Source organism: Schistocerca americana, chromosome 3, assembly GCF_021461395.2.
Source record: "Schistocerca americana isolate TAMUIC-IGC-003095 chromosome 3, iqSchAmer2.1, whole genome shotgun sequence".
Taxonomy (NCBI): Eukaryota; Metazoa; Arthropoda; class Insecta; order Orthoptera; family Acrididae; genus Schistocerca; species Schistocerca americana.
Genome location: NC_060121.1, coordinates 961,131,075 through 961,275,253, shown reverse-complemented (window position 1 = coordinate 961,275,253; position 144,179 = coordinate 961,131,075). Strand labels below are relative to the sequence as shown.

Below are 144,179 nucleotides of genomic sequence, written 5' to 3'. Positions count from 1 at the left end.
AGAGCACTTGCCCGCGGAAGGCAAAGGTCCCGAGTTCGAGTCTAGGTCGGGCACACAGTTTTAATCTGCCAGGAAGTTTCATATCAGCGCATACTCCGCTGCAGAGTGAAAATCTCATGCTGGAGTATAGAAATTAGTAGTAGCCAGATGAATCATGGTACCTCAAAAAGAAACACGTACATTACTATTACTTGCACGACGATTCTGATGGTGTACTCAGATTTTCAATCTCTTTATTAGTTTAAAGTTTAGTATCTGAAGGTAAATTATACAAATAATTTCCAAAACATAAGCGCTTCGTCCGATTTTGTCGATCGTCGTGTCTTTGGAAGGCTATTAGTGTAAACCTAAATTGGTACGAATTACAGGCATGCAACTTGAATAGTAGATGAGTTATTGGAGGTCAAACTGGCCGATTACTATCGATCGCGTCAAGCCGTAAGTACTCCACAGTTACACGAAGAAACGGTAGCAGCTTGCTTATAAATATATTTATTCATCTATGTCTTTGTATATATCCGACATATACTATTCATGAAGAAATTGGTTAAATACTTGCTGTGTTTTAGAAAGCACAGAGACATTAGGCTCCTGGCCTACCTTTTGCTTCTTTTCTTTTGATGTGTGTTTATTTAATTGTTTATGTATTTAATAATGTGTTAGAGCGTGTTTATTGTCCAGCCGTAGGAATATTTATTTAATTTCAAGTATTTAAATGTTCAAATGTGTGTGAAATCTTATGGGACTTAACTGCTATGGTCATCAGTCCCTAAGCTTACACACTATTTAACCTAAAATATACTAAGGACAAACACACACACCCAATCCCGGCCCGGACTCTAACCTCCACTGGAACCAGCCGGACAAGTATTTAATTCTAAATTCAGTATTTCGAATATGTTTCATTATGTTTGTGAGTGTACGTTGGCATGGAGACATGGAGGGAGCGCTCTAGCCAATCGCAGCGCATTACTGAGAGAGACGTATGGAGGTTGGGGAGGAGCATCGTTTCCGGAGAGGACACGAGGCAGTTCTGGACAGTCGCACAGGACACGGGAGTGAGTGCTGGAGGCGGACAGTACGGCGCGATAACGCCCAGTCGGAGGAAAGACTTGGACAGTGGAGCGGTTTGCGCGTGATCACGGCAGATAGAAATACGAGGTGCATTCAAGTGCTAAGGCCTCCGATTTTTTTTCTCCGGACTGCGTTCATTGTCAATACATCCCAGAGATGGCAGCACCGTACGGCAGATGGAATTTTACCGCCAGCGGCGAGAATGAGAACTGCTTTAAATACTTAAAATAGCGATGTTTTCCTTACTTGAACAGCGTGCAGTCATTCGTTTTCTGAATTAGTGTGGTGTGAAACCAATTGAAATTCATCGACAGTTGAAGGAGACATGTGGTGATGGAGTTATGGATGTGTCGAAAGTGCGTTCGAGGCTGCGACAGTTTAATGAAGGCAGAACATCGTGTGACAACAAACCGAAACAACCTCGGGCTCGCACAAGCCGGTCTGACGACATGATCGAGAGAGTGGAGAGAATTGTTTTGGGGGATCGCCGAATGACTGTTGAACAGATCGCCTCCAGAGTTGGAATTTCTGTGGTTTCTGTGCACACAATCCTGCATGACGACCTGAAAATGCGAAAAGTGTCATCCAGGTGGGTGCCACGAATGCTGACGGACGACCACACGGCTGCCCATGTGGCATGTTGCCGAGCAATGTTGACGCGCAACGACAGCATGAATGGGACTTTCTTTTCGTCGGTCTGACAATGGATGAGACGTGGATGCCATTTTTCAATCCAGAAACAAAGCGCCAGTCAGCTCAATGGAAGCACACAGATTCACCGCCACCAAAAAAATTTCGGGTAACCGCCAGTGCTGAAAAAATGATGGTGTCCATGATCCGGGACAGCGAGGGCGTAATCCTTACCCATTGCGTTCCAAAGGACACTACGGTAACAGGTGCATCCTACGAAAATGTTTTGAAGAACAAATTCCTTCCTGCACTGCAACAAAAACATCCGGGAAGGGCTGCGCGTGTGCTGTTTCACCAAGACAACGCACCCACACATCGAGCTAACGTTACGCAACAGTTTCTTCGTGATGACAACTTTGAAGTGATTCCTCATGCTCCCTACTCACCTGACGTGGGTCCTAGTGACTTTTGGCTTTTTCCAACAATGAAAGACACTCTCCGTGGCCGCACATTCACCAGCCGTGCTGCTATTGCCTCAGCGATTTTCCAGTGGTCAAAACACACTCCTAAAGAAGCCTTCGCCGCTGGCATGGAATCATGGCGTCAGCGTTGTGAAAAATGTGTACGTCTGCAGGGCGATTACGTCGAGAAGTAACGCCAGTTTCATCGATTTCGGGTGAGTAGTTAATTAGAAAAAAAATCGGAGGCTTTAGAACTTGAATGCACCTCGTACTTAGGAGTGGAGGACCTTCGACCACTCGATTCGTGTGTGTATTCGTATTGTACACTGTGGACTGAGCAGTATTTGCCTTGTAATGCGGCAACTACGTATCCCGGCCCCTTGACAACGAAACCAGCCAAAACTTTTAATATTGCAACGTTGAGTCGGAGGGTGTGTAACCATTTGAAAGCCCGCAAGATCGATATAAACGTTGCTACTTATACTCATCCGATTTCGTATTGAGAAGTGTAGCTTACTGTCCGCATTTCCCGTGTTACTAACACCTACACGTCACGTGAAAACCACCCGTATCGTACGTGTGCGCTGGTAAAGGCTCAATACCGAGCGAGGTGGCGCAGAGGTTAGCATGCTGGACTCGCATTCGGGAGGACGAAGCTTCAAATCCTCGTCCAGCCATTCTCATTTAAGATTTTTTGTTATTTTCCTAAATCACTTAAGGTAAATACCGCGATGTTTCTATTGAAAAGGTACAACCGATTTCTTTCCCCATTCTTCCCTAATCCGATGGGACCGATTACCTCGCTGAATATCCATCTTCGACACTGTGAAACAAATCTCTTCTACTGCCAGCTCTTTCCTTTCCATATATTGCGAGGAGAGAGTATAGACCAAAACAAGAAATAATTGTTCAGTAAACACAGGCTCTAAAATGCATACCTATTTGTTTAGTAGAAGAGACGCGTTTCACAGTAGCGAAAACGAACAAGTGCTCCTTGTTCTTAAAGTATGCGCTTAATTAACGCACACTTGTTTTGGTGCGTACTACCATCTCTCAAAATATGGAAAGCAAAGAGTTTGCAGTAGAAAAGATGTGTTTCAAAGCATCGAAAATGAAGAACTGCTCATAGCTCTTAAGATATGCGTTTTAGAACCCATGTTTACTAGACTTTATTTTGCTTCGAATGATCGTTTAGTTCATATCCCTGAATATCGTCCAGTCCTCCTGTGGCACCCTGTATATCAATTCATCTTTTCAGACAGAGTAGAAACATTGAAGACTCACGGTTATGAATACTCACATGTCTTTTGGATATGACGGCAGTTCATCACCTTGCGTGCCGATGGCATACTATTATGTAGACAGCTTCCCATTCAGCCTGCGGCCGGGGTGGCCGAGCGGTTCTAGCGCTACAGTCTGGGACCGCGCGACCGCTACGGTCGCAGGTTCGAATCCTGCGTCGGGCATGGATGTGTGTGATGTCCTTAGGTTGGTTAGGTTTAAGTGGTTCTAAGTTCTAGGGGACTGATGACCCCAGCAGTTAAGTCCCATAGTGCTCAGAGCCATTTTGAACCATTCAGCCTCGCAAAGCTGACGAGCACACATCAGACCTTTCCCTCGCAAGTCAGTCAGAAGTGGCTGGCAGCAGTCGAACCTGGTACATTTGCGCTGGTCATTTGATGCAGTGCACTGTGAAGGGCCTTTTGGGTCAATACAAGCCATTCCCTGTCCTGTTCAGCCGGAGCCTACAACTAATGGCCGTTGTCCGGAGGAATCTATAAGACGCCTGACATACGCCACTGAGCATCTCACACGTACGAATTGGGATTAAGGTTAGACGAGTAGATACGCATATGCCTGCAATATTTTCACCCTATTAGTATACGAGAGCGATAGGATGGCGCATTGACTTGCTAAAGACACAAGCTGAATGTGATGGCAGTGTAAACGAACAACTGGCCACAAATGATCGCAGTAAGCTCATGATGAATTTCCGTTGAATTCTTCGCTCTTTTTTAGCATCTAAGACCGACTGCAAACACTCGATCTACATTTAAGTGATTGCTTCAGAGGGAAGTCCCTCTGCTCATACAGTAACAAAAGTTGGTTCTGATCTAAATTGATAGTCATTTTCGGCAACAACATTAAAATGCTTCAAATTATCTGTCCATTTTCGTTTGTATATTTCTGATTACAATTATCTTATCAAGTCTCCTTGTGTAATAAGAAGTTTTCACATTTCTTGATTAGAAAGTGTCCTCAGCATTACTAACATTTACTGGAAGTCAGAACCACCACTTATTCACAGTGACGCAACAGGTTTTGTGAGGAATTGCTTCCAAGAACCAAAATCAGAAATCCTGATACGAGAGCTATGCTCAACTTACTTTTACATTACACGCATAGTCTCAAACCACTGCAAAGTCATGGCAGAGGGTAATTCCCGCTGTAGCAGTTATTAGGGCTTCTTCCCGCTCCATTCAGGCATTGAGTGAGGAAAAAGTGATTGTGTGAATTCCTCTGTAATTAATATAATCTTGTTCTCGCGATCCCCACGGAATAGATACGAACGGTATTGTAGTACATTCCTAGAGTCATCTTTTACTGGCTCCTGAAACTTAGTTAAACAGGTTTTCTCGAGATAGCTTGCGTCTATCTTCAAGCATCTGCCATCTATGTGACATTCTTCCACGTGCCATGCAAACCTGTGACCATCCTCTGTTAGTCCAGTTTGGTATGAATCCTACACACTTCAGCAACATTCTACGATGTGTGGCACGAATATAGTTGGCTGGTTTCATGTTCCATAGATAATTTTGCATAATAAATCATAATGATATGGAACGAGTGTCATTTGACATTCACATCGCAAATTAGTTTGTAAATATCGTTACATGGTGAAAATTTCTAAGTTTTTTTGTATACATACAGGTGAGAGTCGGTAGGTTATTTACAACAAACTTCGTGAGGCAATAGATGTAACGTGAAGCTGTAGTCAGAATGCCTAACTCCTTAAACAGATGTGTACAAGATTATCGTGGGTGAGCACCACATATTATTCTTACAGATGTTTCAGAGCAACGACAACTTTCCTTCTTAGAGATGAGTTACCTGAGAACGTTATTCCACGTGACAATATTGAACGAAGACATGCAAAAAACGTCAGCTTACTGATTTGTCTTTCCCCAAGATTTGCAGTGATTCCAAGTACACATCTGGCTGAATTAAATTGTGTTAGGAGTTTCAAAGTGTGCATTTCCCTGTTTAAATTCTCATCAATATGGACACCCAAGGATTTTTAAGTTAAGCCTTATTCATTATTTCCTCACCACGTGTTACTCTTACCATTGATCTAATACATCTAGAGATGCAGAACTGAGTATATTGTCTCTTCTCGAAATTGATGGTGAAACTATTCTCAGAAAACCAGTCAACGATACTTTTAAGAAGTTTTTTACTGTTTCTTCTGTTTATGTGTATATCCTTGGATTGATTACAAAAAATAACTAATTCTGTTTGTTGTATATTAAATGGAAGATGGTTTACATATATGAGGAACAATAGCTGATCTATGATTGGGTCTTGGAGAATCCTGTAAGTGATTTCTACCCAGTCAGAATTACGTCCCCGGAATATATTGGTCAAATGACTAAAAGCAAATTTCTGCGTTCTTTTGGTTAGATATGACCTTGCCCATTCGTTGGCTGTACCATCAATCCCACAAAAATTCAATTTATCTAGGATAATACTGTGATTCACACAATCAAATGGGTTGGATAAGTCGCAGAAAATACCAACCGGTGCTATCTTTTTATTTAACACCTGTAAACTTTGGTGAGTGAACAAGAAAATGGCATTCTCAGTAGAGCAAAACTTCTGAAACACTGTGATTTTCTGATGATATTACTGTGGTTATGGTGAGATACCATTCTACAATACATTCTACAACACAATTCTACTTTATTGAAATACATTCTACAATAAATTATGTCAACATTGAAACAGGTCTGTTGTTATTGACATCTGTCCCGTTACCTTTCTTACATACGAGGTTAACAACGGCACTTTTCAGGCGCTCTGGAAAAATAACCCAGAGTTAGTGGTGTAGTACATATTTCATTTAAGACTGGACTTATTACATGGGAACAAATCTTTAGTACTCTATTGGGAATAATATCATAATGGAATGAGCTTTTATTTTTGAGAGAATGTATAATATTCTTACTTTCAGGAGGAGAAGTTCGTGATACATCCATATGACTGAATTTTATGAGAGTTACTTTTTCAACATACTGCTGTGATTTTTCTCTTGAACTGTTTGTCCCTATGCTTTCTACTATACTTAAGAAATGATAATTAAATACATTTTCAGCCTCCGACTCATCTGTTATTTCCCTTCCACTGAATTCAGTAGTGATGTTATGCTATTCTGTGGCTGATTGTCCAGTCTCTCCATTCACTACATTCCATACATCCTTAATTCTGTTGCCAGAATTACTGTTTTCTGACATTTTGTGATTGTTCCCTGATTTTTTAAAAACCTTTCTTAGTACCTTTGAGAAGTCTTTGTTGTTACTGGAGGATCTCTACTTCTTTTTGACAACGGATACATTTTCCCTTTCCTTCCACAATATACTTTAATGCCTCTAGTGACTCACGAGTCTTTTAATATGGCTGTTTAGTGTACTTTCTGATCAGCTTTAGCGGAGAGCGATTAGCAAATAATGACGGGAATTAATCACGAAATAGATTAAATTTTATATTAGTATTTAGTTCATTATAAAATTCATCCCAGGTCGTTTCTTGTCGACTGTTCTTAAAACATTAATCATTCTAACTGATTTCACTAAGAGTATCCCATTGTAAGGCACTACGTTATTTACCCTAACTAACTGTGCATCATGATGAAAGAGAGGATTTGTTATTGGTTAAACAGTTTTCTTTTTGCATTGAGCTTCACCAAAGGAAACAATTAGAGTGCTATTGTCTTTATCCACCCATATTGGAAAATTCATGATTGAGATCATTTTTCCTATAAGAATCCTTTACAAAATCTGTGATGAAGTCACACTAGACTATTAATTGCTTCCTGCTGTCCGAGAACAATCTCCTACATTGACTGATTCCTTTTCCATATCACTTTGCCAATAAACTGAAGTCTACCATCCGCTTTACCTGCACCTCATACAGCTGAGCTTCTGTGTGTGTTTTGACACTGTCTTTAAAATCAATTTTGAAGCTGTTGTAAAATCGTAGGCGAGGCACGACGTCAAAATTTCCTGACAAACGTAAGTTTTTTCATCCAAGGGACGCTGTTTTACTCGACATTAATTAATTAGAACATCGAGATCAGTGAATCGATAACTTACAAAATATTTTGAATTGGCAAAATCCGATTCTAGGTTTGTAGTTGCTAATCATAAACAATGTGTAGTCATTGAGTTAGGTATCAATCGATATGAATGAAAACGAACATTTCCCCTAATTTGTATTTACAGAACAGCAGGAGTAGCCTATAAAAAAAGGAAAGAACTGCTGAAAATACAAAGTGAGAAAAACCGTTTATTCTATAACCTACTGTGTTATAGGTTTTAGATCGGCAGTAAATTAATACATTAAGTCAAGAAACTAACCTGCAATTCAACGAGAAATGCAGTCTGCAGAATCAATGGTAGCTGTTCTTGTTTTCTCTCTTGATTGTTATCTCACCTACTGAGATAATGAACAGATATCCTGCAAATGGTGCTGACGAAGCAATTATCGCCAATTATCGCGTAAGTGGATAAATAAGTAGTTCTGGAATACCAAGTTATCTTGATATTAACGGCAGGTGATTCCGACAAAGCTTCAGTGAGTCTAGAGCCTGCGATTAACCTGTCGAGATATTGCATCGTGGTAATTAAAAATCCGACGGTCACATGATCTGTAACCACGTGACATGGTAGCTGACCCCCACTTGGTATGATTTAATATCATGCGCAGATCAACAGTAGTTTCGAATCACCCCTTCATCTCAAATTCACGGTACAGGAAACGAAAACTGTCTGTGAGGCATGCGCATTTATTCATTTGTTACGTCATCGCATCACCAAATAAAAGAAACATTTGTGCATATGTGTAACGACACAGTCTTCTATTTCCCATGGCGAATTTTTCACAGCGCTCCTGAGCAACATCAGTTAAGTGGTAGGAGATCCCCTTACTTGGATGCAGACTTAAATCCGTCGTGGCGTACCATCGTTGAGATCATCAAGCCAGCCTTGGTCCACGTTGTCCCAGTCTTCAATGGCGATTCTACGTAATTCGCGCAAAGTATGTGGTCGTTATCGACGCTCAAAAACAGCTTCTTTCAATGGATCCCATACATGGGAGAATGAGCAGGTCACTCCATTGTGGTGACCTTAGCATGCTGGAGGAGTGTTTTCATGAGATCAGTACAAAGAGCAAGAGACTTATCGTCCTTCAAGATTAAATTGCTATCAAAATGTTGGCGATAGCCGGCCGCGGTGGCCGTGCGGTTCTGGCGCTGCAGTCCGGAACCGCGGGACTGCTACGGTCGCAGGTTCGAATCCTGCCTCGGGCATGAGTGTGTGTGACGTCCTTAGGTTAGTTAGGTTTAAGTAGTTCTAAGTTCTAGGGGACTTATGACCTAAGATGTTGAGTCCCATAGTGCTCAGAGCCATTTGAACCATTTTTTTTTTTTTTTTTTTTTTTTTGTTGGCGATATGGTCTCAGTCTTGGTTACAGAATCTCGTCCCTGTACCGTAGTGCTACGAGATTGCCCTCAACAACCACGAGAGGTGTACGGTGACCGCAGGTAATACCACCCCAGAACGTCACTCCACCACAACTTTGTTTCACATGTGGGACACGGTGTTGGCGGCGCTCCACATTACTGGGAGTAGAATAGTAGGGAGGTAACAAATCCAGGAGCAAGGGAGATAGACGACACACAAGTCTGGTGGTATGATAATGCTGTAACTGCTGAAGGGGGTATGTCAGTGACCATTCAAGATAAGACAATGATCTTTCCAGATGTGGTGTCAGGTTACACACTTGGTCTCCTTACATTCAAGACCAGCTTCTACTCCCCTCCCTCCAGGGAACTATCAGAAATTGGTGGGAAGCCCCTCTCTACCTCTCTCAGCCCATGAGAGCACAGTAAAATGGTGGGCAACTCCTGGACCAATAGGAATGGAGCTCTTGCTCATCTCATCATTCTTTGCAATTAGCTCAACTGTGTGCAGGCCTCTACAGTCATGATGGGAGAGCTTCAAGTTGGTTATAAACAATAGATCTATAGTGAAAGTGGTTTGAAATAATATCAATGATAAACAAATTAGCTTTATGGTTATTGTTGACAATGTCTTTCTTTAAGACAATTTTAATAATAATTTTTTGTTTTTTATTATGAATTTTTTTAATTTACAAATCTATTTTCTCTGATGACACACAGCGCAGTGAATTTGTTACATGTCTTTTTTTTTTTCTTATACGTACAATGATTTGCAAAGCTAATTTTTACAAGTTCTTGTTTATGTATTTACACAGTGATTTTTTCTTACATTGGTTTTATTTCTAAGTTTTTTCTGATGACTTAAGACTATCAGATTCTTCTATTTGCACTAAGGCTAGTATAGAGGAAAGGAACTTAAATACTACATTTCCCATTTTATTTCTATTTCTGCCTCTCTCTCTCTCTCTCTCTCTCTCTCTCTCATCCGGAGATATTGTAACCTAAAGTTGACGCTTGAGTACCACTCCTCCGCTGTTCGATCGTGTGTATCGGAGAGCACCGAATTACGTAGGGATCCAAAGGGAACGGTGATGGACCTTAGGTACAGAAGAGACTGGAACAGCACATTACGTCCACATGCTAACACCTTTTTATTGGTCTTTTTCACTGACGCACATGTACATTACCATGAGGGGCGAGGTACACGTACACACGTGGTTTCCGTTTTCAATTACGGAGTAGAATAGAGTGTGTCCCGACATGTCAGGCCAATAGAACATGTCAGGCCAATAGATGTTCAATGTGGTGGCCATCATTTTCTGCACACATTTGCAATCTCTGGCGTAATGAATGTCGTACACGCCGCAGTACATCTGGTGTAATGTCGCCGCAGGCCGTCACAATACGTTGTTTCATATCCTCTGGGGTTGTAGGCACATCACGGTACACATTCTCCTTTAACGTACCCCACAGAAAGAAGTCCAGAGGTGTAAGATCAGGAGAACGGGCTGGCCAATTTATGCGTTCTCCACGTCCTATGGTAATGTACATGTGCGTCACTGAAAAAGACCAATAAAAAGGTGTTAGCATGTGGGCGTAATGTGCTGTTCCAGTCTCTTCTGTACCTAAGGTCCATCACCGTTCCCTTTGGATCCCTACGTAATTCGGTGCTCTCCGATACACACGATCGAACAGCGGAGGAGTGATACTGAAGCGTCAGCTTTAGGTTACAATATCTCCGGATGTAATTAACATTTTACAATGCAACAAACGGCACTGATTACGTATTTGTTTATATGTTCAGATGTGCTAACAAAACTAACGGGGTTCCATTTAAAAAAACGTAGGTTTGTGTTAAAAAAACATACTTCCGTCCATTTTTTTATGGTTTATATTAAACAATTACACTAGCCCCTCTCCTCACGTTCGGTCTGTGGAATCGGTTCGTCAGTATTTGATGTGGCTTACGAAATATATCCAGCGGTAACGTTAGGTGACTCACCCTGTATATATATATATATATATATATATATATATATATATATATATATTGGAACTGAAATAGTGGCAACACTGCTGTGGAGACACTATGCAATGGAATCTACTATTGTCGTTGACAGCACACGTTGTTGTTGACGTACCTACCTTACTTCCGAGCAAATGGACTCGCCCGTCCCACGTCACCGGCGTGCGCACAATCGAGGGAAACACAGTCACTTGTGAGCTAGCGGTCTAAAGCAACGGTGTCACTATGTTTTCGAAACTGGAACAACGGAGTTGGATCAAGATTGCATGTGCCAGAGGTCGTACAGCTCGAGAGCCATCAAGGTCTTCAAGACACAAGAAAGAAGCGGCGGCACTTCCTCCGCAACCCACTCATCATGTTGCACGAAAATGCGCGGGCGCATACAGCGCAAGCTGTGGCTGCTCAGTTCGGTCGATGGGACTGGGAAGTGCTGTACCATCCACCATACTCCCCGGACTTACGTTCTTGTGACTTTGACTTTATTCCGAAGATGCATTCGCTTCAGAACTGTTCCAGAGATTCGACAGGCAGTAGACGCTCCATTCGCACCATCAAGAGAACAGGCTCTAACGGTATACGACGCTTTGTACATCGCTGGCAACGGGTTCTGCACAACGCTGGTGACTACTTTGAAGGACAGTAACAGGTGCAAACATGTAACTCTTTTGTATCGGTTGTGAATAAATAGTTGCCACTATTTACACTGGAGATGTGTGGTAAGGTCTTATGGGACCAAACTGCTGAGGTCATCAGTCCCTAAGCCCACACACTACTTAATCTGACTTAAACTAACTTACGCTAAGGACAACACACACGCCCATGCGCGAGGGAGGATTCGAACCTCCGACAGGGGGAGCCGCGTGGACTGTGACAAAACGCCTTGAGACTGCGCAACTACCCCGCGAGGCACTATTGAAGTTCCAACCCTTATACAGGGAAGCAGTGGTTGGGAAGGGAGTAAGACAGGGTTGTAGCCTCTCCCCAATGTTATTCAATCTGTATATTGAGCAAGCAGTAAAGGAAACAAAGAAAAATTCGTAGTAGGTATTAAAATCCATGGAGAAGAAATAAAAACTTTGAGGTTCGCCGATGACATTGTAATTCTGTCAGAGACAGCAAAGGACTTGGAAGAGCAGTTGAATGGAATGGACAGTGTCTTGAAAGGAGGATATAAGATGAACATCAACAAAAGCAAAACGAGGATAATGGAATGTAATCGAATTAAGTCGGGTGATGCTGAGGGAATTAGATTAGGAAATGAGACACTTAAAGTAGTAAAGGAGTTTTGCTATTTGGGGAGCAAAATAACTGATGATGGTCGAAGTAGAGAGGATATAAAATGTAGACTGGCAAATGGCAAGGAAAGCGTTTCTGAAGAAGAGAAATTTGTTAATATCGAGTATAGATTTAGGTGTCAGGAAGTCATTTCTGAAACTATTTGTATGGAGTGTAGCCATGTATGGAAGTGAAACATGGGCGATAAATATTTTGACAAGAAGAGAATAGAAGCTTTCGAAATGTGGTGCTACAGAAGAATGCTGAAGATTATATGGGTAGACCACATAACTAATGAGGAAGTATTGAATAGGATTGGGGAGAAGAGAAGTTTGTCGCACAACTTGACCAGAAGAGGGAATCGGTTGGTAGGACATGTTCTGAGGCATCAAGGGATCACGAATTTAGTATTTGATGGCTGTGTGGAGGGTAAAAATCGTAGAGGGAGACCAAGAGACGAATACACTAAGCAGATTCAGAAGCATGTAGGTTGCAGTAGGTATTGGGAGGTGAAGAAGCTTGCACAGGATAGAGTAGCATGGAGAGCTGCATCAAACCAGTCTCAGGACTGAAGACCACGACAGCAACAACGTATTATTCTCTGATTAATCTATATTCAGTATTTATATTTTCTTTCTGATCATTCTATATATGACACTTACGTATTCTTTCTGATTATTCTATATACAGTATTCAAATTTCTCTCAGAATTCATGGTGTTGAAAACTCCCATTGCAGACTTCTAGGACTTGGAGAGGGGAGTGAGCACATAATATTTTGAATAGGAACCAATGACCATAAATGCACTGTTTCCATTCTACGATGGTTTCAGTTCAGATGTTTAACTCATTCATTAGGCTTGAGGAATTGAATTAGACATGGCACAGTGCAATTATTAGGTAACAGTTAAAAAGGAAATATAACTAAACGTCCATTTATCACTTAGCACATTGGTTTGTAAATTTTGAAACATTTTATCTTGTTTCTGTTGGAAAGTGAGCGGTTATGTTAAAATGTTGTATATAGTAAAACAGTCCCAACCGCAAAAGATGTTTCGACCACTGTTCTGGCCATTATCACTCTGCTTACACCATGGGAATCCGCTGAAGTTGGCGAGGAGCAGGTGCTACTGTATGAGGCATTATGTGTTTACATTGTTCCAAAACAAAAAAGTACCCAACATACTTTATGCACAGAACAGTACTGATACATCAAAGGAGCAGCTCGATGTCGCAACCAACAAAGTTGTTACAGACGTCGTAAGTGCAAAGCATCATCTGCCACACTCTCTCCATTCCACCTGGTGTCTCTTCAATTTATAGCGCAGTGGGCAAAACTCGCGCCAGCAGATCTTCCTCTGTCTCTATAGAAGACTCGCAGCAAGGCAGACTTTAAGTGGCATCAGATGACCGTCTGATTACTACACATCATCCTGTCTACACTAATGCATACCAGGATAAGCAATTCTGAGACTTTTTTCTTTCCCTCAGTGGGAGTGGACACATTACATATCTGAAATGAAACCGTTGTAAAATGGAAACGGTTGGAAGGTTTCTCTTCAAAATACTATGTACTCACTCCCCTCCATAAATCCTAGAAGTTTTTAATGGGAATTTCCATACACCCTGTATACAGTTTTTAAATTTGATCAATGTGTTTTTTCTCTGCACGCGAAATATACGTGGAAACTGGGGACCATCAGCAGAAGGTGAAGAAAGACCCCCCCCCCCCCCCCCACACACACACACACACGCGCGCGCACGCACCCGCGAAGAGTGATACAAGAAACTCCTACAGAACGGTCAGAGAAAATATGACTGGATACCAACCACCCAACTTGTGCTTCAGAAGACTGGATGGAACCCTAGAAACCAATACGAAAAACAATTGTGACATTCTGACAAAGTACTTGAAAAACTCCTCAACACGGACCCCCCCTATGGAAGAACTGATGACAGAAACGAGCACGTACAATACAGATAGTGAACCTCCAACTCTAGAAGAAGTTAAATAATCAAGTTACTCAAGAATCGTAGAGCACCAGGAGAAGACGGCATCGTTGCGAAAATCTGGAAGTTACAAGACCCAGAATTCACTAAAGACATTCACAGGATCTTGGAAGATATCTGGGAAACCATGAAAATTCCTGACGGCTGGAAAACTGCCCTGATACAACCACTACACAAAAAAGGTGACAAGACTGACCCGAACAATTACAGAGGAATATCCCTACTACCGGTCACATACAAGATCCTCCCTACAGCTTTACTAAACAGACTAGAATGCCAGACCGACCACTTTATTGGTGAATACCAAGCAGGCTTCCGTGCAGAACGAATTTGGAACCTGAAAATTATTTTGCAACACAAACAAACCTGTTCATTACCTTTGTCAACTTCAAAAAGGCGTACGACTCTATCGACCGGAAATCTCTCTTCAAAGTTCTAGCTGAATACAAAGTAGACGAAAAAAAAACGGACTATCATAAAGCAAACCTTGACCAACACGACATCCAAAGTAAAGTTCTGTGGGGAACTATCAGAGCCCTTTGAAATGCGCACAGGTGTCCGACAAGGCGATGGCTTCTCACCTCTCGTTTTCAATCTAGTGTTAGGTAAGGTAATAAAGGAATGAGAAATATCACAATAGGGGATAACCTTACGAAACCTACAGAATAAATGCCTGGAATTTGTAGACGATTTGGCAATTGTCACGAAAGGTATAAACGAAACAAGAGAAGGTATTGAAAAACCACACGAAATCGCTCCCAAAACTGGACTACAGATCTCCTACGAAAAGACACAATTTGTGGGCACAAAGAAACTCTCATCTCTGAAAACAAAGTACGGCACGGTTTACAAAACGGCAAACTTCAAATACCTCGGTGAAACACTACAAATGAGCGGACATAACAGAGACACAAACGAAGAAAAGAAAACTAACCTGGACAAGGCATACAAAGTAGTGTGGAATCATTACAACAAGAAGTCTACCTCACAAAAAGCCAAATTACGCCACTACGACACGGTGATGCTCCCCGAGGCACAGTATGCAGCAGAGACCACGCTAATCCTAGGGCATAAACGTATCAGACAACTAGAAAAAGTGGAACGGAAAATACTTAGGAAAATATTTGGCGCAACTGACAACAATGGAATATGGATCAAGAATCCTACAGAGGAACATTCGGAGACAATCACAGAAAAGATTAGAAAACACAGACTGCAATTCTATGGACACCTATACAGAATGCCATCACACAGACTGACCAAACAGATGTTTGACTGGGTAACCACTAGAAACAACAAATGGGTGACAGAGATAAAAAACGACCTGAATCAACTCAACATCACACCAGACACAATAAACGACAGAACAAAATTCAGAAACATCATTAAGGAAAGTAAACTACATGAGATACACTGTGACAAACGAACAGGCGTAAAATGGACCGAAGAACGCAAACAAGATCACAGCCGGAAGGTGAAAGAAATATAGGTAACCAAAAAGGCAACCAAGATGAAACCGAAGACACGAAGCCGACAAGAAGCGTGGACAGAGGACCGGAAACAGAAACACAGCCCGTGAATAAGGGAAGTTTGGACAGCAAGGAAGGCAACAAAAGGAATTGGCCATCTAGTTTAGTCTAACTGCGCTCCTTACGGGGAAAACACCAATTATATGTATACAGTGTGGCATCTTGTACATGGTGCACAGCATACAGAATATGCACTCATAGTGTGAAATCACACTATTCATACTCACTCACATGCACCTGCCCCCCCCCCCCCCCCCCCCATATACACACACACAGAACTATGACAAGCTGTTCATCCAGCTATTCTTCAGACACTCTCACACAAAAATCAACTATTTTCAAATAAATACACAGCTACACACTCAGTCACTCCACTGAATAATGTGAGTACAGGAGAACGCTGATCCCGTCCCTGCCGGCCGTTGTGACCGAGCGGTTCTAGGCGCTTCAGTCTGGAACCGCGCTGCTGCTACGGTCGCAGGTTCGAATCCTGCCTCGGGCATGGATGTGTGTGATGTCCTTAGGTTAGTTACGTTTAAGTAGTTCTAATTCTAGGGTATTGCTGACCTCAGATGTTAAGTTCCAGAGTGCTTAGAACCATTTTTATCCCGTCCTCATAGTCCTACTTTCAGCTTCAGTGTAGTTTGTACCTCATGGCGTCTCAATAGAAAGGCTACTTGGCCTAGGCACCTCTTATAAATCTCTATCAAGTTAGCCTTTAGGGCAGCACGATGCACGACCTCTGGGTGGTACCTGCATCTATACGGTATGCAGACATTTGCGACCTGAGCCCTACAAACTCTACAATTTGTGAATGATTCGGCTTGTCTTTCATCAGGGCGATAATTTTCTTGTTATGTGGAGTTATTCCGAAAGGATTATCAGCTGCATATCCAGATGTGTCGAACTCTATGTCATTCTACCTAATTACTTTGTATGACTTGCAGCCTTTCATTCAGTAGCTGAAACTGTATCTACATAAGTAAGTTGGGCCCAGTGAAGTTTGTATTCTGAAACTCATAGTGAGTGTGGTACACGTGGAGTTTGGAGAGACCCAGAACATTCATACTGACGTAGCAGGCTTCACGAACTGCACTGAAACCTTAACCGCCTCCATAGCGACAAAACCTTCATTGAAGATGGTAACGTGTTTGAAATTTGATCTGGCGATACAACCTCTTGCATCATAACGTCCGTCCTCCAATGAATTAAATGAATATCGCGGTATTCTCTGACACGTTCCACCATTATCAGAAAACTGAATTGATCATTAACTTGAAAATTTGTGTTTCAAATCACGTATCGCAATAATTAATTGCATGCACGTATAATACATCCTTCTACTGATAGTCGGTCATGGAAACGTTGTTGCAATAGATCCCAACCATTACCCATGCGGAGAGCCACCATCTCACAGGATTATCCCCAAAGTAAGATTCAAACTTATTATAGGGCTTGATATGATTCCACATAAGGTACATGCAGCTCTGTGAATGTAGTATGAGAGGTGGAGGGGCACCTTCAACAAGCACCAAAGGAGGCAATCAGACGATTCATACTCACTCACATGAAACCTCCCCCCCCCCCCCCCTTACACACACAAACACACACATACTCAAAACTATGACAACTTGTTCATCCAACTATTCTTCAGACATTCTCACACACACATCAATTATTTTCATATAAATACATAGTCACACACTCAGCCACTCCACTGAATAGTGTGAGTACAGGAGGCTGGAGGCATTCAAAGTCGATCCATGTAACTAATGGCATCGCCCCTGGTGGGCATTCTTAAACTTTAACAGCTTTTTATCCTCAGTAGGCATTTCCACACATAACAGGCTCCTGGCCCAAGCAATCAATGAGGTATCTTTCAAGATAGTTAGCCTTGGTGAACGATTTGAAACATCTACGGTAAAAATATCTAGCATGTTTCATTGTACTCAACTGGGAGGAAGGTAGGCAGGACACGCTTTTGATCCATACGTAGTGTTGCTTCACACCCTCAGAGAATAGCGACAAACCAACATGTTTAGGGAGCTGATCAGCTAATTTTGAAAATCAGGGGGGAGGGGGGGTTTATCAACTATATGATTGACTCCTTTATTCAGCACAGTCTGCTCATGGTTATCATCTTCTTCTGCACTATGAACATCCAGGGTGTAGACATGAATTGAATTATCAGGACTCTCTCTATCGAATTTTGGTAGATTCTTGAGTTTTACAGGGAAAGTGATGCCTCAGAAATTATAATGCCCAAGAACATCAGACGCCTCAAATTTACTTGTACATTGTGCATGTTTGGGACAATTTCTAACGCTAGCCAGAAGCGACCATAAAAGCAATATACATCCCTCTCATCCCCTAAATTTTGGACATTAATACACGCCTGGTTATAGGTAATATCTTCCAGAACAGGGCTGTATCTGGAACCCCATTAAGTGGTTGTAGACATACGTGATGGAGAACACGGTTGAGTGCCTTACCCCGACTCTCTTTCCTGCATGTTGCAAAAACGGCCGAGTTATTCACTGTTGACATAAGTTCTAAAACATTCTGCAATCGAACAGCCCAGTGATATCGTGTCAGTTTTCCCCTCAAATTTGTACAATGCTCTTCTTTCCGTTGGCATATCTACCATCTTTCAAGAAGTGCATGAGCTCGAAGTATAGAGCTATGTTACATTTAATGACAGGATAACTTTCGGGGAGCATCCTTTCCAAAATTCTTTACATGCATCTAGGAAAGTGACAGCATCCCAGCAGTCCGCATTCGAATTATCAATGAGGGCTCGTGAGATCGCGTCCCCAGCAGAGCCAACGACAGAGTAGTCCAATGCAGCTGCCAGGCTTACTTGGTGATATGTAATAGAACAGGCAGGGCTACTGCTGCTGCCTGATCCAGAATGATGTTGAAGTGATGTCTGATGCTGTGTAGATACATGACAATCGAAAGACAGTCCAGAGTGCAGCGGCATCGACAAATGAGCTGGCGACATCACCCTGTACTACGTTGATGATTGTAATGATAGACCAGGCGGTGGTTATGTTACTGAGTACAGTGAATACATCATCAAAGAATCTGGTAGGGGCAATGAACGAATCGTAATCTGGTCAAGTGGTGGAGTAGTAGCTACAGATACAAGTCCAGCTCCAGGCACAGCGTCCATCTCAAAAAAATTGATATGTGGAGGCATCTATAGTAGTTTGCTAACGTTTTAAATTAGTGGCATTCAAATAATACCACAAGCCCCTCATGACATCATTCTTTGCAGCAATGTCTTGTGATATGATAGCTTGCCAATCCATGAAAATATTAGCATAACTGCTCCATCGCGAGAGAGTCGTTTCCGCTTTTCAAAGACTAAGAAAGTCCATTTTGACTGCGAAATGGTCCAGGGTCTATCTGTGTTGGTAAACGAGCAGGCGTCATGAGTCCATAGCATGGTGATGATTATAAAACGCACTGTGGTGGTGTTTTTAGGCACAGTGAATAGACGAAATAGCCTAAAGTGACGAACTCATCATCACTTATCAGATCATGAAGTAGTTGTTGCAGGTGCACCTCAGAGTTTGCACAAATCCATCACATCAGCAACAGAAAAAGAGGAACTTTATCATCAGAATGCAGCTATACAGAGCACATAAAAACATGAAAAAAAAAGAATAATTTTGAATGCATATCTGTAGGATCACTGGAGTCATACGAGGGTCGATTTAGAGTCACTGATGAACCATCATTTCCGCTGCAGAGTTTCATCTCTGCTAAAACTATTGGCGCTGTCGATGTTCCTGCTAGCAAGTCTCAGTCTGGTATGGCTTCTCACATTGAAACGCATTGTATTGATAGATGGAGACCACAGTGGTCTGCTTATAATAACCACTGACAAACGAGTATTCATGTCTCTAGTCGAGTGCTTTTTTAGACATCACGGCTCGAGGTCTTGACTGTGCCTAAGACTAACTACTTCACAACTCTTTCTGAATATAGGACTGTTTCTGAATATAGGACTATATTTCATTGTAGGTGCACACTGCTCCATCGCGAGAGAGTCGTTTCCGATTTTCAAAGACTGAGAAAAACTTACAGATGCTTTGGGACCCCCTGCACACTGTGACCAGAATCTGCAGCCAACTACCAACACATCAGACACCAGTGTAGAAGAATACCATAAATATTTTGATCACACGCCTTTTGTAGACGTTCACTAGCACGAAAATCATTGACATGACTAGCAACCGTCGCTCAGAGTCCTCTACTCACTACTTCCACATTAATGATAGTAATGGAAGGTACTGAGAATAATTTTCACTCAGCTAGCGAGGGCCTTTCCCAGCTTTCAGAGACATCGGGCAGATGCTATCACGCACAGGCTGCCTACAGCCCAGTGGACATCATCTGGTGATAGAACAACGTGACTGTATCGGGACACTACTAGTTTCTGACCAATGCTTAAACAAATCTGGTGAAAACCTGACTGTTTCTACCAATGATAATTTGCAAGGAGCGTTTATAAAGCGTTCTGAGGTATTTTATACTATCAAAAGTTTATGTAATCGATTCCCTGGTAGATAACTGCAATTATAGAAAGGTGGATAATATTCTGCATTAGAGCCACGACTGGCAAATACGCTTTAGTTGATTATCCACGTAAATAGCAAAAACATATGAGTAAAGTCTAAAAATGACAGCACTTTTCCTCATTCCCTCTGCATTTGGGTGAAATTACGCCACTTATGTCTGTGTGTTTGTGTGTGTGTGTGTGTGTGTGTGTGTGTGTGTGTGTGTGTCCTGTGATGAGGATATTCCCGGGCCAGGGGTGGAGTGGATATGATTTTCTTTGGTATGTGTAGTGTTACTGAAAACGCGTTCTGATGGAGGAAAATCACTTTTTAACGCCATTCATATCCACATCATATAAAGAGGGTATTTACTTATTTACATAATAATAACGTAACAGTAAAGAATTTAAACAGAGCGTAGTGACAGGAACTCACTGGCTGATGGATAACGGTATAGGGCGACCCTGTGACAGAGCTATCAAGAGGTATACCTAACCTATCACTCCATGACAGGGACAGTATCAGCGCTGACAGCATACTGAACTATCTCTCTCCCGCCAATAGGTTTTCACTCTCCTCCAGAACCCTCAGATGTATGTGAGGCGAAAGTAGTAAATTTCCCACAGCTTATATTGTTGGAGAGACTAACTGAAAAATGATTAAAGCAGGATAAATCTTTAAAAATTAGACGAAACACCAAGCAATAGCATTAGGTTCTAATGTAAGTCTTGTACGCCATCTGAAGTAGTAGCGTCAATATATATGTCACCCATGTGTATCGCTTCTGGAATCATATCACTTTACAATGCATCAAAATAGCTTTATGATTTCAAATACATATGTCTGCCCTTGGTACAAACATGTAGCTTCCCTGGAATGTTTCCAAGATATCTACAGAAGCTTAAGCTAATGCTTATGGCACAAAAACTTTCGAATACTTCCGAAGTATAGATCCTGGTTGACCATGTCGTACCTGAATTTTCTCTTTCTTATAATTCTTCCGCGTTTTTCGATATTTTCTCATGTTACCCACATTTTTTCCCATATTCTACATGTAAAGATACAGGTGTATGATGATCTTATTGCTTATATCATCAACTGTAGCTTGCTGTATATTTCACTATCCAACTGTGGCACACAGTCCCAACTCAGACAGGGTATGTACAAACTATAATTCTTTCTCCAAATGTTCACACTACAAGCCAAAGCCAACACTAAAGCATACACATGCGTACATGGACTTCTGTAGGGGGTGGAGTGTTGGCATTTTGGCGTAAACACAAACACACACACACACACACACACACACACATACACACACTCACACACACACGCACACAAACACACACAGCACAGCACAGCTACCCTATTTCCTGTGTTGACTTCCCATGGGGACCCCATTCCCTCCACCCATCAACGCTGGAGAGGTCGTCAAGGCCAAGCTGTGGTGGCTGGCATGTGGCAGAGATGGAAGAAGGCAAGCAGTGTCTGACTGCGTTAGGCGCAGGATATTGCTAATGATGGATACCACATGCACTATGTCTGGGAATGGCGTTGCACATACAACTGAGTGGTTCAGAAGACAATGAACAGACATTGCTCAGAGACAGACAGTTGAAGATTCTGTCCGTGGCGATATTGTACATGTCATGGCGCAGTAGGTTAGGTCTACCTCTCAATATCTCTGTCTGAGAGTAGCTCAGTTTTGTTATCCACCAGACAGTGAGTCTCCTACCACCGACCTCTGTTTAACAGTTTTTTACTATTATACATTGATATTTAAATAAGTAATTACACTCCCCTTGATACAAAGTGGATCTGGATGGCTTTAAAAATGATTTTCCTCCATTAGTATGTGTTTTGAGCAACACTACGCATACTAAAAGAAATGTCACATTGCCCTATCCCTGGCCCCATTGGTATACATCTCAAACTACTCACAAACACACAAACAAATAGTATAATTACACACACACACAAACAAATAGTGTTATTACACCCTCACATAGAGAAAATAACGAGCCTGGTATCACCTGGCGTTTTTTCTCATGTGTTTTTGCTACTAACATGAATAATCGACGCAACTGTGTTTGACATTTGGGGAGTCTAATGCCGAATGTTATCCATCCATCTCTAATATTTATTATTTACTGGAAATCGATTATGTAAACATGTGATCATACAAAACACTTTAGAATAATCTATAAAAACCCCTTGCAGACTTTTGTCAGATTTTTTAAACACTCGTCACACACTGGTAGCACCTCGATATGACGACACTCTTGTATCACCAGATAACGTCTGTCAGGCCATAGGCGGCCTCTGCATGATAGCTCCTGACCAACATCTCTGAATGTTGTGCAAGGCCCTTGCTGGAGGAGTAAAAATTATTCTCACGTTAGCGAAAGCCATGTTACTGAAGTATGTATTGTATTCTTTGACAGCAACTTTTTATACATTGATAGTGGGCTTGAGATACTTGTTGGACCAGTGCGCACCTGCACTGAAATATGATTCTACACTACTGCCCATTAAAATTGCTATACCACGAAGATGACGTGCTACAGACGCGAAATTTAACCGACTGGAAGAAGATGCTGTGATATGCAAATGATTCGCTTTTCAGAGTGCCGACACCTACAACGAGCTGAAAAGAGGACAGTTTCCAACCGATTTCTCATACACAAACACCAGTTGACCGGCGTTGCGTGCTGAAACGTTGTTGTGATGCCTCGTGTAAGGAGGAGAAATGCGTACCATCACGTTTCCGACTTTGATAAATGTCGGATTGTAGCCTATCGCGATTGCGGTTTATCATACCGCGACATTGCTACTCGCGTTGGTCGAGATCCAATGACTGTTAGCAGAATATGGAATCGGTGGGTTCAGGAGGGTAATACGGAAGGCCGTGCTGGATCCCAACGGCCTCGTATCACTAGCAGTCGAAATGACAGGCATCAGAAAATGTTCGACTGCTGCTCTGGCCAGCACATTCTCCAGAGCTCTCACCAATTGAAAACGTCTGGTCCATGGTGGCCGAGCAACTGGCTCGTCACAATACGCCAGTCACTACTCTTGATGAACTCTGGTGTCGTATTGAAGCTGCATGGGCCGCTGTACCTGTACACGCCATCCAAGCTCTGTTTGACTCAATGTCCAGGCGTATCAAGGCCGTTATTATGACCAGAGATAGATGTTCTTGGTAGTGATTTCTCAGGATCTATGCACCCAAAATGCGTGAAAATGTAATCACATGTCAGTTCTAGTATAATATATTTGTCCAATGAATACCCGTTTATCATTTGCATTTCTTCTTGGTGTAGCAATTTTAATGGCCAATAGTGTACGAGCAGACGCGCTGCGCTAGAAAAACTCTGTCACTGCAGCGGGCCAGCGTCCGACTTCTTATCACCTTCGCAATCGCGCGTGGTATCTGCGAAAGGACACGACTACGTAGCCGTCTACACGTCGCGAGGCAGTGGCACAACCGTGCGGAGAGTCAGGTAACTAATCACTAGAGGCGGGAGAGACCGCCTGCTGGTGGGAGCTGTTTGCGGGCTAATGAGTCGGCTTCCTTCGATGTTTGGAAAATACCGAGAAGCCAAATGGTTCTAAGCGAATACCGGAATCCTTTATGATGTAAAACTTCGGAATCACCAGTCTGTAAAGCGACGGTAGCTTCAAACATCTACCTAGAAAGGTCGGCGAACACAGACAAAGAACGCTAACCACTAGAACCGCCTCGTCATTCAGCGTCTGGGACAGAGCCGTCCTTCCTGCTGGGGTGAGCCGTAGGTTTTTTTTTTTTGGTGGGGTTAAGGGCGCTCAACTACTGAGGTCATTAGCGCCCAGTCACTGTTGTTAGAGCACATGGAATCTAGTAAAACTCAAGGGGAGGGGGGGGGGACACCAGAAAGAGCGAACAAAGATGTAGATAAAATAAGTAAAAAGGTTAGATGTCTTTGGACAAGCCAGTCAAAGTTATAAAACGCAGAACACGAGCAGCTGCTCGAGCGTCATCAGCTAAAATATCCGGTAAAGTAGATGGCAGGGACAGGACAACACGAGATTGACTAAAGCGGGGACACGACAACAAAACATGGCGCACTGTTAATGCCTGACCACAAGGGCAGTGCGGGGCTGGGTCACCAGAGAGCAGGTACCGGTGGCTAAACCGGCAATGCCCAATCCGCAACCTGGTCAGAAGGACCTCCTCTCGCCGAGATGGTCGGGAGGAGGTTGTCCAAGCAGTTGGGAGTGGTTTTACTGCCCGGAGCTTGTTTCCTTGGAGGGATGACCAAGCATCCCACCACAACGACACAAGCCTCTTACAAACATCCCCACGAACGTCAGATGACGGGACACAATGGGAGGCTGGCTGAGGCAGGAGGACTGCAGCCTTGGCTGCAGCATCCGCAGCCTCATTCCCAGGCACTCCTTCATGTCCGGGAACCCACAGAAAGCTGACAGGAGAACCATTATCAGTGAAAGAATGGAGGGACTGCTGTATCCGTTGAACTAAGGGATGGACCGGATAGGAAGCTCCAAGGCTCTGAAGAGCACTGAGAGAGTCAGAGCAGAGTACATACGATGAATGGCGGTGGCGGCGGGCATAGTGAATGGCCTGATGGAGAGCAAAAAGCTCGGCCGTAAAGCTGGAACATTGGTCGAGGAGCCAGTATTTAAAGGTGGCGGCCCCGACGACAAAGGCACAGCCGACACCATCGTCAGTTTTGGAGCCATCGGTCTAAATAAAGGTGTGACCGGCAAGTCGAACACGAAGTTCGACAAACCGTGAGCAATACACTGCAGCCAGGGTACCCTCCTTCGGGAGTGAGTTGAGGTCGAGATAAATATGAACCGGAGCCTGGAGCCAAGGTGGTGTCGGGCTCTCACTCTCTCTGAACTTGGTAGGGAGGGCAAAATCCAATTGTCGAAGCAGGCGACGGAAGCAGACTCCGGGGGGCAGCAGGGCAGACACATACAACCCGTACTGACGGTCGAGAGAATCGGCGAAGAAGGACTGGTATGAGGAGTGGTCGGGCATAGACAACAGCCGGCAGCCATACCGACACAGCAGTACGTCGCGCCGGTAGGTCAATGGTAATTCAGCAGCTTCAGCATAAAGACTCTCGACGGGACTAGTGTAGAAGGATCCAGTCGCAAGACGTAACCCCCAATGGTGGATGAAGTTGAGACGGCGTAAGAGGGACGGCTGAGCAGATGAGTAGACGAAGCTCCCATAATCCAGCTTCGATCGGACTATGGACCGATACAAGCGAAGCAGGACAGTGCGATCCACTCCCCAAGATGAACCACTAAGAACTCTGAGGACATTAAGGGAACGTGTACAACGGGCCGCCAAATAAGAGAGATGCGGAGAACAACACAGCTTCCTGTCCAACGTGATCCCTAGAAACTTAGTTGTTTCCACGAATGGGAGAACAACAGGACCGAGATGTAAGGATGGCGGAAGGAACGTTTTATATCGCCAAAAGTTGATACAAACTGTCTTCTCTTCAGAGAACCGGAAGCAATTTGCCACGCTCCATGAGTATAGGTTGTCTAGACAACACTGAAGGCAGCGCTCCAGGAGGCATGTTCGCTGGGCACTGCAGTAGATCGCGAAGTCATCGACAAAGAGAGAGACATTAGGTGGAATGCAATCCATAATTGGATTGATCGCGATGGCAAAAAGGGCTATGCTCAAGACGGAGCCCTAAGGCACTCCGTTCTCCTGGAGGAAGACGTCGGACAATACAGAACCCACACGTACCCTAAACTTTCGATCCGTTAAAAAGGAATCAATAAAAAGGGGCAGGCGACCGCGTAGGCCCCACCTATGCATAGTGCGGAGGATACTTCCTCTCCAACAGGTATCATAAGCCTTCTCCAAATCGAAGAACACGGCTACCGTTTGGCGCCTTCGCAAAAAGTTGTTCATGATGAATGTCGACAAGGTCACAAGGTGGTCAACAGCCGAGCGGCGGCGACGAAAGCCGCATTGGACATTGGTAAGTAGCCGTCGAGATTCAAGAATCCAAACTAACCGAGCATGAACCATGCGCTCCATCACCTTACAGACACAGCTTGTAAGAGAAATGGGGTGGTAACTAGAAGGAAGGTGTCTATCCTTCCCGGGTTTGGGAATAGAAACAACGACGGCGTCACGCCAACGCATGGGGACCTGACCTTCGGTCCAGACGCGATTGTAGGTGCGAAGAAGGAAGCTTTTGCCCGCCGGAGAAAGGTGTGCCAGCATCTGAAAGTGAATGGCATCTGGCCCCGGAGCAGAGGACCGAGACAGTGCAAGCGCACGTTCGAGTTCCCACATAGTAAAGGGGGCATTATAAGTTTCCAGATTCAGCGAGTGGAAGGAAGGTCGCCGAGCCTCTTCTGCCTCTTTCCTGGGAAGCAAGGCAGGGTGGTAATGGGTGGAGCTTGAAACCTCCGCGAAAAACCGGCCGAAGGCGTTGGAGACAGCCACAGGATCAACGAGGACCTCATTACCTGAGGTCAAGCCAGGTACCGAGGAGTGGGCCTTGATGCCCGACAGCCGGCGCAGGTCACCCCATACGACAGAAGAGGGAGTAAAACTGTTAAAAGAGCTGGTGAAAGAGGCCCAACAAGCTCTTTTGCTGTCTTTGATGACTCTACGGCATTGCGCTCGGAGCTGTTTGTATCCAATACAATTCGCCAACGTAGGATGGCGGCGAAAAGTGCGTAAAGCACATCGTCGAGCACGGATAGCGTCTCTACAAGCCTCGTTCCACCAGGGGACGGAAACGCGACATGAAGAAGAGGCAGTACGAGGAATGGAACGTTCGGCAGCATTGATGATAACAGCCGTGAGGTATTCGACCTGACTGTCACAACTGAGAAAATCGTGGTCCGGAAAGGTCGCCAGGGAGGATTAAAGTCCCCAGTCAGCTTTCGGTATGTTCCAGCTCGAAGGACGTGGGGATGGGGTGTGGTGCAGGAGACGAACGACACAGGGGAAGTGGTCGCTCGAATAGGTGTCAGAAAGAACATACCACTCGAACCAACGGGCAAGAGTGGTAGAACAGAGCGAGAGGTCCAAGTGGGAGTAGGTATGAGTAGAGTCCGAGAGGAAAGTCGGGGCGCCAGTATTGAGGCAGACAAAATTGAGATGGTTGAAGACATCCGCCAAGTGTGAGCCTCTTTGACAGGATGCAGGAGAGCCCCAAAGGGGATGATGGGCATTGAAGTCGCCAAACAATAAAAACGGCGGGGGAAGCTGAACAATCAGGTGCATCATGTCAGCCCGACTAACAGCGGATGACGATGGAGTGTAGATGGTACAAACTGAAAAAGTAAAACCAGAAAGAGTAATACGGACAGCTATTGCTTGGAGTGGGGTGGTCAGTGGGACGCGATGGTAATAGACATCGTCCTGAACGAGCAACATGACCACACCATGAGCTAGGATAGCGTCCACAGGGGTGAGGTCATACCGCTCCGAGGTATAGTGGGTAAAGGCAATATGGTCAGTCGGGCGCAACGTGGTTTCCTGGAGACCAAGGATGAGTGGACAGTGCAGGTGGAGGAGCAGTTGTAATTCCTCCCGATTAGATCAAATACCTCTTATGTTCCAATGTAACAAGGCCATCGCTAGTCAAAAAAGAGGGGGAACGAGACGGGGGAAGAGCTGGACACCTCGACGGCCGCGGAGGGCCAGGTTTCGAAGGAACAACGCTACAACCGGCGGGAGGCGGATCCTGTTCCATCGAGTCGTCGCCAGCTGCAGCTGCTGTCCCTGGTGGTGTAGGAGGGGCATCATCATTTGCCGACGAGAGGCCAGCTGAGTGCCTGGCGGCAGAGCGTCCCGGCGAAACTGAGGACGGCCGGGAGCAGCGACTCACGGATGGAGCGTCAGACGAAATGCGCTGGGGTGGAGAGGGGGATAGAGACTTCTTCTTGGGGGCCTTCTTGGAAGTCCGAGGAGGCTCAGGGGTGGTGAGCTGGACCTGAAGAAGGTCCTCATGCGCGGGGTCCGTTTTGGAATGCCGGACCTCGGAAGCTGGGGTCCGGAACGTTGCCCCGATGGACTCCTGAGAAGAGGATCGCTTCTCAGGCGGCAGGGGGGGTAGGAGGAGGAGGAAGGGTGGCCCCTGGGGCAGAGGGGGCGGGGGCCACGGGGGAGGAGGATTTGGGAGGGAGGGATTTGGGAGGTGGAGGCAGAGACCCCGGATGGGGGGAGGAGGTGGAGGGGGGAGAGGATAGGGGTGAGGATACCGCGAAAGGAGGGGACACAACTGAGGCAAACGAAGTGGTCAACGGCACGGGATGGAGGCGGTCATATTTCTTCCTGGCCTCAGAATAAGAGAGATGATCCAAAGTTTCGAGGTCTTGTATCTTCTTCTCCTTCTGATATGCGGGGCAGTCTGAGGATCTAGGTGAGTGGATGCCAGGACAATTAACACACCAAGGTGGTGGGGTGCATGTATGTTCCTCACGAAGAGGACGTCCACAATCGCCACAAAGGGGCTCAGCCTCACACCGTGATGACATGTGCCCAAAGCGCAAACATCAAAAACAGCACATAGGAGGTGCAACGTAAGGTCGCACGTCGCACCGGTAGCACATCACCTTTACCTTCTCCAGGAGAACGTCCCCCTCGAAGGCGAGGATAAAGGCCCCGGTGTCAATGCGACGGTCTTTGGGGCTGCGCTGGACTCGCCGGACGAAATGCACGCCTCAGCGCTCCAGGTTGGCCCTGAGCTCCTCATCAGAATGCAGCAGGAGGTCCCGATGAAAAATAACCCCCTGCGTCCTATTTAGTGCCAGATGTGGGACAATGGACACTGGGATATCCCCTAGGCGGTCGCACGCCTGGAGCGCCGCCGACTGTGTGGCGGAGGTGGTCTTTATAAGAACGAACCCCGAACGCATCTTACTGAGAGCCTCGATTTCCCCGAAGGTGTCCTCAATGTGCTGAACAAAGAACATGGGCTTGGAGGTGGCAAACGTCCCCCCATCGGTTCGAGAACAGACCAAATAGCGGGGGAAGTACTTCGCCCCAAGCTGGCGGGCCTGTCCCTCCTCCCAGGGAGTGGCCAAGGGGGAAAGGGCAGGAGAACCAGAACTAGAGACAGTACCTTTCCGTTTGAAAGACTCGGCCGCAGAGCGACCTGATACATGTTGACGTTTCATCTGCGAAACGTCCGCCCCGATACCACCCACTCCAACCAGGGGCTCTCCCCTTGGGCGCCACCCAGCCTCAGCAAGGGCCACCTGGCAGGATGACCGTTGCCGGGAGTCCTGATGCCCCAAGGAGACGGGCATCTACTCCTTGGCCGACGTGGGGAGGGTGCAGCTCAGGTATCGGCAGTACGATCCCTGTGTTGTCAGGGGGCTACAACCTAGAGGGTACATGACGACCCCACCACAACGGGCAGGCTACCGTGCTGGATTTCTGGTGCCATGGAAAGTCCATCATGATCGTAGGTGCAGATGGGGACGCACTATGGGCGTAACTTGTACAACCCATCAGGCGTTTAGGCCCAAGTTGAGGAATAGTGGGTATGGTTACAACGCCGGTACAATGCTGAGTGCCAAGGACTTAGTGCACTGAGGACCAGTGGTACACCACGTAAGGCATCCTTCCCCAAAAGGCTCGTACTTCTGTAGAATTTTGAAAAATGGAGGTCAAACCCCAAGGGGGACCATCACATGAAAGGCCGAAACGGTTGAAACTCCTTTTAGTCGCCTCTTACGACAGGCAGGAATACCTATTCTTACCCCGGACCTGTGAGCCGTAGGGGATGCAAGCAGGAACCACCTCATCTTACGGCGGTGGTTTCAAAGGGCTTCCTAGAAAATAATGGTTTGAAGATTTCACATTGAGTGCTTTGAGATACGTTTTCTGAGACGGAAGTTACAGTTTCAGGTATAGCACTCAGCTGAGTAATACACCTCGACGTATGTTCATGATCTATTCAATCATGGCTTGCAAGATAAATTACAATTGTAGGGATAATCCGCAATGTATATCGCAATACAGCATAGGTACTGACGTTCGTGGTTATTATAATTTTGACAGTACTGATTTCCCTGTTAAACCCTTCGATATACCTAAACTCGAGGCACAGAATATCGATATATTGGTTCATGTTTATACCCTGGATAAGTGCAAGTAGATGATGATGATAAAGTCTCGAACAGAGTCGTCAGACCAGTCCATTTCTCAGAAATTGCAGGTCAGGGTAATATGCCTATGAATATGCTATTATTCGAAGGTGACAAAAATAAAGAGAAAGGCAATTATCAATACTGTTGGATCAAGGACATGTTCCACCTCCTATCCTTACAACTGAGTTGATTGTTCCATCAGAAAAGCAGTATGTGTTATAATGCCCACCGAGGAAAACAGATTCTTAATATTTAAGAATGCCACCACCAAGAGCGATGTCCCATTGTAGTTTACACTGATTTCGCGTGCCCCCTCACTCCTGTGACATGCTGTGAAAGTGATCCTATAGCCTCACTTACTACCTTCACAGAAACCCGTATACCATATACAGCAGCGTGCTAGCTATGACTCAAGTCTTAGTCGTCACAAATCATAATTCATGATAATCCTGTGATCTTGTTGCTCACTGAGCTAAAGAAATTTACATGGGAAGTTGATAAGCTTCACAGAACCAACATTTTCATGACCAAGCGTAAGAAGGATAATGATTTGTATGCGAAGACAGGATTCGAACCTGCAACCGTAGCGGTCGTGCGGTTCCAGACTGTAGCGCCTAGAACCGCACGGCCACTCCGGCCGGCTAGGGAAATTAAAGTGCAACATTTTTTCCCCTTTATTCATCGCCCTGCAATTTTAATAAGTAAGGATTTATTACATCGGTCCTTCTCGGAAGTGCCCGCAACAACGCGACATTTCACTCAGCATTACGGTACGGCATTTTGCGGTCAGCACAACTCTCTCAGACCTGCAGAATCGTGGTGTTAGCGCTGTTTACCCGTCGCTGCTTGTTCATGGAATGAAGAATGTTCACGGGTCCAGTGGCTGTTTGCACAAAGAGTGGCAGTATAGTGGTCTGTCGTCACAGTCCTTTAAACGAATGGGAATGACAGAAGACAGGGATGGTAATTCTCAATTCGCATAAGCGACGGGCCTATTTATTTGCTACGAAACGACATTGTAGGACCATGCAGAAATAATTTAAACATTTAGACGACAGTGAAAGAGCAAAAAATAACGACGATCGAGACACGGGATTGTTGTTCTGTACATCAAGAAGCATTTTGTGCTAAATCTGCAAGCGTCGAGCACTCGAACTTAATGGTGACGCAAAATTTCTAAAGTCGCACACATTATTCCATTTTCAGTTGCAATAGTTTTTGGGGGTATGGAGACCTCATATACGACGGTTGTCCACAAAGTAAGTTCCGTTTCTACACTACTGGCCATCAAAATTGCTACACCACAAGGAAATGCAGATGATAAACGGGAGTCCATTGGACAAATATATTATACGAGTTGTCGTACTAGAACTGACTTGCGATTACATTTTCACGCAATTTGGGTGCATAGATCCTGAGAAATCAGTACCCAGAACAACCACCTCTGCCCGTAATAACGGCCTTGATAAGCCTGGGCATTGAGTCAAACAGAGCTTGGATGGCGTGTACAGGTACAGTTGCCCATGCAGCTTCAACAGGATACCACAGTTCATCAAGAGTAGTGACTGCCGTATTGTGGCGAGCCAGTTGCTCGCCCACCATGGACCAGACATTTTCAATTGGTGAGAGATCTGGAGAATGTGCTGGCCAGGGCAGCACTCGAACATTTTCTGTATCCAGAAAGGCCTGTACAGGACCTGCAATATGCGGTCGTGCATTATCCTGCTGAAATGTAGGATTTCGCAGGGATTGAATGAAGGGTAGAGCCACGGGTCATAACACATCTGAAATGTAACGTTCACTGTTCAAAGTGCCGACAGTGCGAACAAGAGGTGACCGAGACGTGTAACCAATGGCACCGCATATCATCACGCCGGATGATAGGCCAGTATGGCGACGACGAATACTCGCGTCCAATGTGCGTTCGACGCGATGTGGCCAAACACGGATACGACCATCATGATGCTGTAAACAGAACCTGGATTCATCCGAAAAAATGACGTTTTGCCATTCGTGCACCCAGGTTCGTCGTTGAATACACCATCGCAGGCGCTCCTGTCTGTGATGCAGCGTCAAGGGTAACAGCAGCCACGGTCTCCGAGCTGATAGTCCGTGCTGCTGTAAACGTCGTCGAACTGTTCGTGCAGATGGTTGTTGTCTTGCAAACGTCCCCATCTGTTGACTCAGGGGTCGAGACGTGGCTGCACGATCCGTTACAGCCATGCAGATAAGTTGCCTGTCATCTCGACTGCTAGTGATACGAGGCCGTTGGGATATAGCACGGCGTTCCGTATTAACCTCCTGAACCCACCGATCCCATATTCTGCTAACAGTCATTGGATTTCGACCAACGCGAGCAGCAATGTCGCGATACGATGAACCGCAATCGCGATAGGCTACAATCCGACATTTATCAAAGTCGGAAACGTGATGGTACGCATTTCTCCTCCTTACACGAGGAATCACAATAACGATTCACCAGGCAACGCCGGTCAACTGCTGTTTGTGTATGAGAAATCGGTTGGAAACTTTCCTCATGTCAGCACGTTATAGGTGTCGCCACCGGCGCCAGCCTTGTGTGAATACTCTGAAAAGCTAATCATTTGCATATCACAGCATCTTCTTCCTGTCGGTTAAATTTCGCTTCTGCAGCACGTCATCTTCGTGGTGTAGCAATTTTAATGTCCAGTAGTGTATTTCTATCCGCGTCAGCGGTACGATGGCAGTTCCGAGCATGCACAGCAGTTACTCTGACGCAAGGAGATGACACGTACACCATTTTCAGACTGCTACTGCCGACATGTGGTTCGTAGAGCTTCTTTATACTGTCAGTCGTAATTAAAAACGCCACCGCATGTGAAATCGGATCTGTGATTCGTTTTCTAAATGCAAAGAAAGTTAAACCAAAGGAAATTCATCGAAAGATCTGCGAGGTTTACGCACAAAATGCTAGAGTGATTCAATGGTTAGAAGATGGTTCAGACTGTTCAATGAAGGACGTGATCAAGTGTACGACGAAGAACGAAGTGGCCGCCCGTCTGTGGTTACTGATGAACTGTTTCACACAATTGAAGCCGGACACTGTGGCCGAGCGGTTCCAGGCGCTTCAGTTGGAACCGCGCGACCGCTACGGTCGCAGGTTCGAATCCTGCCTCGGGCATGGATGTGTGTGATGTCCTTAGGTTAGTTAGGTTTAAGTAGTTCTAAGTTCTAAGGGACTGATGACCTCAGATGTTAAGTCCCATAGTACTCAGAGCCATTTGAACCAACACAATTGAAAAGAAGATTAAGCACAACCGTAAGTTTACACATAGTGCCCTTGCTATGGAAGTTCCGCAATTCTCATGATCACTAATTCATGATATTGTTACTGAAAAACTGAAATTTCTTATACTTTGCTCACGTTGGGTACCCAAAATTCTTACTGAACAACACAAAAACAACGGATGGGCAGTGCACTTCAGTTATTGACACGCTACAATGACGAAGGTGATGGTTTTCTTTCTCGTATAGTCACGGGGGATGAAACGTGGTTATCGTACGACACCCCTGAAACAAAGCGGCAATCAATGGAATCTTCATTCCCAACGAAGGTTAAGCCTGAGCAAATCTGGCCACCTCGAAAAGTCAAGTGCACCGTCTTTTGGGACGGAAAAAGCATTTTTCTGATTGATTTCTTACTACGAGGCCAAGCTATCAATGCACATGGTTACTGCGAGACCATTAACAAATTGCACCGCGCAATACAGAACAAGCGCCGAGGATTACTGTCATGAAGGTGTTTCTTTTCCACGCTAATGCCCGACCTCTCACGGCGAATGTGACCAAACAACTCTTACAGGAATTTCACTGGGAGGCGTTTGATCATCCTCCGTACAGCCCGGACCTCGCTCCTGGCTACTTTCATCTCTTCTTACACCTAAAATCTTTCCTTGGTGGACACTTCAACGATGATGACGAGCTGAAAGAACATGTTACCACATGGCTGAATACACAAGCGGCAACCTTCTATGAAGGAGGCATAGAAAAAACTTGTGCCACGCTATTTTATTTATTTTATCGTGTGGCTAGGGCCCCCGTCGGGCAGACCGTTCGCCAGGCGCCGGTCTTTCAATTTGACGCCACTTCGGCGACCTGCAGTCGATGAAGATCATAGGATGATGGTTAGGACAGCACAACACCCAGTCCCTGGGTGGAGAAAATTCCCCGACCCAGCCGGGAATCGAACCCGGGCCCAGAGGATTGACAATACGTCGCGCTGACCATTCAGCTACTGGGGGCGGAGTGACACGCTATGACAAGTGCCCATAAAATTTCGGAAGCTACGTAGAAAAGTAGTTTAACAGCTGTAGATTTTTGTACAGTAAATTTTTTTGTATCTGTACGCGTTTGTTTTAAATATCCAAACGAAATTTACTTTGTGGACATACCTCGTATTACTGCAAAGTCAAGGTGCAAGCCTGGAACGAATTTTCGATTACAATCTTGCATTTGTTGAATTTATGAAGGAAAAAGCTATGCAAGAACGAAAATTACATCATCCGGAATGGACTGCAGACTTTGCATTTTACGTGAACTTGAGTGCACACTGCCCACACCATGACATTGGAAGATAACTCCTTTCTGATTTGATGGGGATGCATTTAAAAAGAAAATCGTGCTGTAGAAGGGACACATTCCGACAAAAATAATCCAGTTCTCTAAGTTCACTGAAGTTAAATAAAGCTCGAGGTTTGAAGAATTCTTTGTAATCTTGCAAGAATGTCAATTATAGTTTTGTAAAGGTTTTGAGGACGCTGTCAACCTTACGTCTGTTTTCGGGCTGTTTTCGAGAACGTCTGTCGGTTCAAAAAGTGCTCCTATGCATGTGCAGATGTAACAGACTGACCTGCAAGGTAATTCCAGTTCTATCTACAAAATATTTTTACGTTAAAGCTGTCCAGGACGTCTACATGATGATTAGTTAGTTGGTGTATCCTTAAAGATTTGAATGTATGAAAAGTTTCTACGTCCATAGCACATATCCTCTGATTTCACTTTCATTGTTGTGATATATTCGTACCTTTCACTCCACATCTCTGAATTAGTCGTACCCTTCAGATTAAAAAGCTGCTGTTGGCTGGATGCTACGCTGGTGTCTGCTGTTCTGCATCGACCCACATCCCATTTTATTACTCTCCCCCCCCCCCCTTCCCTATCACAAGGTGGTCCACTGATTGTGACCGGGCCAAATATCTCACGAAATAAGCGTCAAACGAAAAAACTACAAAGAACGAAACTTGTCTAACTTGAAGGGGGAAACCAGATGGCGCTATGGTTGGCTCGCTAGATGGCGATGCCATAGATCAAACGGATATCAAATGCTTTTTTTTAAATAGCAACCCCAATTTTTTATTACATATTCGTGTAGCACGTAAAGAAATATGAATGTCTTAGATGGACCACTTTTTTCACTTTGTGATAGTTGGGGCTGTAATAGTCACAAACATACTGCTCACAATTTTTGACGAACAGTTGGTAACAGGCAGGTTTTTTAAATTAAAATACAGAACGTAGGTACGTTTGAACATTTTATTTCGGTTGTTCCAATGCGATACATGTACCTTTGTGAACTTATCATTTCTGAGAACGCATCTTGTTACAGCGTGATTACCTGTAAATACCACATTAATGCAATAAATGCTCAAAATTATGTGCATCAACCTCAATGCATTTGGCAATACGTGTAACGACATTCCTCTCAGCAGCGAGTAGTTCACCATCTACATCTACATCTACATTCATACTCTGCAAGCCACCTGACGGTGTCTGGCGGAGGGTACCCTGAGTACCTCTATCGGTTCTCCCTTCTATTCCAGTCTCGTATTGTCCGTGGAAAGAAGGATTGTCGGTATGCATCTGTGTGGGCTCTAATCTCTCTGATTTTATCCTCATGGTCTCTTCGCGAGATATACGTAGGAGGGAGCAATATACTGCTTGACTCTTCAGTAAAGGTATGTTCTCGAAACTTTAACAAAAGCCCGTACCGAGCTACTGAGCGTCTCTCCTGCAGAGTCTTCCACTGGAGTTTATCTATCATCTCCGTAACGCTTTCGCGATTACTAAATGATCCTGTAACGAAGCGCGCTGCTCTCCGTTGGATCTTCTCTATCTCTTCTATCAACCCTATCTGGTGCGGATCCCACACTGCTGAGCAGTATTCAAGCAGTGGGCGAACAAGCGTACTGTAAGCTACTTCCTTTGTTTTCGGATTGCACTTCCTTAGGATTCTTCCAATGAATCTCAGTCTGGCATCTGCTTTACCGACGATCAACTTTATATGATCATTCCATTTTAAATCACTCCTAATGCGTGCTCCGATGTAATATTCGGACATGCATTGACAATGCGCTGACGCATGTTGTCAGGCGCTGTCGGTGGATCACGTTAGCAAATATCCTTCAACTTTCCCGACAGAAAGAAATCCGGGGACGTCAGATACGGTGAACGTGCGGGCCATGGTATGGTGCTTCGACGACCAATCCACCTGTCATGAAATATGCTATTCAACACCGCACGCGAGCTAAGTGCCGGACATCCATCATGTTGGAAGTACATGGCCATTCTGCAGAGAAACATCTTGTAGTAACATCGGTAGAACATTACGTAGGAAATCAGCATACATTGCATCACTTAGATTGCCATCGATACAATGGTGGTCAATTATCCTTCCTCCCATAATGCCGCACCATACATTAACCCGCCAAGGTCGCAGATGTTCCACTTGTCGCAGCCATCGTGGATTTCCCGTCTGCCAATAGTACATATTCTGCCGGTTTACGTTTCCGATGTTGGTGAATGACGTTTCGTCGCTAAATAGAACGCGTGCAACAAATCTGTCATCGTTCCGTAATTTCTCTGGTGCCCAGTGGCAGAACTGTACACGACATTCAAAGTCGTCGCCATGCAAATCGTGGTGCATAGAAATATGGTACGGGTGCCATCGATATTGATGTAGCATTCTCAACACCGACGTTTTTGAGATTCCCGATCTAGCGCAGTTTGTCTGCTACTGATATGCGGATTAGCTACGACAGCAGCTAAAACACTTACTTGGGCAACATCATTTGTTGCAGGTCGTGGTTGACGTTTCACATGTGGCTGAACAATTTCTATTTCCAGAATGAGATTTTCACGCTGCAGCGGAGTGTGCGCTGATATGAAACTTCCTGGCAGATTAAAACTGTGTGCCCGACCGAGACTCGAACTCGGGAGAACTCCCGAGTTCGAGTCTCGGTCGGGCACACAGTTTTAATCTGCCAGGAAGTTTCAATTTCTATTTCCTTAAATAACGGAACTAGCTGGCGAACGGTCCGGACACTTGGATGGTGTCGTCCAGGATACCGAGCAGCATACATAGCACACGCCCGTTGGACATTTTGATCACAATAGCCATACATCAACACGATATCGACCTTTTCCGCAATTGGTAAACGGTCCATTTTCACACGGGTAATGTATCACGAAGCAAATACCGTCCCCACTGGCGGAATATTACGTGATATTACGTACTCATACGTTTGTGGCTATTGCAGCGCCATCTATCACAAAGCGAAAAAAGTGGTCCAACTAAAACATTCATATTTCTTTACATACTACACGAATATGTAATAAAAAATGGGGGTTCCTATTTAAAAAAACGCAGTTGATATCCGTTTGACCTATGGCAGCGCCATCTAGCGGGCCAACCATAGTGCCATCTGGTTTCCCCCTTCAAGCTAGCCAAGTTTCGGTCTTTGTAGTTTTTTCGTTTGACGCTTATTTTGTGAGATATTTGGCCCGGTCACTATCAGTAGACCACCCTGTATATATTGCTTTAGCAGCTTGTTCTCTCATTGCGTCTCGTTTGGCAATATCGTGCATAAAAGTACACTCCACTGTGCCTCCAGTTTGCTATGGTCACTGATAGAGCGGCATACGTTTGTGTGTCAATTGTTGTTCTGAGTTTTAAGAGCTACGCACAAGGTTTTCTAGCGCCATTTCTCAGAATGATTTCTGCAGCTCAGATGTTCTCATATTAAAAGGCATCCATGGCCAGCCGCAAATTTGTGTGTGTGTGTGTGTGTCTGTGTGTGGCGGAAGGGTTCCAGAAGAGAAATTTGTGCCCTCCTGGATTCTGAAACAGTTTTTAGTCATTACAGACTTATCGAGCATTACTACAAATGATTGAGTTTCTGCTAAACTGCAGACTTAGCACTGTTGAGCGATTGTGGTTTTGCTTTACCAATTTATGTATAACATGGGTTTGGTTGTCTGATTGTTCCCATAAAACAATGGCTTTTCCCTCTGCGGAAACTTAGTTTCGGTACTGTCCTGCGGTCAACGTGGATGCAACCCTTTGCAGAATGTTACCGAATTAGAATCTGAAATTTTTTCTCTATACCTTCCCTGTACAGTGCTTAACGAGTTACAGAAAGCGAGTGTTCTAACACCCTGGTGTATGGATTCCTGAGCCAATTCGCAGCATAAAATAAACATCGATGGCTACATTTCACTGCTAGAAATCCATTCTTCTTCCGGACAAGGCCACCCCTCTTCTTGCCGCTGCACAATTTAATCACAGCAGTACTTTACCATTCGTTAACAGAGAGGGGAAAATGTGGGCTTGAGAGCGCGAAAAGATGTCTTTTCCACAAGCTGAGGTCCTCTCAAACTCTACAGTTTATGGGGTGGAGCACAGCGCAACATGCAATTATAGTGTTACAAATTCTGGGTCCTGTTGCCATGGCTATCAACTGAGGAGGCGAGGACTGTTAAGAATCAATTCCTTCGGCTAATTTAGAGGCTGTTTTGGAAGATTCGAATGCAGGACGTGGGTTAGACTTACCTAAACGTCCCTAAAAGAAAGAGACTTTCAAAACACATTTCGGTCAAATTTAATCAAGCAGTCAACGTGACAAAATAGATGACATGCCAATAACGCAATAAATCCATTAACATAATAAGATGTGAACTTTTGTAAGCAATGAATATTAACATAGATGGTTTCAAAGTTGAATAAATGTTTTTATTTTCTGGTTTTGCAATTTGATTAATATTGATCAATGGCATTTTTATGATTATTGCTGTTTGTCCGAAAGAATTTTCTGAGGTAATCTGATATTTTTCCTGTTTCGAATTTTTAATGTTCGTGGTCAAATTAAATTTTTGGTAAGTGAATAAAAATGTCTTTTGTGAAAGTTTTCTAGTTTAATTTCCATATTCGTTGGTAAGGTGGATTTAAGCACGTGAAGATGTCATTTCAAATCTTTAAATCAAAAAGGTAGCATATTAACAGTATAAAGAGACTTTATTTGCGTTTTCCAAGGAAAGATTCTTACGTTTTAGGTGTCAAAGTGGCAGACTGTCCAAAAAAAGAAAATATGCGAACATGCTATCAAAATTTACTCTTGAGACATTGCACGTTCTGAAACTCACACAGTGAGTTACATAAAAAATAACATCATAATCTTACTCCCTCCTGGGTAAATTTAATCTGCACAACATACTGCCACATTTGCCTTCTGCGCTTTAGACGAGAATGTAGCATACTGCACTATGCGTGTTCATCCCTGACCTCTGATGCGATATGACATGTCGTAAAACTTTAATTGCTTATGTCGCACTTAGGCAACGAGATAAAGCGAAAATTTCATCACAAACTCCATTGCGCCAGAAAGATATCTTACTCGGCTTTTTATAAAATTGACAGAGTTAACTATAAATCAGGTCATATCACTTGGGGGGAATATTATACAAAACAAATAGTTAATGACAATTAAGAAAATTTTAAAGCAAATTTGAACTTAAAAAGAATTTCTTTATGTCATATTGGTCTTGAAAGTAACTTACAAACGTTAATATTACAGGATTATAAGATATTTCTTTGCACCATTCACTTATTGAAATCGGGTAGGATGTTCCAATAACCTTGTAATTTGGAGCAGGATTATATTTGTTCCACTGCAAAAACAAATTACGTTTGAGAAAGTTGACACGTACGGGCATTCGAGCGTCATGGAGTGGAGACGGGATAGGCTCCAGTTTAACTTGTCTCAAACATAGATGAGCAATGAACAGCTCTTGATAAACAAGATGCAGTAGAGATATTTGATTTTAAGCAAAGAGCGTTAGGTATTTCGAAAACTTTGATTCTCTGGGATGGAATTTTCATCAAATGAGGAAGTGACAGTTGCAGTCAACGAGTATTTTGGAGAGCTTGACAGAACCTACTTTTCTGAAAGGATAAAAAAGTTAGAGGATCTTCGGACGAAGTGTCTATCCGTCAAGGGAAACTATGTCGAAAAGTATTGTTGCTGTTTACGAAATAAACATTTTTGTTGCTTTTTTACCACACAGGAACGCTCCGACATCTGCAGCAATCCGACGCCTTGGGTTCACTGTCATCTAATGTCCTCCATACAGTCCCGACTTGGCCCCATTCGATTTCCATATGTTTGCAATACTTAAAGAACATTTTCGAGGACTTCACTTTGAAAGTAATGGAGCCGTGCAATCAGAGGTGAGGAAGTGACTCCATCAACAAAGTCAAACATCTACAGTAACACTATCAACAACTGTTTTGGTCGCCCGGATAACTATTTTGAGAAATAGCTATGTAGACATGAAGACTAAAGATGTACAATGTTAATAGTGTTTGTTTTACTTAAAAAGATTTAAGAGTTTTCACACAATAATTTCGGTGATATTAATTTTCAGCACGCTCTCGTAATAAGCCTTCTTCAGGGAATGTTCCAGCACTTAAGTGAACTAATTTATTAACAGTATGGAAAATCTGGACTGGAAGTTCAGATCCTCCAATAGAAAATCCCAGTATCTTAAATACCGTACTACGTCGCTCGCTTTAGCTCTTCAAGCTTTTTTTATAGAGGAATGGCACTTATAAGCTGTGGCTAAAAAATAATGATTTGTGAGTAATGATAATACTTGGTCATAAAACAACTGTTGTTGTACAGTTAGTTGTTAACAGGTTTCTGAAACTGAAAAAAGGTGAATATTTCCAAACATTTCGATTTTCTTTCTCTTAATCATCTCTGGCGAATGTTAAGACTTTTTTGCTCAAATGGCTCTGAGCACTGTGGGACTTAACTTCTGAGGTCATCAGTCTCCTAGAACTTAGAACTACTTAAACCTAACTAACCTAAGGACAGCACACACATCCATGCCCGAGGAAGGATTCGAACCTGCGACCGTAGCGGTCTCGTGGTTCCAGACTGTAGCGCCTAGAACCGCTTGGTCACGACCTTTTTGCAAACAGTAACGTATTAAACTATGTTTATTGTTGTCAATCACTGTGGGTGCCTTTTACACACTACGTCTAAAATTTTGTTTGACAGATCTCCAGGCTATTCCTTCTATTCTCTTGATCTTGAGCTTCATCTGTAATAACGACAGCATCTACGCAACAAATGTAACGTATCCCTACCAGAAGACCAGGTTAAGGAACCAGAAGGGTTGCTATCATGTTGTTCTGTTCACAAACTGAACTACATTCGCCGTACACTGCAACAAGATTCGGCAGTGATATTACTTCGCCAAACCATAAATGATTTTCTTCTCAACAGATCTTCATTAAGTATAATTGTCGCGTAAGAGTTTTCGTGTAGGACACCAATTCTACAATACGAGGAGACGTTCATGAAATTGATCGAAAATGTCAATTCTCTATTTTTTTTATTTGTTATGGACAACAAGTCCCCAAAGTCTCAGTAATGAATTCGCATCCGGTATGTCCCTGAACCACGCCCAGTTTTTGAAGCTACACCGTACTACCTCGATGAACAGCGATTTCATGAATTAATTTCAAGCAAATTTGCATAGGATACATATAGAAGGCTGCGATATATGAGCTTTGGTTTTATAGATCATCTGTGACTCTGTTCCGTATCTCAAAACCAATAACAAACCAGTTGCTTTTTTCTATGAAGAAGCAATTCTTGTTTTGTCTTTTGCCGCTGATGCACATTCATGGAAGTGTTAGATTCTTTCATCATTTAATAATGCCAGAACCTATCCAGTGTAAGCGAAATATAAAGTGCAGCATGACATTCATCTTCTGTGCTACATTAGGTGGTGTAAATATCTGTAGGCTCACAAGATGAGGCTTCTGAATTGTACCCTGGATGTTGTCAAGCCCATTCACAGTTCACTGGTCGATCCTGAATTTCTAAAAAAAAAGTATGTTCATCGCAAAATCCAGAATCCAAATGAGTCTCTAAATTCGCTCATATGAAAACGATATCCTAAAATCACATGTTTATCTACTAAGTTGTCAGAATTGTAACTTATGATGCAAATCTTGTATTTAATGACGGAGACGTAGAGAAGATAAAGGTATTAGACAGAATAGTATATTTCACTCAAGATATCTTGAGAAAAAGCTGGAAAGTCAGTTGAAGACCTGGTATAGGAAAGAGGGCAGAAACAAGAAACCAACAGAGAAGTCTTGAAGAGAAAGAGGACCTTGAGTACAAGTCTGAGGCCTTCTGAAAAGATGACGTATGAAAATACGTTAGGTTAAACTTTTAAATTGCATTTCCTGAAAATTATGTTCCTTCTCAGAATCTATAATGGGTATAATTACAAAATATTGTACACTTATTTCGATAAAGCCAGTAACGTTGTACCAAGAGCAAATTTTGAAATTCTAGGTGTAAGCTGAGATATGAGGCCAGGTACTTGAAATTTTCGCTAGTACAGCACTTGACATTTTTGATGAATTTTACACTTACAAAATTATATTAAACATTATTAAAATTCTCCTATTCGATATATTCAAAAAATCTCATGAGAGAAGCTTACTACATGAAGGAGATTAAACAGGGAAAACATTGTAGAAATCTCTTGAACAGTTTCAGAGAAAAAGGTACTACATAATTTTTTGAAAAGAAAATTTTTAAATTATGTATAAAAGTTAAATATGTATAAATCAAGGAACTTAAAGGTAAATGCGTTAATTTAATGTAAAGCACAGTACAATATTTCATTTGCTGTATCTTCAAGAATGTGGATTTGGTGCATCTTTTAAACAGAATTTTTTTTATGACCGTCCCATCGTGATACAGATAAAATATGCTCAGGCCGACTAACTGTTGGCGAGCATTAACTTGTTCTCCAAGGATGCATGAAGGGACCACTTGCGGACTGGTAATTGTAAGCATTCTGGTATTCGCATACAGTGATATAGATAACGGATAAAATGTTTTCAAACGGCGTGACAGGAGAGGTTGTAACACCATTATCGATAGTAAGTAGGTCATGCTATGTCATTGAAGTGATTGTTCTGTACTAGTCAAGATCTTTGAATTGTCAGAGGGAAAGTGGGAGTTTATGATGTATATATTCTAAAGATTTAATAATGTTTCAAAATAATGAATCTTTATAAAATATGTATGCTCGTAAAAGAGAAATTGTACTTTGAATACTGGTTCATACTTACGGAAGTTGTATTATACAAAGGAAAAGGTGTAGGAAACCCCTTCTTCTGCCGAAGGGGCTTGGCGCACGGGAAAAGGTGGATTTGGAGGTCAATCCGGGGGGCAAGAGAGAGAGAGAGAGAGAGAGAGAGAGAGAGCACATTACGCAGCCAGTGGCCAACAGTTGTACAGTCAACACCGTAGATGCCAAGTGAGGCATTTTGAAGCCGATTTATGTTGAAATTGCCTCGGATGTGGTTTCGGCTGTAATATGGTGCTCATGTATTATTGAATGGCTCTGAAATAATTAGTACGTCGCCAAGAAGAAATTTGAAAAGAACCTTAAACTGCAAGAGGTGTGACCAGATAGGCGCCACGTGCTTGCCACCACTATTGCGCCATTGCTCCGCCAACTTCAGCAACCAGATATGTATCTTAGTATGGACCAGGATGTTTGTGTGTGTGCTTTTTCAATAATAATTCAAGTGATAAAAACATGTGTGTGAACTTTGAAATTATCCTGATCATAAATCCGTTTTAGGGTCCTGTCCTCAACGTGCAAAAGACCGAGTATCCTGGTTCTGAATAACCATTGAATTGTTTCTAATTTGAATGTGCCAAAGTTTCAGTGTTAAAGTGTATACATGATGCTAATTAAACCACCTGCTTCACAGGTAATGAAAGAGGCACATAATTTGAACTTTCATGAAACTTAACTTTTCTGTGACTATTACTAGGAACTAATTTCTGAAGTTTTATTTGAAAATATTAACTGAGTAAATTGCTATATAGTGTTGAAATATAAACAAATTCAAGTGGAGTTAGAAATCCACATTAGCGTAATGCAGTTGTCTCTGAAATAGTTACAGAGTTTACCTATGGAGTAAATGACAGTTTATGGACTCCACTACGTTCTTCTCCACTATGAGTAAGTCAAACTAAAGATTGTTTTCTTTGCTGCCATGCATCAACACGATATCGACGTTTTCCGCAATTGGTAAACGGTCCATTTTAACACGGGTAATGTATCACGAAGCAAACACAATAATTGAGTTATTGTGTTCGTTTCATAGCTTTGGTTACTGATAATAACTTGACACCAGTGCCTATGAGTTTAATTTGTACACTACAGCACTGAAGATGATCATTATGTAATTGAAAATCGATTTTGCTGTCAATGAACCATCAATATTACGGCCAACGCTGACCTTCCTTCTAATTTCACGTATATGGTCGTTGTGCACACAGCACTCTACGGAGTCGCCAATCAACAGCCACGAAACTCCAACCCCTCGAATTGATATCCGGCGCGTGTACAGCGCGATGCACTCATGTCTGCTTGCTTGCGTTCAACATTCTGGCGATGACACCTGTTATTAATGTACCAGCTTTTCACATTTGCGATGGTTTATCTCGCACTTACATTGAACTGTGATCTTAAAATGCCAATCACTTAAATGTGTTACCTAGACAAATATATTCTCCAAGTTTCATTGCTCTACATTAATTATTTTGTAGTGTTGCAGTTTCTTTCCCAGCAATATATTTCCAAAAAATTTCTAGTTACCTGAGTTGACATGTTTATTAAGCAGAGTGACTCTGATACCAAGTACAGAAATCAATGCAACAGATAAGAAGTTATAATTTATTTGAGTTAGTGTTCCAGTATTTGTATGAACAGGATTTAGTAAAATCATTAGGATGATACAACTGTGCATGGATGGCTCCCAGACAGCAATGAAGTTCAGAGGATACATATCCCCCACCTTTCTAATTAAAACAGGCTTACGACAGGGAGACACTCTTTCATGTGTCCTCTTCAACCTTGCATTAGAGAAAGTGGTTCGGGAGAGTAATTTACATCTATATAACGGTCTCCGATTAGAACACTGTGAAGTAAAACTCCTAGCTTATTCAGATGATATAGTGTTGCTGAGTGAAACTGAAGAAGAACTGAAAGACATGTACGGATCTCTCAGGCACAGTGCCAGCAAAATCGGGCTTTGGATTAACCAAGAGAAAAACGAATATATGGAAATAGGTCGAGTCATAACCCAAATCCTTTCTTTGAAATTGGCCAACATTCTAAATTCAGAAAAGTTATCCAGTTTTAATACCTTGGATCACGTTTCAACAGTAAAAATATCGTAACAACGGATATAAATGAAAGAATAGCCTCAGGGTCAAGCTGTCTGTACTCAGTAAGCAACCCCCTGAAAAGTAAAGCTTTGTCAATCACCACAAAGATGAAGACATACAACACCATTAAGTGCACCATAGTACTATACGGTTCAGAAAGCTGGACGCTTACAAAGAATGAAAGAAAAAACTGAATGTTTTCGAAAGAAAAGTAATGAGAAAAATCTGGGGACATGTGTTGCAGAATGGCGTACGGAGAATTCGAAAGAACAATGAAATTTATCAGCTAATGAAGCAACCTGCTATCATCCAGAAATCAAAAAGTAGGAGACTGCAATGGGCTGGACATGTTGCCAGAATGGAAAACAACAGAATCACCAAGGAAGCATTTGCAGGAACTCTCCAGGCAACAAGACCATTGGGCCGACCTCGTACAAGGCGGAAAGATGACACAGAAAAGTGTCAGACCGGAAATGCATATCCTCCTATTTCCATCTATTGTACTATAAATTTTTTTCCTTGTTTTGTTACCTGAAGATATGACATTTCTGTGTCTTTATATACTTTAATTGTTTTACCATATTTTAGCTTACCTGTGACTGCGGCTCAGCTTGGTACGTACTAAATTTTACTGTTGTTAATTGCTCAGAATCATTTAATTCAAGTTCAAAGTTAAATCTCTTATTTCTAAATTGCGTAGATTCAAGTAGCTTTCGAAATGTTTGTTGAGGTAGCCCAAGACTAGCCTTATGTTATTGAATTTTGTAGTGCTTCAGAAACAAAGTTCACTATTAACTTCAGTCACTAAATTAACTTTCAATTTTCCGGTTTTATTAATTCTTTTACTAAATTAAGTCAGAGTGTAGCGAAATTTATTACTTCTGACAAACATACAGTTTTCACACAACACGTGTCAACTTTCAGTTGCCATGCTTTTAGTGCTAAATATATGTGCATTAATCTTTCATTTTCAGTTATTATAGTAGTTGTCCATGGGACTGGCGACCGCAATATTCCCCAAATCTCAAATATCTAATTAACGCCAATTAACTGTTAACGTAACGACCGCACATTTACTTTCTTTATTAATTTTTCCCCTTTTCAAAATTAATTTCCACCAATTTCATTTGAATTTTTCCTTTCATTTAGATGTAACCCTTTCCTCCCTCTTTACCGACAGATTAACTTCGGAGACGATTGCTTTTCCCAAATTTCCATTAGGTACACGCGGTTTAATTTTTCACTGTCATTAAGGTCGATAAGAGAGGGGGAGGTTACAGAACGACATCGCAACATTAGGAATTTGGGCAGGGTGGAGAGAGGCAGCGAGAGATAGAAGGCGGCGGAAGCAGATCGTTGATGCAGCGGGTGGTCTGCAGGGCCTGTGATCCTGAGAAGAGGGGGAGAGAGAGAGAGAGAGAGGATTTAGTCATCAGATGTAACAATGGCACCAGGGAGTGTATAGCAGTGCACGAATTGCCACATTTGAGTTCCGCTGTGGCCTTCTGGAGCCAGCCATCGCAGTGAACTTGTTCTGGAGTCCACCGTTTTGAAGTTACGTAATTTCACTGCACACGCACAAGTGTCTTTGGTTTGTACACCCGGAAAGTCGACGCTTCCTCTGAGCGGGTAGTACTTTTTGGGACAACAGCGGTCCCGAGGAGGCCGGCTACCGCGAGTTGAGGATGTCCTGTATCTCCTCGAGGGTGCGGCCCTTGGTCTCGGGCAGCAGGAAGTAGACGAAGAGGGCGGCCGCAACGCAGCAGGCGCCGAAGCCGAAGAAGGGCGCCGCCTCTCCGACGGCGGCCACCAGGTCCGCGAAGAACTTGGTGATGAGGAAGCACTGGAACCAGCACACCGACGCCGACAGCGACGACGCCACGCTCTTCACGTTCGCCGGGAACAGCTCGCTCATCACGGCCCACGGCAGCGCGCCGAAGCCTGCGAGCAGTCCGCGCACGAGCGCTATCCACTAACCGCAGAATTCAACACTAAAACTACAAATATTTATCACATTATCTAAGCCGTGCCCTCCGCATCGCCTTTGGTATCCGTTTTCATTCCGTCATTGTCATCCTCTACAGTTGTTGTTGTTGTTGTTGTGGTCTTCAGTCCACAGAATGGTTTGATGCAGCTCTCCATGCTACTCTATCCTGTGCAAGCTTCTTCATCTCCCAGTACCTACTGCAACCTACATCCTTCTCAATCTGTTTAGTGTATTCATCTCTTGGTCTCCCTCTACCATTTTTACCCTCCACGCTGCCCTCCAGTACTAAGTTGGTGATCCCTTGATGCCTCAGAACATGTCCTACCAACCGATCCCTTCTTCTAATCAAGTTGTGCCACAAACTCCTCTTCTCCCCAATTCTATTCAATACCTCCTCATTAGTTATGTGGTCTACCCATCTAATCTTCAGCCTTCTTCTGTAGCACCACATTTCGAAAGCTTCTATTCTCTTCTTGCCTAAATTATTTATCGTCCATGTTTCACTTCCATACATGGCTACACTCCATACAAATACTTTCAGAAACGACTTCCTGACTCTTAAATCAATACTCGATGTTAACAAATTTCTCTTCTTCAGAAACGCTTTTCTTGCCATTGCCAGTCTACATTTTATATCCTCTCTACTTCGACCATCATCAGTTATTTTGCTCCCCAAATAGCAAAACTCCTTTACTACTTTAAGTGTCTCATTTTCTAATCTAATTCCCTCAGCATCACCCGATTTAATTCGATACATTGCATTATCCTCGTTTTGTTGATGTTCATCTTACACCCTCCTTTCAAGACACTGTCCACTCCGTTCAACTGCTATTCCAAGTACTTTGCTGTCTCTGACAGAATTACAATGTCATCGACGAACCTCAAACTTTTTATTTCTTCTCCGTGGATTTTAATACCTATTCCGAACTTTTCTTTTGTTTCCTTTACTTATTGCTCAATATACAGATTGAATAGCATTGGGGAGATGCTACAACCCTGTCTTACTCCCTTCCCAACCACTGATTCTCTTTCACGTCCCTCGACTCTTGTAACTGCCATCTGGTTTCTGTAGAAATTGTAAATAGCCTTACGCTCCCTGTATTTTATCCCTGCCACCTTCAGAATTTGTAAGAGAGTATTCCAGTCAACATTGTCAAAGGCTTTCTCTAAGTCTACAAATGCTAGAAACGTAGCTTTGCCTTTCTTTAATCTTTCTTCTAAGATAAGTCGTACGGTCACCTCACGTGATCCAACATTTCTACGGAATCCAAACTGATCTTCCCCGAGGTTGGCTTCTACCAGTTTTTCCATTCGTCTGTAAAGAACTCGCGTTAGTATTTTGCAGCTGTGACTTGTTAAACTGATAGTTCGGTAATTTTCACATCTGTCAACACCTGCTTTCTTTGGGATTGGAGTTATTATATTCTTCTTGAAGTCTGAGGGTATTTCGCCTGCCTCATACATCTTGCTCACCAGATGGTAGAGTTTTGTCAGGGTTGGCTCTCCTAAGGCTCCATAATATGTTATGTCCTGTCAAATGAGAGCGTTGATGTCACACAGTCATTGTACAGCTCCAGATTTGCACCTGGTGGCCACAACTGGAACTAATTTTTATCTGCGTAAGTCGGTTCCACATTAATTAGCAAGCTTCGCTGCCGTACGATGATGATGACAGCCCGCACCGGACCTTCGTGAGTACCTGCACCACAGTTATAACCACCCGTTAACTTCCAGCTCTTCGTTTCTTTGCTTAGTACTGGCTTGCCATCTGAGCATCTACAGTTGATTCTATTATATTCAAGGCTCTCTTCAATTTTTCTATTGGCAGCATCTATCTTTCCCCTAGACAAGCATTCCCTTCAGCCTTGCAGTTTCCCTGTAGCTATTCGTGCTTAGCCATTTTGCGTTTTCACAGTCTCACATATAGATCTCCCTTTCGCCTGCTTTATTTGGTGCGCTTTTATACTATGTCCTTTCGTTAATTAAATTCAATATAACCTGCCTTAGCCCACTATTTCTACCAGGCTTTTTCTTTTTACTTACGTGATCCTCAGCTCCTTCAACTTATATCGTCTCTCAAAGCTGTCCATACCTCTTCCACTATATTCCTTTCCCCTGTTTCAGTCCAACGTTCCCTCTTGCTCCCTCTGACTGCTGATTTTGATTCAGATTATCCAGGTCCCGTACCCTTAAATTCCTACATTTTTGAGTTTCTTCAGTTTTAACCTTCAGTTCGTAACCATTATGGTCAGAGTCCAGAGTTCAGAAATCTGCTGCATGACTAATCGAGAAAAGGAATAACTATTAATATTTGCAAGAAGAGAAATTAGGAAGATATGGGGAATGGAGGAGGATGGAGAACGAAGAAGTCTATCTCTCCATGGCACAACTAACAAACCTACAGAAGCTGAATAGTAGAAGAATCCAATGAGCAAGCCGTCTAGCCTGTATGCCAGACGAAAGACAGTTGAACAAAGCGCTTCACTGGACACCATACACCAGGTGCCCCGTAGTACGGGTAACGCATCGCTGGATGGACGGTCTAGGGAAGGACCTGGCAACCCTGATTGCTGAAGACCCGTGGAGGCACCGAACATATAACAGAAACGAATGGAAGCAGTTTGTGGAAGCAGGGCTTGGTCTGCAGGGCCTGTGACGGCCGTATCTGTGTGTATATATGTCCACATCTGAGCCTGAAAATAACTTACAGGTTAAAATTTGCTTTTTAAATCTCTCTCTTACCATTACATAATTAATCTGAAACTTTCCAGTGTCGTCAGGACTCTTCCATCCATACAGCGTTCTTTCATGATTCTTAAACCATGCGTCAGCGATGATTAAATTATGTTCTGTGCCAAATTCTACCAGGTAGCTCCCCCTTTCTTTCCTGTCGTCAGTCCATGTTCTATTATTTTTCCTTGTCTTCCTTTCCCTACAGTCGAATTCCAATCACTCATCCCAATTACATTTTCGTCTCCTCTAACTATCTGAATAATTTCCTTTATTTCGTTACATATTCTTTCAATCTCTTTTTCATCTACAGAGCAGTTTCCATATAAACTTATATTACTGTGCTGGCAGTTGAGTTTGTGTCTGTCTTGGCTACGATAAAGCGTTCGCTTTACTGTTCAAAGCAGCTTATCCAAATTCCTAGCTTCTTATTCATTATTAGACTACTCCTTCATTTCACTTATTCGATTTTGTATTTATAACCCGTACTCACCTAATCAGAAGTCCTGTCCTTCCTGCCACTGAACTTCACTAATTCCCACTATATGTAACTTCAACCTATCCATTTTTAATATTTTCGAACATACATGCCCGATTAAGTAATCTGACATTCCACGCTCCGACCTGCAAAATGCCATTTCTGTTTTTGTGATGACGACTTCCTCCTACGTATTCCCTGCTTGGATATACGATTGGGAGACTATTTTATCTTCGGAATATTTTATCCAAGAGGATGCCATCATCATTTAATTATACAATAGATCTGTATAACCTGGGGGGGGGCGGGGAGGGGGGTGAGAGAAATAACAGCTTAACAGCTCTAGTTCCTCCTCGTTTTCAGGCGTTTATAGTACCACCACAGAGAATCCATGTAAGCTAAAGTTACAAGTCCATATCAGTAAACCATCCAGATTATTGCCCGTGAAAATACTGAAAACATTGCTGCCCATCTTCAGAAACCATGGACCGGTTTGGCGTCTTCATGGATATCCCCTAGTCGCGGTTGCATCAATGCACCTACTGTACAGTTATCTGTAACTATGAGGCACGCAGGACACCCGACTTCGCCAAGGTTCGTGGTTCCAGTGACAATGAGTTTGGAAAGAGAGAGACAGGTGGGGGGGGGGGGGGATGAATCCTACTGGAGAATGATTCGCTTATGAAGGAGGTAAAGGAATAGCATTATTTTCATTCGTATATCTGTACATTTCAATTTATAGTCCATTTTGAGATATTTCTAAGTATGCGCCGACATTCTGTAAAACAAATAACGTTACCTGTTACTAGCCTAAGGAATTATTTGTATAAACGCTGTCATTTTTCTGTTTGAGTGATTTAGTAATTGCAGATGTTATAATTTTTTGATTAATTCTTTCAAATGTAAACAACACAGAAACTATTTAATTTGTAATAAAAAGAAACAAAGTATGTAATACATACAATCATGCCAGTAAGAGAACTGCACTCGTCAGGCAGATATTTTATTTAGTATAATTGCATTTAGTTATGGTAGTCTGCGTCAGTCTGTCGTTGTCATTGTGTGCTGCTCTCAGTACATCGGTGTGGATTTGTGATGATCGGGGAAAAGCATACGGTTAAACAGCTATAACGTGGTTACATATGGAGGTTCCAGAAGAAGAGGTTTGCCACCATCAAATAATTAACGTAGCACTACAACAGAAGGAAGAAAGAAGAATAAGAAAATTGTTTATCTGCCACTGAACTACGATTTCTACAGTAACAATCCAACTAAGTCAAATTTGTTTCAACAGAACAGATTCTCGATAACTTTTTTCGTTGAAGCGCTGCAATTTAAGAATTAAACACGGTTCAGACAACTAGCTTCTTTTATTGACAATTTTTTTCAAAACTCGTTATCACAGTATATTTCGATTACTAATGAAGCTTGGCACTAAAGTATAAAGTTTCTTTACGAACATACTGTTTCGTCTTTATAGTAAATTAAGTTTTATTAGCTCTGTGGTATCGTCTATATAAATCTCAATGTTGATTGATTCATGACTAACAGTTTAGTTTGCATGTATGATCATGTGAGTGATAAGCAGATTTATTACGATACTAAGTTGTTATACGATTTAGTGCTACATTATATTACAACATTATCAAACCTACGTCAACCGTACAATTGTCGTTGATGTTTTCTTCCTGTCTAATTTCAAGTTATCAATTATTACTCTACATGTAAAAGATAATTATTATTACTAGACGTATGTGAAATTTTACTGTAGCACGGCGTTGGGTAGTCCGATGCACACGGTGCTATTTCTTAATAAAATAGAATCATTAAATTGTAAATCCCTATGGTCGCATTATAGCTTGTGCAATTAATTTGTAACTTCATCGATCTAAGTCCGTTACCAAAGAGCATCAAAGGAAGAGAGAGACAAGAGAAGAGCTGTGCGCTGCATCACCAATGTGTCTATGGTAGGTGGCGTGTCGACGTCACAGAAATGCTCGACCGAGCAAGGTGACGCAGTGGTTAGCACACTGGACTCGCATTCGGAAGGACGAAAGTTCACACCCGTGTCCGGACATCCTGATATAGGTTTACCGTGATTTACCTAAATCGCTTCAGGCAAATGCCGAGATGGTTCCATTGAAAGGGTACGGCCGACTTCCTTCCCTAATCCGATGGGACCGATGGCCCCGCTATTTGGTCCCATCTCCTGAATCAACCAACCAACCAGGAATGCTCAACGAACTGGAGAGGTGCTATGGAAATGTTCCCACTACTGTTAATGTAAAGTAGCTGCTTGAGACCGATGTTTCAGATAACCTCAAGTAAAATAAATGTCATAATAAATGAAAAGCACCAGTTTGCTTTGGTTCTACAATATTACTTTTATTGTTAACCGGTTTTCGGTTTACAAAAAAATGGTTCAAATGGCTCTGAGCACTATGGGACTTAACATCTATGGTCATCAGTCCCCTAGAACTTAGAACTACTTAAACCTAACTAACCTAAGGACAGCACACAACACCCAGCCATCACGAGGCAGAGAAAATCCCTGACCCCGCCGGGAATCGAACCCGGGAACCCGGGCGTGGGAAGCGAGAACGACCGCACGACCACGAGATGCGGACTTTTCGGTTTACAAGGCCACCTTCAGACATTTACTGAGTATTATCACCAAAGAAGTTAAATGTTAGCAGACAACATTGGAAGAGAAGTAACACATCTAGACTGAAGTAGAAACAAACAGTAAGTAACATCTTTGCAATGAAAAAGTAAAAACTGAACAGTACATAAATAACAATGCAGTAGACAGGAAAACCTCTAGCACAAAATAGGAATAGCTTGCCTACATAACAGTTTCTATTAATAAGCAAAACTAATAAAATAAAATAAAATTAGTACTAGACAAGGCTGCATCAGGAGGCATGAAACATGGAGAGTGATACACAACCATTTAAAAGAAGAGAGAGTTATCAATGTAAATCAGAATACATAAGGAATTTAAGCAATATCAAAAAGATAAACAGAGAAAATAAATGCAGGAAAATGGAGGTGTTTGAGGGAACCTCCAGTTTGAGAGTGTGGTGGTACTGCATTTTAACATTAACATTATAATCAAAGCAGTGGCTGTGTACCAGTTTTCATTAAATAAATGAGCAAAGTAAAATATGAACAGTATTTGATGAGACAACTACAAGGGGTGTTAAACATGGACAGTAATACAAGCACCAGTTAAACGAAAGCCTTAACTATTGAAACTACAGTCTATGTAGAGTACAAAGACAACTTCAACAAAATAAAACAACTTAATGAATACAGAAAAATGGAAATATGTAGGACGATATAATGTGGGAACTAGGGAGCAACAAAGATGAGTATATGAAGTTTAGGAGAGGGGAAGTGTTTAGCTGTGTGTGGTCATTTAGGATGAGATGAACAACAAAGATGATTATATGAAGTTTAGGAGAGGGGAAGTGTTGAGCTGTGTCTGGTTATTTAGGATGAGACGAACAACAAAGATGATTATATGAAGTTTAGGAGAGGGGAAGTGTTTAGCTGTGTCTGGTCATTTAGGATGAGATCTCATCCTAAATGTCATCCTAAATGACCAGACACAGCTCAACACTTCCCCTCTCCTAAACTTCATATAATCATCTTTGTTGTTCCTTACTTCCCACAGTATTTCTTCCTACATATTACCATTTTTCTGTATTCATTAAGTTGTTTTATTTTGTTGAAGTTGTCTTTGTATTCTACATAGACTGTAGTTTCAATAGTTAAGGCTTTTGTTTAACTGGTACTTGTATTACTGTCCATGTTTAACACCCCTTGTAGTTGTCTCATCAAATACTGTTCATATTTCACTTTGCTCATTTATTTAATGAAAACTGGTACACAGCCTCTGCTTTGATTATAATGTTAATGTTAAAATGCAGTACCATCACACTCCACAAACTGTAGTTCCCTCAAACACCTCCATTTTCCTGTACTTATTTATTTCTGTTTATGTTATTGCTATTACTTAAGTTCCTTATGTATTCTGTATTTACATTGATAACTGTCTCTTCTTTTAATTGGTTGTGTATCACTCTCCATGTTTCATACCTCCTGATGCAGCCTTGTCTAGTACTAATTTTATTTTATTTTATTAGTTTTGTTTATTGATAGAAACTGTTATGTAGGCAAGCTATTCCAATTGTGTGCTAAAGGTTTTCCTGTCTACTCCATTGTTATTTATGTACTGTTCAGTTTTCATTTTTTCATTGCAAAGATGTTACTTACTGTATGTTTCTACTTCAGTCGAGATATGTTACTTCTCTTCCAATGTTGTCTGCTAACATTTAACTTCTTTGATGATAATACTCAGTAAATATCTGAAGATGGCCTTGTAAAACGAAAACCGGTTAACAATAAAAGTAATATTGTAGAACAAAAGCAAACTGGCGCTTTTAATTTATTATAATGTTGTTCTACCAAGAACCGATGGAAGATTCTGTTAATAAAATAAATTTCCTTTGTAACAAATGATTCACATCGGCGATGAAATTATCGCGCTTGAATGTGCTTACTGAATTACTAATGAGCAGCATCCTCCTTACTCAGTTGTGGTACACTGCTTTAATAAATTAATGTATGTACACCACCAAATGCTTGGATCCCTAGACTAGAGTTCAGAGCATTGTCTGTAAGTGTAAAATATTTCTCAATTATAGTACCCAATATGTGGTATAAATCATTTTGAACTTTTTAAGTCTGCCAGATTATGAAGTAGAAAGTCGACGCTAGTTATAGTAAAATGAAGTTTTTAGCAGTTTACGTTGGTATACATAAAAACGTACTTTAAAAAGAACTTGTGTAATGCTCTCATCTCAGTATTATATTGAGGACATATTATCATTGATGGACCTAAGAACTATTCTCAGTACCCATGTACACTGAGCACAGTAAGAAAGTCAGCTGTCACTAATGTGAAAGATGTACAGTATTTCGAATCATAAGACCAAGGAAATAACATCTCATGAAGTAATACTATCAAATAAGAGTGGCACAATTACAAGAAAAATGAGGAAATCGAAGATTCTTACCTACTACATAACATATGGCAAAGTGAATGCACATTACTTAAAAAACAATAGAAAAAAAACATCTGTAACTTTAGTACCTGACATCTATTAAATATTTACCTCAGTATTCCACTATAATTAAGTAATCTTGTATATACAGCAACAAGAGTATCAAAATTATGACGTACAAAGAATTTGATTAAACACAGTTTGGAACTTCTTGTTCTCTCTAACGACCTGAATGAAGACACAGAATGAATACATTGTGTACAGACGAAGAAAGTTACTATGACATGCGTATTGGTCTGCAGATTAACCAGAAACTATATCATATGCGAAATATAGAGTTTTCAGAATAGTATAATTGCTGAATCAGTGACTGATGTCAGGGAGACTTACCAGGTGGGTAGACGGCAATGTACATGACGAATGTCGTTACAGGAAGCCAGCCCAGCGATGAGACATCTTTTCCTGATGAAGCCATTTGGAAGTATATTGCCAGGACAACCTGCATGAAAAAATATGTCACGTCAAGGAAACCGTATCAAGGCTGTAGGGAACACATTTGACTCTAACTTAGTGAAATTGGCGGACCGAAGGAGAATAGGCGTTGTAATAGTTTAATTTTGGTTCCATCAGGACATTTCTATGTACAGAGGAAAAAAAATTAAGTTTATCAACTGCTTCACCGTATACTGTTTCGACCACGATTATATTCAAGCAAAAAAGTACTACGTAGAATTGCTTTTTATTTCATGCGGTTCACGCTTTCTAAGAATCACATGACAAGCCACACGTTTTCGAGTGGACACACACAAATAAGGTGATTTCTATTTTCAGTTTTCTCTTTAGTTTACCTTGGTTTTCTTTTTTTAAAAAAAGTGGAATTCCAAGAGCGTATACGCATAGAGCCGGATGGAAAGGAGTATTCATTTCACGGTCTCCTTTCTGTGAATGTCTGAAAACGGCTTAGAGTGTAACGATGGTGTTATACTGTAGTACAAATGATTCAAATGGCTCTAAGCACTATGGGACTTAACACCCGAGGTCATCAGTCCCCTAGACTTATAACTATTTAAACCTAACTAACCCAAGGACATCACACACATCCATGCCCGAGGCAGGATTCGAACCTGCGACCGTAGCGGCCGCGTGGTTCCGGACTGAAGCGCCTAGAACCGCTCGGCCACAGCGGTCGGTCTATACTGTAGTACAGCCAGCAGCAGTTTTGGGTATATTATCCCGTCATCTGCGATGTTCCATTATCGGCCACTGGCTGATCACATTTCACATTTACTATGGCCACATCCGTAGTGACGCTGAGCTTCAATGAACGACGTATGTGACTGGGAGGAAGTTACTGAAAGATGTCTCAGAGACCTTGTAGCGCCAACCTCGCGACCTCTGTATCTCGAGTTGTAAGCCTCCACGACGTCGCTTATAACTGTATACATTGAGGTTATTAATGTTGTGTGTAGTTGAGACAGGAGGTCATGTTGTGGACATTTATCATTTCTGGACCAGACCTCGCACATGGCACCTTTGCGTCTCGTGGGCAGATGCTTTTCCGATCCGGATCGAGAGTCGTGTTTCGATAGTCCAGGCGGTAGACTACTTCCCTGCGAAAGGCCGAGCTCTTAAATTCGAGTCCTAGTCTGGTAGTTTTTATGTGCAACAAAGTTTCCGATCAACTGACACTCAATGCAGACTGAAAATTCTTTTTGCATCAGTCTACATTCTGTTGTTCAGTGGAGTAGAAAATCTCTAATACCTGTTTTTCATCCCTGCAACAAACCGAAATATAATCGTGATCGCAATATTAATGGATCTTTAGTATATTTCATTTTATGATACATGCTCATCACCATTTTTTGTGATCTGTCTAAAGTATTCGACATTTCATATCATAAAATCATTTTGGAGAAATTTATAATTTGTTGCTTTTAATGTGCCCCGAGTATTTAGTTAAATTTTGGACCTGCTTATTCTCTTGCTATACATAAATAACCTACCACAATATACATGCAAAAAAACGGCTTTCTTTGCTGTTGTTTCAGCCATCATCTACAGGCAATCGTCTAGAATACTGACAAAACCATCACAATACTGCAATTGATATAAGAAATATGTTGTTAGGAACCAGAGTACTCGTAGCATTAAAAAATCTAACAATAGAAAAAGGTTCCTTCATTCACGTTGGACACAGAAAATGGCAGTTACAGTGCTAAGTTTCGACAACAGAGAGAACAAAAGAAGAACCGTAAGCTCTCAACCATTTTCCAGACGACACAAAGCTGTTTCTCTTACGAATCATGAATCTGATTTGACACCCACTGAAAAAGCCTTGTAAACAGGGAAAAACACGTCTCGGTGCGCAAATAAAATAAAGAAAACAAATATACAGCATGCAAGAGGTGTTTTTCTTTCGAACTACTGCAATTTATATATCACTAAAACTTGTAATTATAAAATAGTAGTACCGAGCGAGGTGGCGCAGTGGTTAGCACACTGGACTCGCATTCGGGAGGACGACGGTTCAATCCCGTCTCCGGCCATCCTGATTTAGGTTTTCCGTGATTTCCCTAAATCGTTTCAGGCAAATGCCGGGATGGTTCCTTTGAAAGGGCACGGCCGATTTCCTTCCCCATCCTTCCCTAACCCGAGCTTGCGCTCCGTCTCTAATGACCTCGTTGTCGACGGGACGTTAAACACCACTAACCTAACCTAACCTATAAAATAGTACACACGGCAGGGTCATGGGTTTTATTTATTTTTATCTTATCTAAATGCCAACGGCCTTGCCGCAGTGGAACGCCGGTTCCCGTCAGATCACCAAAGTTAAGCGCTGTCGGGCTCGGCTAGAACTTGGATGGGTCACCGTCCGTATCTAACGAGTGCTGTTGACCAGCTGGGTACGCTGAGCCCTGTGAGGCCAATTGAGGCCAATTGAGGGGTTGTAGCGGCACCGGTCACGAAAACTGACAACGACCGAGAAAGGGGTGTACTGACCACATGTCCGTCCGTTGGTCTGGGGAGTAAAGGGACCAAACTACGGAGTCATGCCTCATGCCCCTCCGTATTCGCATCCGGTGATGCCTAGAGGCTGAGAACGACACGGTGGCTGGTCGGTAGCGTTGGTCCTTCAAGGCCTGCTAGGATGATGTTTGTTTGTATCTTATCCGAATGACAGAAACAACGCGAAAAGAGTTCTATATCAACGATAAAACATAGGTACCCACAATTTGAAGAAATCAGACATTATTACCAAAACGACCCTAGATGAAATATAAGAAGTACAATACGCTAAGTTTTAGCGCTACAAATAGATCACAACCTTAACGGGAAACCTCAACCCCTAGAATTAATAAAACTTCACAATTCAGCTGTTTTCAGTACGCATGATTGCTGCTATAGGTGTTTTAAAACTGAATAAACTAATTTATTCCGCCTGTTTACACTCACTAATTAATTATGAAATAATTTTCTGGGAAGACTTACCGTAGAAGGACAGTAATTTGAGAATATAGAAGCATGTAAACAGAATTATATTTGGTTTAATTCTAGACCGTCTTGCAAACACCTCTTAAAAAAACTATAGATTTTGACAACTACTTCACAGTTTATCTGTATACAGTCATTAATCTCCTTTGTCATTATTAACATATCTATTTCCCAAAAAAATAGTGAACGTCTTGAGAGCAAGAACATAAAATATGAACCAGACACAACCTTTACGGGGGTTACATACATGGGCACATGTATATTCAACAACCTACCCGATCACACTAAATATTATGTAGATGATGTGGCGCAGTTTAAGTCTAAAATAAAGAACTGCCTATTGTGCAAGTCCTGGCAATCCACTGAAGAGCATCTTCACACAAAAAGTCTTAAATTTAATGTTTAGTTTATTGTTACAATCAGCAGCGAAACACAGTAATATATACATTTCATTGTCGTTGTTGTTGTTGCGGTCTCTAGTCCAAAGAATGGTTTGATACAATATTCCTGTGTAAGGTTCTTCACCTCTATTTTAACTACTGTAACCCACATACATTTGAACCTTCTTACTGTATGCATCCATTGGTCTCCCTCTGCAATTTATACTCTTCCACCCTTTCAAGTTCCTGTACGTTACCAGATTGACTATTACTTGATGCCTCAGTAGGCGTTATGTTGGGCTATAAATTTATTTTCCCCAAGTTGATTTAGTACTTCCTGCGTCCTAATTACTCATCTAATTTTAGCATTATTCTACAGCACCATATTTCAAAAGGTTATATTCTCTTCTTGTCTGACCAGCTTATTCTTCACATTTCACTTCCGTCCAAGGCTACACTCAAGAAAAATATGTACACAAAAGACTTCCTAGCACTTAAGTTAATATCAGATGTTAAAAAATTCTCTTCTTTACAAACGCTTTTCTTACTATAGTGTTATAACCAGCATTGGACATCCTCTCTACTACAGCCATGCACTTAACTTAAGCAGAATGCGCATATTTCCATATCTCAGACAGCACTCTCAGTCTGGCCCATGGAATACCGAAAGGAGGGTGGTACAACCCCCTTCCATGTAAAGGTTACTTAAAACACTTCGGATTCAGTCCGGCAACTTAGTTTTCTGCTATTTTTATCATACTTCTGCCCTGTGCTCGGTGAAGGAATTCATAGGGACCAGTTTGTTCTACTTCGTAGCTCACATCAGCAACGTCTTTTCTTTCCGTAGTCCCCATCATGACTCAAGTCTGTAATGTCTTGATGTGTGAATAATTGAATGTACCGGTAGATATCAGAGCAGTTTCTTTCTATTTCTGTGTAGACTCTTGGTAATTTTCCATTGAGTCATATTCAAACATGCTCCTAACCTGGAGTGCTCTGGAGCAACGATCATCTCGCCTTGTTAACGTCTTTTGACTGACCAAAAATTGATTGCATAAAGTGGGAATTTTGCACTGGATTCTTTTCAAGCATGTTCAGTAACCGCCCATTTTAACTAGCATCTTTCGACTGGCCAAGCAGCCACCAGCAACTTGAGCGATTTTGCGACCGGTCCAATGCCTCCCCCCCCCCCCCACACACACACAAACAGACACACATCGTAAAAAAAACTGCATCTGATGCTGAACCAATGCATTCAGCACGATCGATAGTTGGATTCAGCATTTTCTTCCGTGGTTAGGAGTATTAATACATACTTCCATTGTATGAAGTGAATATTTGAAATGATTACTCTTGTTTATTTTTCTATGAACTACGAGTGCGACCCTCCCTACCAAATTAACATTGTGCGAAGTCCTCACGCCATTCACTTTACTGATCGTTTTGAGTGACCTATCTGTAACTCCTGTTTTCTATTTTCATCATTCTGATAGCTTTACCGTTCGTGTATGATTATTCAGCGTAAATTTGTATATGTGTGTAGTGCCAGCCACCATGTGGATTGTGAGTAGAGTTCCTCCCACTAGGAGATGGCTAATCAAATAATTTTCATCTCCTCGAGTAGAACGAGTACCTAAATGTGTGTCAAACTTGAGAGTGTTCAAATTTACCAATTTTATTACATTTTGACGGGTTTGTTCCCACTCTCAATAGGCCCATATCGTTGCCTCACACTCAACACCGTGAATAGAATGAATACCCATAGACCTGAGAGCGTTTCGATAGGATGCGATTTGTTGGAATTATCGAGCGTTTATGGAATATAGTAGACTTGAATGTTGCGAGATTTAGAGTTGCTTCACTCCCTAAAGTACCCACATTTCGCGTACTGATGTTAATGTTAAAGAGTATTGGTAGTAATCCTCCATGCACCTTAAGGAACCACGTTGATTTGTTTTTGTTTCTCGGTGCACTATACATGCAGTGAGAATGAAGGGATTTTTCTGTTAATAAACTTCCATTTCATAAAACATGAGTCACTTTTTCTCTAAACCTCACTCATAGCTCACCGTATTCCTAATTTTCTTATGGAACCTCTAATAGAAAGACCACTTCACTTAGAGAATGTATGGTGGATATGCACGGTGGGCGAGAAGTTCCTGTTCCCCTGTAACCCTGTTTAGTATCGAATATTGTTATGCAGGATGGTAGCTGCATTACTTCTTCTCGGTTGTTAGAATCATTGTTGTAGTTCATGTTTACATGTTTTCGTAGTCGCAGTCGGATTTTAATTTGTACCCATGGCAGATGTGAGCAGTTACAGCTACACTACTGAGGAGCACTTAGTGACAAGTGAGTGGGTTCACAAACAACAACATACACGGCAAGACAATGAGACATACTATGCAAGCATTCCAGGAAAGATTTAATAAGGCTCCACAGCGAATACACTTATGTATTGCAAAATACGTGGTTTTGCCTTTGGCAGTGTTAAAGACAGACTGCGGAGTGGAAGGAAGAAGACACGAGAAGAAACATGTGCGCAGTCTCTGTTTAGATTGCACAATCTTCTATGAAGTCGACACTCAAACACGCATCGAGGATAACAATACGAGATCACATAAAGAAATGCGTTAAACTCAGACCTTTTCGACTGATGTTCGTAAACGAGTTGTTGGATACAGACGAGAATGATCGTGTTTTAGCACGCCGTGCTCTGTTAACTCAGTTTCCAAATGCGGTGAATCCTGCCAAGGTTATGTTTTCAGATGAATGTGCTATTTATCGCAGCTCATTTGCTCGAAATATTGTCGTTTGGGCCAAAGAGAATCCTCATTACACAGTCGAGTTAGGAAGGAAGTCGCCTCACGTAATGGTATGGGCAGCGATGACATCACATCTGCTTGGACCATACTTTTTTGAAGGGACTGTGATTGGAGCAGTTTATTGACACGTGTTAAAAACGTGGTTAATACTTCAGCTGGAGGAAAGGGGCCTCACAGGATGCATGTGCCGATACATGCACCTTGATAACTCTCCATGACGAGATGTCATGTGAGGTGAGGTCACAACAGGTGTTGCTGATGAACCATGACCTATCCACCGTCCTGGAAAGTGTTCAATTAGGAACTCGCGTACTTCACGACCGTAGTTAGGAGGCACACCGTCTTGCTGCAACCTCGTCGTTGTCCTACAAAGAACTACGCAATGCTGTTGAGGATACATTTCGCACTATAACACCGGACATGCTCAAAAATATGTCAAGAAGAACGTGGAGGCATATGCAAATGTGCTTACAGCTTTATTGGGAATATACAGATATAATGGACATTTAATACTTAGGAAACACTTTGTGCTAAAATAAAACAGATGAATTAGAATTACATGATGGTGTAACAGGAAATGCTGCAAAATGGTTCAAATGTTATATCTCTACCAGGAAACAAAGGGTTTTATTAGGAAAGAGACATGTATTAAGTTATCAGGCATCATCCAACTGGGAACTAATTACATGTGGGGGTCCCACAAGGTTCCATTTTAGGGCCCTTACGTTTTCTTGTGTATATCAATAACGTTTCATCAGTAACATTACCACATGCCAAGTTCGTTTTGTTTGCCGATAATACAAACATTTCAATAAATAGCAAATAAAGTGTAGTCTTAGAAAGATCGGCTAGTAAAATATTTTTGGACATTAATCACTGATTCCTAGCGAATTCTTTGTCACTAAACTTTGAAAAAACACATTACATGCAGTTCAGAACTTGTAAGGGGTGTCCCACGAGCATATGCCTAACATACGATGACAAGCACATAGAAGAAGTGTACAGTGTTAACTTCTTGGGATTACAGCTTGATAATAAATTCAACTGGGAGGAGCACACCGCATAACTGCTGAAGCATCTTAACAAATCTCTATTTGCAATGCTAATTGTGTTAGACACTGGGAATATAAAAGTGAAAAAGCTGGCATACTATACGTACTTTCATTCCATAATGCCATGTGGGATTATCTTTTGGGTAATTCATCAAACCAAGCTAAAGTTTTCCAGGCACAAGAACATGCAGTAAGAGTTATATCTGGTGTGAACTCAACAACATCCTGTTGAAGCCTATTTAGGGAACTAGGGATACTAACTACTGCTTCCCAATATATTTATTCCTTACTGAAATTTGTCATTAAAAATACATCACTTTTTCAAACCAACAGCTCAATTCATGGAATCAATACTAGAAATAAGAATAATCTTCACAAGGATTTAAAGTCACTAGTCTTGTACATAAAGGTGTGCATTATTCAGGAATACACATTTGCAATAACTTGCCAGCAGCCATAAAGAGCTTAACAACCAACGAAATTCAGTTTAAGAGAAGCCCAAAGGATTTATTGGTGGCCAACTTCTTCTACTCCATTAATGAATTTCTCAGTAGAACCAAATGATTTGTGTGTGTGTGTGTGTGTGTGTGTGTGTGTGTGTGTGTGTGTGTGTGTGTAAAAGTACAATATAACTTCTGCACAATTTCAGTGCAGTAATCTGTTCATTGTAAATAAGTATTATAGTGGTTCTATTACATGTTTATTACCTTACAAATAAAAAAATTTTTTTTAATTCAGTGTATTAGTGTTTGTAAAATGATTCTATCATATTGTGTTCATTAAAAAAGTGACGATCATTCCACTTGGGACCTGTGGAAAGGCACATTAGCTTATTTATTTGACTTGTAAATATTTATCATGTATTATTGTTTTTCTGACATGTTCTACATCCTGGAGGACCCCCTCCCTACGGATCAATTGGAACGAAAGGAAGTCTAATCTAATCTAATCTATTACAAGAGTTACAGGGACTTCATGCCCACCCTGTATATTGAGTCGAAGCCTCAGTATGAAGTCAGTTGCCTATCTGATTAACGTAGAGGCTCATAAAATAAATTACTGTTCAACTTAGGATGACATTGTACACAGTGGCACTGAAGTATGGAAATGTTGCTTCCCCCAGTTCTCAAGGTCATCACGCTTTTCCAGGGTCCATGGTATAGGGCGAAATTAGTGTCCCGGAGAATAATACGAATAAGAGTATGAATCACTTTTAATACGATTGAGATAATGTGCAAATCAAAGAAGCTGTACCATACCATCGTTAGAGATTGCTGAGCGTTCCAGGCAGCATTGTTCCAGCTAAGCGGTTATGCAGCTAGAATTAATACTAAATATGGTTAATGAATTGATATTCGAGGGTCGTACCGGAAGTAATGTCTCCTATTTTTTTGCGGTGACTCTGGACGTCCGCGCCAGATGGTATATTGCTTGAACCTTCCTCTTTCCTTTGCAGGTGGTTCCATTGTTCTGTAGTAGTTGCCGCCAGCAGAGGAGTGTTCAAAATGGAGTCTGATATGGACGCGCGTATAAAACAGCGATGTGTGATTGAATTTCTCGCTAGTGAAGAAACTGCGCCAATTGAAATCTATCGATGCATGCGGAAGGTGTATGGAGACTATACAAGCCGCGCGAAGTCACCGCGCGGTTTGAGGCGTCATGTCACGGACTGCACGGCCCCTCCCGCCGGAGGTTCGAGTCCTCCCTCGGGCATGGGTGTGTGTGTTGTTCTTAGCATAAGTTAGTTTAAGTAGTGTGTAAGTCTAGAGACCGATGACCTAAGCAGTTTGGTCCCTTAGGAATTCACACACATTTGAACATTTGAGACTATACTATAGACGTGAGGAATGTGAGGCGATGGGTACAGCATTGAAGGTTGTGGAAAGGATGTGTATGACAAGCCACGGCCCGGTCGAACCTGCACAGCTGTCAACCCTCGCAAAGAAGAGCGTCTTAATCAACTCATCCGTGCTGATCGGCGTATAGCGACCAGAGAATTGTGTGCAAAGCTAAATGTCTGCTGTAATGCCATTGAAACAATGTTGGATCGTCTTGGTTATCGCAAGCCTGTGCGAGATGGATGCCTCGGATGCTTACAGAAGAACAAAAAACTCATCGAATGCAAATTTGTCGGGTCAATATGAAGCTGAAGGTGACAATTTTATGAGTAGCATCGTCACCGAGATGAGACTTGCTATCATGACTACGAGCCGGAATCCAAAACACTGTCCATAGAATGGCGACATGCGAATTCTCCATCAAAGAAGAAGACTCAGCCGTCTGTAGGCAAAGTGGTGTGCGCAGTCTTCGGGAATAGCCGCTTGTCGTTCGTTTGGTTGTCCTGGAGCCTCGAGAAACTGTCAATTCACCCCGCTACAAGACGACACTAACTAAGTCCTACGACCTCATCCAGAAACGCACCCTCTCGAAACATGGACAGCAAGCTACACCGCGATGCAGAGCGCCTCTCTTGCAGAGTCTGCCACTTGAGTTTGCTAAACATCTCCGTAACGCTATCACGCTTATCAGATAACCTTGAGACGAAACGCGCCGCTCCTCTTTGGATCTTCTCTATCTCCTCCGTCAACCCGACCTGGTACGGGTCCCACACTGATGAGCAATACTCAAGTATAGATCGAACGAGTGTTTTGTAAGCCACCTCCTTTGTTGATGGACTACATTTTCTAATGACTTTCCCGATGAATCTCAACCTGGCATCCGCCTTACCAACAATTAATTTTATATCATCATTCCACTTCAAATCCTTCCCTACGCATACTCCCAAATATTTTACAGAAGTAACTGCTACCAGTGTTTGTTCCGCTATCATATAATCATACAATAATGGATCCTTCTTTCTATGTATTCGCAATACATTACATTTGTCTATGTTAAAGGTCAGTTGCCACTCCCTGCACCAAGTGCCTATCCGCTGCAGATCTTCCTGCATTTAGCTGCAATTTTCTAATGCTGCAACTTCTCTGTATACTACAGCATCATCTGCGAAAAGCCGCATGGAACTTCCGACACTATCTGCTAGGTTATTTATATATACTGTGAAAAGCAATGGTCCCATAGTACTCCCCTGTGGTACGCCAGAGGTTACTTTAACGTTTGTAGACGTCTCTCCATTGAGAACAACATGCTGTGTTCTGTTTGCTAAAAACTTCAATCCAGCCACACAGCTGGTCTGATATTCCGTAGGCTCTTACTTTGTTTATCAGGCGACAGTGCGGAACTGTATCGAACCCCTTCCAGAAGTCAAGGAAAATGGCATCTACCTGCGAACCTGTATCTAATATTTTCTGGGTCTCGTGAATAAATAAAACGAGTTGGGTCTCACACGATCGCTGTTTCCGGAATCCATGTTGATTCCTACAGAGTAGATTCTGGGTTTCCAGAAATGACATGATACGCGAGCAAAAAACATGTTCTAAAATTCTACAACAGATCGATGTCAGAGATATAGCCCTATAGTTTTGCGCATCTGCTCGACGACCCTTCTTGAAAACTGGAACTACCTCTGCTCTTTTCCAATCATTTGGAACCTTCCGTTCCTCTAGAGACTTGCGGTACACGGCTGTTCGAAGGGGGGCAAGTTCTTTCGCGTACTTTGTGTAGAATCGAATTGGTATCCCGCTCTTTTCGATATCTTTTGGATGTCTTGTAGCCTGGAGAAATTGTCAATTCAGCACGCTACAAGACGGCACTAACTAAGTTGAAAGTCCGACTTTCTAGGGTAAGGCCAGAGATGAAGACCAACTTTCACCTGCAACATAATAACGCTAGGTCCCACACCAGTTTTGCGACCAGGAAACTTATTGCAAAATTCGGCCGGACTGTCTTACCACATCCACCGTACTATTCCGATTTAGCGCCTTCAGACTTCCATCTCTTTGGGCATCTGCATTACGTGGCGAACATTTTCAAGACTCGGATGCTGTTGTCAGAGCTGTAAGGAGGCGGTAGCCGTCAGCCTTTCCCGAGTTTTACAAGCGCGTCATGCAGACTCTGGTTCATCGTTGGCACTAGTGCATAACGAATGTAGTTGAATTGTGGAACAATGACAGTTTGAAGCTGAAATATTTGCTCTGTTTAGCTGTGCTATTGTGATTTATGTATCTCCTGTAGTTTCCTTGAATAAAAATAGGAGGCATTACTTTCGGAAAGACCCTAGTACATCACTGCAGTAGTGTACGTTAAAGTTCAAGTGAAATAAGGATGTTATGGTTCAGCAGTTATGAAAATGAAACCACAAAATTTTCCCAAACATTTTGCAATAAGTTTACGTCCGATGGTAAGATGGTCGGTGCTGCCAAAGCAGAGCTACTAAACACAGCCATCCGAAATACCTTCACAAAAGACTACGAAGTAAATATTCCTGAATTCGAATCGAGAACAGCTACCAACATGAGTAACGTAGAAGTAAATATCCTCCGAGTAGTGAAGCAACTTAAATCACTTAATAAAAGCACGTCTTCTGGTCCAGACTGTAAACCAGTTAGGTTCCTTTCGGAGTATGCTGATGCATTAGCTCCATACTTAACAATCATATACAACCGTTCGCTCGACGAAAGATCCGTACCCAAAGACTGGAAAATTGCACAAGTCACACCAATATTCAAGAGAGGTAGTAGGAGTAATCCACTAACGTCGATATGCAGCAGGATTTTAGAAGATATGTTGTGTTCGAACATTATGAATTACCTCGAAGGAAACGGTCTATTGACACACAGTCAACATGGGTTTATAAACCTCGTTCCTGTGAAACACAACTATCTCTTTATTCACATGAAGTGCTGAGTGATATTGGCAAGGGATTTTAGATGGATTCCATATTTCTGGATTTCCAGAAGGCTTTTGACACTGTACCACACAAGCGGCTCGTAGTGAAATAGCGTGCTTATGGAATATCGTCTCAGTTATGTAACTGGATCTGTGATTTCCTGGCCGGCCGTTGGTGGCCGAGCGGTTCTAGGCGCTTCAGTCTGGATCTACGCGACCGCTACGGTCGCAGGGTCGAATCCTGCCTCGGGCGTGGATGTGCGTGATGTCCTTAGGTTAGTTAGGTTTAAGTAGTTCTAAGTTCTAGGGGACTGATGACCTGAGATGTTAAGTCCCATAGTTCTCAGAGCCATTTTTTTGTGATTTCCTGTCAGAGAGGACACAGTGCGTTGTAATTGACGGAAAGTCATCGAGTAAAACAGAAGTGATTTCTGGCGTTCCCCAAGGTAGTGTTATTGCCCCTATGCTGTTCCTTATCTATATAAACGATTTGGGAGACAATCTGAGCAACTGTGTTCGTTTGTTTGCAGATGACGCTGTCGTTTATCGACTAATAAAGTCATCAGAAGATTAAAAAAAATTGCAAAACGGTTTAGAAGAAATATCTGAATGGTGCGAAAAGTCTAATCTAAAAGCCGTAAATTCAACTAAATACCTAGGTATTACAATTACGAACAATTTAAATTGGAAGGAACACACAGAAAACGTTGTGGGGAAGGCTAACCAAAGACTGCGTTTTATTGGCAGGACACTTAGAAACTGTAACAGACCTACTAAGGAGACTGCCTACATGTTGTGTACATAGTTCCGCGTAGTCAGCGCGTACAGAACTTTCCCACTAGAGCGCGCCCCGCTAAGCACGACAGCGCAGGCGCAGCGCTCGTCCGTCTCTGCACTATGAGATGGCGCTGTCTTAGAGACGGACCAAATTCTGCTTCCGCCGATTCGCGTATTAATATGTAACACAGCCAATGAGATTGCTGCTAACGTAGAACCTTTTCTCCTCGCGGATCACACTCGCGCAGTGATACCTGAACGCTCGAGGTATTACAACGAGTGTACAGACCTCCGATTAGTCAGTCTGCATTAGTCTGTAGTCAAGTTTCAGTCTGCGCCTAATAAGATTATCATATTCCTGTACATAGCCATGAAGAGAAATGTATAGACAGTTTGTCAAGTATCAGAGATATGTGAGAATAATATTAATGTACCAAGACCAAAGGAACTTCAGATTGTCAATTGTAAACAGCATCCAGAATCAAGTTACGTAATATCTATGCTTTTTATTATTTTAATAAATGTGTGTGAAAATTAATGAAGTTCTGTTTAAAGTTGGTCACCGTCAATCTGCTGCTCTAGGAGGGGAAGGGGAATAGTGTTTAACGTCCCGTCCACAACGAGGTCATTAGAGACGGAGCGCAAGCTCGGGTGAGGGAAGTATGGGGAAGGAAATCGGCCGTGCCATTTCAAAGGAACCATCCCGGCATTTGCCTGAAGCGATTTAGGGAAATCACGGAAAACCTAAATCAGGATGGCTGTAGACGGGATTGAACCGTCGTCCTCCCGAAAGCGAGTCCAGTGTGCTAACCACTGCGCCACCTATCTGCTACTATAAACGTGCAAGTGACATTTCTATCGTCTGACCTAATGGCAGCAGATAAACACGCCACGATAAGACCACGAGACATATTGCTGACACTCGCCTACTTCGTTAGAGCGACAAGTCAAATAATCTGATGGTGTGTGTACCGAAGGTCTTACAGTACGCACACCACACTACACTACGCTTGTCTGTCCATATTTAGAATACTATTGGGCGGTGTGGGATCCTTACCAGATAGGACTGACGGAGTACATCGAAAAAATTCAAAGAAAGGCAGCACGTTTTGTATTATCGCGAAATATGGGAGAGAGTGTCACAGAAATGATACAGGATTTGGGATGGACATCATTAAAAGAAAGGCGTTTTTCGTTGTGACGTAATCTTCTCACGAAATTCCAATCACGAACTTTCACCTCTGAATGCAAAAATATTTTGTTGACACCGACTTACATAGGGAGGAACGATCACCACGATAAAATAATGGAAACCAGAGCCCGTACGGAAAGATATAGGTGTTAGTTCTTTCCGCGCGCTATACGAGATTGGAATATTAGAGAATTGTGAAGGTGGTTCGGTGAACCCTCTGCCAGGCACTTAAATGTGATTTGCAGAGTATTCATGTAGATGTAGATGAACGCTATGGTTCGACAGATCGAGGTGATGCAACGCAGCTAGCTCTTTATTCGCACGAAGTAATGGCCGCTGTCGACAGGGGATCTCAAGTTGATTCCGCATTTCTAGATTTCCGGAAAGCTTTTGACACCGTTCCTCACAAGCTACTTCTAATCAAGCTGCGGGCCTATGGGGTATCGTCTCAGTTGTGCGACTGGATTTGTGAGTTCCTGTCAGGAAGGTCGCAGTAATAGATGGCAAATCATCGAGGATAATTGAAGTGATATCAGGTGTATCCCAGGGAAGCGTCCTGGGACCTCTGTTGTTCCTGATCTTTTTAAATGACCTGGGTGACAATCTGAGCAGTTCTCTTAGGTTGTTCGCAGATGATGTTGTAATTTACCGTCTAGTAAGGTCATCCGAAGACCAGTATCAGCTGCAAAGCTATTTAGAAAAGAATGCTGTATGGTGTGGCAGGTGGCAGTTGACGCTAAATAACATAAAGTGTGAGGTGATCCACATGAGTTCCTAAAGAAATCCGTTGGAATTCGATTACTCGATAAATAGTACAATTCTCAAGGCTGTCAATTCAACTAAGTACCTGGGTGTTAAAATTACGAACAACTTCAGTTGGAAAGACCACATAGATCATATTGTGGGGAAGGCGAGCCAAAGGTTGCGATTCATTGGCAGGGCACTTAGAAGATGCAACAAGTCCACCAAAGAGACAGCTTACACTACACTCGTTCGTCCTCTGTTAGAATATTGCTGCGCGGTGTTGGATCCTTACCATGTGGGATTGGGGGAGGACATCGAAAGGGTGCAAAAAAGGGCAGCTCGTTTTGTATTATCACGTAATAGGGGAGAGAGTGTGGCAGATATGATACGCTAGTTGGGATGGAAGCCATTAAAGCAAAGACGTTTTTCGTCGAAGCGAGATCTATTTGCGAAATTTCAGTCACCAACTTTCTCTTCCGAATGCGAAAATATTTTGTTGAGCCCAACCTACATAGGTAGGAATGATCATCAAAATAAAATAAGAGAAATCAGAGCTCGAACAGAAAGGTTTAAGTGTTCGTTTTTCCCGCGCGCTGTTCGGGAGTGGAATGGTAGAGAGATAGTATGATTGTAGTTCGATGAACCCTCTGCCAAGCACTTAAATGTGAATTGCAAAGTAATCATGTAGATGTAGATGTAGATGTAGAAGAAGACCAATTTTCACCTGAAACATAACAACACCAGGCTCCACACCAGTTCTGCGACCATGCAAAATTCGGCAGGACTGTCTTATCACATCCACCGTACTATCGCGATTTAGCAGCTTCAGACTTCCATCTCTTTCGGCATCTGGACTACGTGGCCAGCATTTTCAAGACTCGGATGCTGTTGTCAAATCTGTAAGGAGGCGGGTAGCGTGAGCCGGTTCCGAGTTTTACAAGCGCGACATGCAGACTGGTTCATCGTTGGCACAAGTGCATAACGAATGGTGGTGACTATATGGAAAAATGACAGTCTGAAGCTGAAATATTTACTCTGTTTAGCTGCGCTATTGTGATTTATGTATCTCTTGTAGTTTCCATGAATAAAAATGGGAGGCGTACCTTTCGGAACGACCCTTGTATATTACTGCAGTAGTGTGCGCTAAAGTTCAAGTGAAAGAAGGATGTTATGGTTCAGCAGTTATGTTAATGAAACCACAAAATTTTCCCAAACGTTTTGCAACAAGAGACTGAGACTTTCACTCTGCAGCGGGGTGTGCGCTGATATGAAACTTCCTGGCAGATTAAAACTGTGTGCCGAACCGAGACTCGAACTCGGGACCCTTGCTTTTCGCAGGCAAGTGCTCTACCAACTCTTTTTTTTTTTTTTTTTTTTTAATCTCACTTTTTTCGTTATAGTTCAAATGCTTCAGATGGCTCCGAGCACTATGCGACTTAACTTCTGAGGTCATCAGTCGCCTAGAACTTAGAAGTAATTAAACCTAAGTAACCTAAGGACATCACACACATGCATGCCAGAGGCAGGATTCGAACCTGCGACAGTAGCGGTCGCTCCGTTTCAATTGTTCGTGGCGGACGTCACCTGACGCCTGTTCAAGTTCGTTATTGATTCATTCACCCAGTTTTTTTATTACAGAGGACAGCTAACCCTCTGACCGAACACGCTGAGCTACCGTGCCGGCATCCATCTGAGCTACCCAAACACGACTCACGCTCCGTCCTCACAGCTTTACTTTCGCCGGTACCTCGTCTGCTACCTTCCAAACTTCACAGAAGCTCTCCTGCGATCCTTGCACACCTAGCACTCTTGGAAGAATGGATATTGCGGAGATATGGCTTAGCCACAGCCTGGGGGCTGTTTGCAGAATGAGACTTTCACTCTGCAGCGGCGTGTGCGCTGCTATGAAACTTCCTGGAGTGCTAGTTCTGCAAGGTTCGCAGGAGAGCTTCTGTGAAGTTTGGAAAGTGCGAGACGAGGTACTGGCGGAATTAAAGCTGTGAGGACGTGGCCTGAGTCATGCTTGGGTAGCTCAGCTGGTAGAGCACTTGCCCGCGAAAGGCAAATGTCCCGAGTTCGACTCTTGGCCCGGCATATAGTTTTAATCTGCCAGGAAGTTTTATTTTGAAATAAGTTGAGGACCAATTGGATGAAAATCAGTGTGGGTTTAGGCTTATTAGAGGTTGTCAGGACCAGATCTTTAGCTTATGGCAAATAATGGAGAAGTGTTATGAGTGGAACAGGGAATTGTATCTATGCTTTATAGATCTAGAATAGGCATATGACCGGGTTCCTGGGAGGAAGTTATTGTCTGTTCTACGAGATTATGGAATAGGAGGCAAACTTTTGCAAGCAATTAAAGGTCTTTACATGGATAGTCAGGCAGCAGTTAGAGTTGACGGTAAATTGAGTTCATGGTTCAGAGTAGTTTCAGGGGTAAGACAAGGCTGCAACCTGTCTCCACTGCTGTTCATATTATTTATGGATCATATGTTGAAAACAATAGACTGGCTAGGTGAGATTAAGATATGTGAACACAAAATAAGCAGTCTTGCATATGCCGATGACTTAGTTGTGATGGCAGATTCGATTGAAAGTTTGCAAACTAATATTTCAGAGCTAGATCAGAAATGTAAGGACTATGGTATGAAGATTAGCATCTCCAAAACGAAAGTAATGGCAGTGGGAAAGAAATATAAACGGATTGAGTGCCAAATAGGAGGAACAAAGTTAGAACAGGTGGACGGTTTCAAGTACTTAGGATGCATATTCTCACAGGATGGCAACATAGTGAAAGAACTGGAAGCGAGGTGTAGCAAAGCTAATGCACTGAGTGCTCAGGTACGATCTACTCTCTTCTGCAAGAAGGAAGTCAGTACCAAGACTAAGTTACCTGTGCACCGTTCAATCTTTCGATCAACTTTGTTGTAAGGGAGCGAAAGCTGGGTGGATTCAATAAGGTTGAGGTTACGGATATGAAAGTAGCTAGGATGATTGCAGGTACTAGTAGATGGGAACAATGGCAGGAGGGTGTCCACAATGAGGAAATCAAAGAAAAACTGGGAGTGAACTCTATAGATGTAGCAGTCAGGGCGAACAGGCTTAGATGGTGGGGTCATGTTACACGCATGGGAGAAGCAAGGTTACCCAAGAGACTCATGAGTTCAGCGTAGAGGGTAGGAGGAGTCGGGGTAGACCAAGGAGAAGGTACCTGGATTCGGTTAAGAATGATTTTGAAGTAATAGGTTTAACATCAGAACAGGCACCAATGTTAGCACTGAATAGGGGATCATGGAGGAATTTTATAAGGGGGGCTATGCTCCAGACTGAACGCTGAAAAGGCATAATCAGTCTTAAATGATGACGATGATGATGATGATGATAAGTTGACGTCAGATGGAAAGGTGGTCGCGAACGCTACGGTTCGACAGATCGAGATGTTGTGACTGCAGTATACGGGCAGTGCTTCACAGGAAAGGCGGGAGGAAACGTTGCAGTGGGCTGTACCTGTGAGATGCACATGCCGATGGCGGAGGCGATGAGCATGATCCTGCGGCCGAGGCGGTCGGCGAGCAGTGGCGTGGTGCACGACGCGGCCAGCATTACGATGCCGACGATGATGAGCGAGACGCTGCTGTCGATGCTGCTGCCCGTCATCTTGAAGATGGCCTCGCCGAAGAACAGCATCGCGTTGATGCCGGACAGCTGCTGGAACGTCATCAGCCCCAGCGTCAGGTAGAGGGCGCGCACGTTGCCCCGCGTCGACACCAGGTCGCGGAACGACGCCTCGTTCTTCTTCGCGTCTTCCACTGCCTCCTGGACACCCAAAATCAAACAGGGTGATACCAGAGGCGTCGCGCGCCCAACGGCCTGTCGCAAGAACCTTTGATACGACTGCGCCTCAGGTACTTGGTTCTTTATTTCATCCGTCATAAATAATCTCTACCTGCCCAATTAAGGGTAGGACAGAAAATTTAAAAAGGGAAATGGATAGGTTAAAATTGGATATAGTGGGAATTAGTGAGGTTCGGTGGCAGGAGGAACAAGACTTCTGGTCAGGTGAATACAGGATTATAAATACAAAATCAAATAGGGGTAATGCAGGAGTAGGTTTAATAATAAATAAAACAATAGGATTGCGGGTAAGCTACTACAAACAGCACAGCGAACGCATTGTTATGGCCAAGATAGACACGAAGCCCACGCCTACGACAGTAGTACAGGTCTATATGCCAACTGGCTCTGCAGATGACGAAGAAATTGAAGAAATGTGTGACGAAATAAAAGAAATTATTCAGATAGTGAAGGGAGACGAAAATTTAATAGTCATGGGTGACTGGAATTCGGTAGTAGGAAAAGGGAGAGAAGGAAACGTAGTAGGTGATATGGATTGGCGGTAAGAAATGAAAGCGGAAGCCGCCTGGTGGAATTTTGCACAGAGCACAACTTAATCATAGCTAACACTTGGTTCAAGAATCATAAAAGAAGGTTGTACACATGGAAGACGTCTGGAGATACTGACAGGTTTCAGATAGATTATATAATGGTAAGACAGAAATTTAGGATCCAGGTTTTAAATTGTAGGACATTTCCAGGGGCAGATGTGGACTCTGACCACAATCTGTTGGTTATGAACTGTAGATTAAAACTGAAGAAATTGCAAAAAGGTGGGAATTTATGGAGATGGAACCTGGATAAACTGACTAAACCAGAGGTTGTACAGAGTTTCAGGGAGAGCATAAGGGAACAATTGACAGAAATGGGGGAAAGAAATACAGTAGAAGAAGAATGGCTAGCTTTGAGGGATGAAGCAGTGAAGGCAGCAGAGGGTCAAGTAGGTAAAAAGACGAGGGCTAGTAGAAATCCTTGGGTGACAGAAAAAATATTGAATTTCATTGATGAAAGGAGAAAACATAAAAATGCAGTAAATGAAGCAGGCAAAAAGGAATACAAACGTCTCAAAAATGAGATCGACAGGAAGTGTAAAATGTCTAAGCACGGATGGCTAGAGGATGTAGAGGCATATCTCACTGCGTGTAAGATAGATACTGCCTGCAGGAAAATTAAAGAGACCTTTGGAGATAAGAGAACCACTTGTATGAATATCAAGAGCTCAGGTGGAAACCCAGTTCTAAGCAAAGAAGGGAAAGCAGAAAGGTGGAAGGAGTATATAGAGAGTCTATATAGGGGCGATGTACGTGAGGACAATATTATGGAAATGGAAGACAATGTAGATGAAGATGAAATGGGAGATATGATACTGCGAGAAGAGTTTGACAGAGCACTGAAAGGCCCCGGGAGTAGACAACATTCCATTAGAACTACTGACAGCCTTGGGAGATCCAGTCCTAACAAAACTCTACCATCTGGTGAGCAAGATGTATGAGACAGGCGAAATACCCTCAGACTTCAAGAAGAATATAATAATTCCAATACCAAAGAAAGCAGGTGTTGACAGATGTGAAAATTACCGAACTATCTGTTTAATAAGTCACAGCTGCAAAATACTAACGCGAATTCTTTACAGACGAATGGAAAAACTGGTAGAAGCCGACCTCAGGGAAGATCAGTTTGGATTCCGTAGAAATGTTGGAACATGTGGGGCAATACTGACCTTACGACTTATCTTAGAAGAAAGATTAAGGAAAGGCAAACCTACGTTTCTAGCATTTGTAGAGTTAGAGGAAGCCTTTGACAATGTTGACTGGAATATTCTCTTTCAAATTCTAAAGGTGGCAGGGGTAAAACACAGAGAGCGAAAGGCTATTTACAATTTGTACAGAAACCAGATGGCAGTTATAAGAGTCGAGGGACACGAAAGGGAAGCAGTGGTTGGGAAGGGAGTGAGACAGGGTTGTAGCCTCTCCCCAATAATATTCAATCTGTATATTGAGCAAGCAGTAAAGGAAACAAAAGAAAAATTCGGAGTAGGTATTAAAATCCATGGAGAAGAAATAAAAACGTTGAGGTTCGCCGATGACATTGTAATTCTGTCAGAGACAGCAAAGGACTTGGAAGAGCAGTTGAACGGAATGGACAGTGTTTTGAAAGGAGGATATAAGATGAACATCAACAAAACCAAAACGAGAATAATGGACTGTTGTCAAATTTAATCAGGTGATGCTGCGGGAGTTAGATTAGGAAATGAGACGCTTAAAGAAGTGGTAAAGGAATTTTGCTATTTGGGGAGCAAAATAACTGATGATGGTCGAAGTAGAGAGGATATAAAATGTAGACTGGCAATGGCAAGGAAAGCGTTTCTGAAGAAGAGAAATTTGTTAACATCGAGTATAGATTTAAGTGTCAGGAAGTCGTTTCTCAAAGTATTTGTATGGAGTGTAGCCATGTATGGAAGTGAAACATGGACGATAAATAGTTTAGACAAGAAGAGAATAGAAGCTTTCGAAATGTGGTGCTACAGAAGAATGGTGAAGATTGGATGGGTAGATCACATAACTAATGAGGAGGTATTGAATAGAATTGGGGAGAAGAGGAGTTTGTGGCACTACTTGACAAGATGAAGGGACCGGTTGGTAGGACATGTTCTGAGGCATGGAGGGATCACAAATTTAGCAATGGAGGGCAGCGTGGAGGGTAAAAATCGTAGAGGGAGACCAAGAGATGAATACACTAAGCAGAGTCAGAAGGATGTAGGTTGCAGTAAGTACTGGGAGATGAAGAGGCTTGCACAGGATAGAGTAGCGTGAAGAGCTGCATCAAACCACTCTCAGGACAGAAGACAACAACAACAACACATTTTACGCTTAATCTAATATAATGCAACGCGTTTCGAACATGTTCTGTTCATCTTCAGGCGTTTGTACATACGAGAGGGGACCCAAAAGGAACTGGACTCCGAGGACACTGCCACTCGTAGACATAGTGCAGGGTTCTCACGCTAGATGGTGTTAGTAGAGACCTTCATGAAACAGCTGCGCAGACGGCGTCAGTGTAGAGCAGGGGTCTCCAAACTTTTTAGTCCGAGGGCCACATTGACTCCTCCACGAAGTCATAAGGGCCAAGATCTACCTAGAGGGATTAAAGCACCTAGCACTCCACGACCACCGTAATGTAAGGCTAAAGGAAAGATGAAATCGCAAAAATCTAAGGTTGTGGGAATAGCTAGCACTGAAATGAACTATGATTTTTATTTAATTACATAATTTTGGTTGTTGGACGTACCTGACCGAAATTCTGGCGTATTTTACTCTGGCGAATTTCACCGACAAAAAAGTATGTCACTGCACATTCTTCACGAAAGCGTCCTGCAAAGTTAACGAAATCTCAAAATCATTGTTAGCAACACTATTACTGCAAGACGTAACAGAGGTAGAGTATGTCAACGCATTGTTATTTCAAGCGGCGCAACAATAAGTTTAGTTATGTAGTCTCGTAGCGAGTGGCAGAGCCAATGTCGCGGTGTATTGGCCGCGATAGGCCTCGAAACTCAGTTGTTGGCAGTATAGGTAGCACCTCAAATATTTGGCGGGCCGGATACCGGGGATGTTCGGCCAGCTGACGCGGGCCGGTTTCGGCCCGCGGGCCGTAGTTTGGAGACCCCTCGTATAGAGCTGAACGTGCAGGTGTGGTATTGTGTTTCTCTGACTGTTGGCAGGTTACCTCTGCGAAGTCGTTATGGCAACTTTAAAAGAACAAAGAATGTGTGTGTGAAATTTTGTTTCCTGCTTAAAAAAACTGCAACGGAGACACATTCAATGCTTCAAGAAACTTTCCAGGAGGACGCTATGAGCCGCACACAGGTTTTCGAGTGGTTTGGGCTCTTTAAACGTGGTGAGATGTGTGTTGAAGACCGAGCTCGTTCTGGACGCCCTTCAACATCGCGAAATGAGGAGAACATTGAAAAGGTGCGCGAAAAGATCAACGAGGATCGTCGCCAAACGATCGACCAAATTTTAGCAGAGACAGGAATCAGTTGGAGCTCGTGCCAGCGGACTTTGAGTGAGGATTTGCACATGAGACGTGTTGCTGCTAAATTTGTTCCGCGCCTTCACACACAGGAGCAAAAAACCATCCGCATGAATGTGTGTCAGGACTTTAAAACAGAGATTGCACTTGATCCAAACGTCTTGAACAAAGTCATTACAGGGGATGAGAGTTGGTGTTACGGGTATGATCCAGAAAACGAGCAAGCGTCAAGCCAGTGGAGGACTCCTAACTCTGCCAGACCAAAAAAAGCATGGCAAGTGAGGTCAAATGGTGAAGACGATGATCATTGTCTTTTTTTATGTTCGTGGAATTGTGCATCTGGAATTCGTACCCCCTGGCCAGACTGTTAACCAGCACTTTTACTTGGATGTTTTAAGGCGTCTGCGAGAGGATGTGAGTAGGAAAGCCCGGAACTTTGGCGATCAGGTGACTGGTTTCTGCATCACGACGACGCTCCAGCACACACGGCCTTACGAGTGACCCACTATTTGGCATCTCAGAGGTGGTCTGTCGTTTCCCACGCTCCGTATTCGCCGGACCTAGCCCAGTGCGACTTCTTCCTATTTCCACGAATGAAAAAAAACGCTAAAAGGGGAGCGTTATGACGATGTGGAGGCGGTAAAAACAGCTTCGCAAAGGGCACTGGACAATATCAAACTTGAAGAGTTCCAAACATGCTCCCAACAGTGGGAAAAGGGACTTGACAAGTGCATCGCATGTAATGGAGAGTATTTTGAAGGTGACTGAAGTAATTTTGTAAAAAGGTTCATTAATAAATTTTTTATGACAACAATCCGGTTTCTTTTGGGTCCCCCCCTCGTACATACATATGGAGAAAAATTACTTAAAAATAAAAAGTCTTAAACTAGATTAATCTACAACTCTTTGTCCATTGTTTTTTACTGTAGCTGCTGGTGTGGCATTCGGGGGAAAGGAGGGGGGCAGTGTATGGCTAGAAATCGAAATCTTCTTCTGTGTTGTCTTCTGCTAGTTTTCTTCTTTGTGGTTGACACTGTATATCAGAGCCTGTATAGGATGCAGATAGATTTGCATGAGTTATGTGTTACGAAAATTGTGTGAAAGGCTTTTATATGATTAAGGATAAAATAAAAACTGACTGGTAGCAGAAACATGAAATAAATAATTATCCCACACAGTCACGGTGCACAAACCCATTATAGCTGAAAATAATTGTGTCAACATTTTTTGAGTTAACAAAGTACTGCAGCAGTTACGTTCTTCAGATATGTCACGAATGTATTTCCATTTCCAACTTACCAGCTATGTGCTAGCAAATTATTTTTTCTCTATTAATTTCTTTATTTTGGCTTACGGTTACAAGGACCATACAGCCAACAATGACTATATAGAGCCAATGAAACATAGTAGCAAAAAAGCAGGATAGCATAACATTATGAAGTTAGCATATAAGCACACTCTTACAGTGAGATAAAAGTGCAAGTAGACAAACACCAGACAGCCGACTGCAGTGATGACAATGACATTGGAGCAGAATTTCAAACAGCACTACACAGCAACGTTATGAGAAACATACATATGCTCCTATAGAAAAGACAAAACTTTAAAGAGCAAACACCGTTCATCATACAGTAAGTACAACAATAGATGTAGGACAGAACTGCAGATAGGATCACATAACAATGTGAGAATTGTAGCATACAGACGGACGAGCTTAAAATAAAAGAAAAACCCAAAATTACAAACACAATATAACCAGCGGCATTAGCAAATTGTCATCACAGTTCAATTAGCATTCGACAATCAGGCTGTTTAATTAGTAATGGAACTCACGTCCACCTGTCTTATTCGATTTTCGTGATCGTCCCCCCTGATCGGTACGATCAATGTTAAAGTCATCATTATTAGTATGTACTATAACTAACTGGTAAAATATTAAATAACAACAGTACAAGTTTCATAAACTTCTTGGAATTTATTATTATTTATCAGTCAAGGGTTTCTAGTTCTTACATAAAAGGTATCGAAACTGTAATTGCACTTTTCATTCACGTTAAGTCCATTACTATCGATCACTCTTCCAGTTACATAAAAGAATTCAACATAAAGAGACATTCTGTGTAAACCATTCGCTACATTGTTTTATCTATCTCCTGTTAACTAACTGTATTACATTCGTTGTAATATCTTTAATGAGACCACATACCTCACAACTCATCAACGTCCACCTGACTCGACAGACTTCACACTGCCAACTCAAACAATGCTTATTACTTTCACTATTCGTGCTGCAGATCAAAGAGAACCAGTGCTGGAGAAAGGGTAAACGTCCTGAATAAGGTCAGTAGTATGCTTCAGTGCGCTTACAAAGTACTGTAGGAGTCAACAAGTGAATGTGACGAAGTGACAACGGGGGAGGGGGGCGTGGGAAGGGTGTTGTGTTTTGGTTGATTTGATTGACAGCAATTCTTGTTTATTACGAATCAAACTGTCGCATCCTTGGAGATGATATTTGTCAAACAATACTGAACGTCCTATTACTTCATCTACGTTCTGTCTTGTCATAAACCTTCTCCCTTCCTCCATCCTATTTTTTTTCAGACCAAGGAAAAGTGCTAGTTGGAGACAAGATCTTTGAGTGTATGTAACAAATATACAACTTTTGTTTAAACCTTTGAGCAGTGGTTGAGCCCGGACCAACAGGCAGGACCGGCACAATCGTACGAACTACACAAAGTCCGCTTAGAATCCTTAATTTTTTTCCTTCAGGAAAGAAACCCTGGAACTTTCAACAAAACGGTTTTTCTGTCCCTGTACGTTGTTGTGCTATAAACGGTTATCCTTGAGACACGTGTGATTGTGCTATTACTGGTCAAAAGAAGTTTTGGTCCGTCCTCGGGTCTTCGTTAACTGAGTAGACTTCAGTACTATTTTGCGCATAGTACAGGATGTCCCAAAAAGAATGACCCTATTTTAACTTGTAATAATATTGAAACAAATTTAACTAGGTAACTGAAACAGCGCTAGATGTAATCGGCACGGTCTAGAGTTTCAGAAAAAATCCGCTAGATGTCGCTATGAGCGCTGACCTGGAGTGTGTAATCAGTCTCGCGCAATATGGTGTCCGCGCGACAGAAGGCGTATTGTGTCATTGAATTTAATCGTACTCAATCAGTGATAGCAGTTCATATTCGTTTTCCTGCTAAACCACCATCACCAAAGAACATTAGACGGTGGTATAAACTGTGGTGTCACCGCCAGACACCACACTTGCTAGGTGGTAGCTTTTAAATCGGCCGCGGTCCGCTAGTATACGTCGGACCCGCGTGTCGCCACTATCAGTGAATCCAGACCGAGCGCCGCCACACGGCAGGTCTATAGAGACGTACTGGCACTCGCCGCAGTTGTACAGCCGACTTTGCAAGGAACGGTTCACTGACAACTACGCTCTCATTTGCCGAGACGATAGTTAGCATAGCCTTCAGCTAAGTCAACTGCTACGACCTAGCAAGGCGCCATTTATCCTTTGCTATGTATCTAATGAAGCATGTACAGTAACAAGACCAATGTTCACCAATTGTGGATTAAAGTTAAGTATTCCAGCCGCTACGTACTTTTCTTTATAGCATTCATTACGTATCCTGTTTCAGACCTCACGCCATCCTGCGTGAGCTTATAGCGTGCATTTCGGCTTCCTCAAACAACACGGTGTTGGCACTTCTGCCGACACTTCATAAACAGCTTGAAGAAACAGGGTTCCTCTGTAAAGGCAAAAGTCCTGGCCAGCCACGCGTTCCTGAACAAACAGTGGAACAAATCCGACGAGCATTTGAGCGGAGCCCCCCCAAGTCTCAGCGTCGTGCTAGCCGAGAACTTACATTACCGCGCATGATAGTGTGGCGTGTGTTACGGCGTCGTTTAGCCCTCAAACCGTACCGATTAAAACTGGTATAAACTCTTCGAGATACTGACAAAGTGAAGCGAGTGGACTTTAGCAGTGCTGTTCTAGAGGTCATGGATGATGACACTTGTATGTCACGGCTGATATTCAGCGATGAGACAACTTTCCTTATTAGCGGTAAGGTTAACCGTCATTATGTGCGTGTATGGGGGCTCGAATATCCTCATCAAACAATTGAACACGAACGTGATTCACCAAAAGTGAATGTTTTTTGTGATGTTTCGCAAAGCAAGGTTTATGGACCGTACTTTTTTGAGGAAGAAACTATAACAGGACAATCATATCTTGCAATGCTACGGAATTGGATATTCCCACAACTTGGCTCTGACAATTTCATCTATCAGCAAGATGGATCACCACCGCACTGGCACAACAACGTGTGCAGTTTCCTCAATACCAACGTGCCTCAACGTTGCATAGGGCGTACAAGACCGCGAGACCAGGCTTTACACCTTGGCTTCCTAGGTCCCCTGATTTAACACCAAGTGATTTCTTCCTGTGGGGATATGTTAAACAATGTGTTTATGTTCCTCCCGTACCTCGTGACATTGATGAACTAAAAACCAGAATATCAGCTCCTGTAGCTTCAGTGACAGAAGACACTATACGCTCAGTTTGGGATGAATTCGGCTATCGGCTAGATGTCGTCCTTGCGGCCAATAGAGGACATTTTGAACATTTCTAATGAATTTTTATGACCTTCTGTCTTTTCGGAGTAATTTAGTATGCAATTTGTTGGTGTTAAGCACTTCTTCGTAATACATAGTTCTATGTAAAATCGGGTCATTCTTTTTGGGATACCCTGTATGTCGCTACGTTTAAGGTTCATAAGGCCTACTCTTCCATTTCGTTTACCTTTGCAGGCATGGGCTTTTTTTCGAAATTCAAAAGAAATTCCTTCCAAAATGGAGGATCTATAAAACTGGGTCCATATTTACGATTTTTAAAATTAATTGTTTCCTTGTTTCTCTTTGGAGAACATCATAACACTGACTGCCTAAAGCAGCTTCGTACACTATCGTATACACCTATGGTTAAATGTTTTGCTAAAAGATATATGTTTGTGCGTTTAATTTCCGTTAGACGAGATCATAAAAGAAAACAGCTACGGCTCTGGGATATGAGGTCCGCTGATATGTTGCTCTGTTCCTCTTTCCGTGCAGCCGTCTTATTATGGTCTTACTTCAATACGAAATATCGATCTTGGAATTTTAGATGCTGCTGTGGTGAAACTATATTTTTCGGGCTAAATCTTGTTAGCAGACTGTTAGAATGGTCTGTAGGAAGCTTCGAAAGGATAAACAAAGACAATGGTTGCGCCTCTTTCGTTTAATCTACGAATTAGTTTCCAATCGTCCCAGATCCAGCGCTTCTTACGGAAAATACATGAACTAAATTATATTTGACGGGCTATTATTTTGTAAAAATGCCCTTTTTTGCTGTGAGTCGTTACGCGGCGCACTTCGCACAGTGTTCCTCAAAATCGGTAGCGACGTCCGTGTGACGGTTACAAATTGTTCAAATGGCTCTGAGCACTATGAGACTTATCATCTGAGGCCATCAGTCCCCTGGAACTTAGAGCCGCTTAAACCTAACTAACCTAAGGACATCACACACATCTATGCCCGATGCAGGATTCGAACCTGCGACCGTAGCAGTAGCGCGGTTCCGGACTGAAGCGCCTAGAACCGCTCGGTCACAGTCGCCGGTTTGTGACGGTTACGTTGTGACCAAAGAGCACACCTTAAGCTGCTACCAATGGAACGTGCAACAATGACTTTCACAACCAACATTGTTCCACATATTCGTCACTCCTTTAGGAATACATCACAATTTGCAAAGTGGTGATTAGATTGGGATCTGAAAGCACAGCTAAAATTTATTTGCACAGTCCGCTCTGTATCATGCGTATATCTTTTAATCGCTTCCGGGAGCCTGCTAAAGTTTTCGTACCTTTCTTATATATATATATATATATATATATATATATATATATATATATATATATATAGACAGATTTACCTATTATTTACTTAGCTTCTAACACATTTTATCGCTCGTTCGTCACACAGAAATTCAAAAATACGTAACACATTATTCACACCGTTTTCGTTAAATCATAACATAGTACTATGTACCAAAGAGTACAGACAAAGTTGTTCCATTTTTGTGGATTACATTTATATTCACATTAGAATGTCACTTGAAGTTGCTGTCAGTAACAGCAATAACTGTTTAAAATAACGATTATGATTTGCAATCTATTTTAATACTACTATGTTTCAACAATATTTTAGTTTTTTCCTCTGTGGTTATAAATGTGTATTTTACCAAACGGTGTGAATAGTGTATTGCGTGTATTGAATTTCAGTATGCGCAAGGCCTATAGGTGGGTATACAATAGATAATGATTCATAACACCGACATCTAAAATTCCAAGATTTTTTGTTGTTGTGTGTTTTCAGATTGCGGTTAGAGACACATAGAGGAAAAGAGACATCATATCCAGTGCTAATGCAAACTCTTGCTAATGGGAATAAAACCTTCTGATACGCACGAAAAAACGTAACTAATGCTGTACTGCATGTAAGACATAGTTGCTACCTTTTGCTGGTTGTCTGCGACGTACCGTAAACATCTGTCAGTTTAGTACTTACAGCCCCTTACAGATACAGTACATGAGATTTGCAGCTGAATTTCACCTCATAGTAGGATCTGAGAATCGAATTTTCAACGATTTTAAAGAAGGTTGTACTTAAAACTAGCAGTAAAGCTGACCAACAAAACAATGTTTGGAAGCAAAGCAAAGATTTCGGCATCTGACTATAAAACTGAAAAATATAAATAATAAAACTTAATAAATTGTAATATTAGGGATCTTAATTAAGGAAGGCAACAAGTGCAATCATAAAAGAATTACAACAACAAAAAATGCTTAAAAAGAAGAGAATTATTAGCGAACAAATCTTTTAGTATAGAAAAACAGACAGTTTGTCAAACGCTCATTTCGAGTGTGCCTCTATTTGCCTAAATGTGCTGAACTGTAGCTTTGGAGAAGAATAACGAGGACCATTCATACAGAAAGAAAATCCAGTGAATATATTTTATAACAAATCGGCGAGCAAATAAACCTCGTAGCAAATATTCTAAAAGGAAAAATAATTTTCTGGAACAGATATTTAGTCACACCAAATTTTAAAAATATGTTGGAGGAGGGAAAGATAGGATTAGATAAAGTTTACTTTTTTAATTTGGGAAACTGTTTTACTGTAACCTCTAAAATAAAGAGAAAGGAAAAAGTAATGACTTTTTAATACACGGCTGGGTAATAAATGCGTAAACCTGAAGTTGACGAGAAGTCTATCACACGTATCTGCATTGAAATCCTAGGTCCCAACTGACTTAACTTTTGCCATGCTTTGCGGCAACTGCACTTCGAAACTACAAATAAGCTTACAAACAGAAGCGAGAAACCGAAGTTTATAATATGCTGGCATTGTACTACTTGTAGGTTTCTGTTCAACGAGTATGGCTAGGAGTCTGGACAGTTTCGAATGATATCTGTGCAGTCCACTGCAGCGCTAATATCTAAACTGACAGCAAACTGCGGACGAAATAAGTCGCTTTTACTGTTGTTATGAAATCAAACCAGTTCAATCAGATGCATTTGGATTCTTCACGTTTTAGCGTCAAGAGATTCGAGAGAGAAGCAAGCACGCCGAAAGCATTTGAATGTACAGTGGCGTAATTTTGTGCGGTAGAAAAGGAATCGAAGTGCCTCCAAATGATATTTGGCCTTCTACTGACCATCATATATCTCGAGGTCATCCGCTTGCGCAACCGAAACGTAAACAAAAACAGCCAACGCCCTCCAGACTAATGTATTTAGCGATAAAGGCGACGTCGTGTATGAAGAAACATATGAAACAAACGCAAATAGCGGCGTACATATTACGCTATACACAGACATTACCAGTTGCGCTCATTAACTTTTGCGTAATTGTAGACCCTACGCGGCGCGATTTCTCGATAAATAGAGGGAACGTAGCCCACGTCTCGTTATGAAACCGCTCATGCCTCTATTTGCATTGTTCAAAAAAATGTTCAAATGTGTGTGAAATCTTATGGGACTTAACTGCTAAGGTCATCAGTCCCTACTTAACCTAAATTATTCTAAGGACAAACACACACATCCATGCCCGAGGGAGGACTCAGACCTCCACCGGGATCAGCTGCAGAGTCCATGATTGCAGCGCCGCAGACCGCTCGGCTAATCCCGCGCGGCTCTATTTGTATTAATGTACTTTACTATAGATTCATTCCTTCACGGTGGCTTGGGAACAGGAAGTTAATGCAATATTATTCGTGATTTGAACTCTATCGTCTCACTTTCCGCAACCAACAGGCTGACAGCTATGTTGGCCGGTATCAACACCTCGAAGGCTTGGACTGGATGCATTCACAGAATACTTGCAAGCCGGCCGTTGTGCCCGAGCGGTTCTAGGCACTTCAGTCCGGAACCACGCTGCTGCTACGGTCGCAGGTTCGAATCCTGCCTCCGGCATGGATGTTTGATGTCCTTAGTTAGTTAGGTTTAAGTATTTCTAAGTCTAGTGGACTGATGACCTCAGATGTTAACTCCTACAGTGCTCAGAGCCATTTGAACCAATACTTGCAATGCTTCTAACGGTGTATTTTCCAAATGATGCACCTAATCTTACGAGAACTACTGGACCCGCAAGGTTGCCGAGAATTAACTATTAGACTGCAGACTGCACTGCGGAAATAGAGCCCTAACATGAATGGTCCGTATACTAAACGGATGAAGTGGCCATCTGGTCCTAATTGGAGGCTACCTATCTAACAGCTATCATGGGCAACAAAACTTTTTTATTTTCAGTGTTTCACATCCAACGACGTAACATCAAAAAATAATTAATGTAGAGTAATGAAATTTCGGGAATACATTTGTCTAGGTATCATACGAGGGTCACTCCAAAAGAAATGCACACTGTTTTTGTAAAAATACAGTTTTCATTCTGCATATGTGAAAGTTTTATAGTGTGTAAATACATCCTTCCCGTTTGTTTTCAAACTTAGTTCAACCTGTGGCGCCATCACAGCATGTCTTCAAGATGGCTGCTACACTTGGCTTTCATCAGAAGCAATGTGCTGTCGTAGAATTCCTGTGCTGTGAAAACGAGACAGTGGGAAACATCCACAGGAGGCTGAAAAAGGTGTATGGAGATGCTGCTGTCGATCGCAGTACAGTTAGTCGGTGGGCAAGTAGGTTACGTGATGAAAGCGGGCACGGCAATATTGAGGACTGTCCTCGCAGCGGCAGGCCTCGTACTGCACGCACTCCAGACAACGTGCAGAGAGTTAACGAATTGGTGACTGATGACAGATGCATCGCAATGAACGAATTGTCACGCTACGTTGGGACAGGGGAAGGAAGTGTTTGCAGAATACTGAAAGTGCTGGCGTTAAAAAAGTTTTGTGCCAGGTGGGTTCCCAGGATGTTAACAGTGGCTCACAAAGAAACAAGGAAAACGGTATGCAGCGATCTTTTGGGACAGTACGAGAATGGTGGAGATGAATTTCTTGGAAGAATTGTGACAGGTGATGAAACATGGCTCCATCATTTTTCACCAGAGACGAAGAGGCAATCAGTGGAGTGGTATCATGCAAATTCACCAAAAAAAAAAAAAAAAAATTCATGAACCACATCTTCTGCTGGAAAAGTTATGGCTACGGTGTTTTTCGATTCCGAAGGACTCTTGCTTGTGGACATCATGCCAAGTGGAACCACCATAAATTCTGATGCATGTGTGACGACACTGAAGAAACTTCAAGCTCGGCTGAGTCGTGTTCGACCACATCGGCAAAAGTAGGATGTTTTGCTGTTGCACGATAATGCACGGCCGCATGCCAGTCAAAAAACCATGGAAGCGATCACAAAACTCGGATGGACAACACTGAAACACCCGACTTACAGTTCCGACCTGGCTCCATGTGACTATCATCTCTTTGGAACTGAAAAACTCTCTTCGTGGAACAAGGTTTGAAGATGATGACTCCCTTGTGCACGCTGCCAAACAGTGGCTCCAACAGGTTGGTTCAGAATTTTACCGTGCGGGTATACAGGCGCTGGTTCCAAGATGGCATAAGGCAGTTGAGAGGGATGGAAATTATGTGGAGAAATGAGAATATTGTTCCTAAAGGATGTATCTACACACTGTAAAACTTTCACACATGTAGAATAAAAGATGGATTTAAAAAAAAAATAGTGTGCATTTCTTTTGGAGTGACCCTGGTATTTAAAGAGATTAACATTGAAAGACCACAGGTTAACATAAGCGCGAGATAAGGCATTGCGAAAGTGATCTGTTGTATTAATAACCAATGTAACTGCCTGAATGTTGATTGCAAGAATGCAAACGCTGATGCAATGTGTTGTACAGGTGCTGCATGCTACTTTGTGGGATGCAGTTCCATGCCTGCAGACCACGTTGGGTTCCAACAGCGTTACGTGGGCGAGCGCTATCCAGCTGGAAAACACCCCATGGAATGCTGCTCACGAATGGCAGCACAGCAGGTCGGATTACTAGACTGACGTACAAATTTGCAGTCAAGGTGCATGGGTTAACCACCAGAGTGCCCCTGCTGTCATGCGAAATCGCATCGCAGACCAATACTCCAAGCGTTCGTTCAGTGCGTCTAGCATGCAGATAGCCGCGTGTACTTAAAGCAAACAGGTTTATCCTCATAGTGGCGGTACTAGCGTACCTCTTACGCGAATTGCGCGAAATTTGAAAAGATATCATCTTTCAGATGTAGAAACACGCCTACCAACTTCGTTATGTGACACAACTCTTTCATGGCGTCGCGACTTTTTTCAATCAGTGTTATTAGTTACCGAATTTCAAATGCTGTCATAATTTACTAGTTAAGAAGCATAATCAGACGTTGACGGTTAAAAACAATAAGTATTGAAGTTAGATTCTCTGTATTATCATGTCTTGAGGCACCGTGATTCAAATCGTGCAAATTACCCAGACTGTACTCACCCAACATTTGAAAATGACTGTACTTAGCAATTTCCAACAAACTTTATACTTCCTCCGACAGAAGCAGTGCAATCACGTTGCAATGATATTCTGTGTGCGTCTGGATTATAAGGTAAGTTTGATTGATGCTGTCTGAGATAATGATGACATTTGGAAGAGATGTATGGAGAAGGGAACATCATTTCCCTGCAACACTATTGCCACATAATAGGATACACAATGAAAAAAGTTCACCCGGGGTAATTTGCAACAGTACGAACACAGCCTCAAGGAAACGACGCTAACATGTAGAATGCTTTGCTTCTTGTACATTATTAGTGGCATCCTCGTTTCCTGTAGATGGAGGAAAAAACTCAGAGACAGCGGCAGTTATTATCAGTACATTAGTGGGTAACCTGAAAAATCTCGGTACCCAGCCAGCTATGGTTTCTTGAGATCGTATAATGAAATAGCTTGTAAAGATCTGATAAGAGCACAGCATACTTCTTTTAAGATCATGCATTAACTGCAGAATCCTTATGTTTTGAGTGTGAGTATACAACTGTCTGATAAAAAGTACACTGGTGTCCAAAATCAAAGCAACAAACCAAAATTTTGCAAGGTTGCGTTTATTTTGCCACACAACAGTATAATCAAGTGATAGTGAAGTAGAAACACCTTGAAAGGATTTTTCGACCTTTAAAAAGAGTTAGTAAATGTGTAATAATATATCTGCAGGCGTTCGTGGCCGTTGTCATTGAAATTAAAATCTTCTGACTTGTTAGGCCGCGTCATATTTCTTCTAAACTATCGACGTTTCGAACCCTTTGCTGGGATCTTGTGGTGTCCACTGTAGTTGAGCACTCTATGGTGGACACCACAAGATCCTGAAGAAGATCCCAGCAGAGCGGTCGAAACGTCGATCGTTTAGCAAAAATATGACGCGGCCTAATAACCCAGAAGATTTTAACTTCAATGTTTAACACTGTAAGATGTTCGAAATTCTCAAAAATTAGGTGGAAGATACATAGAAAGACGGGTGCTAAACAATATTTATAAGAGCCAAGAAGGAACAATAACAATGAAAGACAAAGAAGGAATAGTTCGCATTAAGAAGGGCGAAGAAGGAGATGCACCCTTAGTACCGTATTGTTCAACTAGTCATCGAAGAAGAAATGACGGAAATAAAAGGTATGTTCAGGATTCGAATTAAAATGCGGGGTGGAACAATGTTAATGATAAGATTCGCTAATGGCATTGGTATCTGCAGTGCGGCGAGAAAGAATTACAGGAGATACTGAAGGAAATGAACAGTCTGCTGAGCAAAGAATATCGACAGAGAGTAATGTGAAGAAAGATGATGTTAATGATAAGATTCGCTAATGGCATTGGTATCTGCAGTGCGGCGAGAAAGAATTACAGGAGATACTGAAGGAAATGAACAGTCTGCTGAGCAAATAATATCGACAGAGAGTAATGTGAAGAAAGATGAACGGGTAGGACATAGCAGAAATGAGTTTAGTGACAAAATTATCACCAAAACTGGGGACTACGAAGTAGACGAAGTTAAGGAGTTCTGCTACCTTCGAAGCAAAATATATGACGGAAAAGCAAAAGTAGGAGGTAAAAAGCAGAGTATCACAGGTGAAAATGGCATTCCCAGCCAAAATAAGTCTGCTAGTATCAAGCATTGACCTTAATTTGAGGAAGAAATTTACGTCTGTAGAACAGCATTGTATAAAAGGAAATCATGGACAGTGAGGAAGCTGAGAGGAAATAAATCAAAGCATTTGTGATGTGGTGCTATGGAAGAAAGTAGAAAACTAGATGAACTGATGAGATAAGAAATGAGGAAGTTTCCTGCAGAATCAGTGAGGACAGAAATATGTGAAACACACTGACAAGAAGAACGGACAGGATGACAGGATATGCGTTAAGTCATCAGGGAATAGCTTCCATGGTAGAGTCCACACAAGATACGGTGGCTGACGCACAGTGACCAGTTTTCGTCGAAAGCGCAGGGCTAGTTCATTCGTTTGTTTGGAAGGGAAGGCTGACAGTGTTTGCCACCTTTCGGCCAGTCGGCGATGACAGAATCGAGGAGCACGCCCGGAAATCGTGCTCACACGGTTTTACGGAAACTATTCGGTAAAAAATTTCATTTTTGCTTTACTTGCAGCTTTATATGTCAAGTTCATGATGGTGTGCCCATCACTTCGTTGACGGTGATAGTTATTGCGATATTTACGAGGAAGTACGACACTGCGCGAAATTCGAAATATTTGCTATGAAAAACACAGGTCAACATGCTTTTGCGTTTGCTGCATATTACATAACACGTGGCTAGATATGAAATTTAGCTAACGTATGGTGCTGAATTTTTCTTTAGACTTGGGTGGAGGTTCCTCTCTGTCACCTATCTCGAAAAAGTTGATCTGACGTAGTGTCATCATTTGCGATCGCGCCGCTCCAGTGACAAGGCCAGAATTCCTCATATTTCATAAACGGTTTGAGATATCACAATGAGATTTTGGCAGATGATAGCAAGCAAGAAGGAGAGTCAAACTTCCTGGCAGATTAAACCTGTGCGCCGGACCGAGACTCGAGCTCGGGACGTTTGCCTTCCGCGGGCAATCGCTCTCCATCTGAGGGGCCACAGCACAGCTCGCGCCCCGTCCCCACAGCTTTACTTCTGCCAGTACCTCGTCTCCTACCTTCCAAACTTTACAGAAGCTCTCCTGCGAACCTTGCAGAACTAGCACGCCTGAAACAAAGCTGTGAGGACGGGGCGTGAGTCGTGCTTGGGTAGCTCAGTTTGTAGAGCATTCGCCCGCGAAAGGCAAAGGTCCCGAGTTCGAGTCTCGGTCTGGTACACATGTTTAATCTGCCAGGAAGTTTCATATCAGCGCACACTCCGCTGCAGACTGAAAATCTTATTCTGGAAACATCCCGTAGGCTGTGGCTAAGCCATGTCTCCGCAATATCCTTTCTTTCAGGAGTGCTAGTGCTGTTAGGTTCGCAGGCGAGCTTCTGTAAAGTTTCGAAAGTAGGAGACGAGGTACTGGCAGAATTAAAGCTGTGAGGACGGGGCGTGAGTCGTGCTTGGGTAGTTCATTTGGTAGAGCATTTGCCCCCGGATGGCAAAGGTCCCGAGTTCGAGTCTCGGTCTGGCACACAGGTTTAATCAAAATGGTTCAAATGGCTCCGAGCACTATGGGACTCAACTTCTGTGGTCATCAGTCCCCTAGAACTTAGAACTACTTAAACCTAACTAACCTAAGGACATCACACACATCCATGCCCGAGGCGGGATTCGAACCTGCGACCGTAGCGGTCACGCGGTTCCAGACTGAAGCGCCTTTAACCGCACGGCCACACCATCCGGCAGGTTTAATCAGCCTGGGAGTTTCATATCAGCGCACACTTCGCTGCAGAGTGAAAATCTCATTCTGGAAACATCCCCTAGGCTGTGGCTAAGCCATGTCTCCGCAATATCCTTTCTCTCAGGAGTGCTAGTTCTGCAAGGTTCGCAGGAGAACTTCTGTAAGAGACGAGATACTGGCAGAAGTAAAGCTGAGGACGGGGTGTGAGTCGTGCTTGGGTAGCTCAATTGGTAGAGCACTTGCCCGGGAAAGGGAAAGGTCCTGAGTTCGAGTCTCGGTCCGGCACACAGGTTTAATCAGCCAGGGAGTTTCATATCAGCGCACACTCCGCTGCAGACTGAAAATCTCATTGAAGAAGAAGAGTATTTTTCCATACCGTTATTACGCAAAATTTCATTATCTAACGTGTTATTCCACTAACTACAGAGTTTTTAAGGGCCATCGATAGCTGGTGAAACGAGAAACGCTATGGGTTTCGGAACAAAATAAGTGAAGACATTACAAATTTATTTTGCACCAAGGATAGGGGTTTTTGTAAGTACTGATCTTACTTTTGCCTCTGTTCGCGATTTAATAAACTTAGTCAACCACTGTTTCAGAATTCTCTCGCAGTTGCCTCTGCAAAACATATTAGCGAGGCCAGACTGTGTAAACTCCACTGTGTTTTGTCAAAAGAAGCGAATTTTAACATGGCAACCAGAGAAATTTGTAGGTTTTACTCAAAATTCCTCATTCTTAATGCTCCTTTGAAAGTTACAAATGGTTAACAAGTCAGGAGGAAATAAATTCCAGCGTCTTCAGAGAAATTCTTCCTAAATACCAACCGAAACAAAAGTGACAGATCTTTTTGAATGGTCACCATGCAAGCGTGAGCACAGATGTGTCCCACCTAATGTTTAGAAAAAAATGTGTGTGTAGGCTTCAGTTCAGAACGATGCTTCCCCTCCAGCTCTCGGAATTTTCTCTACAGCGCCTGGCCGCAGCCCCCACTACTACCGCCCACCCCACGCGTGCCCTGCCGTCTGCGCACATACCAGCCAGGGTATTCTGTGCGGGCTGTACTAAACGGAGCTGTAGATACCAAAAACAGTAGGGAAAGCCAAGAATGCAGTTGTTGTTGTTGTTGTGGCCTTCACTCCTGAGACTGCTTTGATGCAGCTCTCCATGCTACTCTATCCTGTGCAAGCTTCTTCATCTCCCAGTACCTACTGCAACCTACATCCTTCTGAATCTGCTTAGTGTATTCATCTCTTGGTCTCCCTCTACGATTTTTACCCTCGAGGCTGCCCTCCAATACTAAACTGGTGATCCCTTGATGCCTCAGAACATGTCCTACCAATCGATCCCTTATTCTTGTCAAGTTGCGAAAAAAATCCTTTTCTCCCCAATTCTATTCAATACCTCCTCATTAGTTATGTGATCTACCCATCTAATCTTCAGCATTCTTCTGTAGCACCACATTTCGAAAGCTCCTATTCTCTTCTTGTCCGAGCTATTTATCGTCCATGTTTCACTTCCATACATGACTATACTCCATACAAATACTTTCAGAAATGACTTTCTGACACTTAAATCTATACTCGATGTTAACAAATTTCTCTTCTTCAGAAACGCTTTCCTCGCCATTGCCAGTCTACATTTTATATCCTCTCTACTTCTACCATAATCAGTTATTTTGCTCCTCAAATATCAAAACTCCTTTACTACTTTAAGTGTCTCATTTCCTAATCTAAGCCGGCCGGTGTGGCCGAGCGGTTCTAGGCGTTTCAGTCCGGAACCGCGCGACTGCTACGGTCGCAGGTTCGAATCCTGCCTCGGGCATGGACGTGTGTGATGTCCTTAGGTTTAAGTAGTTCTAAGTCTAGGGGACTGATGACCTCAGATGTTAAGTCCCGTAGTTCTCAGAGCTATTTGAACCATTTTTTTCCTAATCTAATTCCCTCAGCATGACCCGACTTAATTCGACTACATTCCATTATCCTCGTTTTGCTTTTGTTGATATCATCTTATACCCTTCTTTCATGACACTGTCCATTCCGTTCAACTGCTCTTCCAAGTCCTTTTCTGTCTCTGACAGAATTACAATGTCATCGGCGAACCTCAAAGTTTTTAATTCCTCTCCATGGATTTTGATACTTACTCCGAATTTTTCTTTTGTTTCCTATAGCGCTTGCTCAATATACAAATTGAATAACATTGGGGAGAGGCTCCAACCCTTTCTCACTCCCTTCCCAACCACTGCTTCCCTTTCATGCCCCTCGACTCTTATAACTGCCATCTGGTTTCTGTACAAATTGTAAATAGCCTTTCGCTCCCTGTATTTTACCCCTGCCACCTTCAGAATTTGAAGGAAAGTATTCCAGTCAACATTCTCAAAAGCTTTCTGTAAGTCTACAAATGCTAGAAACGTAGGTTTACCTTTCCTTAATCTCTGTTCTAAGGTGAGTCGTAGGGTCAGTATTGCCTCACGTGTTCAAACATTTTTACGAAATCCAAACTGATCTTCCCCGAGGTCCGCTTCTACCAGTTTTTCCATTCGTCTGTAAAGAATTCGAGTTAGTATTTTGCAGCTGTGCCTTATTAAACTGACAGTTCGGTAATTTTCACATCTGTCAACACCTGCTTTCTTTGGTATCGGAATTATTATATTCTTCTTGAAGTGTGAGGGTATTTCGCCAGTCTCATACATCTTGCTCACCAGATGGTAGAGTTTTGTCTGGACTGGCTCTCCCAAGGCTGTCAGTATTTCTAATGGAATGTTGTCTACTCCCAGGGCCTTGTAGAGTATATCCAACAAAATAATTGAGGATATCGAGAGTCACCGCAGTGGGCCACATCAAACTGGTCGGAGAACTGATGAGGTAAAGAAAAAAGGTTTTGAAACAGCACGCAGTTGCAGAGTGAAAGATGAAGTGTCGTGTGACGCCTGTTGACGTCTGCCTATAGGGCGCAGTTACCTGCATGTCGCTGAACTCGGCGGATATGTCCTCGTCGTCTCCGCGGACGGCCCGCAGCGCCCGCTCGGCGGCCTCGTCGTTGCCCTGGTAGAGGAAGAAGTAGGGCGACTCGGGTCGGGTGAAGAAGACGGCGGCGAAGACGGCGGGCACGGCGACGCAGACCGCGGCCAGCGCGTGGTACGTCACATAGGGACCCACCACGTAGATGAGCAGCATGCCCACCGATACCTCCAGCTGCAGCAGCGACCCCAGCGCGCCGCGCACCGACGCCTGCGACACGTGGCGGTGAGTAAGCGAACCACACACACACACATGGAAGAGTAGAAAAAACTAAAACACCGGCGACGGTACGTGCAAGTGAACGAAAGGCATATAGTCTACAGGGCGACTCAAGTGCCCCTGCCGCTGTCATTTTATGCAACCCGCATAGTTACAACTGGTCTTCCTAAACCACTGCGAGGTTTTCAGCATAGAGTAAATATCTCTGGAGTGAGCATTCACATGCGCAGAACAGATTTTGTGTTGTCAACATACATTGCCGACCTGGTCACGTGTTCTCGGGACGTCGTGTGTTTGTCCGTATAGCACTCTGTATATTTCGAATGTCACTACATCCCTAGTACACACGGATTCTTTTCGTACGTGTCATGGATTATTTATATATGTTGCGCAGACATTTTAACAGTATCCATTTGATACCGGGAATAAACCAGCTTCGTAAATTTTAAGGGCAAGTGATATTGCATTCTGCTTCTTTGCGATAGGTGTCACAGTTCAGATGCACTCGATTTTTGGTAGTTTTCGTTATGATACGGCACTTTATAGTATTACAGAGCCTGGCGTACATTTTTGCAGTGATAGTCTTGCAAAACGACTTCACAGTATGCTAGTACTTTTGCAAGTGTCCGAAAAACACCGAATTTGCCTCACATTAACGATTATATCCCTGCTAATTCGTCCTTTTTTATGCTATTTCTGCGTATTTATTTTCTCGTTTTTGCGACCTAAAGCACAATTTTTCTTACTGGTGACACTTTGAAGTGTTTCTTTAACGCATTTTACGTACTTGCTCCCAGTTTATTAAATATATAGTAGACTGTGTAAGAAGGGGAAAAAGGGCGATCGGAGTATAAATGTAATGTAAAGCAAATACAGTTGGTCATGTAACAGTCAACCCATATAACACCACTAAGGGAAGTGGAAAGTGACACAAATGAAAGAGTTTGGGGACATGTTTACTAATAACATTTTACACTTCTTAATCAAATGTTGAAGAAAATAAATTGAAGGCAAAATACCCCAAAGATGAATGTGTACTTTGATTAGCTACACTATTGTGTTTTTTATTTGATTTGTGCAGAAAATGTATTTAAGCTGAACGCAGAAACTGGTAGTAGGTGCTGTGGAAAATTAAAAATAGTTGGTATAGCATCTATCTTCAGCCACACACGTCCAAAATTTTCTCTTTCTAAATATTCCTATTCAAAGTGTTTTGAACATACTTTGGAATATTTTGTGGGGACAAAATTACTCCTCCTTATTTTATGGAGCCACATCTTTACTCGTTGTTCATCCGTCGGGTAACTAAAATATAAATCACACATAATCATTCTCCATGTCCTAGACACACTTAACACGGTCTCCTACTGTAACTTTATAGTAAACAAAAAGGTTTGGACACACATATTATATGAACACAATTACAGACTCCCACGCTATTGAATTTATCTGTCTCCCGTCTTTCAAATCTATATACATAATCGATAAGTCACTGATAAATGCATGGACGATAGTTGTTTGTAAGCTTTTGTACAAGCCGTAATATCTATTATATAGTCATAAAATCGTAGGAAAATAGGTCTACAGAATCAAGCCTTAAATATAATGCGTCTCGAAATTTTTAAACATAGTACCCATGAAAAGTTACTATCCCTCCTTTCACATATTTTTCTTTGCATCCATAGCAACACCAGTAATTCACCATCGCTATTACACTATCAACAAACGGTGAAAACACAACAAAAACTCTTGATATTATAAACTTAAAACTCTGAGGAAAGCACACACGCACAGCGAAGTCCCGAAAACACGTGACAATCCTAGTTTAATATTGACAACATGTGCAGAACGCAATGCTCACTCCAGAGATATTTACTCTATGGTTTCATATGAGGTGCGACAATATAGTAATGAGACTGATTTTCTTTGCAAGATGTGGCAACCCTGCAGGCTTGCGTAGGCACAATATCTTTGACCTTGGTCTATAAGCTGATCCTAGTCCAAGCGGGACATCATTGCAACCGATCAGTCGTGAGTTGTGCTGTAATAAGTTAACATGTGTTTGCGTCTCTTAGATTAGATTAGTTTTTCGTTCCATAGATCGGTGCTGCGGAGATCCTCGTGGATATGGAACATGTCAAATTTTTTTGCTTGTTTTTAAGCTGAAATAACAATATTAATAGTATGAGTATATACAATACATCATTTGTTTCTATTAAAAAATTCGTCAGTGGAGTAGAAAGAGTTTGCCACTAGTAAATCCTTCAATCTCCTTTCAAACTGATCTTCATGTGTAACTACATTTTTTATGTTTGCTGGCAAATTATTGAAGATGAATGTTCCTGAGTAGTGGACCCCTTTTTGAACTAAAGTAAGTGCCTTTAAGTCCTTATGCAGATCATTTTTGTTCCTGGTACTGTATGTACAAACTGAGCTGTTTGTTGGAAAAAGAGATATATTATTTAGGACAAATTTCATTAAGGATTGAATATACTGAGAGGCAGTAGTTAGTATACCCAGTTTTTTGAAGAGGTTTCTACATGACCTCCATGAATTTACTCCACAAATAATACGTATTACACGCTTTTGGACTCTGAAACCATTTGTTTGACTTGAAGAGTTACCCCAAAATATTATACCATACGACATTATGGAATGCAAGTAGGCAAAGTATGCAAGCTTTTTCATTTTTATGTCGCCTTTGTCTGCTAACATTCGAATTGCAATTACAGATTTGTTAAGGCGTTTCTGCAGTTCTGTGGTGTGCTCCTGCCAACTAAATTTATTATCAAGTTGTAATCCCAGGAAATTAAGACTGTCAACCTCTTCTATCTGCTCTTCTTCATACTTTATGCATATGCTGGGTGGAAACCTCTTACAGGTTCTGAACTGCGTATAGTGAGTCTTTTCGAAGTTTAATGTCAGTGAGTTGGCTTTAAACCATTTATTAAGATCCATGAAAATATAATTAGCAGATCTTTCGAGAACTACACTCGACATACTATTTATTGCAATACTTGTGTCATCTGCAAACAAAACGAACTCTGCTCCTGGCAGTGTAACTGATGAGATATCATTAAGGTACACAAGAAAAAGCAATGGCCCTAAGATGGATCCTTGTGGGACACCACATGTAATTTCTTCCCATTCTGATGATGACTGATGACTTAATTCACTAGTCCCTTGCACTGACACCCTTTGTTTCCTGTTAGCGAGGTATGACTTGAACCATTTTGCAGCACTGTCCATGACACCATAGAATTCTAATTTATTTAAATGGATGTTGTGGTTCACACAATCAAGTGCCTCTCGTCACGGAAATGGAAACGCATAATATTGCCCAACGGTATGCCATTTCTTTTTGCATTAAATTGAGTGAAAACGCGTCGACAACTTACGGTAAGCTTCAGAAGGCTTTTGGAGAGGAGGTTATGTAAAGAGCTCAAGTTTTTCGTTGGCATAAAATGTTTAGTGAAGGCAGAACGAATGCTGAAGGTGAAGGCCGCAATGGATGATCATCAACCACACGGACAGATGACAACTTGGCCAGGGTGCGTGAACTCGTATGATCTGATCGAAGATTATCCATGAAAATGATTGAAGAAGAACTGATCATCAATCGAGAAACAGTTTGTCTAATAATAACTGAAGATCTTGGTATGAGAAAGATTTGTGCAAAAATGGTCCCCAAAAATCTCACACCACAACAGCGAGAAACTTGGAGAAATGTGGCAGCCGATCTGTTAGAGCAAACGGAAATCAATCCAGAATATTGTTGAGCCGTTTTATCACTGGTGATGAAAGTTGGTTTTTTCAGTACGATCCAGAGACAAAACGCTAAAGTTCGCAATGGTGCTCAAAGGGATCACCCAGACCAAAAAAAGCTTGCATGTCAAAGTCAAAAGTGAAATGCACGCTTGTGTGCTTCTTTGATTCCAAGGGAATTGTTCATAAAGAGTGAGTGCCTCCTGAACAAGCAGTTAACCAATATTACAACAAAGAAATTTTAGAAGGACTTCGTAAAAGAGTTCTTGATGTCTGTGCCAACATTGCTGATAATTGTATTCTGCATCACGATAATGCGCCATCCCATACTGCTCTGTCAGTACAGCAATTTTTAACTCAAAACAAATTTCAGTACTACCACAGCCACCTTATTCACCAGTTATCGCTCTGTGCGACTTTTTTCTATTTCCAAGAGTCAAAACGGCGGTCAAGGGACACCATTTTCAAACAACACAAGATGTCCAAAAAGCTGTGACGAGGGTCTTAGAGGAAATTACAGAAGATGAGTTCCAGAAATGTTACCAACAATGGCAGAAGCGCTGGAAAAAGTGTGTGCAATGAGAAGGGAACTACTTTGAAGGAGACAGCACTAAACTTGAGTAAAACGGTAAGCAACATTTTTTTTCACATCAGTCTCATTACTTTATTGCCGCACCATGTATTCCCTCGCTCGCTACGCGCAAACTATTAGTCCTACAGAAAAAAACGAACAGGACCTTTTGTAGGAAATTTAATGCAGTTAAATTTTGCACTGGTACACGTTTGTGCTGAAGGCCATGGTTTTCGAGATATTCAAAAATACGTACAGGAGTGACCTTCAAACGCATCCCCTTTCCCACACCCATCCCCCCCCCCCCCCCCCCCCCACCGGTCAGCATTTCTGGCGTGGTGTTCATGACACCCTCTCCTACCACAGTACAAATATTTGCAACTACTTTGTAATGTCATCCGTTCGCAGATTAAAATTATGTGAATCAATGTCACTGAATTCATGATTTTGTGGCCGTATTGTCCGTAGTTGCGTTACAATCGTTGCTAAAAAAAAAAAAAAAAAAAAAAAAAAAAAAAAAAAAAAAAAAAAAAAAAAAAAAAAAAAAAAAAAACTTTTTTTCACCAGATGCGTTTCGCTTTATTGAGGTGTCGAGATTATGTTGGCAACACTACTAAACATAAACCACGATACATACTTAGAAGTACAAAAACAAACAGGAAACAGTGTGCTGTGAAAAACATAAAAAAATGCATAGTGCTGCAGAGCAACTAAAAATCATAGCACAACTATCAGTGTCCAAAGAAGAAAAGCATCAACGATTTGCTAGCAGGCGGCATTTTTCCCGATGTAGCCGAGAAATCAAGCGGATATCATCACCACCACTGGTGATCCTCTACCTCAATAAAGTAAAACGCGTCTGGTAAAGAAATGCGCGCATTTTTTGGATTTGCAACGACAGAACGAAAATACCCACGGCAATGTCACTCAAGTTACTATACTCATAAATCCAGTAGCTGTAAATATCTCATGCCCCGTGTGCCAATGACTGCAAATACCCATTCAGGTTCAGGGAATCAAGACTCCGTTTGCAGTAACAATAGAAAAGGCTCAGGTTCAGACACTCAAATATGTTGGTAGTGATTAACGATCAGAGTTTTTCGCGTGGACATTTGGATGTTTTCCTTTCACAAACAGATAGTTCGGAATACCAATCATATTCTGACCACACAGTATCCAAAAACACGAAAAATGTTGTATATTTTGGAGTTTTGTAGCTGAACTGTGTACAAAAATTTATAAAACTTAAACCTTGCTATAGATGCACTTGGCAGATTAATCATACGATGGAGCAACTTAAGATGCCCTACACGTCGACCAAGTCACCTAGTTTCAATTACCATGCAAGATCTGGTCGGTTCTCATCTGAAAAAAAGCGACATTCACAGGTGTGCTGATTCCCTGCACAAATGAAAGAAAATAATTGGTTCAAATTATGACTGTGTCTCTGATAAGCAGACTTTTCGCCTTGTCGTACATCAGTCTCCTCCGAGAGCTTTCCAGCAGAGTTCCTGGTAGTGACAGAGAGATCAGTAGACTAGAGATGTGTAGTGGATATTAGCTTGTAATTAGGAAAACTGTAAATAGTAATTCTCAATGACGTAGCCACGAGCTAAGTAACTAAATAAATAAAAGTCCCGCTGCCATCATCAGATCTGGAAAAACTACATGGAAAAATACACTAATGTCACAATAGCTGAAGGCCAAGCCTATAAAAAATGAATCTAGCGGTACATAATAACATGGCTGAAGGCACGACACACCAGTGGCTGTATTTTGATAAAGTATCAACTTCAAATACTTTACACACGCAGGTACATGAAAAACTACTAACTATTACCTGAGGGAGACATACAGGTATGGAGGCAGCACCTACTACAGCCTGTAGAGGGCGCTACTGATACGCTGACATAAGTGTCCAACATCAGAGATTAAGTAGATAAAAACAGCCTATCCAAAAGTCATTCATTACAATGGTTTCGCATTGTTAAAGTGTATGTCCCACAGTGAAACGTGGGAAACATACAGTATTTAACTAGGTTCAAATGGTTCAAATGGCTCTGAGCACTATGCGACTTAACTTCTGAGGTCATCCGTCGCCTAGAATTTAGAACTAATTAAACCTAACTAACCTAAGGACATCACACACTTCCATGCCCGAGGCAGGATTCGAACCTGCCACCGTAGCGGTCGCTCGGCTCCAGACTGTAGCGCCTAGAACCGCACGGCCACTCCGTCTGGCATTTAACTAGGAAAACTATACTTCAGATCAGAAAAAATGCGTACAAGTAGTACACAATACACCAGGACTTGCAGATAACCTTTTAGCATGACAAAGTGAATGAAACAAGTCGTTGAGTGAAAAGTGATTAAATGGAATAGTAACGGAGATCATAGACGGAAGTTGCTAGGAGCCATCAGGAGGCTAGATGTGAACTGTTAGTGGTGTAGCTTTTCCAGTCCAGTGATTTGATGTTGAAGTCTTTCTGAAAACACTTAGACAGATACACTTCTTTTAATTGTTAACTGTGGAGTAATCTGAAGTTTAATCCCGTGTCACCGGCAAGAAGTGATTCTAGCAAGTTTTATTTAGACCGATTTGATAGTGTAGCAGTGCAGAGGACTGTCAAGATCAGCCAGTAAGCATTTTCGAGTGAATCTGCGAAGTAATACTTCCCGTTATTTATCGAGCGCGCCACACATCGGTAGCAGTGCGCGGGTTCTGGCCACAGTGGCGATTAGGATGTAAGAAGACTTAACTACATGGTCATCGGCCCCTCCTTCACTAAACAAGCCATTAAAGGGTAGTCTTGCTTGCTAGTGGAAACACCATCCGGACAGATTGTTCTGGTGTGTAGCATTGTAGAATCGAGGAATTTGGGGCAATAACGAAACCTTGGGTTGTAGTAGTTGTATGGAATATGAGTGTAGGGTCTAGGCGGTTCGAAGGCAAGGGATTAAAACTGTTGTAAAGATCAGAAAAGCGTGAAACAAGGATCAAGGCGACAGATAGGGCAGGCAGAGTCGGCACCCCACCACGACTCAGCATGCGGCCAGAGGCGCCCCCGCACAGTTGACCCATGTCTGATCCTGTTTTGGTTAAAACTTTAATGTAAGGAGCAGAACTCACACTGTCGAAGAAAGTGTAAAATATACTCGACTTTTCTTTGTTGGTCAGCCAGAATCGACAATAAATAATCCTCAAGGCACTGTATTCGCTGTAGTGCTATGAGAAAAGTATTCAGCCGCCTCATACAGTGAGTGCGGTGAGTGTGTGTGTGTGGGGGGGGGGGGGGGGGGGGGGGGGTGTGAGGGGGTGGAGCAGGCGGTTTTAGTGGAGCCATCTCACTCAACAGTATGAACCAATGCTTAAGATGAGTGTATCCAACACAGAATTGGCATAAACGTGAGGGCTGCCTCTGTGAAGAATTGTAGAAAGAACAGAAGTCTCCGTATGCCCATCTATTCAGCGATGGTTGCGGGACCCGTCTGTTTGATAGAGGATGTCAAATTAAACACCTTTCTGCCGACTCGGCAGGCGATGGTTGAAGTGATCACTGTGACAGATATCTACTGATACCGATATTGCGGGCCCCTGTTTTGATCACAAGCCAGCAAGATTATTCCTACACGTCGGTCAGGGGCCCGAAGATAGCGTAGTAAAACGCTGCAACTGGTTGCCAAATAAAATAAGGTAGTACACAATACAGCAAGAATTGCAGATAATCTTTTAGCACGACAAAGTGAATGAAACAAGTAGTTGAGTGAAAAGTGATTAAATGGAATAGTAAAGGAGATCACAGATCAGAAAAGAGTAAAACAAGGATGAATCCAATAGATAGGGCAGAGACAGTCGGTGACCTGCCATGGCTCGCATGTGGATAGAGGCACCCCTCGCGCAACTGACCCATGTCTGATTCTGTTGTGGTTAAAACTTCGATGTCAGGAGCAGAACTCTCACAGTCGAAGAAAGCGTAAAACCTACTCGACTTTTGTTTGTTGGTCAGCCAGAGTCAAGAATAAGTAATCTTCAAGGCTCTGGATTCGTTGGAGTGCTTTGAGAAAAATATTGAACTCCCTTATACAGTGAGTGGATGGGTGGCGGTGGGAGTGGAGTGGAGCAAGCTCACTAAACAGGATGAACCCATACGTAAGATGAGTAGCCAACACAGATTCGCTGTAGATGCGTGGGCTGCCTCTGTGAGGAATTGTAGGAGGAACAGAACACAGAAGTGGTCCCCTTTGCTACATACAGTTTGTTAGAAGGAGGAGTAGCCCACCACCCACTGTTATAACTGCGACAGATTGCCTCGTTGTCAGGTATCCTGATTTCACTAGGGGTTCAGAGGAAGACATCTGAGTGGCCAGAGTGGCTGGGATCGTGTAAAAGACCGTGGATGTGGATGATACTATGTGGTGAGGGATGGAGTGACTAACATACTGCACACCTGATTGAGTTACTGCGTATCAGAAATCGGTAACAGAAGTTCCTCTTGCTGTAGCCACCAGTTACGCCGTGACGACACTGAGGAGTTAACAGAGCTACAAAGTGCCCACCTGCCATGTGGACAGTGTGATAAGAGTCCCGATCATGTGAGGCTCGAGACTGGATGTCTACAGCTGCGGACCCAGTTTCTGTGACAGTCCAGCTGCAGGGAGTGACCCACCTCGGCTATCTCTGCGACGTACATGGGCAGCGCGGTGAAGGTGACTCCGACGGCGACGCCGAGCAGCACCCTGGCGGCAAGCAGCAGCCAGAAGGAGGCGAGGCCGCCCATGAGCAGCGCCCAGCCCAGCAGGTAGGGCAGCGCCCCCCACAGCAGCGCGCCGCGCCGCCCCACGCGGCCCGTCGCCCAGCCGCCGGCCCAGGGGCCCAGCGTCGCCCCCACCGCCACCAGAGAGCCGGCCCACGACTGCTGCTCCGCGTTCAGCGGCATCCGCACCAGCGCCGGCGACGACCAGCCCAGCACCGCGCCGGCCGCCACCGCCGACAGGTTGGCTGTCGGAGGAAGCCACTCGGACTATCAGCTGAACAGCTCGTGCATCCTACTTGCTGACGAGAATGGTATGCAGAAGATTGGAAAAGAAAATCGTGGATCAGTTAGATGACGATCAGGCTGCGTAAAGACACCAGACAGGCAGTTCTGACATATCGGTTGACAAAAACGGGGTATCGTCTCAGTTGTGCAACTGGATTCGTGATTTCCTGTCAGAAAGGTCGCAGTTCGTAGTAATAGACGGCAAATCATCGAGTAAAACTGAAGTGATATCAGGTGTTCCCCAGGGAAGCGTCCTGGGACCTCTGCTGTTCCTGATCTATGTAAATGACCTGGGTGACAATCTGAGCAGTTCTCTTAGGTTGTTCGCAGATGATGCTGTAATTTACCGTCTAGTAAGGTCATCCGAAGACCAGTATCAGTTGAAAAGCGATTTAGAAAAGATTGCTGTATTGTGTGGCAGGTGGCAGTTGACGATAAAAATCGAAAAGTGTGAGGTGATCCACATGAGTTCCAAAAGAAATCCGTTGGAATTTAATTACTCCACAAATATTACAATTCTCGAGGCTGTTAATTCAACTAAGTACCTGGATGTTAAAATTACGAACAACTTCAGCTGGAAAGACCACACAGATAATATTGTGGGGAAGGCGAGCCAAATGTTGCGTTTCATTGGCAGGACGCTTAGAAGATGCAACAAGTCCACTGACGAGACATCTTATACTACACTCGTTCGTCCTCTGTTAGAATATTGCTGCGCGGTGTGGGATCCTTACCAGGTGGGATTGACGGAGGACATCGAAAGGGTGCAAAAAAGGGCAGCTCGTTTTGTATTATCACGTAATAGGGGAGAGAGTGTGGCAGATATGATACGCGAGTTGGGATGGAAGTCATTAAAGCAAAGACGTTTTTCGTCGCGGCGAGATCTATTTACGAAATTTCAATCGCCAACTTTCTGTTCCGAATGCGAAAATATTTTGTTGAGCCCAACCTATATAGGTAGGAATGATCATCAAAATAAAATACGAGAAATCAGAGCTCAAACAGAAAGGTTTAGGTGTTCGTTTTCCCCTCGCGCTGTTCCGGAGTGGAATGGTAGATTGTGGTTTGATGAGCCCTCTGCCAAGCACTTAAATGTCAATTGCAGAGTAATCATGTAGATGTAGTTGTAGATTGGTCGGGAGGCCCCTTGTGGGCAGGTCCGGCCGCCGTGGTGCAGATCTTCTTACATTCGACGTCGTATTGGGCGACCTGCGCACCAGATGGAGATGAAATGATGATGAAGACAGCACAACACCCACTCCCTGAGCGGAGAAAATCTCCGACCCAGCCGGGAATCGAGCCCGGGCCCCTTAGGACGGCAGGCCGTCACGCTGACCATTCAGTTACCTTTTTTTTTCTTTTTTTTTTAAATTTTCACTGGTCCGGGATTCGAACCCAGTACTCCTACTCGCTACGCAGATATGCTAACCACTTTTTTTTTAGGATTAGAACCTGGAGCTGCTGTATAATAGGCAGATGCGCTAACCAATGCGCCATCTTTTTTTTAAATTTTGTGTTTTTTTAATAATTTTTGTTTTTTGTTTTTTGAAAGCCCCTTAGGAAAATGGAACAACCAAAAAAAATAACTAAGTGCCACCGCCACTTTTCATCCTATAACAAAAAAAATCTGGTCCACTTCAGGCGTTGCCATATTGGGGCAGACTGCGGTTGATAACAGAAGCAGGACTGGACAAAAAATCAACCCATATTCGTAGGACCTGACGACCAGGAAAAAGTGTTAGGCAAAGTAAAACGGTGGAGAGGTTCGAAATTCTGAGAAAAATACTGGTAAGCTATAGGGGAAAGATGGGTAATATACAGTATGTTCAAGAGCTAAGAGGGAACAATGAAAGTGGAAGAATACGGACGAGGTGCCTGGATTAAAACTAGTGGCAATGGATCTAGTCTTAGCCCCTATTGTCCAGTCTACACATCTAGGAAGCAATGATAGTAATAAAAGTTCATAAGTGGGATTAAAATTCAGGGTGAAAGGATATCAGAGGTAAGATTCAACGATGACATTGCTATCCTTAGTGAAAGTGAAAAAGAATTACATGTTCTGTTGAATGGAATGAACAGTCTAATGAGTTTCGAGTATGGATTGATAGTAAATAGAAGAAAGACTACAGTGAAGTAGCAGAAATGAGAACAGCGAGAAAACTGATGTTAGAATTGAGTACCAAGAAGTAGACAAAGTTAAGGAATTCTGCTACATAGGTAGCAAAATGACAGAGAAAGGAGAACATAAAAAACAGACTAGCACTGGCAAAAGGGCACTGCTGACAAAGAAAAGTCACCTAGCATCAAACATAGGCTGTAATCTGAGTAAGAAATTTCTGAGAGTATACGTCTGGAGCACAGCATTGTATGGTAGTGAAATACGGACTGTGGAAAAACTGTAACAGAATAGAATCGAAGCATTTGGGATGGAGTGCTGCAGGAGAACGTTGAAAATTAGATGGACAGTAAAGGCAAGCAATGAGGGGGTTCTCTGCAGAACGGTGAGGGAAGGAATATATGGAAAACACTGACAAGGAGAAGGGACTGGATGATAGGACATCTCTTAAGACATCACAGGACAACTTTCGTGGTAGTATAAGGAGCTATAGCGGGTGAAAACTGTAGAGGAAGACAGGGATTGGAATACATTCAGCAAATAATTGAGGATGTTGACTGCAATTGCTACACTGAAATAATGGGACAGAAGAGGAATTCGTAGAGGGCTGCATCAAAATAGTCAGAAGACTGATGACTGAACAAAAAGGAATTGTCAGACATTGTGATTCAAATACCATTCCAAACGATGATACACTCTACAGTCATCCTCACATGGAACCAGTGTGGAACTTTCACACTGTGACAATACAACATGCAATACGACATGTTGCAATAAAGGCCGCACGACACGACACTTATCAGTGGGATGCTTGTGTTCCCACTGAAATGATACAATATCTGATACGACATGTGATGCGACTCGCCATAGAAAAAGTATAAAGACAGCGCGAATCATGCTCTTGTTTCAATTTCAGTGGCAATTGTGAGCTGTTCTGAAAAGGACATTATTGTGCTTTATCATTATTTCATGATCAAAAGATGCTGTATACAGGGTGTTACAAAATGAAACTGACAAACTTAGAGGAGTTGTGGAGGTTGCCTTAAGAAACAAATTGAGGATAGGAACCCACGACTGGAACGCCATCCAACGATGCTACGAATCGTCGAAGTTGTAGGCGCTGGCGCGTGCAGGTAGGTCACCCCTTCGGCCACTAACGTAACTTCTACACCTACATCCATACTCCGCAAGCCACCTGGCGGTGTGTGGCGGAGGGTACTTTGAGTACCCCTATCGGTTCTCCCTTCTATTCCAGTATCGTATTGCTCGTGGAAAGAAAGATTGTCGGTATGTCTCTGTGTGGGCTCTAATCTCTCTGATTTTATCCTCATGGTCTCTTCGCGAGATATACGTAGGAGGGAGAAATATACTGCTTGACTCCTCGGTGAAGGCATGTTCTCGAAACTTCAACAAAAGCCCGTACAGAGCTACTGAGCGTCTCTCCTGCAAAGTCTTCCACTGGAGTTTATCTATCATCTCCATAACGCTTTCGCGATTACTAAACGATCCTATAACGAAGCGCGCTGCTCTCCGTTGGATCTTCTCTATCTCCTCTATCAACCCTATATGGTACGGATCCCACACTGGTGAGCAATATTCAAGCAGTGGGCGAACAAGTGTACTGTAACCTACTTCCTTTGTTTTCGGATTGCATTTTCTTAGGACTCTTCCAATGAATCTCAGTCTGGCATCTGCTTTACCGATGATGAACTTTATATGATCATTCCATTTTAAATCACTCCTAATGCCCACTCCCAGATAATTTATGGAATTAACTGCTTCCAGTTGCTGACCTGCTATACTGTAGCTAAATGATAGAGGATCTTTCTTTCTGTGTATTCGCAGCACATTACACTCGTCTACATTGAGATTCAATTGCCATTCCCTGTACCATGCGTCAATTCGTTGCAGATCCTCCTGCATTTCAGTACAACATTCCATTGTTACAACCTCTCGATATACTACAGCATCATCCGCAAAAAGCCTCAGATAACTTCCGATGTTATCCACAAGGTCATTTATGTATATTGTGAATAGCAACGGTCCTATGACACTCACCTGCGGCACACCTGAAATCACTCTTACTTCGGAAGACTTCTCTCCATTGAGAATGATACGCTGCGTTCTGTTATCTAGGAACTCTTCAATCCAATCACACAATTAGTCTGATAGCCCATATGCTCTTGCTTTGTTCATTAGACGACTGTGGGGAACTGTATCGAACGCCTTGAGGAAGTCAAGAAACACGGCATCTACCTGGGAACCCGTGTCTATGGCCCTCTGAGCCTCGTGGCCGAATAGCGCGAGCTGGGTTTCACACGATCGTCTTTTCGAAACCCATGCTGATTCCTACAGAGTAGATTTCTAGTCTCCAGAAAAGTCATTGTACACGAACATAATAAGTGTTCCAAAATTCTACAACTGATCGACGTTAGAGATATAGGTCTATAGTTCTGCACATCTGTTCGACGTCCCTTCTTAAAAACGGGGATGACCTGTGCCCTTTTCCAATCCTTTAGAACGCTGCGCTCTTCTAGGGACCTACAGTACACCGCTGCAAGAAGGGGGGCAAGTTCCTTCGCGTACTCTGTGTAAAATCGAACTGGTATCCCCTCAGGTCCAGCGGACTTTCCTCTTTTGAACGATTTTAATTGTTTCTCTATCCCTCTGTCGTCTGTTTCGACATCTACCATTTTGTCATCTGTGCGACAACCTAGAGAGGGAACTACAATGCAGTCTTTGTCTGTGAAACAGCTTTGGAAAAAGACATTTAGTATTTCGGCTTTTAGTCTGTCATCCTCTGTTTCAGTAAAATTTGTTCTGCGACTGGGACTCGAACCCAGGTCTTCTTTTTTCGCTAGGCAGAAATGCTAACCATTACGCCACCACAACACTGACGGCCTGTAGGTGGAATATATCGCAGTGTTGTTATTCATTGATCACGGCTGATCGCCACGATCGCCAGTGGAGAAGACAGAGCTAGCTAGCTGTTGTGCAGACAGGCCTTGCCTCCTACAAACGCACACTCCGTTGCCCCGATAGGTGACCGTTTTGGACTCAGGTTTCCAGTTGCAGTTTATTTTTCTCCTGCAATTCTCTAAAATCTCTAGTATTTTTCGGTATACAGGAGAAAAATAAACTGCAGATGGAAACCAATGTCTGAAACTGTCACCCACCGAGGCAAAGGAGGGTCGCGTTCATAGGATACAAGGCCTGTATACACAGCATATAGCCCCATTTCCCCACTACCAATCGTGGCAGTCGGAAACAGTCGATGAACAACAAACAACATTGCGAGACCTTCTGCCTATTGTTCGTCAGTTTTTCGGTATCGTTTTGTAACAACCTGTATTTCGGACGTAGATCAGCTGTGGTTTCTCGTGAGGTCTCTCAGCATGAAAAATTCCACGCTTCCACTTTTTGGAGCAACCAGCTACGCTGACAAAGCAGGACACAAATTTTCTACTCTCTATCTCTCGTGTTGAGTTCCTACTCATTAAAATAAGGTAACTTGGTGAAATAGCGTGACTCACGTTAAAAATGCCACCATTAAAAGTTTATTTTTTGTAACACCGCCTAATATGCTACTTCATTCAGTGTGGTACAAGTATGAATAACGGTTACAAATTAATAAACTTAGGACGATATTTCGTCAACAGTTCAGTTTTCCAAAATATGTTATTCACCTTGATGAGTGTTCAGAAGAAACGTTGCTGTATTTGTGAGATAGTTCATCATTAATGGTGTTAATGGTGTAGCAGGGGGTGGTGAACTCTGCTCGTGGGCAGTCAATGCATTTGAAGAACTGGAAGAAGCCCGTGCTCATAAGAAATATCGCGACGTGTCCGTCTCGATTTCGTCCAACTGCTCATTCAGAAGCAACAGGAATTTAGCTTTCCAATGTCTTTTATATGTGTCATTAATTTTCCCGAAATCGGGAGAATATTCGGTAAGCTTCATTAGCTGACGACTCCCCGTGTCTTTTCGTTTCAGTAAGTTTCTCACTTCTAGCTTCAGCTTGTATCGGCAGCGTACGAAAAAGAGACACACGAGGCAACTCCGCTTAGGAGGCTATAGCAGATGGCTATAGAACAGCGTGAGGCACGTAGCTGCCAACCTCATAGCGGACAACCTCCAACACACGTCACTTGTTTTCCTGAGAATTGAAGAGGTATCGCTCTCCTTCCACCGCTAAAACAATTTCGGTATGTTAGCTATACTTTGTATGCAGCAATGTATGACCTACAACCAACCAAACGTAAACTGGCCATCGACTACATTCTTCACTGCGATCTTTTCAAAATATGCCTGGTGGTTTATTTATTTGCCAAGTTTTTGAATAACTATGGGCAATAGCGAAAAGAAAACTAGCTCATTATAAACCTGTGATTCTAGGCTGAAAGACGAGGAAAAATACGAGGGTTGAATGAAATGTAATGCCTCCACTTTCGTTAATTGGGTTTGGATGGAAATATTTTAATAAATCAAACGCAGAAATAATCCTTAGAGTGTGATCTTTAATTACCAATATTCACTTTTCCACATAATCATCAGCCAATTGGATACATTTCTGCCAACAAGAAAGGATATTTCGGAGACATGGCTTAGTCACAGCCTGGAGGATGTTTCCAGGAGTGCTAGTTCTGCAAGGTTCGTAGGAGAGGTTCTGTGAAGTTTGGAAAGTAGGAGACGAGGTACTGGCAGAAGTACAGCTGTGAGGACGGGGCGTGAGTCGTGCTTGGGTAGCTCAGATGGTAGAGCACTTGCCCGCGAAAGGCAAAGGTCCCGAGTTCGAGTCTCGGTCCGGCACACAGTTTTAATCTGCCAGGAAGGTTCAATGAACAAATTTTCAGAAGCCGTCGCGGAAGAAGTCGACACTCTGTTTCCGCAAACACTGTCTCTCAGTTCTATCAACGTCTTCATCAGAAGCATAATGATGTACCAGCAGATTGTCTTTCACTACTGGGAATAGATGGAAGTCAGACGGTGCTAAATCTGGACTGTATGGAGGATGTCGTACGGTGGTGAGATTCAGTCTCTGAAGTTCTGCTGTGGTGGCACGTGAAGTGTGTGGTTTGGCATTGTCATGCTGCAGGAAAACATTTCCCATGTTCTTTCGGACCCTTGTTGGCCGTCGATTCTGAATTTGCAGCGTTGTGACGTAACGCTCTGAATTTATTATTGTTCCACGACCAAGGAAACTGTGGCCATGATTTTTCCAATTGAAGGCTGCGTCTTAAATTTCGTTTTCTGGGGAGAGTCTTTGTGTCGATATTCCATAGACTGACGTTTTGTCTCCTGTCACAGCTGAATGGAGAAAGGCGTCACCTTCATTCTTCTCGTAAGACGAGAGGAGTTCCTGGCAAATTTCAGGTCTGTGTGCTTTCATTTCAACAGTCAGCATCCGGGGTACCCATCGTGCATAGATCTTCCGATAGCCAATAATGTGACTGACACGTTCTTGTGAAATGCCGATTGTGTATGCAATTTCTCTCTGAGTGATAAGACGATCGTCCTGAATCAATCTGTCAACATTTTGCTTGTGAAACTCGGTGGTTGCTGTCACAGGACGTCCAACTCTTTGCCTCTCACGCAGATGTTCCCGCCTCAACATCTTTAAACTTACTCGCCCAACGACGCACAGTAGTCACATCAACACAATCATCATAAACTGCTTTCATTCTCTGATGTATCTTCTTTGGGGTGGCACCTTCTGCTGTCAAGAATTCAATGACTGCACGTTGCTTAAATCACATTGACCGACCGTCTGCGCAGGGTTCCATACTTAACACTGTAACAACACAGCCGTTAAATGCTAAGGCTTCCCGCCAACTGGAGCTGTAGAGAAGAGGCTACAGAACAAGCCAGTACCTGACACATACCAATGCTGCCAACTGTTGAAGCGCCACGAAGGTGGAGGCATTACCTTTCAGTCAACCCTCGTATATTTGTTTACCGAATAGTGTCCTCAAAATCGAATGATAACGATTGCGTAGCCGGGGACACGCGAGAATCCAAAAACAGTGGCTTTCAATCTTTTATGCGAAAAGAAGAGAACCTAACCACAGAGACGAACGTAGCCGTGTATCGCACGACACAGGTTGTGTGGTGAGACCAGTACTCCGTATAGTGCTGGCCGATTTACGACAAGATACGTGACGGAGCTGCATCGCTGCCGTCCCAGTGTGAACCATTCAAGTCGCTTCAAACTACGTCTCTATGCGCTCCGCCGATACGCGTTGCGCCTGTGTCGTATCGCGAACTGCATCACGTATCGCATCGCATATCATGTAGTATGAGTGTGGATCGGGCCTAACAACCAACTCCCTTGTACAAAAGAGCTACAAACGTCTGATTACCTCACAAAACCGGTTTTTCACCTGTCGCAATGTTTGTCACGTCAAACTTCCCGAGTTATACACTGATAAGACAAAACGTAAAGATACTGCCCAACACGACATTGAATGCCGCCTTGTGGCGTTGAGGCCACGTGACGCGGTTACAAAAGTATGCAAACGGAGCTGATACAGACAGACGATCACCGTAGCGGAGATATGTGCAGTAAATGGGGAAATCCACTAAGGTAAACGGTTTGTTCAAAGGACAGATTTTTATGACGCAGAGCCTGTGAACGAGTATCTTGGAACCGGTGAAGCTGGTCGAATGTCCATGTGCTACTATCGTCAGCATCTACGGAAAGAGGTAGAAGGACAGTTAAACTACCACTAGGCACCAAATGGTCTACGACTCTTTACAAAACGTGTGGTTTGAAGTCTTGTATTCTCTGTAAAGCAGGACTGGTGGTGATCTGTGGCATCTCTGCCGAAAGAGCACAATGCTAGTGCACGCAGAAGTGTTTCGGAATACATCGTTCATCGTATATTGTTGAACATGGAGCTCCTCAGTAGACCACCATTTATGTGCTCATACGTTGACCCAACGACATAGTCAATTACAATTGCAAGGGGGCACGAGAGCATCTGGATTCGCCTGTCTATCAATGGAAACGTGTCGGGTCTTCGGGTGAATCACATTCCTGCTACGCTAGGTCGATGGTCGCCTCCATAAACGCCGTCAACGAGGTGAACGGCGGCTGGAAACGTGCAGCGCGTCACGGACGCAGGCTGGTGGGAGCAAAACTATGCTGTGGGAGACATTCTTTTGCGCTTACATGGGACCTGTGGTAGTAATCGATGCCACGCTGACAGCTGAAAACCACCTGCATCCCTTCGTGCTTGATGTCTTTGTAACCTCCCTCTTACTAATTGGCCTATCCTGCTTGTGATATAAAATATGACCGCGGATCGCGTGTATGCCTAATGGTTTTTTTCTAATTGTACAAGGCTATCGAAGAAGTGATACCGTTAAGTAGGAGGAAAGTGTACAACCGACACTTCTGATGGAAAGTCTACTAAAAATAAAAAGTAATTAAATCGAACAGGGCTATAATTTGGAAAATGAAAGTTATTTTGTGCATTCACTCACGAGCAACACTGGACACAAAGGGGTAGCATTGATCATGAATCCAAAAGTTACACTAATGAACGAAAAGGAAATAACTAACGGTCGCCAGCCCACTAGGGCAACTAATATCCAAAATCCTATACAAGATGATGGGAAAGAAAAACATTTATTATTAATCACTGACGTGGCAACTGAAGGTTGTCACGTTTTTTGACACTAATTTTAAGTGAGTATGTAATGATAAAGAAAACTGAGAACTCACTCTCACTTTATGTTTGGCATTAAATTTTGAAAAACGCAATCGAGTAATGACATGAAAATATGTAATTAAACTGTATGTTAGTATTGAACTTCGTTACGTGAACAATGACTTTCAGTGACCTCAGCATAACGTCATCAAAGAAATGTAGAAAAAAACCAAGCACTTTTTACTCTGCCGTTACTTATTTTACTGACTTGAACAGAATTAAACACTATAATACGTACCAAAACAAACAGCCATGTGCTCCAAGCTATATGTAAAATAAAACTTCCGCACTCTTAATTTGTGCATTTCTTTAGATTTGGATTTTTTTGCAGTGACTGATTCTCAAACTTGAAAAATGAAATTGCTTTATTTTAGTCATACACTGAAGCCACTGTTGTACAACAGTTAATTGAAAGTAGACTGAGACTAAAATTCTTAAAAGTGAAATTATTCATAAATAAACTGGCTGTAACTATTCAATTTGTTTCTTATGACACTCACTTAGCATATTAGGGGAAAAAGGAACAAGATCCTGCTTGGTAACAATGTCTGGGGCAATGAGGACACAATCGCCCTGAGTTTAACTGATCATTCTTTAAATAAATCTTATCAATCAAATCACGTTTAGTTGTGCTGCTGGGTTAGCCATTATTACTTCCTATCAATAAACAGTCTTACTTCAGTGCTGTGCATACGACGAAACTTGGAGCTGACGATGAAACTATGTTTCTGGAACTGCTGTTGTTGTTGTTGAAGACGGTAGCATATTGTGAAACCACGGCTAATGATAGGAACGGGCAATTGTAATTAGTACAGCCTCTTCCGCCCGTCCACTGTCCTTCCTCCTGCTGCTAGACATCTGGCCGGCGCGCGTACATGATGCCGCCGAAATGGTGCTCTCTACTGCGAGAGCGTTAACACCACACTTTCGCACACTACAAGCGCTGGAACCCGTCTACCGCTCTCTCCGCGCGCTCTGCGCAACAACTCCCTACCCAAAGACTTTACAACGCACAAGCACTGCTGTTATCTTTGCTAGTCGATGCAAATAACAATTCCTCTGGCTTTTTCCCAGAGCTTATGAGTTTCACAGTAAAACACAGATAAATATAATGAAAGGTCAACAAACTTCTATTTTAATGTACTCATACAGTGAAGCAATGTCCTTACTTATTAAAAGAAAGCATTTAAATTACACATATTTACATACAATTAGAAAAAAAATTATATATCGATAGCAGGTGCCATGCATCCTGCATTTTCTGTGTTACATCTTCCCCGAGGGTGATGTCATCTTCAGCAGTATAATTGTCCGTCTCTCGTAGCCAGAACCGTGCTGCAGTGGTTTGAGGAGCATTACAGTGAACACACGCCGATGTCTCGGCGACAAAACTCTCATGATGTAAATCCTATGGAACCCATCTGGGTCCCTATAGGACGCCATGACCGTGTGCACGAATCAGCGCACCGTTATTTACGCAAAATACATGAGGTGAGCGTAGACTTCTAATGCCACATACCTCCATAAACCTATCAACAAACTGTTGGATCACTGATACGCAGAATCAGTACTGTATTTCGTTCCAAAGGCGGACAAACAAGCCGTTAAGCAGGTGGTCTTAATGTTTTGGCTCATCACTGTCCATCTTACAAAAACATAGTGTTAAAAGGAATCTGTCGAACTTCGATAACACGATAAATCAATCAAAAGTAAAGGCCGTAAATTCAACTAAATACCTGGGAATTTCTAGGCGCGCAGTCCGGAACCGCGCGACTGCTACGGTCGCAAGTTCGAATCCTGCCTCGGGCATGGATGTGTGTGATGTCCTTAGGTTAGTTAGGTTTAAGTAGTTCTACGTTCTAGAGGACTGATGACCACAGATGTTAAGTCCCATAGTGCTCAGAGCCATTTGAACCATTTTGAACCTGGGAGTTACTATCACGACCGACTGAAATTGGATAAAATACATAGAAAATTTTGTGGAGAAGGTGAGTCAAAAACTCAGTTTTATTGTCAGAACACTTAAGACGATGCAACAGATCTGCTAAAGAGACTGCCAACAAACTGTTGTCCGCCCTCTTTTGGATTACTGCTGCGCGGTGTGGGATCCTTACCACATAAGATTAACGGAGTACATCGAGAAAGTTCAAAGAAGGGCAGCACGTTTCTTATCATCGAGAAATACGAGCGGTAGTGTCACGAACATGTTACAAGATTTGGGATGGACATCATTAAAACAAAAGGCGTTTCTCGTTGCTGCGGGATCTTCTCAAAAATTTCATTTCACGCTCCTCTGAATGCAAAATATTTTGTTGGCGTCGACCTCCATAGAGAGAAGCGATGATTATCATAAAATAAGGGAAATCAGAACATGCACGGAAATATATTGGTGTTCGTTTCTTCCCCGCGCTGCTCGAGAGTGGAATGATAGTTATTGTGAAGGTGGCTCCGTGAACTCTCTGCCAGGCACTTAAGTGTGATTTGCAAAGTACCCAGGTAGATGTAGATTAAGCAGAATCAATAACCTTCATTCAAACAGAAATTTAATGAATTTTTTTAGTGCTCGTATGTAGGACGGCACGCTTTTTATTGTTCAAGGTCTGCTGTCACTTTTCGCACCATACTGATGTCTTGACTGAATTAGTTTTCAATTCGCATTTGATGGCTTCACGAGACAGTACACGACAGCATCAGTTACGAACATTCTTTATGAAGGCTGCTGAGATTGCCTCCTAAATTCGTTTATACTGACCACTAATAATAATTTGCATTACATTGTTCTATCAAAAATTCAGCGTACACCATCTCAACCACCAGCTCCACCACATTTCCAGAAACGATCGCAAAACATATCACAAGGTTCCACCGAGACTGGAATTCGGATCGCTAGAGTAGAGGGCCAGAGTGCTAACCGTTACACCATGGAGCTGCACGCTGCCGCCGCCCTTAAATTAAGTACCTCCCTGATGTTTATCAGATGCGATTTCAGTACATGCAGTGTAGAAGAAGAATAGCAGATGGCCCATAGCACTTTCTCAGGGAACCATAGACATCACTTCGGTTGCATTAGATGACTTCTGGGCAATTGCTACGAACTGCGACCTTTTTTGACAGAAAATCATAAATCCAGTTGCGCAACTGAGACGGTACTCAATAGACACGCAGTTTGATTACAAGCCGCTCTCCAGGAACTGCGTTAAAAGCCTTCTATATATCTAGAAATCCATTCGTATTATAAAAATGGATTTACCTATATATGTATGTATGTTCCACAACTCCTCCTAAACCACTTGACCGATTTCAAACAAACTTGGTACACACACTGCTTGCTGTTTGAGAACAGCCGCTGTAGGGACAATAATCACGCACCTGTCAAAGGGATGTGGTTTGGGTGAAAAAATATAGTAGCTCACGACACACAAACAGCAGACTATATTCATCCAGTGTTTGAGAATGAGGGCACTTGGAGACCTGCAACAAACTTTGGACATAATTTCAAACCTTTACAAAACTTTGTCTCGCTGATGAAAGCTGGAAAGAGTTTATTGCTCATTACATTCTTCCTTTTCATGGAGTAAAACTGCGACATCAGGCATGTCGATGTAATTTATTACTTCTTTACTACTATCTGCATTCCCGACAAATTTTGCAGACAGCATTCACATATACCACTGAATGTACCAGCAAAATTGTAGCATTGTGTGATCATGCTTCAGGATACAGAACTTCGTAAACACACAGAAGCGTGAAAAACTGCCACAGCATGGAAGACGTTTAACTCTATCTGCATCTACATCTGCATACATACTCCGCAATCCACCATACGGTGTGTGGCGGAGGGTACCTCGTATCACAACTAGCATCTTCTCTCCCTGTTCCAATCCCAAACAGAACGAGGTTCAAATGGTTCAATATGGCTCTGAGCACTATGGGACTTAACATCTATGGTCATCAGTCCCCTAGAACTTAGAACTGCTTAAACCTAACTAACCTAAGAACAGCACACAGCACCCAGTCAACACGAGGCAGGGAAAATCCCTGACCCCGCCGGGAATCGAAGCCGGGCAGAACGAGGGAAAAATGACTGCCTATATGCTTCTGTACGAGCCCCAATCTCTCTTATCTTATCTTTGTGGTCTTTCCGCGAAATATAAGTTGCCGGCAGTAAAATTGTACTGCAGTCAGCCTCAAATGCTGGTTCTCTAAATTTCCTCAGTAGCGATTCACGAAAAGAACGCCTCCTTTCCTCCAGAGACGACCCGAGTTCCTGAAGCATTTCCGTAACACTCGCGTGACGATCAAACCTACCAGTAACAAATCTAGCAGCCCGCCTCTGAATTGCTTCTATGTCCTCCCTCAATCCCAAACGCTCAAGCAGTACTCAAGAATAGGTCGTATTAGTGTTTTATACGCGGTCTCCTTTACAGATGAACCACATCTTCCCAAAATTCTACCAATGAACCGAAGACGACTATCCGCCTTCCCCACAACTGCCATTACATGCTTGTCCCACTTCATATCGCTCTGCAATGTTCCGCCGAAATATTTAATCGACGTGACTGTGTCAAGCGCTACACTACTAATGGAGTATTCAAACATTACGGGATTCTTTTTCCTACTCATCTGCATTAATTTACATTTATCTGTATTTAGAGTTAGCTGCCATTCTTCACACCAATCACAAATCCTGTCCAAGTCATCTTGTATCCTCGTACAGTCACTCAACGACTACACCTTCCCGTACACCACAGCATCATCAGCAAACAGCCGCACATTGCTATCCTCCCTATCCAAAGGATCATTTATGTAGATAGAAAACAACAGCGGACCTACGACACTTCCCTGGGGCACTCCAGATAATACCCTCACCTCCGATGAACACTCACCATCGAGGACAACGTACTGGGTTCTATTACTTAAGAAGTCTTCGAGCCACTCACATATTTGGGAACCAATCCCATATGCTCGTACCTTAGTTAGGAGTCTGCAGTGGGGCACCGAGCCAAACGCTTTCCGGACGTCAAGAAATATGGCATCCGTCTGATACACTTCATCCATGGTTCGAAAGATGTCTCACCTTTGCTACTATCTCTTGTTACAACACATTTCGCAGACAATATCCGTATATGCCGATGAATGTACCTACGAATATACATAATTACACGACACATAGCTGAGGTGATATGACGTTACATATGAGATGCGTGAAAAATGATCGCATCATGAATGCCATTTTAACTTATTACTTCTTTACTACTGACTCTATTCGCAACACGTTTCACATAGGATATCCACGCATACTACTGGACGTACCTGCCAAAATACATTGTCAACAAATAGTTCATGATATATGGCGTCATAAAAATTGAGCTGCGTAATAATTTAAATGCAGGGCGAATTTCGATACAAAAAGCTCTTGCTATACCCCTGGATGGATTCACAACAAACTTGGGAAACATTTTACTTACTGTCTGGAAAGAATTACTGTGAGCGTGTCCGCCTGCTTAGCTGTTTGGTAGCGTGCACGCCACCCACGCATGCGGGCCCCGGTTCGATTCCTGGCCGGAATGCAGATTTTTTTTTCCGCTCGGGCACCGGGTCATCATTTCATCCTGATCATCGGCGCGCAAGTCGCCCAATGTGGTGTCGAATGAAATAAGAGTTGCAATTGGCGGCCGAACTTCCCGAATAGGGCATCCCAGCAAACGATGCCATACACTCATTTCATTTTTTACTGCGAGAGTCATAACGAGCATCTCTCTGCCGGAGTGGGGGTGATAGAGAGAGGGGGGTTGAAGGAGATGGACAGAGAGAGAAGGGAAAGGACGAGATGGACACAATAGGGGAAAGCAGGTGGAAAAGGGGTGGGGGATGTAGGCAGAGAATGGGAAGAGGAGATGATGGAAAGAGAGGGGGGAGGAAGAGCTGGACAGAGAAATGAAAGAGGGGCAGAGGCACAGGAACAGGGGGAGGAAGAGGTGGGTAGAGAGAGGAAGAGGAAGTGATGGACACAGCATGGGAAGTGGAGGATATGGACAGGAAGATAAGGGTGAAGGAGATGAACAGTGCGAAGAGATAGCAAGAGATGGACTGGGAGTGGGATAGGAGGAGGTGGACAGAGCGAGTGGGAGTAGGAGGAGATTAACAGTAACAGGGGGGAGGAGGAGATTATGGAGAGGGGAAAGGGGTGGATAGGGTGGACAGAAGGGGAGGAGCAGATTGACAGATTGACATGGAGAGGGGGAGGAGCAGGTGAACAGAGGGATGGACAAGAAGAGATGGCCAGAGGCAGAAACAGTAGGATATGGGGTGGAGGAGGTGGACAGAGAGAGGTGGTAGAGGATATGGACAGATGGAATATAGGAGATGGACAGAGGGGGAAGACATGGACAGAGGAAGGGGAGAGAAGGAGATGGAATTAGAGGGTGAGGAGGAGATGGGGAAGAAGTAGATGGACAGAGGGAGGGACATGAGGGGATGGACAGAGAGGTCCAGGAGCAGATGGATAGGGGATGGGGAATGGAGACAGTGGACGGAGGGAGGGAGTGGACTAGATGAACAGAGAGGGGGGGGGGGTGAGGGAGTTGTTATGAGAGAGTGGAAAGCAGGAGATAAAATAATAGAATTCGAATATATACATACCCGGGAAATGCCGTGTACTCAGCTAGTATGGAATAAACTTGAGATTCTCTGTCGCCAGCCGGTTATGTTTCACAGTAACGATACTTTCTAAATCCGTGCTGGTTATGCGCCAATACATCGTTTTCTTCGAAGTAATTCATAATATTCGAACACAGTATGTGTTGCAAAATCCTTATCTTCCTTTTGTTACATGATTCGCCAGATTAATATCAATTACTGAAGAAGAATAACAGGGCTGAAAGCATGCAAACTTTTTATTCACTTTGCCCAGCGATGGCACATTTCTGACATACGGCAAGAGGAAAATTCATTTCCCGTTTGCGCTTTGAGAAACGAATTGTGGGAGTCAGTCTCACTTCATAAAATGTTCTTGTGACATATCCATATATCCAGTGCTTGTTTTGTTACAATCCATAAGAAAGTTTGTTTATCGGTTTGCGTTATGTTTACCTTGAAAATTTTAGCTTCGTCCTTCGATTCACTGCCTCACGTGATACTGTACTATGAGGCGTAGCGCCATATATCGATCCTAACTTGGAGGCGGTTAAGTGGGAGATGTGTCTCACAGTTGGATAGTGACAGATGGTGACGCGAGACTGCACGCGCAATTAGTTTATGTATCAGCCGATAGAGGACAATATTGGATAGGGGACTGATTTAGTTTCGATTGTGCCCACTACAGTGCACTAAAGTAATAGAATGTTTTTCGTAAACTATTCCATAATGTGTTATTATGTCTTTTTGTGTAGGTAAAATGTTATAAATGTGTTTTAGCAGTATGAATGATGCGTGAGTGTGGTTTAAGGTTAATATGAAGATAATTGTTAAACGAGTTATGTAGTGGGATTTAGTGTGGGAACATTTGTCATAAGTATGGATGTGGACAAACGGGATTTTTGTAGAATAGGTTAGTAAAGAATGTTTATGGTAAAGGGAAAGTTAATTCAGGTATAAATGACAATAATAAATAACTTTATGCCCGCATCTCGTGGTCGTGCGGTAGCGTTCTCGCTTCCCACGCCCAGGTTCCCGGGTTCGATTCCCGGCGGGGTCAGGGATTTTCTCTGCCTCGTGATGGCTGGGTGTTGTGTGCTGTCCTTAGGTTAGTTAGGTTTAAGTAGTTCTAAGTTCTAGGGGACTTATGACCACAGCAGTTGAGTCCCATAGTGCTCAGAGCCATTTGAACCATTTGAAATAACTTTATGCATAAACAAAACTTCAGCATATTAGATAATTACGTCGGTAAAAAGTGCAGTCGTTAGATTTACTATTTTGCGATTGGTTATTGATGAAAAGAGCGGACGGACGCGGGATAATGTTGTTTTGCTATTGGCTGTTGAGTAAACTGACCAATGGTAAAGCAATATTCTTCGCGCGCCTTTTTCTGCTGGTAGAGAAGACTTAAAGTATTCTAGGGAGGAGTCGGACCCTAGCCATGAAACAGTTCGGACGTGTGCAGTAGTAGTTCCGATGGAAATGATAAGTTGCCGGATCTAGCAGTGTTTCATACATCAAAAGTGTGGTAAAGTGACGGCATAACTATTCCGATGGGTGTGTAGAAATTTCGGAATTTTTAAGTGAATTTTGTGACGAGAAAATACATATATTCCCTGCATTAGGTACCGACAGATTTAATATTTGGCGAGCATTCTCAACCAAAAACAATATGCATTTATGTAGCTATTACGTTTTCGGGAAATGCAACACCATAAACTCGCTAACGTGAGTGAAAGTGATTGTGGGTGACTGTGTTAAGACTAGCACGGGCTTGGCAGTGATACTTGTTCACCTAAGGTTCAGAATATATTAATTGAGGATAAAATTTCCAACCTTTCATTTCGTGTGGAAATTTTCTCCCGTAACGTAGATTAGTGACTTTAATTGCAGCCTGGTGGATGTCGAAGTACAGTAGGTTTCGCTCGGCTTTCCTACTGATGATCTGCTGAGACACTGTTCACAGGTAGGTGCAGGTTCGTCGTAAAGGGAAGGAAGGAACCGCGCCGCCGCAAGTATCGCTAAACTATTAATTTCATTCCCATGCATCTTCGCACATTAAATTACTCCATCCCCTTGTTGCGCAGGAAAATAGTTGTTCATACTCTTCCGATAAAAATTGATTCATGCGACGTCCAGTGATCTGACTTGCCCATGGTATTACGTTCAACATCTCCGTACGTCCACCCATTTTTAACTGAATGCTGCGAGGTTCTTTGAAAAGATTTCGGCTTATTTCCTGAGCCATTCTGTCCAATCTGAGCTTCTGTTCCCCCTGCACTGGCGTCAACGGGTACACGTAACATTTTACCCTCATCTTCGTCCGCCGCTCGTAGTTCAGTGGTCAGCGCGACGGAATGTCATACCTTACGGCCCGGGTTCTATTCCCGACTGGGTCGGAGATTTTCTCCGCTCACGGATTGGGTGTTGTGTTGTCCTTATCATCATCATTTCATCCCCATCGACACGCAAGTCGCCGAAGTGGCGTCAAATCGAAAGACTTGCACCAAGCGAAAGGTCTACCCGACGGGAGGCCCTAGCCACACGGCATTTCAGTTACCCTAATCTTCAATCTTTCGTCCTTGTCTGCGATATTCCAGATGAAGAAGACCAAGAGGACTTACAGAGTTGCTCCAAGGAAGCCTCATGGCTTCATTTTTATCATTAGCAAATTTATATCCAATTTCTTACAAAGTTTTCGGTGTTTTCCAGAAGTTGGGAAAATTCTATCGTACTTGATCTACTGGGTATTATACACCTACTATGAAGCGTTCCATTGGTGATGAGTGGTTTGAAAGTCTACTCGTCCCACAGATACGCTACCGAAACCCACGCGTTACCTGTCAAGAAACTCTACAGCAAAGAAGTGTCACTGTTTTTGTTATCATAACTGGAATTCCCTCGAAGTAAGGACTCGAAATTCTCGGTAGACCTCTAGATGAAAAGCGGTATCTTGTTGAAACCAATGATATTATCGGCTCGGCACTGATAGCACCTAAGAGCAACCTCATTTAAAGGATCTCACAACGCACAGGTCTGTATAAACAACCAGTGGCAGATAAAACTTCGGAATTTCAGCGTCCACTTGACATTTATCTCAGTAGTTTTCTTTTTACTTTTATCTCAGGCATGAGACATGTAATATCATTGTGATTTCGCACTTCACACAATTGCTGTTAGGTAACACTTTTAGTGTTCTTGTATTGCTCTTGCGGCATTTCCATCGCAGTTCACGTATTAAATTTTATTCATTTATGCACTTTTGCTGGTAATCCAACGACGAGGAGGCTTCTAAACGCACAAAGCAATAATTCATATCAAAAATTAAATTATTAACTTTTTATGACGAAACATAGTTTCATAAGGAAGGATTTGCTTTCTCGCTGTGATAAAAAATATTCCTACTTAAACTGAATGTGATGTTTAGATACTGATGAAAGTAATGAAATGAAATCTTGATTAATATTTTGAAGTAAGATTAATACCATCACACTACAGCAACACACCAGAAACTGTAGAAAAATGACGCTCAGCAGAATCGATTGTGTTCGTGCAGTTACGGTCGCTGCAGTTTTAGTATGAAGCTCTAATTATACCTGTAGACGACACGTCGTTACTCCAGTCCTCATATGCGCCAATTTTGGCCACTATTAAAGCTTAGAATTCCGTTACCGTGATCATTAACGCACGCCAGTGCGATGTTGGGCCAGGTCAGGTATCTTGTTGGAATCCGGGCTAGGGACGTTCTAACACCAGAATCGATATAATGGTGGGTATCTTTGGTAACGCCTAAAATTATATCTCTGCCTCGATAATTCGAGAACAAAAGTATCAATGTCAACAGTATCGCAAGGCACTGATCGCTTTTTTTGTGTATTTTCAAACTTCCTTTAACGAAAAAGGCCTTTTGATCTTTTAAGACTTATTTAGCACACAATGTGAAAAATGAAAATTGTGCTAATCTTTCACGGGAGAACTTCAGTATAAAGTCAAATACAGACGTAAAAAGTAACAAACAAATATTCCTAACACAAATAAAAATATATGCCTTCATGTAAAAGGTATCATATAGACTATATAATGGTAAGACAGAGATTTAGGAACCAGGTTTTAAATTGTAAGACATTTCCAGGGGCAGATGTGGACTCTGACCACAATCTGTTGGTTATGACCTGTAGATTAAAACTGAAGAAACTGCAAAAAGGTGGGAATTGAAGGAGATGGGATCTGGATAAACTGAAAGAACCAGAGGTTGTACAGAGTTTCAGGGAGAGCATAAGGGACCAACTGACAGGAATGGGGGAAAGAAATACAGTAGAAGAAGAATGGGTAGCTTTGAGGTATGAAGTAGTGAAGGCAGCAGAGGATCAAATAGGTAAAAAGACGAGGGCTAGTAGAAATCCTTGGGTAACAGAAGAAATATTAAATTTAATTGATGAAAGGAGAAAATATAAAAATGCAATAAATGAAGCAGGCAAAAAGGAATACAGACGTCTCAAAAATGAGATCGACAGGAAGTGCAAAATGGCTAAGCATGGATGGCTAGAGGACAAATGTAAGGATGTAGACGCTTATTTCACTAGGGGTAAGATAGATACCGCCTACAGGAAAATTAAAGAGACCTTTGGAGGAAAGAGAACCACTTGCATGAATATCAAGAGCTCAGATGGAAACCCAGTTCTAAGCAAAGAAGGGAAAGCAGAAAGGTGGAAGGAGTATATAGAGGGTCTATACAAGGGCGATGTACTTGAGGACAATATTATGGAAATGTAAGAGGATGTAGATGAGGATGAAATGGGAGATAGGATACTGCGTGAAGAGTTTAACAGAGCACTGAAAGACCTGAGTCGAAACAAGGCCCCCGGAGTAGACAGCATTCCATTGGAACTACTGACGGCCTTGGGAGAGCCAGTCCTGACAAAACTCTACCATCTGGTGAGCAAGATGTATGAAACAGACGAAATACCCTCAGACTTCAAGAAGAATATAATAATTCCAATCCCAAAGAAAGCAGGTGTTGACAGATGTGAAAATTACCGAACAATCAGTTTAATAAGCCACAGCTGCAAACTACTAACACGAATTCTTTACAGGTGAATGGAAAAAATAGTAGAAGCCGACCTCGGGGAAGATCAGTTTGGATTCCGTAGAAATACTGGAACACGTGAGGCAATACTGACCTTACGACTTATCTTAGAAGAAAGATGAAGGAAAGCCAGACCTACGCTTCTATCATTTGTAGACTTAGAGAAAGCTTTTGACAATGTTGACTGGAATATTCTCTTTCAAATTCTAAAGGTGGCAGGGGTAAAATACAGGGAGCGAAAGGCTATTTACAATTTGTACAGAAATCAGATGTCAGTTTTAAGAGTCGAGGGACATGAAAGGAAAGCAGTGGTTGGGAATGGAGTAAGACAGGGTTGTAGCCTCTCCCCAATGTTATTCAATCTGTATATTGAGCAAGCAGTAAAGGAAACAAAAGAAAAATTCGGAGTAGGTATTAAAATCCATGGAGAATAAATAAAAACTTTGAGGTTTGCCGATGACATTGTAATTCTGTCAGAGACAGCAAAGGACTTGGAAGAGCAGTTGAATGGAATGGACAGTGTCTTGAGAGGAGTATATAAGATGAACATCAACAAAAGCAAAACGAGGATAATGGAATGTAGTCGAATTAAGTCGGGTGATGCTGAGGGAATTAGATTAGGAAATGAGACACTTAAAGTAGTAAAGGAGTTTTGCTATTTGGGTAGCAAAATAACTTATGATGGTCGAAGTAGAGAGGATATAAAATGTAGACTGGCAATGGCAAGGAAAGCGTTTGTGAAGAAGAGAAATTTGTTAACATCGAGTATAGTGTTAAGTGTCAGGAAATCTTTTCTGAAAGTATTTGTATGGAGTGTATCCATGTATGGAAGTGAAACATGGACGATAAATAATTTGGACAAGAAGAGAATAGAAGCTTTCGAAATGTGGTGCTACAGAAGAATGCTGAAGATTAGAGGGGTAGATCACATAACTAATGAGGAAGTATTGAATAGGATTGGGGAGAAGAGATGTTTGCGGCACAACTTGACCAGAAGAAGGGATCTGCTGGTAGGACATGTTCTGAGGCATCAAGGGATCACCAATTTAGTATCGGAGGGCAGCGTCGAGGGTAAAAATCGTAGAGGGAGACCAAGAGATGAATACACTAAGCAGATTCAGAAGGATGTAGGTTCCAGTAGGTACTGGGAGATGAAGAAGCTTGCACAGGATAGAGTAGCATGGAGAGCTGCATCAAACCAGTCTCAGGACTGAAGACCACAACAACAACATGTAAATGTCATGCTACTCATATATTTATCGTTACTACAAGCGAGAAGTCTACTGTGCTAGAGTGATAAATACCTATAAGTATATTTTCCTCATACAATATTCAGAAATTCGACAAACAGAACTACATTTGAAAATATTTGATTACAATCACAAAGCCAAAAGCAGGTGATACTGCAGTCCTACTGCTGATATTTGACAGGGACTACGTAGCAAATGGCAGTTTTTATTATAGTTTCATGAGGAATCAAACCATGATTACTGATGGAAGTGGTGTACAGTGTTAAGACTGTTATGGGCAATGTACAAGTAAACATACTGTCAAGTCAACTCCCTGGGCCGTTTACCGTATTGCTGATACAGATTGCAATAAAAAGTATGGTCTACATCTTGGAGCTTCTAAGCCTCTTAGTGCACGATAAGTGAATAGCAGCATACGACACAAAAAGTAACAAACACAGAACAAATCTATTTTAAAAAACTAATTCGCTTGTTCTCAGTACACTGTGTTCCATGTCCTGTCGAAATACTTGAGCTCCCCGTGAACTCTGTTGCAATGTTGCAGCTAATGAAGCAGGTGCATTTAAACAGTGATTCCAGGTTCTCAGTCCTTTAACGACTCTGATCATTCCCAAGGCTCTTGAAAAATGCAGTTCTATTAAGATTGTGACGTCTTCCCTTATCTTACAGGGTGGTGACTGAGAAGATATCACGCCATTCGTTAAACCAAGCATACTAAATCCATTAATATCCATGGCGACACTCTGCAGATGCGGGCCAAAGGTAGTGGGCTGTCCCAGTGACAGTTGTGTCGCAAAGATATTTTTTTTTTAAATGCTTAGAACGGGGAATGTATTTCGTGACGAAATAAATGTACACGAACCTTATGTGTTTCATCGATCGCATAGACGGCGTAAACTTTTCCTGTATTACAGTAAATATTACATTTAATCTTAGTATCAAGGAGTAAACTCTTTAAATGTAATAACTTCTATGCTATTATCAAGGGAGAACGACTGTCCTAGATTGTTCTTCTCTTCCTCTCTCTTCGCTTGTTTCTAGTAACACGAAGCATACATCTTGTACCACGAAAGTAATGTAAGCATTTATACTGTTGACCTTGTTAATATAGTACGTTAAAGTTTATATGTGAGTTATTTCGATGTACAGTGAGCCTTCTGTCATGTTCCTTGCATTGAATTATTTTTTCTTAAGACGTTTACAGCTCCACAATTTTAGCGCCCGCAGCTCCAACTGACGCCATTACGCGCCGACCTACAAGGCTAAATCATAGCGGAAGCGCAGGGAACACCCGCTTTAACATTTAACAAACATTTTTTCACAGCAATCCGCCGCAGAGTAGAGCAACATTAGTTTTAAGATTATACTTTTCAGCTTCGACTACCACAGCCTGAATATGATGGTAAGAGGAGTATTCTTCGAGTATTGTGTGGGTCCACAATAATTTCAATATTTGAGTCCACGCTCTTAAAGTACAAATACGCCGAGACTAATTATAATCCTGTTATAGTTTCATTCTCAAGTAAAATTCTTGGAAGTAAGTCAGTCCATTATGTTTGATGATTTTTACTGCTCAGTTGTGAGTTGCCTAAAAGTAAAACCAATTTTGAAATAATTTTCTAAAATAATAAAATGACTCAAAAGTCAAAAATCATAGTGTATATTTAAATTTCTTTGAATGATAGATTTCAACTAAAAATCATTTAACAATTTTTGCATATTGGACCGCACAATTACATTCACGCGTGCTTCTAGACACCGAACAAACGAGAAAAATATAAATAAATAAACAAATATACTCCTCACGAAGAGACACTTGATTTGGCGCCCAACGTGAGGCGAAGAACAGCCACTTCAGTAGTGAATTGTGTTTGTGCGAGTGTGTGTGTGTTTCCTACATTAGAAGAAAACCTTTTGGCCGAAAGCTCATATACATAGCACATGTACGTTTAGAAAGTTCAGATGTGGCTGTCTGTGACTCAGATTCTTCTCAATCCATTTCATAATACTGTCGTTTTTCCATCATGGGCTTTCCATTGTTTGAAGAAGAAGAAGATGACTTATCGGGAAAATATTAATTCGGAATTTTACTTTCCCGTACAAAGGTCGACACGGGATAACTTTTTTAACACAAAAAAACCGGAAGTCATTTACTATATGGGTCGTTTGACACACCCTTCCTTTTCCTGTCTACACAGCGACCTCCATGCCCTACCCACATGCCTAGAAACGTCCGTGACGGGTTTCTTGAACTTAAGTATGAAATGACAAATCATTCCTTGCCTCCATAAAGATCGGATTTCAATGTTGTCGACCCATTACAGTGTGCATTGTAAAACTATCAATGAAAACGACAACCACAAAACTGCTAAAATCTTTATTGTCTGCAACTAATTTAGACGTCATAGCCCATTATCTGGAAGTTTTTAGAACGTCCATGATTTCGCAGACTACCAACTTGGAGACACGCCATCGTTGTTATAGGTAGTCTCCGAAAACTAGTTCATAGATGTTGGCGACTGATGAATGATGTATACGATTGGAGCTAAGCCCCTCAGCGTCAGTTAAGGCCTGAAGATGGTGTGCTGAAGCACCGAAAGTGGTAGCCATATAATAAATAACATCGTAAGGACGGCTGTAAGTGTTCCATTTTATTACAGAAGTGATGTCTGGCGTTCCCCAAGGAAGTGTCATATGCCCTCTGCTGCTCTTAATCTGCATAATCAACTTGGGAGATAGTCTGAGCAGCCGTATTAGATTGCTTGCAGATGGTGCTGCCATTTTCCATCCAAGAAAGTCATCGGAAGATCGAAAACAATTGTAAAATGACACAGTATCTGTGTGACGCAATAAGTGGCATTTGACCACAAGTAATGAAAAGTGTGAGGTTATCCACACGACTACTATAAGGAATCCGTCAAATTTTTGCTACAAAATAAGTCACACAAATCTAACGGCCGTGAATTCAGCTAAATACCGAGGAGTTACAACTACGATCAACTTAAATTGGAACGATTACATAGCTAAGGTTGTGAAGTAAGGTTGGTTGGTTGGTTGTTTTGGGGAAGGAGACCAGACAGCGTGGTCATCGGTCTCATCGGATTAGGGAAGGACGGGGAAGGAAGTCGGCCGTGCCCTTTCAGAGGAACCATCCCGGCATTTGCCTGGAGTGATTTAGGGAAATCACGGAAAACCTAAATCAGGATGGCCGGACGCGGGATTGAACCGTCGTCCTCCCGAATGCGGTGAAGTAAGGCAAACGGAATATTGTGGTTTATTGACAGAATACTTAGAAGATGCAACTAAAGAGACTGCCTACATTACGCTTGTCCGTCCTCTGCTACAGTAGTGCTGTGCGGTATGGAATCCTTACCAGACTGAATTGAGGGGGACGTCGAAAACGTTCAAAGCAGGGCAGCTCGTTTGGTATTATAGCGAAGTAGGGGAGAGAGTGTCACCTATACGATAGTGGAGTTCAGGTGGTAACCACCGAAAGAAAGGCATTTTCAGCGAGATCTTTTCAGGAAATTTCGGTCTACAACGTTCTTCTCCAAATGTGAAAATATTTTGTTGGCACTACCTACATTGGGAGAAATGATCATAAGAGAAATCGGAGCTCGCACGGAAAAATTTAAATATTCATTTATTGCAGGCGCTGTTGGAGAGTGTAACGGTAAAGAAATAGTGTTATACAGCAACCTCCATGCCCTGCCCACATGCATATGGTTGCGAAACCTGGACGTTATATCGCTGCGATCTGAAGAAACTAGAACGCTTCAACCAACAGAAGCTAAGATATATCATGAACCTGAAATGGGATGACTTCATATCCAACACGGCTGTTCTAGAGAAAGCAAAAATGCATAGCATGGAAGCTCTTACCATTGGGCATCAACTCAGATGGGTCGGACATGTCCAGCGGATGAAAAATGACAGACTTCCACGCCAAATGCTGTACAGTGAAGTGAGCACAGGTAAAAGGCCACGAGGTGCCCCTCTCAAACGTTATAAGGATCAGTACAAGAAAAATCTGAAAAACTTGAACATCGATCCGAGTAACTGGTCCACAATAGCAGAAGACCGAAGTCGCTGGCGCTCAGTTACCTCAAACGCTCTTCAAAACTTTGAGCTGGAACGTCGAAGAATGGAGAATGACAAACGCCAGAGACGTAAACTCCTCCAGGCTCAGCCACGTCCTGCACCTTCCATCAGCTGTAATGTCTGTGGCCGCCTGTTCCACGCTAGGATTGGATTGCTAAGCCATCAACGACACTTCCACGCCTGCACCGTGACAAAGGAAATCTCAGGAGAGAAATGAAAACTCGGATACGAGTATCAGCCGACGACGAGTTGGATGAACCCCCTGACAGGCACGTAAGTGTGAACTGCAGAGCAGGTGTGTAGAGTTTGATGTAGACATACACGAGCAGCAAAATAATGATGTCCCATATTGCATGCCACATTCCTCAACCATGCGACATGGGTGAATTCTGAGGCCAATTAGATGAGTACTTTATCGAAAAGGTTACATTTAAAAAATTTGTACTATCACTAGGACACTAATTCATACTGAATTCAGTAGCGACTGGTAACAATAAATTAGCGATTATCTCGCAAACGTCGTGCTGGCAGGCCCATGTTTACTGGAACGTTTGCCCTTCTGTTGTCGCATACTTTCAAGCTTCTCAGTGTCCCCTTTTATTTATGATACACTGTGTGCATTGTGTGTTTAAACCATGATGGGGGAAGGACATCTGTGATGGGATCCTAAGATCACATTGCTATTTCAGTGGAAGTGAAGAAATATTACAAGATGTGTTGAATGGAGTGAACAGACTAATGAGCACAGAACATGGATCGAAAGTAAATCGAAGAAAGACGGATGTAATGAGAAGTAGCGGAAATGAGAACAGCAAAAAACTTAACGTTATATCTACATCTACATATCTACATCTACATCCATACTCCGCAAGCCACCTGACGGTGTGTGGCGGAGGGTACCCTGAGTACCTCTACCGGTTCTCCCTTCTATTCCAGTCTTGTATTGTTCGTGGAAAGAAAGATTGTCGGTATGCCTCTGTGTGGGCTCTAATCTCTCTGATTTTTTCCTCATGGTCTCTTCGCGAGATATACGTAGGAAAGAGCAATATACTGCTTGACTCCTCGGTGAAGGTATGTTCTCGAAACTTCAACAAAAGCCCGTAACGAGCTACTGAGCGTCTCTCTTGCAGAGTCTTCCACTGGAGTTTATCTATCATCTCCATAACGCTTTCGCGATTACTAAATAATCCCTTAACGAAGCGCGCTGCTCTCCTTTGGATATTCTCTATCTCTTCTATCAACCCTATCTGGTATAGATCCCACACTGGTGAGCAGTGTTCAAGCAGTGATCGAACAAGTGTTCTGCAACCTACTTCCTTTGTTTTCAGATTGCGTTTCCTTAGGATTCTTCCAATGAATCTCAGTCTGGCATCTGCTTCACCGACGATTAATTTTATATGGTCATTCCATTTCAAATCACTCCAGTGCCTACTCCCAGATAATTTAAGATTTTAACTGCTTCCATTTGCTGACCTGCTATATTGTAGCTAAATGATAACGGATCTTTCTTTCTATGTATTCGCAACACATTACACTTTGCTACATTGAGATTCAATTGCCATTCCCTGCACCATGCGTCCATTCGTTGCAGATCCTCCTGCATTTCAGTAAAATTTTCCATTGCTACAACCTCTCGATATACTACAGCATCATCCGCAAAAATCCTCAGAGATATTCCGATGTTATCCACTAGGTCATTTATGTATATTGTGTATAGCAACGGTCCTACGACACTCCCCTGCGGCACACCTGGAATCACTCTTACTTCGGAAGACTTCTCTCCATTGAGAATGACATGCTGCGTTCTGTTATCTAGGAACTCTTCAATCCAATCACACAATTGGTCTGATAGTCCATATGCTCTTACTCTGTTCATTAAACGACTGTAGGGAACTGTATCAAACGCCTTGTGGAAGTCAAAAAACACGGCATCTACCTGGGAACCCGTGTTCAAAAAAATGGCTCTGATCACTATGGGACTCAACATCAGAGGTCATCAGTCCCCTAGAACTTAGAACTACTTAAACATAACTAACCTAAGGACATCACACACATCCATGCCCGAGGCAGGATTCGAACCTGCGACCGTAGCAGTCGCACGGTTCCGGACTGAAGGGCCTAGAACCGCTCGGCCACAGTGGCCGGCTGGGAACCCGTGTCTATGGCCCTCTGAGTCTCGTGGACGAATAGCGCGAGCTGGGTTTCACACGATCGTCTTTTTCCAAAACCCATGCTGATTCCTACAGAGTAGATTTCTAGTCTCCAGAAAAGTCATTATACTCGCACATAATACGTGCTCCAAAATTCTACAACTGATCGACGTTAGAGATATAAGTCTATAGTTCTGCAAATCTGTTCGACGTCCCTTCTTGAAAACGGGGGTGACCTGTGCCCTTTTCCAATCCTTTGGAACGCTACGCTCTCCTAGAGACCTACGGTATAACTGGTGATCATGAAGTAGACGAAGGTAAGGATTTCTCCTTCCTAGGCAGCAAAATAACACGTGATGGGTGGAGCGAGGAGGGCAAAAAATGCTGACTAGCACTGGCAAAAAGAGCATTCCTGGCCACGAAAAAACTATTTGTATCAAACATAAGGCTTCATTTGTGGAAGAAATTTCAGAGAATGTACGTTTGGAGCACAGCACGGTATGGTAGTGACAGATGGAATGTCGGGCAATCGGAACGGAAGAGAATCGAAGCATTTGAGATGTTGTGCTCCAAACATATGTCGAAAATCAGGTGGACTGATAAAGTAAGGAATCGGGGGCTCCTCTGTAGAATTGAGGAGGAAAGGAATATATGGTGAATGGTGACAAGAAGACGGGACGAGATGGTAGAGCATCTGTTAAGACATTGGGGAACAGCTTCCATGGTACCAGAGGGAACAGTAGAGGGGAAAAACTGTAGAGGAAGGTAGAGGAAAACAGGAATTGGAATACATCCAGCAAATAACTGAGGACGTAGGTTGCAAGTGACATTCTGAGATGAAGACGTTGCCAGCACAGGAGACGAATTCTTGGCGGGCCGCGTCAAACCAGTCAGAAGACTGACGATTCATAGAAGAGAAAGGCCACGATACTTGCTCCCCCTCACCCCTCACCCCCCCCCCCCCCTCCATTTCACACCTACCTCGCTCTTACCCCACACCCTATTCTTTTTTTTTTTTTTTTTAACATTGTAACTCACCGGCTATGGCAGCGATGTACTGTTTCCTGACACCGCCGCGTCCACCGCCGGCGCCACCATCGCCTTTCTTTTTTCCGGAAGGAGCTTCCGCCACCCTAAGCGGCGTCGCCGTGGCTTCTTCCGCAGACATTAGGCTGTAGCAGCGCGACGCTCGCTGGGTACTGCTTCAACTACTTTCTGATCTCCATCTAAGGGCCCGGGCAGATAATTTCATCGTTCATCTGTATCACTTCTCATTGCATCATGCCCTTACATGGACGCCGGAGGTTGATACAGATAAAAATCCCCCGATAGCGCCAACGGTCTCGTGCCGCTGGTAACACAAATAAATGACACCGGCCGCAAACGTGATGGCTGACGAGAACACATTATACTGCATGAAATGTGTACTCGAGATAAAAAGAATCGTGTCAGATAAATCGTGTCTGATTACGACCGGACAGATGGAAAACATCTCAAGTGGTACATGGCAACAAATTACCGCTACATGTCGGTGCTTTTTAAATGCGGCCCGTTTTTGAAACTTTCTGCGGCAACCTACTTTGGCTGCACAGTCTCAATATGGCACATTTTCACCAAAAAGCAGCCTTGTGCAGAAGCTTGTTGTAACACGCCCGGGGGTACAAAAGGGTGGGGTGGTACCTCTAAACTGGTTGTCGTTTCTGCTTTTCTTGACCGTGCGCCCTGTCCACACACGTACCTCCTAATCCCGCGGCGGTCGTACTGTTCTGTTCCCCACTGCTGCTGGCTTGCCTGAAATTATTTATCGAAATAAGCAAGCGAATAAAGGGGAGCCACTCAACTTTAAGTACAACACTGTTCTGCGTCTGGTATGAACATCTATATTCTGAGATGGTATGGAAATCACAGGTTCCACTGTTTACACTATAAGTCGTAAATGTTTATCCCAACTGACAGTCTTGATGATTATCTGTCCATTTGGACGAGCGTACGCGTACCGAACACGGCGCGGATGATTGTTGATGATGCAGAAGCCGAATGATCGAACAAAAGTTCTTACGCTAGTCACGCATACACAGATATTTGGTACCAGCCCTCTTTGACACTAGTAATGATATTTTAACACTGTTCGTCAGGTTAATTTTTCAGTTCACAGTTCTTCAGTTGTACGAGCGTGCGCGTAACCGTCGCGGCGGGGCTGATTGTTGACAATGCGGAAACGCGATGACCGAACGCACGTTCTCGCGCTCGCTACAAGACACTGGCACTTGATTGCCCTCTTTTATGGTAACTAATTTTTACTGATTCACATTTGTTCATTCTGGGAGACCGAACACGGCGTGGATGATCGATGCTGTGCGGCACGCAACGAGAGGATACATAAACACGTTTTGACGGCACTGCTCATTTTCAACTACTTCTTGATACACTTTCCTCTGAACCATTTCCATATATCATCACTTTACTATAATAGCACTTGTGGCAACACTTCAACTTCCATGCTAACAATGCCTCTCACATGCAGAGCTACACACTACACAACGGAACAGTTCCGTGTCCACCGCTCGACTCTCTACAGACGCTGCTGCCCGCAAAGATACTCCACAACTAAACCAGCGATATGACAATACTCTTTCATTGTGTAGTGGCCTCTGTTTTATGAATGGTAGTAACTGGAAGGGGATTTCATACTAAGGCTCGTCGACTTAACGTGGTTCTCTCAACATCCTACCATCAGCTGCATCTTTATAAATTCTTTACATCTTTTGCGGAAGTAGCTCTGCACGTAATCCAGATATATTACGTTTCCGTGCAACGCAAATTCAAAAATGGTTCAAATGGCTCTGAGCACTATGGGACTCAACTTCTAAGGTCATCAGTCTCCTAGAACTTAGAACAACTTAAACCTAACTAACCTAAGGACATCACACACATCCATGCCCGAGGCAGGATTCGAACCTGCGACCGTAGTGGTCGCGCGGTCCCAGACTGTAGCCCCTAGAACGGCTCGGCCACCTCGGCCGGCCAACGCAAATTACTTGCGTATTGTTAATGTAGGAATATTCTTTTCTAGCATTACTCAAGATGTAGCAGCCAGAATTGCATTGGGGAAAACGTAATTCGGTCCTTTCAAACGTTTGGTAACAGGAGCCGTAAACATCTGGAATCTCTTGATGTCGTTGTTGTTGTTGAGGTTTTCACTCCAAAGACTGGTTTCATATGGTCTCCATTCTACTCAATGGTGTGCAAGCCTCTTCATCTCCAGATAACTACTGCAACCTACATCCTTCTGAATCTACTTACTGTATTAATCTCTTGGTCTCCATCTGAAATTTTTACCTCCCATGCTTCCCACCAATACTAAACTTGTGAACACAGGTTTGTCGTAGCGAGACTGAATATCTGGTCCAGACTTTATATCAAATGGTTCAAATGGCTCTGAGCACTATGCGATTTAACTTCTGAGGTCATGAGTCGCCTAGAACTTAGAACCAATTAAACCTAACTAACCTCAGGACATCACACACATCCTTGCCCGAGGCAGGATTCGAACCTGCGACGGTAGCGGTCGCTCGACTCCAGACTGTAGCGCCTAGAACCGCACGACCACTCCGGCCGGCCAGATTTTATATCAATTAGAGTCCTTTCCGAGTACGCTGATGCATTAGCTCCATAATTAACAATCATATACAACCGTTCGCTCGTCGAAAGATCCGTACCCAAAGACTGGAAAGTTGCACAGGTCACGCCAATATTCAAGAAAGGTAGTAGGAGTAATCCACTAAATTACAGGCCCATATCGTTAACGACGATATGCAGCAGGATTTTAGAACATATATTGTGTTCGAACATTATGAATTACTTCGAAGGAAACGGTCTATTGACACACAGTCATCATAGGTTTAGAAAACACCGTTCCTGTGAAACACAACTAGCTCTTTATTCATATGAAGTGCTGAGTGCCATAGACAAGGGATCCCAACAGCCTCGTAGCAGTCGAGATGACAGGTATCTTATCCGCATGGCTGTAACGGATCGTGCAGCCACGTCTCGGTCCCTGAGTCCACAGATGGGGATGTTTTCAAGACAACAAACATCAGCACGAATAGTTCGACGACGTTTGCAGCAGCACGGACTATCAGCTCGGAGATCATGGCTGGGGTTACCCTTGACGCTGCATCACAGACAGGAGCACCTGCGATGGTGTACTCAACGACGAACCTTGGTGTACCAATGGCAAAACGTCATTTTTTCGGATGAATCCAGGATCTGTTTACAGCATCCGTGTTTGGCGACATCGCGGTGAACCCACATTGGAAGTGTATATTCGTCATCGCCATACTGGCGTATCACCCGGCGTGATGGTATGGGGTGCCATTGGTTACGCGTCTCGGTCACCTCTTGTTCGCATTGACGACACTTTGAACTGTGGACGTTACATTTCAGATGTGTTACGACCCGTGGCTCTACCCTTCATTCGATCCCTGCGAAACCCTACATTTCAGCTGGATAATGCGCGACCGCATGCTGCAGGTCCTGTACGGGCCTTTCTGGATACAGAAAATGTTCGACTGCTGCCCTGGCCAGCACATTCTCCAGATCTCTCACCAATTGAAAGCATCAGGTCAATGGTGGCCGAGCAACTGTCTCGTCACAATACGCTAGTCACTACTCTTGATGAACTGTGATATAGTGTTGAAGTTGCATGGGCAGCTGTACCTGACACGCCATCCAAGCTCTGTTTGACTCAATGCCTAACCGTATCAAGGCCGTTATTTCGGCCAGAGGTGGTTGTTCTGGGTACTGATTTCTCAGGATCTATGCACCCAAATTGCGTGAAAATGTAATCACATGTCACTCCTAGTGTAACGTATTTGTCCAATGAATACCCGTTTATCATCTGCATTTCTTCTTGGTGTAGCAATTTTAATGGCCAGTAGTGTAAGTTGACTGATGTTGGCCCTAATAAGTTTTTGGTAAGGTGGATCCTGAATCGGATAACTGATCATGGAGACGGGTTGAACCATCTTACAACGCCCCACGGATCTATGTAGCATTTTCGAGGTTACTTCTGCGCCCCTTTAGTTTGTGCCTGGAAAACTTTAAATACCCCATGCTAACCATCCTAAGCGAGACAGGACGCCTTCCCTGATTGTAACGAGTAGCATGAACATTTTAGTCAGCGTTTTCCCAAATTTCTCTTCATTATCTCTGGATCACTTTCCTCTGGCGTTGAATGATTGATTCTTCGTAAATTGGAAAAGGGCGAATTCACTGGAAGATGATTATCGAGATAGCAGGAGTTGCCTACTGGATCTCATGAACAACAGTGTTAAATGCAAAATTCAGTCCACTGATCCCATTTGAAGTCCGACTGTAAACGAAAGATGCTGAGACCCGACTTTAAACTGCGGTTCACCCGCTCGGCGAAGCAGGGCTGGGGGTAATAGAGAGTTGCGGTCACACAGGACATCCCTTTGCTTCAGTAGAAGCTCTTGAATTCATTTGAGGCAAATGGTAGTGCGTTATCTCTCACTAGTACTCTGGTAGTACCATATACTGAGTTCAATCGGGGCTCCATTGGTCCTTGACCTGCTCACCAACTGCCAGAAAAACCTAAAATGGCGCTGTGTACTACGAATAAATTGCAGGGCACAGTAAGGGACCAAAGTAATCGAAAAGAACACTTTGTCCATTGGATTCTCCTCCTGGATTGAAGAAACTTCCCCTCGACATGTCTTCGGACTGGGCTCTGCCTTATTACAGTCTTGGCACTGATTCACTAGCTGCTTGACGTCCCCATTCAGGGTAGGCCAGGTTAGGTGTTGCTTTTATTTTCATAATAGATCGATACGGCCAAACAATGAACGATGAAAATATTGAAACACAGCGGAAACCAACTCCTTGAGGAAATACGACTTGTCTCTCCTATCCTACCGAGTTCGAAAGCGAAGCGTCTCTTTTTTTTTAAGAGAGGCGGCTACGCCAGTAGCAGGGGCTGTGTGGCGTTTACTGGGCGTTTTTTTTTTTTCTAGATTGGAGGGTCTAGGGGAAACCCAAAAAGGGCTTCAGTCTGAAAGGATGCAGGTCGAGCACAGGAAGAACGCAAATCTAGGAACCATCGGTGTAATAGTTGTAAACTGTCGTAGCTGTGTTGGGAAAGTACCAGAGCTCCTAGCGCTAATAGTAAGCACTGGCTAAAATCGCAGGTGCTTTCAGCCAAAACTTTTGCGCAGGACATAAAGGTGTTCAGAAAGGGTAGGCTTAATACAGTTGGCGGTGCCGCGTTGTTGCTGTTGGAAGTAGTTTATCCTCTAGCGAAATTGAAGCAGATACTTCCCGTGAGTTAGTGTAGGTAGAGGTCATTCTTGGCAACCGGAATAAAATGATAATTGGATCTATTTACCGATCTCCCAACTCAGGTGAAACAATTGCTGAGAGGTTCATAGAAAACTTGAGTCTAATTTCTAATTTATCTGACTCATAGAATTATAATTGGTGGTGTTCGAATTTACCTTCGAGACGTCGGCCAAAATGCATATTTAAATCGGGAGGTACGTGTAAAACATCATCCAAAATTGTGCTAAACCCATTCTCTGAAAATTAGCAATTACTTCATGAGCCCATCAAACGGTTGTGAAAACAATCGTGATCTCTTAGCAATAAATAATCCTGAACAAATAACGAGCATCTAAACTGAATTGGAACATCTGAGAACTGTATTTCGATAAAATGGGTACTCAGAGTGGCAGATTCAACGTGCTCTCCGCCCACCCACTACAGCACAACCTGTGGAGATGGATGATATCGCGAGGGAGGAGGTAGGCACTGCGTTTATCCCATATACAGGCGCACTCTCGGGGAAAATCGCCCACATTTTGAAGAAACACCGGGTCGGAACTGTGTTTTGTCCTCCGAATAAAACTCGTGCACTGGTGGGGAGCGCCAAAGATGACCTCGGTTTGAGGAAGGCCGGCGTGTACCAGATTCCGTGTCAATGTGGCAAGTCGTATATTGGTCAGACGATGCGTACCGTCGAGGATCGATGCCGTGAACACCAGAGGCACACTCGACTAATGTATCCGAGCAAGTCGGCGGTCGCTGAACATTGTTTGTCGGAAAATCACGCTATGGAGTATGAACGCACGAGGATTCTGGTACAGACGTCGAGACACTGGGACAGCGTTGTTAGAGAGGCCATCGAAATTCGCACCAATGACGACCTCATAAACCGTGACTGTGGCTATAATCTTAGCAAGGCTTGGGAACCAGCGATTGGGTTAATCAAGAGTACATCGAGCAAATGTATAGTTGTGACGACCACGGCGGACAGAGCCATCACACCGACGTCATCTCAGACGCCGTCGCAATCTGTTCCACCGCGCGACCGTAGCGCGGGGCGCGGACGGCGGAGTGAGCGCGCCGCGGGCGGAGGGTATTTAAATCGGCCGCAGCCGCGACCGAATCCAGTTCCCCCTGAGCAGCCATAGCGTACGGATCTCCGTGCCGGCACGTTCACAGGAGCTCAGTCCGTCAGTTCACCTGATGATGGCGACATGTATGATCGCCGAAATATTGTGCCCGTTGGACACTGTAGACCGGCAGTACACCCGTGGATATTTTGATTATCAAATACGCCGGGAGAAACTCAAGAATCACAGATACACTGCTTAATGAACACAGAGTTGTCGTAGTGAGACTGAATACTGCTTAGTCCCAAACTCTCGAAAAATAAAAGATAAATGGTTCAAATGGCTCTGAGCACTATGGGACTTAACATCGATGGTCATCAGTCCCCTAGAACTTAGAACTACTTAAACCTAACTAACCTAAGGACAGCACACAACACCGAGCCATCACGAGGCAGAGAAAATCCCTGACCCCGCCGGGAATCGAACCCGGGAACCCGGGCGTGGGAAGCGAGAACGCTACCGCACGACCACGAGATGCGGGCATAAAAGATAAAAATATAGTTAAAAAAAGCATGTAAAAACATGGCTTGACGCCTTCTGAGAGACAATATCCACTCCTTTCAGATTAACAATGTAAGTGTAGACTAGATGTGGCTTGAATTCAAAGATATAGTATCGACAGAAATTGAGAGATTTATGCCAACTAATTAACAAACGACGGTGTTGATCCCCCATGGTACACAAAACGGGTCAGAACACAATTGGAAAAACAACGAAAAAAGCAAGCCAGATTTAAATGAACACAAAGTCTCTACGATTGCCGATGTTTTATAGAAGCTCAAAATTTAGCGAAGATTTTTGTTACGGCGTAAAGTCAGCGCCGGTACGCCAGTTGGGCCCGACAGGGAAGAGAAGGCTGTGAGAAGAGGTCAGCCAATCGCACGCTGACCGACCACCCTCCAGGACGACAACGCAATAGTAGCGACCCCTAGGTGAAGGGACATAAGCGCCGCCCCTAACTTGTGTCAGCCCACTTCGATAGCAGTTTCAACATTAGACACTCCTTTAATCGACGTATCGTAGCCTCTATCATTAGCAATTTCAACGTAGCACAGACTTGTGTTTATCTATTCTGAAAAAGATTGATTACTTTGTATGTCTCCCTTTGCTTGTGACACATCTATTACAGTTAAGTATTTGTACCTGTCTTGTTGTAATA

General features: G+C 42.9%; 1 protein-coding gene across 1 annotated transcript; it reads right to left on the bottom strand.

Moving 5' to 3' along the window:
* Window positions 1-47,215: 47,215 nt before the first annotated feature.
* Window positions 47,216-136,743, bottom strand: LOC124606585 (facilitated trehalose transporter Tret1-like). Its single transcript, XM_047138570.1, has 6 exons — window positions 136,587-136,743; window positions 106,126-106,457; window positions 96,844-97,113; window positions 75,075-75,383; window positions 56,711-56,819; window positions 47,216-47,994 (listed from the first exon to the last, which is right to left on the bottom strand). The coding sequence occupies exons 1-6, from the start codon at window positions 136,714-136,716 to the stop codon at window positions 47,723-47,725; spliced, it is 1,422 nt and encodes a 473-aa protein (XP_046994526.1). The 5' UTR covers window positions 136,717-136,743; the 3' UTR covers window positions 47,216-47,722.
* Between the last annotated feature and the right edge of the window lie 7,436 nt (window positions 136,744-144,179).

Bases quoted from the DNA above. Each gene is read 5' to 3' on its own strand.
- LOC124606585 (XM_047138570.1), bottom strand. From the start codon at position 136,716: ATGTCTGCGGAAGAAGCCACGGCGACGCCGCTTAGGGTGGCGGAAGCT. The intron at 106,458-136,586 runs GTGAGTTACAAT...TTCCTCCGACAG, and splicing joins GTACATCGCTGCCATAGCCG to CCAACCTGTCGGCGGTGGCG. The intron at 75,384-96,843 runs GTAACTGCGCCC...TTGGGTGTCCAG, and splicing joins CCGAGTTCAGCGACATGCAG to GAGGCAGTGGAAGACGCGAA.